The sequence below is a fragment of the Gigantopelta aegis genome, chromosome 6 (assembly GCF_016097555.1).
Source record: "Gigantopelta aegis isolate Gae_Host chromosome 6, Gae_host_genome, whole genome shotgun sequence".
In the NCBI taxonomy this organism is placed as follows: domain Eukaryota; kingdom Metazoa; phylum Mollusca; class Gastropoda; order Neomphalida; family Peltospiridae; genus Gigantopelta; species Gigantopelta aegis.
The window spans coordinates 40388750-40532928 of NC_054704.1; the positions used below are offsets into that span (position 1 = coordinate 40388750).

Below are 144179 nucleotides of genomic sequence, written 5' to 3' on the forward strand. Positions count from 1 at the left end.
GGCCATGGTTTGTGCTATCCTGCCTGTGGGAAGTGCAAATAAAAGATCCCTTGCTGCTAATTGGAAAGAGTAGCCCATGTAGTGGCGACAGCGGGGTTTCCTCTCAAAATCTGTGTGGTCCTTAACCATATGTCTGACGCCATATAACCGTAAATAAAATGTGTTGAGTGCGTCGTTAAATAAAACATTTCTTTCTTTTATTTATTCTAAATAAATATTGCTTAATAAAACCATTTGCTATTTTTGTTTATAAAAGTGAATGCAGACACAGATCAACAGTATTAAGCTTACATAAGAAAACCTTTATTATCAAATTGATCATACAAGTACATATATACATATATAGTGTTTTCCCTAGCATGGTGCAGCACCATGCCTCAATAGTCTAGCACCATCTTGCCTTAATCAGCACCATGCTGCCCTGAGATTAAACAAGCCTTTTTCACTAATTAATTCTAAAATTGCCTTTATAAAACACCCAAAAAGGTATTGTTAATTAAATAAAATATGCCTTTTTTATATCTTTTGCCATTCATTTATTAAAACAAGCACATAAATTACATTAATGTTTATTTCAATTAATTTTTGTGTATTTTTAATGAAAAACAAGTGCCCCGAAAATGGTGAAAAATGCCCCAAAAGTGTTTGGTCTACCATGCCTTGCCAAATTTCTAGGGAAAGCACTAATATATATTAAAATATATTATCATAATAGATGCATATACTAATACATTACATGTATATGTACATGATTTATTTCCTGAGGATAATCTATAAATATATCACAGAAAAACTGTTGAAGAAAATAATACAATGTTATTGGTTTAATTACATATTAGTGCATATTAATTAGAATTCCATATTCAGCACTTGTTTTAAGTAGCTGTCTTTATATTTGTTAAAAAAAATTTTTTAATAATTACAAAATTGTAGTTTCAAGTTCAGAATAAACTGAAAGCATATTGCTATATTTCATTAGTAATGTCTGTTTTTTATTATATTAAAATATATTATCATATCCTCTGTATGTAGCCTACTGTAAGTACATGTGCAATTAAGGGTGAATATGGTCTAATATTTGGATATTGAAATAAAGTACTTTTTAACAAATGTAAATGTACAACTGTTATTCCATGTAAAAGTTTATTCCTAGTAAAATATATATTTTAAGTTTTAACAACTAGAGACAGCTACTAAATGTGCTATATGTTGGATTTCTTAGTATTAATAATGGTGGATCTATGCCTAGTCATTGGAAAACATTCTGTCAGTTCAAATTTCATATAGAAGCACACAGATTACTAGACACAAACTTGGATTTTCACATTGTTGTGTAGAACAGGACTCTGGGATGTAGGTCAGAGGTAAAGATTCTGTCTGAGGTGTGGTGAGTCTCGGGGGTCAATATTTTTTATTGAACCCGTTTGATATTTTCCTATTCCAGTATAGTCATGACTATTCTATCAATGATCATGGTATTGGTATTAGCAATTACTACAAATCCATTATATTTAGAGTATGCTATCCTCATCTTTAACATAGAAAAGCTCGTTTAAAATGGTCGAAAGAGTACCTAATATGACCACTTATCAACTTCATGTTTTAGATTACGGCTTTCCAGTGCCAATACATTTTCTTCTTCTTTAAATATGGATCCCCAAATTTCAAACCTTTATCTGAAGGGAATATGAGATTAAATGTAAACAAGGTTAAATGCAGATGGTAGCGATCTGTGTGTTTCACGTGCACATCAATTCATCCTGACGAGACTGCTGACAACTCAACTCATGGGCGCCCACCCATGTCACGTTCTTATTAAAAACTTCACAGAAAGACACCAGCTAGTGCTGCAGCTACTGTTAGAGTGAGGGTACTGGAAATAATTTCACTTCCACCTGGAAATATTAAAAACAAAATCCAACATTTTATGTAGATGAAAATATGAAATATATTATTATAGTATGTGAAGTAGAACGTGCTAAAATGTTAACTCAAGATTACAACACAAATTTCACTTTTACATTGAAATATTAAATACAACATTCAACTTTGTATACTACTCAAAAGAATTTAAGGGTCAGACGATATTTTCGACATTATTTTCTGAATGTCAATTATATTAGCTAGACCATAATGTCATGCATGGTATTGTTCCATTTTGACGAAAGTGGGTCTAAGCAACCCATAAATGAATTAAAATCCACTGTCATTGACACTGTCGACTAGTTCTAATGGCGAAAACATGCTTACATTTGCACGTAAATTAGGGCGAAAGCGAAAGGTCTGCTAAGTGCCGATAACTTGCTTTTTCACAAAGCGCTTCATTTGCACGCTTTGCATGTGTATTCCATGTTCCCAATGCTGAATTTCCGTATAATTGGAGCTTGCGTTCGTGTACGGTGCACACTCCAAATTCGACAATGGTACGACGTAAACTGACTATCGATCGAGGAAGGGCTATTTCTTGGCTTCAGGATGGCAATACGCAAAGAAATGTTGCTCTGAGACTTGGTGTCAGTCAGAGTGTCGGTGGCCGACTGTGGCAACGGTACCAAGCAACGAATTCTGTTCGAAATCGTCCACGTTCGGGAAGACCCCGAAGCACTACAAATAGAGAGGACCGCTACATAACCAATATGGCTCTACGTCAACGCACAACCACTGCACGCCGATTACGTGACAATCTGCGGACTGGACTGGAACTCGAGTGTCTGATCAAACCATACGCAATCGTCTGAGAGCCAATAATCTACGCTGCCGTCGCCAGGCTGTTCGACCACCACTCCTACCACGTCACAGAACGGCCAGACGTCACTGGTGCACACTTCATCTGCGGTGGCAACGTGTTCAGTGGGGTCGAGTGATGTTCACTGATGAGTCCAGGTTTAGTCTCCAGTTCAACGACGGTCGGGTTCGTGTCTACAGACGTCCTGGGGAGCGCTTCGCTGACGTTAACGTTAGACAACGTCACCGGTTCGGTGGTGGCAGCGTCATGGTGAATGGAATCCGCTATCTGAATGAGATTATCCGGCTGTTGGTTCTCCCAGGCCTTCAGCAGATTGGCGGCGGGGCAGTTCTGCAGGATGACAATGCCAGACCCCATCGCGCCAGGGTGGTAACGGACTTTCACAGACAACAAGGTATCGCCAGGATGGATTGGCCAGCATATTCGCCTGACTTGGCCCCAATAGAGGACGCCTGGGACGAATTAGGCAGGAGAGTTCGGGATAACCATGCCCCTCCGGCCAACCTTCATGATCTGGGTCAACTTCTTATGGCAGAGTGGCAGGCCATTCCCCAAGAGTTCTTCAGACGTCTGATCAACAGCATGAGGCAACGATGTGTCGAGTGTATTCGCGCCAGGGGTAGATTCACACACTATTAAACGAATGTTCTAATGTGTAAAATCCATGTTTGACAACCTTCAACTTTGACAGCATGTCATGTGACTTTCTTGTATACAGTGACGTTTATTTGTGTTTTTTGTGTAAATATGGAACAATAAATTAAATTTTTGGTGTAGTTTACATCATCAATCTAATACACTCTGAAACTTATTTGGTTATAAATGTTTGACCCTTAAATTCTTTTGAGTAGTATATTTGGAAGAAAATATGAAATATACAAATATGTGAAGTAGCCACCAAAGAGAATGCCAAAATTTTGTCTAAAGATGACAATACGAATTTCATTTGTAACTTGAAATATTAAATGCAATATTAAACATTTATGTAGAAGAAAATATGAAATACACAAATGTGTGGAGTATCCACTAAAGTGAGTGCCAAAATACCGGTTACAATAAGAGGTTGCTTAATACATGTGATTTTGTACTACATGGTTATCTGCTTCATAGAGCTTTTCACACTAGAGTGATGTCTTGGATAGCATTGGCGAGATTACAATAATAAGATCGTCTCTTCAAACAGGTGATTTCATAATGCAGTATTTTGGATTATATAAAGAAGACCAGTGTTTGTTTCCAATAGGTAATTTTGTACTAGGTACTAAAGTGGTCATTTAAGAAGGGTGGCGGTTTACATGGGTCATATATATTAGAATGGAATTAGAAGTAGAACTTTGCAGTGGGGGCATAATCTTTGGTGGACGGCACACGCCAGATTTGTATCTTTATTTATATAGATTAGGACAAAAAAAAGCTTACATTTTCATCTTAAAAGTGGTGGGGGAACTATGCCAGCTCCTCATAACTCCCACCCCACCCCCCAATTTCAGTAGTAAGATGCCTTTTTAAATGGACAGTTTTTGCTGCTTGGGTAAATTTGACTAAACTGAAATAAGTAAGATCATCAGTACGGTCCCTTCAATTATCTTAAATTAAAATATCTAAACAAATAATTCTTGGCTTTTATTTTTGTTAGTTTAATGTCAAGAATACACATATCGAGTGTTTGTGATGAAATATTCTGATGTTTTATGTTGTAACAACGTACCGAAAACTGTTGTGATGGTATATTCCATTGCACGATCCCAGCCAACATAGTCTGCCTGACAACGAAACCTTGATCCCTTGTCGCTAGACACCAAAGGAACTCTGATAGTTGAATGCACATCTTTGTACCCTGAAAACAAAAATTAAGATTGAATCATTTATAACTGTTGACCCTAGTATCAGAGGTCGTACCTTGTCTGTTTCGTATAAAATGCATTTCCCAGGGTGTATTTTATGGAAGGGACCAAGAGAAAAAGGCACATGGACCAACTCCTGAAAAGGGTTCTACTACAATAAATAAATAACAAATGGCATTCGTATGAAAATTATAGACAAAAATGGTTAAAAAACGTGGACATCAGAATTTCTTTAGGGGGAATGCGGTCCCCCTTGTCTCCTCCTTTGGATTCGTCCATGAGAGCAGTTCGACTCATGAGAGAGAAGTAGGTGTAATGGTGTTCAGTCACCTCCTCATTCAGAGCCATTAAAAATCATTCTATCTGCAGGGTTTGGAAGTTCAGGAGTTATAAATATGGTATTTCCAGCTCTTCTAATTTAGTAAATGCAAAGACCTGGACCTCATTTGATGCGGGGGGTCAGGTCTTAAATGGACAGGGCCACCCCTGTTTTGAACGGAGGGCGTGGCCTTAAAAATGAGGCAGAGAAAATAGGTGTAGTGTTCAGTCACCTCCTCATTGAGCCATTAAAACTGAGGTCAATTCTAGGTTGAAAGTCCAAACCTGGGGGTGTGGCTTCGAGGTTAGTTCCTCTTGAAAGTTCAGGAGTTCAAATATGGTATTTCCAGCCTTCTAAACAAAGAAAACGGGGGAAGGACATGGCCACCCCTGTTCCGTGGCCTTAAAACGTCCATACAGTACAAGACGACATTTTTTTGACAAACCTCATCGAATTCAGAGGGGCTACAGATTTAAATGTGTAAAACCTTGACTAGGGATTTATTTATGTAATTAAGAATTAAAGGTCAGGTTTCCTTCGACAAAACAAAATGGGCATTTCTAAACTAAAATGGCACATTTTCTCTTTCCTTCTTTCTTTCTTTCTTTTTTCTGGGTGGAGCATTTGTCCCCCACCCCCACTCCCTTCAGTGGGCTTTGACCATGCTAGAACGTTATAGCTCTGTAGATGACTGGTGATTTGAATAGTTTATAATGGTAAGTTATGAATACAAGTTTATCTGTCCAGTTAGTAAATTATTATATAGTGTCGGCTACGTACCCAGTCCCCTATTACGAGTATCGTAGAACTGTTGCTGGTTCTGTTGTACTTCGTTTTTAAACCACCGAAACGTGGGCGCTGGTTTGGCCTTCTCTGCAAAGCACGTCAGATTGGCCGTCGACCCGGGCCTTGGCGTTGTGCTCCAGTACACGGTCAAGTTCAAAGGAAGTTCTGGAAATGTTTTCATTTTATTAATTAACTGTTTTATACTCTCTTTTTTCTTTCTTTTTTTTTAAGAGAGAAAAAGAAGTTATTTTTCTTAATGTTTTAACAGACAAAAATTATTCTTAATATATTAACAAACAAGCAAAAATGTATATATTCTCGGAGAAGGTTTAATCGTTAAAGCAAACACCGTGAGCGTCTGAAGCCAACCCATTATACGTGCCTGGTTATCCATTAGTAAAAGATGTTAAATCGCAAGACGAGGTTGATGCTTTCACATACCGACAACTGTAAGATACGCCTGTTTCGACGACACTGTCGATGAGCCGTCCGTAACCTCACATGTATAGCTGCCCTTGGTCCCCCGCGACGACGCTGGCGATGGTTAAGTTGTACTTCCCCGCCGGTTGATATCTGTTACTGGCGATGGATAGTTCATTCTGGGTCAGGACATTTGTTGTGCCCGACTGGTGAAAACACAAATATCATTATGATATAATAAAGTATTTGAAGATGATCAGGAATTGCGGTGGGGGAGGGGGTGATTTAGGTACAAAAATTAATGACAAGAAGCTGGAGGCTGGGGGAAATGAAAACATGCCCCTTTTCCAAAATTGTATTCCTGCTCATATTCCCTTAATATTCAAGCACGCTGACCTAGTCATCTGCCTCGACTGTCACAATCTGAGCTGTCTGTTGAACATATAGAGGGATTCATGAGAGAGAAGTAGGTGTAGTGTTCAGTCACCTCCTCATTGAGCCATTAAAAAATCATACTAGGTTGGAACCAGTACCGCGGTGCAAACCCAGTCCCTACGAGAATTAAAATGACGGACCTTTGTTTCAACTCGTGGAAGTGAACACTAAGTTTGGTTAATCTACAAACATGTAGCACTTTTGGATAAAGTTACAATATACAGAAACAAGAATATCGGTTGTTGAAATGGGGGAAATACACTTTAAAATATACGGTACTAACGCTCGTCTCAATAACCGTTACTTGTCAGAGGCTTGTGTGTTTTTAAAAATATGAAAAATGCATTTCGTGATATTATTATTAAAAAACATAAGGATGACCAGAAACACTTCGGATGTATGGAAATAGATTAACAATAAAATCTAAGGAATATTTTTATTCCAGTTACTAAAACGACTCTAATAGTGAAATTTTTGCCATAGTGTTTAAAAACTAATGTATGGCCGCTCAGTGGTAAAACGCTCGCTTGATGCGCGGTCGGTTTGGGATCGATCCCCGTCGGTGGACCCATTGTGCTATTTCTCGTTCCAGCCAGTGCACCACGACTGGTATATCAAAGGCCAGAGTATGTGTTATCCTTTGGGATGGTGCATAAAAAAGATCCCTTGCTACTAATGGAAAAAATGTAGCGGGTTTTCTCTCTAAGACTATAGGTAAAAATTACCAAATATTTGACATCCAATAGCCGGTCGGTGGACCCATTGGGCTATTTCTCGCTCTAGCCAGTGCACCACGACTGGTATATCAAAGGCCGTGGTATGTGTTATCATGTCTGTAGGATGGTGCATATAAAATATCCCTTTCTGTTAATCGAAAAGAGTAGCCCATGAAGTGGCGACAGCGAGTTTCCTCCCTCAGTATCCGTGTGGTCCTTAACCATATGTCCCGACGCCATATAACCGCAAATAAAATGTGTTGAGTGCGTCGTTAAATAAAACATTTCCTTCCTTCCTTCCAATAGCCGATGATTATAAAATTAATGTGCTCTAGTGGTGTTGTTAAGCAAAACAAACTTTAACTTTAAGGCAGATAGAGTAGTGACTGAGCCACTGGCCCCTATAACAAATAAAATAAATAAATATATAGAGACAAACAGTTGGTCTTGGGAAATACTTATTGCTACTCAAAATAACAGAATATTTGAACATTTTCGTTTATGTAATAAAATACAGAACTTACTCGTTTCCACTTGAGCTTGTCGGTCTGTGTATTCAGACCACTCACTATGCAGGCGATTGTTGCATTCTGCCCCACCGCTGCTGTTGTGTTGAACGGGGGGATGTTAAACGTGACACTACCGCAAGCGGCTAAAAAAAATAATAAAAATAATAATTTAATGTATTTTTTAAAGTTATAGCAGCAAAATAAGGAGTTAAGTCTTACAGAAGTTGGAAAGGTTTTGTTTGTTTGTTGTGGTTGTATTGCTTTGGGGGTTTTCTTTCTTTTCTTGTTTGTTTGTGGTTATTTTGTTGTTGTTGTTTTATTTTATTATTTTTTTATTTTTTTTTTTTTTTCGTCTTTGTCTTTTTCATTAAAACTAGAACAGATACATAGGAGCCATAGTAGGTTTTAAAAGTTCAGTCTTTAATCACACACACGTACGCACAGACACGCACACACACTTGTATATAAAACTTTATTAGCTGTTATGTACTTTTCATAATGAAAAAGACAAAAATAGCAACAGATGACAAAAATATTATCAGTATATAATGGTTAAAATACAAAAATGACACTTACCCTTAACAGTAATAAGACACAAAAGTACACCAACGATGCGCATGACTGATATTATACCACACGTATTGTACCACACTGATATTATACCACACGTATTGCACCACACTGATATTATACCACACGTGTGATCAGTAATGTCGAGGTGACTCGAGCATGCTAGTTTATATTCTTCTCAGTATTTACATACGGATTAGAGGGATAATCGTCGTTTTGGACAGCAAACATGTCCATTATTACTGTCATATTAACCCTATTTCGACAGCAATAATACAACTAATTACTCGTGGCGTGCATCACGTTTCTTAGTTTGTATTCACCGCATGACTTGGATATGTGTCTAAAATCTATATACTTATATGTACATGGGTGTATCCAATGGGTCATTTGCAACACATTAAGTACCAAAACGACCCTTCCTCCGCCCCTTACCAAATAAATAAATAATAATATAATAAAATGTATCAAACATATTTGTAGCTAACTGACACTAAATATAAGCATTTAATACATAAAAGATATAGAAAATATTAGTCATACTTAGAGATACATTTTGTACGTGTAATTTGATAGTTATTAAACAAAATGTTTAATGTTTTTTAAAACATATGTAATGGCAGAAGACAATAGGCTAATTAAGTAATGTATTCCGATGATGTTCTGAAAAATGTATACCACTACAGTCATTGTTTGATATATTCCATATCTGGCCACTTTATTCGGCAATCCACTCGAAGTAAACAATAGTATCTATATATTGGTGTGGCCATATATCAAATAAGATTAACCTGTTTTGAAACACGACCGAATTACAAATAATCGCAATTAAATTGGATCAATCGATTTGTTTTAAATCCTATGTTAACAAAATACATATATATGTGTAGTTGTTGTAGTATAGGTTGAATGTAGCTCAGTGGTATAAAGAAAGAAATGTTTTATTTAACGACGCACTCAACACATTTACGGTTATATGGCGTCAGATATATGGTTAAGGACCACACAGATTTTGAGAGGAAACCCGCTGTCGCCACTACATGGGCTACTCTTTCCGATTAGCAGCAAGGGATCTTTTATTTGCGCTTCCCACAGGCAGGATAGCACAAACCATGGCCTTTGTTGAACCAGTTATGGATCACTGGTCGGTGCAAGTGGTTTACACCTATCCATTGAGCCTTGCGGAGCACTCACTCAGGGTTTGGAGTCGGTATCTGGATTAAAAATCCCATGCCTCGACTTGGATCCGAACCCAGTACCTACCAGCCTGTAGACCGATGGCCTAACAACTGCGCCACCGAGGCCGGTCTCAGTGGTAGAGTGCTCGCCTGTGGTTTGATGGATGTCAGAATCACACACACACACACACACACACACACACACACACACCCCACCAATATGCTTCTTGACTGGTATTATCACAGGATGTGGTATGTACTGTGAAAGTCCATTATAATAAAACTATTGTATTTCAAAATATTTTAATATTTCGTATACAACATGTATATGGCAACAGCAAGCGGTTCCCCCGCGTGTTCAAATAACCGAGCATTGAACGATAAAATAGCTATAATTAAAATGTGCATTGATGTCGTTAATCAAATAGGCCTAGTGGGTTTTTTCCCTTTGGTTTAGTTTAAATAAGTACTTATACACATTTATAAATAGCCAATATAATTTTTCAAAGGTGATACAGTGCATTGAGTACATTTTGTTTTAACTACTAGTACTCAGTTTGCAAAACCCTCATTTTTGGCCGAACCTTGCATTTAGGTACCCACAATTGTTCTTTGCATCTTTGGGAGGTGCTGATTGGGGATTCGAGGGGTGTAAATTGTGCACCCTTGATAATTTTTAAATATTGAACATGGCGTCCGAGATGGCTGCCAAAACACACAACAGACAATATTTTGGGTATTTTATGACTTATAATAAAACTGTTGATGTTCATTACGATGGTTTAGGGGTTAAGAAATTCATTTTGAATTACCCCAAGTTTTATACATTCATATAAATTGTGTAGATACAGAATCCGCGGAATGTGTTTATAAGGGCAGGGGGAACTATACTGTCAGTGAGGTGGCCTGGTGGATGAAAAAAACAATATGTATTTGATTATTCCAGCCTGCTAGGGTAGTACGGGGGCATACTCCTAGAAATTTTGAATTCCAGGTGTTAAATACTTCATTCCCAACACAGATGTACGGCCTCCCAATTTTGTAAGAGGGAAGGCTGATTTTTACTCGAATTATAATAAAAAATAATGTCTGTTTAACCCCACACGTTTAAAATCTCAACGTTTCCTCAACTAAATGTTGACATCGTCAGGAGAAAACTAAACATAAAAACAGGAGTTCAGCCTTTAAAACCAGTAGGATAAAAACAGTTCGCGTGAAACACCAGAGTTAAAAGATTGATCACATCTAAAGATAAGCTGACTGGGAGAACTGACAAAATAAGGAATTAAACGAAAATGCCCTAATCTGGATAACAACATTTATTCATATTAATAGTATTACTGCCAAACAGCTTTTTGTTGTTGGGGGGGGGGGGGGGGGGGGACTGAGTAGTTAATAGTCTAAAACTCCTTAAACGGTTAAGATTTGCTCCAGTCCTGGGGTGGGGGTAGATTAACTACCCCCACCCCCACCATGTCTTGTACGTTTATGATTTGCAACCTTTTCAGCACAATAATGGGGACAGGCGACGCCAAACCCGTCCCTGCTTGGTCAAACGCATGAAAAAGAAAGAAATGTTTTATTTAACGACGCACTCAACACATTTTATTTACGGTTATATGGTTAAGGACCACACAGATTTTGAGAGGAAACCCGCTGTCGCCACTACATGGGCTACTCTTCAGATTAGCAGCAAGAGATCTTTTATTTTCGCTTCCCACAGGCAGGATAGCACAAACCATGGCCTTTGTTGAACCAGTTATGGATCACTGGTCGGTGCAAGTGGTTTACACCTACCCATTGAGCCTTGCGGAGCACTCACTCAGGGTTTGGAGTCATGGGATCCGAACCCAGTACCTACCAGCATGTAGACCGATGGCCTAACCACGACGCCACCGAGGCCGGTAAACGCATGACTCAAAATGCAAGGATTGGAGTCATTTGTGTTCTAAATAGCGAAGAACTTAATCGAATACCCAAAGAACCGTACCAGCATGTAGGTTACCGATGGCCTAACCACCGATATATATATAATATACGCATTTTTTTTTTTTTTTTTTTTTTTTTTTTAAACCCACACAGAATAATAGTACCATTTTATGAACGGTAAGTGGCGTGCATAGTAACAAGCTATCTTGAAAATTCCCGAATATGCTAAAGGGTTTTAACAGTTATATTTCACAAAGTGACAGCCGCCTATGTATTACGACAAAGAGTCCAAGTGAGAAGTTTAATCAATGATTGGCTAGTAGAACTAAGATGAAATCTGACGATTTGCTATAGAAAATTAAAGTTTGTTTTCTTTAACGACACCAGTAGAGCACATTGATTTATTTATTATCTGCTACTGAATGTCAAACATTTGGTAATTTTGACGGTCTGGAGTTTTCCATTAATAGCAAGAGATGTTTTATATATGCAACTTCCCACAGACAGGATGGCACACCACAGCCTTTGATATACCAGTCAGTAGCGGATTCAGAATGTCAATTTAGGGGGCCAATGACATGAGAGAACTTTGCCCCCCCCCCCCCCCCCCCCCCCTTAGATCCGCCTCTGCCAGTCGTTGGGAACTGGCTGGCACGAGAAATAGCCCAATGGGTTCACCGAAGGGGATCGATCATAGACCGACTGCGCGTCACGCAATCCACTGGGCTACGTCCCGCCCCATTTGCTATACAGATATATTTGCTATGGAGATTTATGTAACATTTCGGTATGTATTTACCCCCTCTCCCTATTTCCCCTGTGGAACAGTGGGGGGGGGGGGGGGGTCGCTCCCACGTTCCACCACCTCGTTATGCAGGCCCAGTGATGATTTATAGTCTTGCCCAACACGCGTACGATTGCTTGCGACTAAACAGAAATAGAGTAATAACACAGTAAAAGTACCATTTTAGTGTGAAAATAACAAGCACGCCAGTCAGCACTCAATAACAGTTTCCTACGATACGCTATTGACATGAGGGGCGGGATTTAGCTCGATAAATTGACTGCTCTCTTGAGGTGCTTATGTCGCAGGATCGAATCACCTCGGTGGTTGCGTTGAAGGATCGAATCACCTCGGTGGAACCATTTAATTCAGTGGGGTTTTTTCTCGTTCCAACCAGTGCATCACAAGTGGACAAAGGCCGTGATACGTGCCTTCCTGTCTGTGGGAAAGTTCATATAAAAGATCCCTTGCTGTATTAGGAAAAAATGTAGTGGGTTTCCTCTTATCACTAGTGTCAGACTTATCAAATGTTTGACATAGTCGATGATTAATTAATCAATGTGCTCTAGAGGTGTTGTTAAACAAAACAAACGTTCAACTATTGACATCAATTCTTAACTGGGGAGGAGGTGCACTTAGGACCCAAAATATTTAGTTAGATATAAAAAGCAAACAAATTTGGTAATGCCTCCCATCCCTATCATTTATAAGGGTCTATGCTAAATACAGTGTTTTCCTATTTGTTTTACCATGGTTTTCTGAAATAGGAAAACAGTTGATGGGAAAAAAAGAGAAGTTTTATCGACGCACTCAAAACATTTTATTTACAGTTATATGGCGTCAGACATATGGTTAAGTACCACACAGATACTGAGAGAGGAAACCCGCTGTCGCCACTTCATGGGCTACTCTTTTCAGTTAGAAGCAAGGGATCTTTCATATGCACCATCCCACAGACAGGGTAGTACATACCATGGCCTTTGATATACCAGTTGTGGTGCACTGACCAACAGTTGATGGATGAATAAGCAAAATGGATGTTAATGCACACCCCATGACCTTCGTTGACCTTCGTTAACTTATGCAACGATAGGTTTTGCTAATGTTTACTAGGCACATCAGAAGCAAGTAGACATTGGGTGTGAGGGGAGGGGGGGGGGAGCTGACTGAGTACTGGGGGCAAAAGCAAAGTTTCTAGGGGTTCAGGGGTATGCTCCCCTATACAGTTTTGACAACTAGATGTTCTGAAATGCAATTTCCTGCATTCAACAAGAAAAATTAATTTCTGCCTTAAGATTTACTACCAATAATATGTCAATACCTCTTTGGTGAACTATTTCAGAATTTATGGCAAGATGCATACACTCTTATATTAAGGAGCCAAATCATCAACCTTGAATGAAGGTCATCAATAACTCTAGCACTTCTATTTATTATGTTCATAGTTTAGTATTTAATCATCTGAAGTGTAGATTTACAGAAAAAGTTCAGGGTGATATAGCAGTAAAATACACTGTACATGTATGTACATTTATTGGCATAGCCAATATTTTATATTGAGGGGGCCACCACATTGAGGTGGTTGGGCGGTGTCCCACACTGTCTGTGAATCCTGTTCTGGTACAACAGGCATAGAGACAACAAGCATTCTAAGAGTAATGCTAAAGCAATACACATCCTCTCTGCCTACCAGGCCCAACATTTCATTTCAACTTATTTTCATGCTTGTATCCAATTAAGGTTCAAGCATGCTGTCCTGGGCACACACCTAAGCTGTCTGGGCTAGTTGTTAGAGAGAGAGAAGAGGGTGTAGTGATCTTACACCTACCCATAGAGTCGTTAAACCTCGCTCTGGGTGGGAGCCGGTACCGGGCTGCAAACCCTGTACCTACCAGCCCTATGTCCCATGGCTTAACCCCGACACCAACGAGGCTGGTTAGGCCCTACAAATTTCCACATCTAAGTTCTATGGCTATACCTCTGTAAAACAAAATGGGTAAAATGCCATTAAAGTTACACTTGATCTGTAATAGTACATGATAAAGCTATATGCAAAATTTCATCTTTATATCTTCAGGCATTGCACACGAAAGTCTGGAAAATAAATTGTCATATCTCCTAATTCAAGGGCAATAACTCTGTGAAAAATGGGTAAATTGCCATGTAAGTCAAACATGATAAAGCTATACACACAATTTCAGCTCAATATATTGAGACATTGCAAAAAAAAAGAAAAAAATGTTTTATTTAATGACTCACTCAACACATTTTATTTACGGTTATATGGCATCAGACATATGGTTAAGGACCACACAGATTTTGAGAGGAAACCTGCTGTTGCCACTTCATGGGCTACTCTTTCCGATTAGCCGCAAGGGATGTTTTATCTGCACTTCCCACAGGCAGGATAGCACAAACCATGGCCTTTGTTGAACCAGTTATGGATCACTGGTCGGTGCAAGTGGTTTACACCTACCCATTGAGTGCAAAAAGAAAAGTCAGATCAATAAAATATTGCTTATTCAGCAAAAATATGTGGGACAAACTGATGGAGAAAAAAACCTATTGTCCCATCTGGTTGCACCGGTAGGGGACTAATAAAAGGTGATATTGGGAAAGAGGTGCTATTGCGTATGACTCCTACCCACCCCTCAACTATGCCAATGTTCATTAACATAAGCGGTTTTACATTAAAAAAATGAAAATATTTTTTTTTTTTTTTTTTTTAATTTATGGTTATACATGTATAGAGAATAAAACATGATACTATTTATCTTAAAAGTTGTTTTAAAATGTATCTAACGAGCGAACGTGAGTTGGATACGTTTTTAAACAAGTTGTAAGATAAATGGTATCTAACGGACAGAAAATATATTACTCTATTTTTTACTTATCCTCAAAAATCAGGTTTAAAGCAAATTTTAACATATTTTTCGACTAAGTTTTTTACAGCCCTTACGCAGACAAATGACTGTCAAGTTAACTATACGTCACAGTGCAATTAATTTTGACTGTGCTGTTTTTTTTCATTGGATGTATGGCATTGGTGACCTGGTCATAACCTAGGAGCAGCCAGTCGTATGTCTTGAAATTGTTAACAAATGTACATGTGTTAACAAGTATATGTTATCAAAAATAACGAATCATGTTTTCACTAACAGGTTTGTAAGATAATTCAGTTATATACTAAAATATGGACAACTATGTTGTTTTGATTAAGAAATGTCCATTCATCAAACAAAATGCAAACACACGAGTAGGTCAGAGTAATTATTTAATGAGAAATCTACAGTTTTTCTACACCTCAAATGTACAAATGTCTTTTTAAGTAAGATCTTTTCTTGTTGAAGTCAAACCAAACACTGGTGAATTATTGCAGACACTGAAACTTGTCACAGAAACAATATACATGTTCGAAACACCAAATTATTTTAATAACTTAGACATCATATGTCAGGATTTCCTTCTGGATCAGGTCTGTCTGTAAAATATGATTTCCTGTAGTCGAAAAATGATCTCTCGTAACGGTAATTTTCCACTGGATAAAACTTCATTCCACTCATGCGGAACAGCTTGATGGTAATACCAGTGAGGCCAAAAGCGATGCCCAAACCCCATCCAACCTTCTGACTGTTGGCTGAAATAGAGATATTATGAAAATATGAGAATCTTGCTAGTAATATAATGGCAAAATTATATACATTTAGATTCACACAAAAGGGCATGGGCACCATGATAATAAAGGCCTCTGACAATTCAAAATTTGCTTTAAATTATTTACAAGTTAATGTATCTCATTTTGTTTTTGTGTAATCCATTGTAACCATGTATATAAGCCCAGTGGTAATGCGCTCGCTTGATGCACGGTCGGTCTAGGATTGATCCCCGTCAGTGGGCCCATTAGGCTATTTCTCGTTTCAACCAGAGAACCACGACTGGTATATCAAAGGCTGTCGTATGTGCTATCCTCTTTGTGGGATGGTGTATATGATGGTGCATATAAAAGTGGACTTTTATAATTCCATAGCACAAAAACTACCCCCCCCCCCCCCCACCCACCACCCACAATGGAAAATGGTAGATGGTTTCATCTCTAAGACTATATGTCAAAATTACCAAATGTTTGATATCCAATAGCCGATGAATAATAAATCAATGTGTTCTAGTGGTATTGTTAAACAAAATAAACAAACTTTAACCATGTATATTATGTCCTAAATGTAATTTGAGAACGAATATATTGTTTTCGCAATTTTCAGAGATCCTGAAATAAATTGCAATTATCTGTAATGACCGACTAAATGAATAAATAAATGAATGAATGTTTAATGACACCCCAGCACGAAAAATACATTGGCTATTGGGTGTCAAACTATGGTTAATGAAAAAATTAAGTTATCTGTAATGAAGTCAGTATGGTTCATGGAAAAGAAAAACCAGTGCAGAAAGCAGGTTTGTTTTTGACACGCTTAGCATTCGAAAAAGGAGATGAAGAAAATAAGTATTCATGTTAAAAAGGTTTTTCATGGTCACACAATAGTCCGATATTACAATACATTCCCACAAAAATGAGACACATCACTCTGTCATTATGATGCTCTTTAAACAAGTTAATACTGGAAACTTTCTGATGACATAGTGATCATCTCAAAATGCCAGTGTCTTTAACTCATCAGATTTCATCTGCACTGAGGGGTTGATCCTAAACTAACCCCACATCAGGTGAGCACTTTACCACTGGGCTATGTCCAGCCTCGCAAACATGTTTGTTTGTTTTACGACACCACAAGAGCACAATGATTTATTAATCATTGGCTATTAGATGTCAAATATTTGGTAATTTTTAAAGAAAACCTGCTACATTTTTCCATGATCTTTTATATGCACCATCCCACAGACAGGATAGCACATACCACGACCGTTGATATACCAGTTGTGGTGCACTGGTTGGAACGAGAAATTGCCTCGCAAATAAATACAGATGATGACAATGAGATGGATGGTGACTGCACAGTATTTTTCTGAACATTGGTATGGCACCACATATGATTGACAGGACTGCTCTCCATGTACATCAGCTGAGCTAGCTTGGAATTACCCAAGCAGTGGGTACACAGAACCTGCAGTGCCTGCTGGATACTCTTCCCCCATGTTGGGTCATACACATGGGAAGGAAGAATTTTTTTTATTTAACGACACACTTAACACATTTTATTTACGGTTATATGGCGTCTGACATATGGTTAAGGACCACACAGATATTGAGGGAGGAAACCCGTTATCGCCACTTCATGGGCTACTCTTTCCATTTAGCAGCAAGGGATCTTTTATATGCACCATCCCACAGAAAGGAAAAGTACAAACCACCGCCTTTGTTACACCAGTTATGGAGCACTGGCTGGAATGAGAAATAGCCCAATGGGCCCACCGACAGGAATCAATCCTAGATCCATTGCACATCAGGCAAACACTGTACCACTGAGCTAGGTCCCACGGTCCCCATCATACACATGGGAGACACACCCATGATAACACCTGGGAAGTGGGTGAAACTCAGGGTATGCAGGACTCACCCTGTACATTGCTAATTGCTAACAGTAACTGAGCTAATTTCTCATTTTTATTCTAAGTGGCTACAACATTTAGTTTTTGGCTAATAAAATATTCCTTACATTAACCATATTTTAATAATTTTCAAAGAAATTCTCAACATACATAGAGGTTATTACCAGAGTGTTTTTCGGTATCGTCAATATCATATATTAGGAATACAAATTGTATTATGCGAGCCTCTGGCGAGCATAATACATTATTTTTATTCCTAATATATGATACTGACGATACCAAAATACACGAGGGTAATAATGTCTTTATTATATAAGCTCAAGCTTAAAACAACGTGTTTTTGTAAACTGTACACGTAACTTTAATTCCAGTCCGCCATTACTAGATATTCAAATGACTTAAGAATATGTAGCGCGGTGTATTTTTGAATGGAAATGACGTCAAACTCGAATGACGTCATTTTGGATGTCCTTACATAAAAATAAAGTTATGCCTAACATATTTTGTTTTCTGAATGCTGGACAGCTTTCAGTGTCAAATTGCCATTGAAATGTATTTATTTGATGACTATGAATGCATACGTCAATCATGGAGTGTCACCTAAGTACGTTTGCTTAAATGTCGATAAACCTAGTGCCGAGACCTCGACTAATTTACATCTAATTTGCAAAGTTATCAAATTCTTAAAGTATGTGATCTGAAAAATATCACATACTTTGATTGCACCGAAAATGTAAGATATTATATGATAAATGCATATATCTAAAAAAAAAATCTACCCACTAAGCCTAGCAGTGTACTCACTTTCAGATGGAGCCAGTACTGGCGTGAAAAATCACCCATTGCCTCAAATGGGACACAAACCTAGTACCTACCAGCCTCAAGTACGATGGCTTAACCCGGGGTTTTATTTTTTAAATTTAACTTGATGCTCACGGCTTTGATTTTCGGAATTTTAACATTTTACCAAAAAGGAGAAATTTTAAGTTTTATTTTAGAACACATTTTATTAAACTAACTTAGAATTTAAAAGAGTAATACAGTACATATATATGTAATTAAGGCTTAACAGTAAGTTGTTACACTCAACTGTAACTAAGATTGTTTCATAAAACTGAGCCTCTAACATCAATCCACCTTCAATTGCACTGAAAATGTAAGATATTATATGATAAATGCATATATCTAAAAAAAATATCTACCCACTAAGCCTAGCAGTGTACTCACTTTCAGATGGAGCCAGCACTGGCGTGAAAAATCACCCATTGCCTCAAATGGGACACAAACCTAGTACCTACCAGCCTCAAGTACGATGGCTTAACCCGGGGTTTTATTTTTTAAATTTAACTTGATGCTCACGGCTTTGATTTTCGGAATTTTAACATTTTACCAAAAAGGAGAAATTTTCAGTTTTATTTTAGAACACATTTTATTAAACTAACTTAGAATTTAAAAGAGTAATACAGTACATATATATGTAATTAAGGCTTAACAGTAAGTTGTTACACTCAACTGTAACTAAGATTGTTTCATAAAACTGAGCCTCTAACATCAATCCACCTTCAGAGTTGAAATCACCTTAACTTACCCCTTGCACCAAAGACTCCTCCAGCAGCTAGACCACCAAAGAAATGGTTAATGGTGTCATCTTTCTTTCTCATAGACGCAGAGAGAACGGTAACAGAGGTGTATGCCGCACCAGCTAGAGCTGTAAAATAGAGTCACAGAGTCAGAGTCACAGAGTCAGTAAATATATAGTCATCCCTTTTTAGCCATTTACATATTCTCCCAAAGATATCATTTAAGGCACTATGCTTCCTGCCTAAAACAATCTGTCTTGCCTCTAAGACTTTAATGGTATATTTAACACAGTCCCCTTTATCTTTAAGTGCCTGCCACTTAGATATTTAATTCAACAACTACCTGTGTTAAACAGTCACTGTAATATTCTCCCAAATAATGAAGTTCAATACAATTATTGTAACCTTTAAGTATTATATACTTTTCAAAAAAAAGTAGGGGAACTCTAATAAGACTTTACAATTGCCAAAATTGTAAAGTATATTAGCTGTGGGGAATAGTTATATGAGAATAGTGAATTAATTGGGCAAACATTACAACTGGTAGTTCAGTATTACAGTAGGTTTTATGACCACCAAAGATTAAATAAAATGATTTTTATAATATTATGCAAAAAACAAACAGATAGGCTGGTCTAATAATTTTAAAAATTATATTAATTATAAAAAACAGTGTTACTGATCTATGTAATATTAGATTTTATTACATACCAAACAGAGAGGTATGGAATCCACATCGCTGGGCCGCACCAACCATAGTGCCTGGTCTTGAGTAGCCCAATGTATCGAACACGGACACAAACGTACCTGTTAATATAAAGTCATTGCACTTAGAATGGCTAGAACATAGATACATGTATATCTGACAACATTTAATGGCTGTCGTTACATATAACAATAACATGCTCATAAAAGTACATGCACGTTTAGATTCCTCATTTCATGTTAACTTCAGATGTTTGTGCTTAATTATATCCATGTATGATTCAAGCACAGTATCTTGGGAACACACCTCAGCTATATGGGATGACTGTCAATGAGTCCTTGACAGGGATTAAAGGTTAACTGTTGGTTAGATGGTCTTTGGTCATACATTGACGTATGTAGATGCTGGATATAGGGTCAGGGTGGAGAGGTAAATTCACTTCAGCAGTTCACACTACAACAACCCCTGCAATTGTCCACAGCAATCAGCAATTTTAATTCTCCACGGCAATTTTTTGCCTTGGACTACATTTAGGGTTTTTTCAATGGCATATTTTTTTGCCATGGACATTCTCTTAATTGCAGGGCTTGTACAATCAATAGACAGAAGGCCACAAGGGAGATTAGTGTACTACTATTTGTGTAACCTTCTTTAAATAAAGATTATTACTATTATTACAATCAGAGTTGATTACAAACATTCTAAACTGTTTTATAACAATTACTTATATACAAGCCTCTGAGAATTGAACATTTGCATAAACCATTTATGGGTTACGCAAAAACAAATTCAGGTAACCCCTTTAATTTTTACGTAACCCGTCATGACCATGTAAATAATATCACAAATTCAATACGCAAATGAAAAATGGGTTACACAAACTATACTTATGCGAACAGCGTGCAACGAAACTATTGTTCTCCCAATTTTCAGATGCCTGCTAATACATATATATGTACATATATCAATTCTCATTGGGTAAAAATTAAAGGAGGGTGGCTGCATGCCCCCCCCCCCCCCCCATTTCCCAAAATTAGCTCAGAAAAGCAATCATTGTCTGTTGGTTGACTTTGTGGAAAGACATAGGTCTTATTTTTGAAAAATCACATCTAGCGAATTCGGCTTGCTTGTTGACGCACCAAGAGAAAGCTTGGTTATACTTGGATCTAAGACAAAAGATGCTAAAATGCCAATAAGAAATAATGTTATTTACAGCAGTTTAAAGTTAACGGCATTTATAAATATATTTTTTGTGACTTACATATTATTATTCATTGTTTATTTACATTTGAATACTGCTCTCATCCTCAAATATATTAATCAATAATAACACATTCGAGCACGTCAGAATCATGTGCAGCATTTGTGATCAGAACACCAGTTGTAAGTTCAGTCAACCGCTTGTTGCTAACATTCCACAGACTGAATTTTTAAGCTACACAGTAAACAGAATTACCACTTTGAGAACCAATCTATTTGTTTGCGAACGTTAGCAAAATGTTCGTTGGCTAAACTTACGGCACAAGTCAAATTTACATTTCATTGATTGAGGACGAAAATGTACTTTTTTCCCTACTCTATATACATATAAAAAACCCATTTGGCTGGTGCACACACCCCCCCCCCCCCCACACACACACACACAGAGTCAGAGGAAACCTGCTACATTTTTTCATTTGTAGCAAGGGATCTTTTCTATGCACAGTATGTCAGACAGGGTAGCACATACCACAGCCTTTGTTATACCAGTCTTGGTGGACTGGCTGGAATGAGAGAGAGCCCAATTGGACCCACCAACGGGGATTGAACCTAGACTTGACCACGCATCAGGCGTATGCTTTACCACCGGGCTACATCCCGCCCCAATCTACAACTTAAGTGTTAAGACATGAGGATATGCCTACCTGTACATGTATTTACTATTATCATATTATAAATAATATTAGGCACTTCATGTCTCATAAAATATAGTTATGTTGTACTTTGATTTTCTTTTATAAGTAATTATAATACATAATCCTTCTTTGTGAATACTATTTGATATATAGAACTTAAAATACAAGTGTAATACACTAGTTAAGTGGGTGTAATTCTTTACTATACTGTACAGGTTGGTATAAAGTTTAAACACAGCTGTCTATCACATTTCTACTTTAATTATTAAAAGGCATCGGTATCAAACAAACTGCATAGGCTAGAGTCCAAGGCCATAAAGTGAAATAATTTTTGTCCGAGAAACTTGATAGAAACTGAAAGTAAGTTGCCTATGTGCCGCTCTTTTGAAGGAAAAGTTTACCTTGGTGCCCCTCCAACATGCATTGGTGCCCTAATTTTTTTTATAAAACCAAAGGCAACATTTGCCGTGCCCCCCAACCAACTGGCAATTTCCTGCATTCTACAAGTAAAATTAATCTCTGCGTTAAGATTTACTACCAATAATATTTTTGATTCAGAGCCACACTCCCCACCCCAGCTCTGCCATGCCTGTCACCTGTTTTTCTGAGGAATATATAACGATATCCATCCACTTTCTTTTCAGCTATTTTGCATTCGTCAGATATATTGTTAGTGCTTTACTAAATGACTGGAAACATTTTTCAATACTGACATTTCAGTATTTTACGATTTGCTTGGTATGGTAAATTGGTATTGACATGATACTGATACAGAATGATAAATATATATACGGTATACCGCCCTGCTCTACTACAAGTCAAGTGGACCCAATATCAATAATTTTAAAGGTAGAGTCAACTCAAACAAGAGCCTTATGTGTTGGAAAGATGCATACCCGGACCACCAACACATACTGACACTTTAACAAATGAAAAACGCGTAATTTTAGAATTAATAAAAAAACATGATTATTCCTGCTAACTGGGGGCAGCCATTTTGTTTTGTTTTTGTGACGTCCGGTGGTATAGCTTGGGGCGAAGTGATGTCAGCTTGTCCATCTTCTCTACGCACAGTGTAAACAAACACTCTAATTTATGACAAGGCGCTTCGCTTTCATCAACCTGACTTGTAAAACAACATAAATGACTTGATAGTATAATAAACTGGTCAATTCCACGCTAAAGTCGACATGGAGTGAAAAAATCAAATCATGTTATTCCTTATATATTAAGATTGTTTTTAATGTAAAAATGTCTGGAGAATCCAAATCTGATAAGTAAAATATTGTAAAATAAATGCATGTGTTTGACTTAAGCTATTTTATGAGGATACCGTCACACTAAAAATATGACACTTCCATAATACACACTATGAATTTATGTACAGCAGCCATGTAATTGAAGGTAATATTCTTTTTATTAGTGTTTTTGTTTTACCACTAACAAAGTACTACACTTCATAATCCACTTTAATGAAAAAAAAAAAAAAATTACATTTAGGAGAAATTAGAAAACATTGAATCAGTTTGTAATTCCGTTATCGAAAACAAACAAAAAATTAGATTGTATTATTCATTTATATGTAATCAAGGAATCGACTCATATTCTCTGAGTATATGTTAATTAACATAATCAGACACATTTACTTTCAAATTCATACATTATTAGTAAAATTATATAGCTCTAAACATATGTAATTCCGTTACCATAGGTTTGTAATTCCGTTACCGTCTTTGGTATATTGTTAAGAAACACTTTAATAAACACACAGTGCTAAAATACATATAATACCTACACAAGTATGTAACAAAATCTTTTTTAAAAATGATAACTACTAGTAGTGGCTCCAAATATAATGAATGAATGAATGAATGTTTAACGACACCCCAGCACGAAAAATACATCAATTGGGTGAAACTATGTAATGCAAATAAATAATGGAAGATGTAACATCAATATAAAAATTCAAGGTTTTGTAAAAAACTGTGCAAAATATGAATTTTACGGACACCGAATTTTACTAGTGCTGTATTGGCTTCCAAAGAGAATGCACCACGATGAGGTTACAGCACGCGCAGGGGCCTTTTTGCGGAACACCCATAGCAAATATAAATGTCATCCATTAACAATATAGAAATTAAGGAAATCTGATACACTTTAACCAAACAGTACTACTTAAAAGCTTCATTATGATGACTAAACTTCTGCAAATCCATGACAAAATTCAAGTTATAATCGAAACCTACTAGAATTATATCGGGGCTCGAAATATGAAGTAAAATATGGCCTGCCATTATAATTTTTTTAAATAGCAGGCTAAAAGAAATATGGCCTGCTGTGAAACAAAAATGGCCTGCTGGAAATAAGACAACACAACATGAATGTTGGGTTTTGGACAATGTGTGGAAAATTAAGACCTCTTAAACTACTCAGAGCATTATAAAATTAAAATGTAACAGAATTATGAGCTCGACCTCAGCTAAATATAGAAGATGAGATGATCATATGTATATCTGTTTTTTGAAAAACGATGCAATTTTTAGTTAATTTTAGCAGGTGAATGTTTATTTCACTTGAAAGATTTAAAAATAGACTTCTTTTCACTTTTTACAGGCCACTATTTCAAGCTCTATACATATCTTTAAAGATATATAGGGTCCAGAAAGTGGAAATGTAACATAACATATTTACTTGAAGCAAACTTTAATTTTACTTTATCCAAAGGCAATTATTGACTGTATTTAATAATTTATATTTAAATGACAGGATATCCAGAAAATGGAAAGTATCATTCTAATTACCAACATTATGCTTTTAAATGTATAAAATGGACAAAAAGAAAGCAACCGTTTTATAGTATTAATGCTGTTTCACAAGGAAATCTAATCTGAGTAAAATTCTTAAAATGGAAAGATGGCATGTTTGGTTGGCTAAAAAAGAAAATACTGGTGTTTTGAATGTTGTCATGTATGTTACCATAACCTCAGATAGATGAGGAATTTTATTATTAGGCATAATATCTTTCACTTACCATAATACAATCTAGATGTTTGACGGTCAGTTTATATAATTTTAATTGGCCTGTGTTCCTCTGACCTGGTGTCATTATCTTTGTTATTAACAATGTCAATGTTCAAGAATTTTTTTCAATTGTTGTCAAACATTTTAAACATTTACTATGTAATACTAGTATGTACACAGTTTAAATCTCCACTCATATACATGTACGTGTACATGTTACTGATATTGAAACTAGTTATCATTTGAAATATTAATATGAATGCTTAAAACAAGTATACTGAATTATTATTTAACTCATAAAATTATGCAACATATTTACAAATCAAATTTAAAGTAAATAAATATTGTTTTTCAAAAGTAAATTCAGAGCGGTAATTCCGTTACCGAACTGTGTAATTCCGTTACCGGCATTCAATGTTGTACAACAAAATTATGAAAAGATAATATGTAATATAATTTCTATTTTGTTAATCACAAGTCATTAGGTCATCATTCCATCATGAAGATAAATAATTATTTCATCATACTTCACAAAGTTTGTTGATGTTTTGCGGTGCCCGTAAAAATGGTGTCCGTTTTTACGTAATTCCGTTACCAAACTTTAATTAAGTACTCATGCACTACACCTTGCAGTAGAGAGTCTCAGTTCTGTCCATAAACAAGCACTAATGCAGTACTAGTGTATTACATAGTTACACCATTATGCTAATTTTTCTTATGTGGACTAGCTGAGTTTAATGCCTGAAATATCTCTCCAACTCGTAATTCCGTTACCGTGGAATTGCCCAACTATTTAACTAAATATATTTCAGGTATACATCAACAGAACGAAATGGAGTTATAGTATTTTTCTTTAAAAATAAATCCAAAGAAAAAATGCATACTATTAGGCGGCTTATTGGTAGGGCACGTTCGAGCAAAAACTACCACTCACGATACCCAAGTGATACTTTTCTTTTCTTTGGGACGACGTAATTGGTCAGTTTTGTGATTTTAGATGGGAAAGCCTACTTAATCAAGGGTTTTACAGAATTACTTACAGTAAGAAAGCAGGGCGGTTGGTAATGTCCATTACGATTTGAGGTGTATCCGTGCTGTTATCACACAATACCCTGTGATCTTCATAAAAGAGGCATGTCTTTTTAGTGTGTCTGGGGACCGTCTGAATATACACCTGCCAATCAGGAACCACAGAAAGGCCATGGAAAGAAAAGACCAATTAACCAAGAAAACACTCCGATTATTCAATTTATTGTTTCAGTACGTGGGTTAATTTATGAACGAAACATAATAGTTATTTCAACACTTTGACAATGGTGGTTTATTTTGTATTGAAAAATAATATATAATTGGTACTGGCTTACTAGGATGGATATAATTACAGAACATTGCGATGCATCTGCAAAAATCAGGTATGTTTTGTTTCTTCAGTTCGAAGACTAATTCCTGATGTGACACGTTAGGTATTACGTAACCACCAGCTCGCAAGAGGGCGTATTCACTGGGATGGTACAAAATGGCTGTGCCAGTTATATATAATAGCCGTCACATTTATCCGTTTTATTAATTAACTATATGATTATACTTGTTGATATTATGCAATAATGTGCAGTATATATCGTTGAATATGCATACCAGGCCAAATGCCTTAATTGTCCCCTACCTTTAAGGAATAAACAAAAACAATGATTTTAGGGGTTTGTAAAGTTTTGTATTTTGGTACTTACTTTTTAAACTTTATTTTTAATGAAAAACCAAGGAGACAACAAATCGTATGTTGATTGCGCGAACCATAACACAGTTTGGGACGTTGACAATACCAATTAAAGTATAATTATCATTATTGAAAACACGTAACAGTTACAGACGCATACGTCAAAATACACTAAACTCAGCTTCGGTGTGTTTTGGATCTTAGCCTCAACTGAGAAAGGTACAACTTACCAAATAAACCTCCATAGACTGTGCCATAGCAAACTTTCTTCATGCAGTCATCATTGTCTGGTTTGTCATAAATGCTGTAATATTTGGTTTTTGGTCGGGGGTAATTTAAACCTGCCATAAATGAATGATTTAAACGGTTTACTATGCAACAAACATAAACCCGAAGGCCATCGGAAGGACACTTTGATTGTATACCGGTTTTCTACATTTGTTTTCATACAGCGTAATATTACTACAAGTTCGGTCTATAACACCGGATTTGACATTTTGATGAGTCAAACTTTGTGAAACTGGTCAATGTTTGATTGGTTCTGAACAGGAAGATAATGTTGTAATTTTGCTTTTGTTAACATATTTCTTACATCAGAATTATCTGTATATCAGTTTAGTTTTATTAGTTAAAGCAGAAGTCCAACGAATTCAGTGATCTTAGATAGAGTATCAAACGAGGAAGCGATTTGCAGGGTTGTTTTCGTCTTTTCATGGTAGGCAAAAACTTGAAAAAGGGTAAAAGTAAAAACGTTCGTTTTAGGCTAGTTTCGCTTTCGTTAGACCTTGAAATTTGTTTTTGTTGGATTTAAAAAAATCTATGATATGGCATGTTAACTTTCAACTAAGATATTGTAATTAAAATGGTTAGCTAAACTGTAGCCCGAGTACTCTGACTGTAAGAGAGCTAGACGGACATTTGGACATAAACACGCTCTCATTACAGTCAGAGATCAACCTATGTCTTTTTTTGGCAATTCCTGACTACCAAACGGTAGGCAACGAGTCCCGCTCTAATACCACAACAATCCTATGTTTGACGTCAAATACCTTTACATCAATCATTTTCGAGTTAAGTGATACAAAAAAATCCACATATTAATCACTAATACACTTACTACAGAAAGAAACCCGACAGCACCCACATTCAGCTACGCTTCGTGACACTCCGTCGCAACAATTGCAAAGCTCGGCGATCTATTTCGAGACTGGGCGATTCCGCCTTGTGCAGCAGTTACAGGGGTCATCTCATAAGAGGAGGCAGTACGTAGCACATACTTTTGCCGTATTCTGTCGATAACACCCCAAATGTATCCTTCAAATTCAAAATGGAATCAATAATGTGCAATTGTTTTGGTTTAATGACGTAATGAAATCCAAATTCATCCAAAACGGCATTAGCCAACTCTTCCATGTTGTAATTTCGCTTGATATGCGACGGAGTGTCACGAAGCGTAGCTGAATGTGGGTGCTGTCGGGTTTCTTTCTGTAGTAAGTGTATTAGTGATTAATATGTGGATTTTTTTATATCACTTAACTCGAAAATGATTGATGTAAAGGTATTTGATGTCAAACATAGGATTGTTGTGGTATTAGAGCGGGACTCGTTGCCTACCGTTTGGTAGTCAGGAATTGCCAAAAAAAGACATAGGTTGGTCTCTGACTGTAATGAGAGCGTGTTTATGTCCAAGTGTCCGTCTAGCTCTCTTACATTCAGAGTACTCGGGCTAGCTAAACTGGTAAGTTTGGTTTATAAACCGCTAATCAAGGGACTATTAATGCTAACTTTTTAATTTTCATCAGGTGCAATGAAACTACAATTAAAATACATTCGAAAAAACCCATTACATTTAAGTGACATCAACATGTATGTATTTTGAATATGAAGTTACCAGTGTTGTGGTGTAATCAATACAATAGTCGGGGACGGGACGTAGCTCTGTGGTACATCGCTCCCTTGATGCGTGTTTGGTGTGGGATTGATCCCTGTCGGTGGGCCCATTGGGCTATTTCTTGTTCCAGCCAGTGCACCACGACTGGTATATCAATGACCATGGTATGTGCTACCCTGTCTGTAGGATGGTGCATATAAAAGATTCCTTGCTGCTTATCGAAAAGAGTAGCCCATGAAGTGGTGACAGCAGGTTTCCTCTCTCAATATCTGTGTGGTCCGTAACCATATGTCTGACACCATATAACCGTAAATAAAATGTGTTGAGTGCGTCGTTAAATAAAACATTTCCTTCCTTCAATACAATAGTCGGGCACAATGATTCAGTAGTTCAGCACCTACCATTTTTTCTCCACATTACAAGCATTCACAAACGATTGTAAACTGACTGCGAGTGTGTTCTGTATTGTGATTGGTTAATTACATTATTTTTCCGGGATCAAATAGACAATAACACCTGGAAAGCTAATGACGTCGTTAAAGGTGATGTCATTAGCAATTGGAACAAGCAAAGTTGACGATTCAAGGGTCTACAGTTAGATTGTAGCCAGGTATTTTTTCAAGAAATGCCAAATATACAGTTAGTTCTGTAGAAAAACGATTCAGTTTACAATGGACATAACCATATGGAGTTTTTAGATTTGCGGGTGTTATTGTCTATTTGATGCCCGCAAATGTTTAATTTTTTACCTCAGGCTAACGCCTTCGGGACAAAAAAGACATTTGCAGGATCAAATAGACAATAACACCTGCAAATCTAAAAACTCCATATGGTTATCTCCTAAATGACATCACATTTATCAACAAACAATTATGTCCAAAATGAACAGCATTTCTTTTTACATCATTAAAAAAGTCAATTTTCTCTAACACCAAATATAAGAATCCAGACATTGGAATTATCAAACATGTGATAGGTTCATGATGTGTGATAATTTGTTTCATTGTATGCTGTATGAAAAAAGTGTGTGATCTTATTTTAAAACTTGTTTTGGCAGTTGAATTTGACATTAGATATGAATAACAAATAATGCTCACTATATACCAAAAATTTAAGTAAATAGTATTTATTTTATTGCTTTTTGGTTACACATTTACTTTACTGTTTGTTTTTATGTGCGAAACTATTGATTACTCCAGGATAATACAATGTTCACTTGACTTTACAATACAGGATCCATGTGTTTTAGTGGACCAATATTAAATAATTTGAAATATTTCTATTACAATATTTTTGTTCCAGTGGACATCATTTGTATTTGATATTACTATACATGTTTATGTACAGGTTCATATAAGTGACATTGATGTATTGTGGTCAATTTCAATATCTGGTTCTGATAAAGTCAAACCTTAAGTCCTGAAATTACAATAAGTACTAGAGGGTTTATAGGCTGTAGTACTTACAGTCACAGAAACTTTGAATATGTAGCCCTAAACCGTCATGGCATGAGAGAAACTAATCAAATATTTAATCCATATATTTTGGGTATTCACACATAACTTGATAAGTACCGTTGAACTCTACAATAAATAAACTTTGACAGAAAGAAAAAAATCATTTTAGTTTATGTTTCTTAAATTACATTGTGGATGGATCAATGATACATGTAGCAACACATATATGTTGTTAGTTTTAAAGATATTTAATACTTGCAGGTTTAGCTTTGGGGCAAAATTTTCTATCAAACTTTAAAAATTGCAGAAACCCAGTTATTTTGTAATAAATATCAATTATTTCATAAAATTACTTTTGCCAAATTAAAATAAAATTCTCCAGTTGTTTTTGAAATTCACAATTGTCGAATTTGGCGAGTGCCAGATCTAGCCCTGACTTGGTATGTGTAACAATATTTTATTTTAATATTTACTTGTTATGACATGTAACCTTTTTTATTTACATTAAATATTTTATGTTTCTTTTCTACTTTTTTTTTTCAGTTAATCATTGACTCAAGCTTAGCAGGGAAAATGAAATCTTTGATTATTCTTTTGTGTCTGGTTGGGTGCACATCAGGTAATTGTCATAAAATATATGTACATGTATATATTTTTTGGAATTGCAGCTCAATTTTAATAGTGACAAATTTGAAGTACATTGTATATCGAAATAGTTTGCAGAGATACAATGTATCTCTTAGAATGGAAATGTAGATATTTTTAAAAAGAATTTGGGGTGGGGTGGGGGGGGGGGGGGGGGGCACTTACTGAGTGTTTTGAAGTGGAGTTTAATAGTGATGTTCCAATGACAGGGTAAAATTATGTACTCTAAAATCTTGGAAATTAATGGATACATTACACATTTTTGTTATATAGATTATAGTTGTTTAAAATGAGTCAAAGTATATAAAATTAATGCACTGTCCAATTTCACAATATTTGAGACCCATAACCACATGGTAGGGACATTTACATACCTTCAAGTTATTTTATGGCAGGACACTAGATTTGTTTCATAATGAATGAAGATAAATTCATATAAAACATGAATTTATTAAGTTTTAAACCCATACCATCTCAAATAACATATTTTTGGAAAACAAGTTCAGTGTAAATTAAAAAAAGAATCTTTATAAATTACTCTCATAGGCTAAAGCTTCTTTTCTAATACAGGTTTTAAGGCAATTGATGGAACATCCAAGGTAATCTGAACAACAAAACCGTAATACCTTTATCTGGGCATTTGGCACAAAATGTTAAAAAATGTTATCAATGTTAAAATTTTAACTGATTCCGAACACTAGAGTTTGATGGAGAATTTGTATAATATTTTTTAGGTATCTACAATGATCAGGACAGAATTCTGCTTGAAGATCTCAAAGTTCTTACACTTTACAGTGACCGCATGACCACCGGTCGACGATCCAGTCCAGTTCCACAGGTATGATTAAAAAATTTTTTTTTTTTAAAAAGCTTTTATTGTTATCATTTAAAAATTTTATGACCATGCACATTGCATTGTTTGAGAAACCTTGAAAAAGTATGAAAGTGGTGATTGTTGATTTAAAATTAATTTTTAAGTCTTTTAATTTTTTTACTACCTTTCGTTTTTTTCTGGATAATAATCATTACCCCTATCAGGGTATTCATTATGTTTCAAAGCATTGTAAGAGGCTTATTCAAATTAGATGGCTACCTTTTTAAACAATGCAGTTAATCAGTAACTTACAGGGAACATTTTGTTTTCAAAATCTTAATTAGCGATATTTCTATTCAATTGAAAATGGATTAGCAACTACTGTTTAATGTTTAAAATTATGTAGCGATATCTGAAACTTGCATAGTGAATTGTGACGCAATACTGACAAAATGTTCCCCGACTTAAAATGCGATTGATATTGAAATTGCAGTAGTCAACTAAATTTACCAGTTGCCGGCTTATATTAAGAATTCTAGTCTTTGTTTTTGAATACAGTTCATAGTTTCCTGTAAATTTTGAAGAAATTTATTTTTTGTCACTGCAAGCTTTTGGTCTTGTGGTAATTTTATCTTGAAATTTTACCACTTGAATCATCAATACTTTATATGTGTATCATTAATATTTATGTTTTTTGATGAATTACAATTTGAATTTCAAATTGAGTAAATGTTAATTTAACTAATTTAAGATTAACTTGAAAACAATATGTTTATACTTCAGCTGAAATGTGTTGGTGGAAGTGCACAGAATGCCTACATACCTCTCACAGTACAGTGCTACAACAGAGGATTTGATGGCTACGACACACAGGTTAGTTCAGTTTCAATAACTGGCATTTTTTCTGAAGCTAGTAATAAAGATAATTTGTACCACAAATTTATAGACTTACAGATTTGTGCCACAATCAGAAGGACATTGAATGCACATGAAAAGAAACTATTTTCTATTTCCTCATTATTTATTCATGTCTGTTTTACTACTTACTGACCCTATTTTCTTTTTTTAGCATGTGAATCGTAACATGAAACAAGTGCTTTTTTGCTTTACCTTGGGCTTTAAACTTGCTACTGTCCATAGTCTAATTTTGTTACCCAATTATTATTATTATTAATGCTAAATTGTTTTAATTAATTTTTAACCAGTGGGAATGTAAGACTGATATGGACAATGAATACCGGTTTGGAAAGGTTGAGGTCACATGTGAAGGCTATGATTACCCAAATGACCCATTCATTCTGCGAGGATCATGTGGGGTAAGTATATCAAGAGTTATTTCCCTTTGTATGTGAACTATGTGGTCCTCCATAAAGTATGTTAGCCAGAAGGAAGATGGCCGAGACATCGTGTACAAAGAAGAGTGTACTGTAGAAGGGAGGAAATGAGGTTCTCTAACGGAGTACATACACCAGGCTTTTATCCAGGCATTTTTTAGTCCGAGATATAGGCCCCTTGCCAAAAGCAAATGGCTCTGCTATCCTAAATGAAGAAGCTGGTGTAAGCTGACACCTGTGCCCATGACAGGCGTGCGCTACACCACCTTGATCTGAATGTGCATGTTAAAAACCTATGACCTGACCTGCAAATGGCACTGAAAATTCCCAATTTGATGGGTAAATATTTTAGTAATTGGGTCTGTTCTGAAACATTAATTTAATAATGGTGCATTGCAGTGGCCTTAAAAAAAAACCTAACCCAATCCTGTGAGACATGGGACCCTAATGAAAAATCCTTCAATGGCCATAAGAAAAAATCTAACCCAATTATGATAAAATATTGCTGTTATCCAATCCTGTCAGACATGGGACCCTGATGAAATATTCTGGATAAAATCCTGGGTACACTTTCACTAATGTATCAGTGTTATAATGCAAGTCCTATTCAATCATAGTTTTAAACATCAAGTTTGCTTAAAATATTTTGTCAATAAACTTTAATTCAGTTAAGTCTTGTGGAAAATGTTCACGTTTCCAGCCTGCTAATTGTATCCAGTATATTTATGAGTGTAGACGATTAACATTTAGTATGCATGTTTTTTTGGAAGTGGTGGCGTTATGATGAATAAAAAAGGTGTACATGATACATGAAAGAAGGGGGCTTAAAAACATTTTGCAAGTCTGTAATTGCCTTTAACCTGCCATAACAACATGTCTAGCATATCTCAAGGTTATTAATGTGCTGTCCTGTCTTTTGAAAAGTTTCTTGACAAAGTTTCACCTGTTAGTAATTAATACGTATGTTTGATATTAATATGTGTGTTTGACGGTGATACACTGTCATAAAGTGACATTAAACTAGCGTACCCCTCTATCTTTCTATCAGTTGGAATACACTCTTGAATACACCAAGGAAGGCTACCAGAAGCAGCAGAGTGGCTACCAGAAGCAGCAGAGTGGTTACCAAGGTAACCAGCATCACAGCTACCATCATAAGAAGACTCATTACTCTGATGGTCATCACAGGTAATGTGTTCTAAGATACTGGTTTTGATTAGGGCTGTCTCAGAAGGTATTGCATGGGGGGAAACAAAAGACACTATAGTCGATATATATTTTTTGTGGGATGGGTCGACTGCAATTGGTTTCCATCACATACTTGGTTTAAATTGAATTTTATTTTGTAGGTGATGGGTATACAAAATGTTTGGGGTTCTTATTCCATAACCCACTGTAAAATATATCTCAGGGGTTCTAAAAAAAAAATTCTTCTACACACCATCCCAAGTCCTCCCTTCAAACCATTGTGTCTTATTTTTAGCAAACCATATTTTTTCTTAGCATCACATATTTCTTTTGGCCTACTTTGTTTGTTTTGTTTGATGACACCACTAGAGCGTATTGATTTATTAATCAATGGCTATTGGATGTCAAACATTTGGTAATTTTGACATATAGTCTTAGGAAACCCGCTACATTTTTCCATTTGTAGTAAGGGATCTTTTATATGCACCATCCTATAGACAGGATAGCCCATACCATGGCCTTTGATATACCAGTCGTGACACACTGGATGGAACAAGAAATATCCCAGTGGACCCACATACAAGGATCAATCCTATTACAGATACTTGATGCCTCAAGCAAGCAGTTTACCACTTAAGAACATCTTCTTTGGTTTTACTGTTTAAAAAGGTTTTTGTCTATAACACGCATGCAGTTCCTGACATAAAACTACCACATGGCTATGTAAGTTTTTAAAGAATCAGAATTTCATAATTTAATGTATATGTACTTGTTAAGTTAAAATCCTATGACAAATACTGGTCATTTAGGTTTTTTGTGAAAATTGTGGTGTAAGAACATTTGCTTTGGCTTTTACCTGTTTTTTTTTATTTTATATTTGGTGGTATGCATGGGGACATAAAAACAACAACTTTGCTATGTATTTTATGTCGTATACAAGACATAATGCAAGTCAATGGAAACCAAGTTAAAAGCGGGTGATAAAACCCCCTCATACAGGTTATTTGATCAAATTGTGGTGGGGACCCCGAGCCCTTACCTATTTCAGCAATTTAAAATTTGGTTTCACATCAGGATTGTTGTGGTAGTCATTTTAGTCGTAACATTATTAGGGTGTCTGCATCCTTGGAAACCAACACCGCGGGTGATATAAAACCCTAACCACTCGGAACTGAAGGATCAGCACAGCAGGGACCCCGAGCCCCTCCGCCAGAATTTAAACCCGACTTCACATCACACACACTGCAGGGTCAAGGTTAGTATAACATTATTTATTAGGTTGATGCTCTCCACCGCCTCTTTATGTATAAAAACATTACCAGGGCTTCCAAATTATGGTAGCCCCACTCTCCGCTAGTGATATTCAATATTGGGCTAGTACATAACTGATATTCATGCCTGAGTAGTGACAAAGTTGTCAAATATATCATTTCATCTATTTCCTGCACCCCCACCCACCCCCCCAACCCCCCCCAATGTACAAAGTTCTATATCCCTCTTTAGGTGACATCTGATTATTACTATTAGTAAAATTGTATTAACTTAGAGGGCTAGTGAATTTTTAATTGTGGCTAGTACATTTTTAAAATCACTGATCCCATGGCTGGTGGATTTTATAAAAATTCTAGAAGCCCTGCATTTTCATTATCGATAGAGAGCTGTGGCCCCTACTTCTCCAGGATTTAATCCAGACTTCACACCAAGAATACACATTGGAGTATCACAAGTTCAGTATATCTGTGTTATGGGTGGTGTACATCTCCCACCCCACTCCCCTCTATACACAGAACTTGATTAGATCTAGAAGCCCTGCATTTTCATTACCGATAGAGAGCTGTGGCCCCTACTTCTCCAGGATTTAATCCAGACTTCACATCAAGAATACACATTGGAGTATCACAAGTTCAGTATATCTGTGTTATGGGTGGTGTACATCTCCCATCCCACTCCCCTCTATACACAGAACTTGATTAGATCTAGAAGCCCTGCATTTTCATTACCGATAGAGAGCTGTGGCCCCTACTTCTCCAGGATTTAATCCAGACTTCACATCAAGAATACACATTGGAGTATCACAAGTTCAGTATTTCTATGTTATGGGTGGTGTACATCTCCCACCCCACTCCCCTCTATACACAGAACTTGATTAGATCTAGAACACTGCAGGATCACTTGGTCAGTGTATCTTTATTAAGATGGTGTGCATCTCCCACCCCACTCTCCCCATTCACCCATACACAGAAAATGATGGTACAGACTCCCAAACCTCTCCCCTCCAGACTACATCAATCCCACACTTGATTAAGGCCAATAGTCAAACCTGTTCCAAATAGTGATCACCTGTCTTAAAGCAGTCACTTCTTTTCTTCCCTAATGACTATACCTTATTTTACATGTATTATATGTCATATGAGATAACTAGCAGTGGCCTAAATTGAATTAAGCAAGATAAAATACCTGTATTAAGCAGCCATAGTAACTTATAAAAATTTTAAAGTCTTAAACTTAAGTTTTTAATATTTTTAACCTTTAACATCATGGCAATGCCGCACAATGTGACATCATTAAAGATTTGACTGTAGACACTAAAAGGTTTATAACCATGGGCCCAGCAGGTCCATAAACAAATAGGTCACAAGAGTTAGCTATCATAATTGTAATGATAAGTTGACAAAAATAGTAATCATTGCATTATATATACATTGTATATACATGCAATCACCATTATGAATAAATTCATTAATTTCATGTAACTGCTGCAGAGAAAGTTGCACTATATAGTATCAGGTATCTGTAGCTCATTTAAGGTGACAATACATCTATCTTAAAACTGACATGAAAACAGATCAGCATATTTATATACAGATTTTACAATAAGAGACGAGCTCCAGAAATTAACAAAATAGATAAAATTAGATTTCAATGTTTTTTATGTTGTGAAAGAAAACAGATAAATATATCTGGCAAATTGTTATAAATAAAAAAGATCTTCAAATTCTCCAACAATTGGTGAATACACATTACAGTAACCGGTACGGTAGTATTATGATCAGCATGTGTATAACTCTGCCTATAGTTGAAATGATTTAATAGTGTAGTGAATTTATTTTACGTTTAGCCTGTTTAAAGAGTATTATATACTGTACAAGTACTGTAGCTGCAAGAGGCCATTTACAATTATCAACACCTTCATAACTACATACTGTAGGTTGTAGGGAGGAGGGGACTATTGCTAGTGTATGCTTTTAAAACAAAAACAATTTGAAAACAAAAATAGCCATGTCAAACTCAACCATTTTTTTTTAATGTAATTTGTTAAAAGGGGTAGCAAAAATAGGCATTCTTCATACATTTGATAATTGTGAACAGCTTATGTAGATACTTTTGAATATTACTTTTAATAGCAGCTTAAACCGGTTTATCTAAAGTGTAAGGATATTCTTCATACATTTGATAATTGTGAACAGCTTATGTAGATACTTTTGAATATTACTTTTAATAGCAGCTTAAACCGGTTTATCTAAAGTGTAAGGATATTTTGTCCCCTCTATACGCAGAACATGACCAGTTTGGACAGGGACCCCAAGCCCCACCCCCTCCAGGATTTAAACCAAATTTTACATCAGAAACACACACAGCAGGGTCAGAAGGTCAGTATATTCTTATTAGGGTGGTGGACTCCTGCCCCATCTCAACTGCCTCTTACATATATAGAATATGACTACTGTAGAGAGGGACCTATGGGTTGTGCCTCCATTCACATTAAGTTTACAAATTACATTAGGGCCTGTGCTTAGAAAATGTTCAGAGTCCAGATTCGGACAAGTCAGACTTTTAACAACATGGGAACATCATACAAATTGCAGGGCTCAAAACTTAAGAATTTGTCACCCACGGCATTAAAAAAACAAAATTGCCATGGGTAATATTTGTTAAAGTGACTTTTGTAGGAAATAAATATGACTGAAAGGTTATTTTGTTGCATGTAGACATATTTTAAGTGTACAAATGTTAAATACTGGCAGATAATGTACACAATATATATTTTTATATATATATATATATATATATATTCATTTTGCTGTTGTTGAGTTTTACTGATGGCAGTAATTTTTATCCAGTGGCACAAAAGTGCCGTCAGTGATGCTCCCGACTCACAGCACTTTATATCTCAATGACTGTGCCGTCATTAAGTTTGAGCCCTGAAATTACATGCATGTGATGTCATTAAAGATTTGAGTCTAGATGGGCCCCAAGAACATACACTGTAGGATCACAAAGTCAATTTATGGTACTGTACTGTACTGACATTTTCTAATGTTTTGCTACAGGCATGTGTGTATGATATATTATTATATATATTGTTAAAATAAGTCAACATACAGCTGGAAAAATTATTTATGAGAAAAACCTTAAGTTGCTTAACGTTTTGTTGGTAATATATTTATAATATTATACTACATGTAAGTTTAAGTTTTATCCTAGAATAAAAAAAGAATAATAATTAAAACAAATTAATTCATTATTTAATGACAAGGAAAATGTGTGTGTGACTCAATGCCAGATACCTTTGCTTTCAAAACAAATAATTGATCTACCTTAATTATTCCTATATTGGTTAGATTCTCCATATCAGTACATTAAAAGGCAAAATATTTTTAATTAATTAATGACAAGAAAAATATGTGTTTGACACAATGCCAGATATCTTTTTTTTTCAAAACAAATAAACTGTCCAACTTACTTTTTTCTATGTTGGCTACATTCTCCATACAATAAAAAGTAAAACATTTCACTGTTTTTGTCTCTTTATTTTTCCTCAGGAGCATACTCTCCACCTTGTGGCTCGGCAACACATGCTGCTGGTGGGGCATCCACTGGAGGTGGCTTTTGGACAGGAGCAGCAACCGGAGGACTCTTGGGATACCTGTTTGGCCAGAACAACGCTGGCACTGGCTGGGGGTCTGGCAGACGTAACTACTACAACACACCTAACACTGGTGGTTCTTGGTTCTCCGGCAACTCGGGCAGCACCTGGGGTAGTGGAGGGAGCAGCTGGGGAGGAGGAGGGAGCAGCTGGGGAGGTGGAAGCAGCAGTGGGTGGGGTGGTGGCAGCAGCAGCAATTCCAGCAGTGGAACAAGGACTGCATCTGGATATGGTGGAACCAAGAGGAGATAAAGACTTGATTTTGTTGACGGCTGTATTATTTGATATAAATGTACGAATGGCAGCAAGAGCAGGCTTTTTGTGTTTTTAGAATTGTTTTCAATCAGCTTTATCAGTGATGTATTTAATAACTTATGATGATGGCAGAAATGGAAGATCAGGTATTGTTCAAAGGGAATGCTTTTATAAATTTCAGAAATTTCTAGTTTTTCTTTAAATGTGAAATTTTAATAAATTATGCAAAATAACATTAATCTGATAAAATAATGTGTTGAGAATCTGTATAATTTGGTTTTATACAACATCATTTATCCTCATAGTTAGACTGGTTATTATGGGATTTTTTAGTGGGGAGGGAGTGGGGTTCATAGGTGATTATTTGCCATCATTATTAAATTATTTGTTCAGCCAGTGTCTTTTCTTGCCCCTAGACCAGATTTGAAAGTACTAAAAAGAAAAAATACTGAGAATATTCATTTGTATGAACATTAATGCCCATTCCCTCCCACTGAATTGTCTTTGAAGAGTTATTTTTATTGAATCCCAAACCAAAAACTCAAGGAATAGATTGTGGTTCTGGTCTCGATATGTTTCGTTGGGTTTTCATTTTGTCATTTACTTATTCCTAAGGTGAGCCATCTGGTTACAGATTTTCGATGCCATCTCAGCACTATGATATCGTAAAATCGTAAGTTATGATGTCACTACAATGCATGCCATAGCCTACAATGGTTTTACGATATCGTAGCGATAACATAGCTTTAAAAATGTGGGCCCTGAATGTTTGGAGTACAGATTAATAATATAATGAGGTAGCTCTGTATGAGCGTTTCTGTGAGCTGTTGAAACAAGTATTGGACACAAATATGGTTTTGGTACAATTAAACATTATTCTGTGCAAACTTGCTGCCTATTGAACCATTTAAAATTAACCTACTCCTTTATATGTAAATTATTTTCGTTTTTGTTACATGTTTACACCATAACTGGTGGTGTTAAAATATTGAAACAGCTTGTTTAATGAGAATGTTATTACCATGATTTTGTTAACTAAATTACTTTGTGTATATTTTGACTTCATGGCTGTTACAAAAATTATTATGATCATGTCGGTCGGTGGTGGGAGTTGAACAGAGTTAATTATAATGCTTTTCATTGTTAGGATAACATTAAACAATATACAACCAATCATGAAAAACAGAACATTTTATTTATAATACCCCATTCTAAAAAATCTTTAAAATCCACCATACATGTAAAAAAAATATTGAGTTACCTCGCATCTCTCCTCCACCGCACCACCCCACCCCACCCCCAATGATGTAATAATTTCTGGAACATTACGAAGTCTGTCTCATGTTATGTTTGGGTTCTCCCATTATATTGCTAGGATTGAAATGTTTTGTTGTGTTGTTTCTCATTGGTGTTTTGTAATGATAAAAAGTATATTTTTTGAAAGTGGTAGTTATTGGCAATCATTAGTTTAATAATAAAATACAATATTAAAGCAATGTGCTGGCTACCAGTGCCTATCAAGAGTGTGGAAATGTAAAAGTTATTTGTTGTTTTAAAACAGGTAAAACAATGTGATGCTCACAGCAGCTGTGTTCTAGTTTATTTCAGTGAAGACATTAAAAAATGACTTAAATTTTGTTATCGCCTGGCATGTGTTCTGTAACACAAAGGTCACAAAGTTGCAACACTTTTCATGCCCTTTGGTTATATTTATTCAAACTGTAATACACTGTCTTTTCAGTGACTGCATTTAAAAGCAAACAACTTTACAAGTGAATTTTTTTTAGCTTTATACGACTGGTTTGAACTTGTTAACAAAATTAAAATACATCCTACTGGCTTTTATTTTTATTAGTCAAACAAAATATTAATTGTTTTAAAAAAAAAAAATTATACTAATATTTTACACTTTTACATATTATTATATAAGTTTGCTCTCGTCTAAACCGGATTCAAAGGTGACGGAAGAAATAAAACAATATACACAGTCCCGGGTTGAACACACTAGCTATGGTCACTGAACACGAATGATTGTGTCAGTTTACACCAAAATCTGGATTATACAGATGCTGGTTTGGACAGGGCGCACTGTATTTTCTTTGAAATATATTCTGACTGGTTAATAAGTTTGTTTTGCATATAAATGCATCTTAAATGTTCTTGTAATATATACATCGGTTTCTCCTCCAGCTAAAATCTGTTTCTTCATTCTTAAATATTATTTGAATGTGCAATACTCATTATTCAATTAGTTTGTTAATTTTGTAGAACATTGTGTGATTTGATTAAAAAATAAGATTTTAATTGTCATTGCCGTCACTTTGTAATTGTTGTTTCTCTTAAAGTATTAGTCTACTGGTACATAGTTATTTGTTGCGGTTTATTTTATTTATGAAATAAGATAATGTGTATTTTCTTTTTTCTTTTGAGTGTGCATATTTGTACTTGCTAATCCTGTGTAATTATCTACCCCTCTATTCTTGATAGGACTCGTTTTGGAATAATACATTGCCAAAGGATATCATTTTAACATTCTTTACTGCACATGTGATATTTTTTAAAACATGAAATGAGCTACATGTATCTCGTACATGTGAAACTAATGTTTAAAAGGAGACCCAATTATTTAATTTGTTTTATTTGAATTCTTTGGGGTTTTTTTTATGTGTAATACATTTGTAATGGAAGACGTATTACATTTTTATTATTATAAAATCTTTTCAGATTTTTTTTTTTTTTTTTTACATCTATATACAATAAATACAAATGTAATGAATGTATTGTTAAGAACATCCTTTAAAAATATTGGAATACATTGCAATCCATGTAAACGTCCAAATACTTTGCAAATTTTCCAGATTTTTATCCCTGTTTTATTAATCATGATTTTATTCATATCCATAGTTTACTTCAGTTTTTTCAAAAAAATAACAGTGTAGTAAATTTTATTTTTGCTTAAAGGTCGATGGTGTTCTATCAGCTATGGATTGGTTTGTTTTTCTTTCATTTAGTTTTTCACTTGTAAGCGATGTAACTGAACATTCATAAACTAGTAAAATGGTGTTGGTTGCAGAAAACATTGTTAAGGGTGACATTATTATTCCATCTCGATATTCTGTGATAAAAATAATAAAAAGTGTACTCATTACTTGGTGGTAGTTTTGTTTTGATATTGAAAACGTATAGTATTGTAATTTGTCATACCTCCTGACCCCCCAAGAGCATACCACTCTAAAATCCCCCGGCTATCCCCGTCATTAGGACCAATTTAACCAATATTACCCAGGATTTTCTGTTTGTATTAATGTGGGTTTGGTAATAAATTATCAATACCAATAGGAAATAATTTGTTTTAAGAGGAAATTTGCAATGACCGACTGCATTTTATTTTTCAGTTGGACATGTTTTTAAAATGTTACACAGCTCTTTTCCAGTACCCACTCCCTCCCACATTATTCGTAATGTATCCCACGATACCCCATCACCCAGGGTTACGTAGTTGCTGAACAGCCTTAAATCTGAATTATAATTTACAAAACATTTTCTGAAATTGTGTGTGGATATAATATAAAACTGCTTTGGTTCCAGGATTAATTATCACAATATCTGTAATTGGTGGAATAAACAGTGATGTATTTTTGAAGTGATATTTAGGGCCATCAATGTCAAACTTAAGGAGAAATAACTTGCTTGTATCCTGTGCATACAAGCTGTGCACAGTTAAAAAAAAAAATATATATTGAGCAAAAGTGGGAAAATTATTTATCCACAGGAAGATGTGTCCTGATAAGACTTAAATGCAAGTCAAACGGACATTTTCCAAATGTCACTTTCCACTTGTTTTGTGGCCTCTATGTTGAAAGCCATCATTATGCTACAACTTGTACATGGTCATGTTGGTACATATATGTATGGCACAAAGTTGTGAAATGCTGCTTTTTTTTGTCATGTACACACAATCTGCATTCAAATTCAAATTCCGAATGCAACATTGAAAACATCAGCTGCAGAATTAACATTCACAAATAACAACAAAGATGAAAGTGGTTTACAAAAAAACAAATCTGAACATTTTAATATTGGTGGTTGGGGACCAACATTGGTCCAGGGGTTTGGGTTGCACAATGCTCTAAAACTGAGGCTCTCAATTCAGAATGTACCAACAATCGGCCAAAACTATATCATAAGTTTTGGACAGAATATGGACAATTTTGGACCGTGGAAAACACAAACACTGTACCGATGATTAAAATCCTCAATTCCAGATAAATCTGGAAAGTTTTAATCTTTTTTAATAAAGCACTTGTTTTTGGACAAATAATTACTAAATAAACCATCAAAAGTAATCAACATTTGTTTCAATACCATAACAAAACAAACACATTATGTATTCAAACTTTTAATTTCTTATTAACGTAATACAACAGCACTGGGATACACACTGCATCACTAATTTATCCAAATGTGTTGCAAAATAGATTTCATTTTTACATTCATAATACTCTTCAACTTCACATTCACACAAATACATGTGCACAATTTTTATTATTCCATTTTTAATATATTATGTGCAAGTTTCCAGGAAGTCTGATGAAATTTTAACAACAATAACATTCAATAAAACGAAACAAATTACTTCACAGTCTATTTCAACAGCCTACCTAGCATATTAATGACATTAAATCTGTTCTGTACTGTATTCTAAATACTGTACAGCACAGTAATTTCTTACTTTCTAACCGTTTAATCACAACCTTTTCATGGTCAAAATCCATTTTTAAATCTTTTCTTTTAGACTTTAATATTTGTTTTGATAAACAATGGAATGAAGTGCAACAGCAGTTACAATTTTAATATAATGCTGCAAATCCCCCTAAAAAAAACAAATATCAATGTCAACTTTGGTTACCTAAGTAATATCATTCTTCACTGATAATTTTACTGTGTCCGAGTATGTAAACACAAATCTACACCTAGATCTGCAACTGGTACATTCTAGTGATACGGTTTCATCCAAGGGGCACAACTTTTGATGCCTAAATTTATTTTAGAACACATTGCATTATAATACGAATGTCGGATGTAATCCTGCCATTCTAAGCCAAAATAACCATATAATATTATGGTAGTTTGGTGTTGACCAATACATTTGAGTTAAATTATCCATTTCTATAAATCTTATTTTCACTACAAAAAGGTGATCTCTTTAAACAATATAGTAAACAGGTTTTGTTTTTTCAAATTTCCATTGTCATCACAACAGCAAGCCAATACAACAATAATATTGCTTCGAATATTTTCAGACAAAACTAGGCTTGCACATTAAATACTGAAAACTGTTTCTGAAGCATTTTTTCCTAAGTAGTATACAGGCTTCGGTCACTTGGATCACAAACCGTGGCAAGAGCAATCATTACTATTATGATTTCTGCAATCATGTTTTATTTTTGCTAGGACTCCACACAAAAATAGAGGAATGCTATAAATAGATTCTTCTAAGATCTGAGGGCGAAGTGATAGTGTTGCACTGTGGACAAAGCTTCTTTGCTCCCTGTAAAATAAAGTATCATACCATAAAATTATAGTTTAGCTTTTTTTAATTACAAAAAGAAAGCAGTGATAGAATATATATTTAAAAAAACTAAACTAAGAATGAAACCTGACCGTGTTTACCCACAAAAAAGGAGTGTGTTTATGCTGCATTCATTTGGTGCTCGACCGGCCTCGGTGGCGTCGTGGCATGCCATCGGTCTACAGGCTGGTAGGTACTGGGTTCGGATCCCAGTTGAGGCATGGGATTTTTAATTCAGATACCGACTCCAAACCCTGAATGAGTGCTTCGCAAGGCTTAATGGGTAGGTGTAAACCACTTGCACCGACCAGTGATCCATAACTGGTTCAACAAAGGCCATGGTTTGTGCTATCCTGCCTGTGGGAAGCGCAAATAAAAGATCCCTTTCTGCCTGTCATAAAAGAGTAGCCTATGTGGCAACAGTGGGTTTCCTCTGCAAAACAGTGTCAGAATGACCATATGTTTGACGTCCAATAGCCGATGATAAGATAAAAAATCAATGTGCTCTAGCGGCGTCGTTAAATAAAAAACAAACTTTACTTCATTTGGTGCTCATGAATATCGTGAATTCAAAAGTTCCAAATTGTGAACAAAACTTCACCAAGTGGACAGCGTTCAGGCGATTTATAGACAATCTGCACTGTCACTCTAATCTCACACACCCCAACTCATAATTGCACAAATGATTTGTGTTTGTTCCTACCCCCGTTCACAAGTTGTGTTCACGGGTTATTTCGCCAAATGTACTCTTATGATCCATATGATATCAGATACTGGTGCTTTGCATGTAGAAAGTAATAGTATACATTACTATTATATCATAATTAGGTAATTGTTGCCATTCTATTGTATGTATTTAGGAGAGGGCTTTATAAGTTGGCAAACTTGTTCCCCATCCTTTTGTTGTTTATGCAATAAAATACGTTTTCAATCAACTTATGAATTGGTAAAAATACGATATTCATGACTTCTAATGAATGCAGCATTAGATTTGATTAAAATGACAAAAAGCTATTTTGGGGTTTTCTATTAGCCAGTGGCCTTAAGACTATAATGTTATTATAAAGTCAGCAATCATCCAGTCCATTCCATCACATAAAGCTGTACTAAAATTATATAAACACAGCAGAGAACTCATACCAATGTTCTGAGCCAGCATTCTTCACAGTGGACGTGCCAACATTGTATTGAGGTCAGTGCGTTCTTGTAGGGTTCCTGCAAAATAAAATAACACATTAATCAAATTACATATTTCATCAATTTAAAAGTCTGTAAAATTAACTTGATGAAAAAATGGAATGGCTGTGAGACAGAATTGCCTACTAAGTCAAATAAACAATTGTTTATTACCCGCAAACTATTAAAATATGTAGTAACTTATTTGTAGTATATGAATGAGTTGTACGGCAGCAACAGTTAACTGTAACAAAAAAAATAGTTTTGTGTAACGACATCACTAAGAGCATATAGATTAATTAATCATTGGCTGTTGGATGTGAAACATTTGTTAATTTTGACACACATTCTTCAGAGAAAACCCACATTTTTCCATTAGCAGCAAGGGATGTTATATATGTATTTTCACACAGACATGACAGCATATATCATGGCCTTTGATATACCAGTCATGGGGATTAATTGTGAACTCATTATAAAACAAAAAGACAAAATCTCACCATGCAGATCAGGCATTTCTGCTTTACATCTTTGGTATCTTCTTTCTCTCGGAGTCGAGCTTTCAGAGCTGTGATCACTTCTGCAGCAGACCCATGAGGAAGACTACAAAAAGTGCGACAATATTAATTAAATATTGTAAATCATGCAACAGTAATGATCATAACATTTAGTGGAGATAAGACGATTGAGCTTTATTTTACCAAACAAAATGCTTTAAACTTCAGTGAAGATTGCATCAGTGATACAAATTTTGTGGATTGAGGGTTATGATACTAATTTACAAAATGTTCAGTAACAAATAGAGATTATTATATGAGCTTGTGTCATACTGATTTTACGAAACGAGTGTCAATACATGAATCCTGACACGAGTTTCGTAAAATCAGTACGACTCACACGCGAGTGTAATAATTTCTTTATTATCCATATTATTATTGTTGTTTTCTTTATGAATAACAACACCCAACTCAAAATGTTTCAACCACAACTAGAAAGAGACGACGAAATGATGTCATATTTAAAATGCACAGTCTGATCTAGGACTGAAGAAACAACGTCATGTTACGATGTTGCTTCCCAAAATTACGTCATTACACTTGTTATTACACGTGTACTTTGTATGATTATTATTAACTCGGTTATGTTGAACCATGTGGATAATAACACAACATATGTTTTAGTTTACAACTTTTTTCATTTATTTTTAATAATTTTTTCATTGATTTTGATAGAAAAAAAAGAAGACAACCTATTATTTTTAATGTGTATTCTAACTTACCTGTTAGAATCTAGAACATCACAGTTATTTTTTGGTGGTGGAGCATTATCTTCATAATGGTGGGACCAGTCACCTTGAAAGGGAAAGCAATGGTAAAGGTGAAAATCTATGTCTAAGTTAATATGTTTCAAAATGATAGTTTTCACGAGTAAACTGATTACTTAATGAAACAGTATTTCATGGACTTTCACTGAATAAGCCTTTTTATGTTTAGCTGGAAGGTAGCTAAATTTTCACTTACTGTTGTCAACTAGAACACCTATTTCTTTTCATGTTTTTTTTTTTATAATAGAAAGTACCATATATTGCTGTGTATTAGCCGACACCTTGTATAAGCCGACCTCTTAGTTTGACCCTAAATATCAAGTACAAAATCATCGGCTTCATGTATAAGCCGAAGTCATCTTTTGTCCAGTTGTACATTGTATTGGTTTCAATAATACTGTCAACAGATAGACTTGCGCTTTTCTTTTTCATTGTATTTTTTCCCTTTAATTATTACAGACACGGTAATCGTCATCACAATGCTAACGTCTTCCATGCCGTGCAAAAATAATTTAGTACCGATAAATCATAACAGGAAAATAAACAATTCATGCTGTAACAACATATCATTGCACATAAGTAATTAAATTATTCACTGGACAGAAAATAATAAACTCATTAAAGCATGTTTAATCCCTGTTTTCCCCTCCACACAGAAAAACGATTCTGTGGTTCATGGCTGTTGTTTACACAGAATTGTGTAATCCAATCAAATAAGAGCTTACAAAATGATATAGACAGAGGTGTCAAACAAAGATGGCGGAACACGTTTTTACCATTGAAATGACAATAAAACAAGTAATTTTTATTATTATTCATCAAACTATTAATGCATTCAAGAACAAAAAACTACATAATATTGCATGATGGGGTGTATTATTTATATCGTGCACAAATTATTGTTACATAAGCTGTGAAAGGCTCTAAGGGTCTGATCAAAATTTGTAATTCGGGGTCAGGAGTGTTTTCAATCGGAATTTTATGAACCAATTTGTTGCCTCCGTGTATAAGCCGACTCTCTTTTGGAAAGTATTTCTAGACTTCAAAAGTCGGCTATGGCAATATACGGTAAGTGGGCTTTGTCCTCAAGACCTCCTAATGATGAAGTTTTTACCAAAGATAAAACGGTTATAACAGAAATAGTACAATTTCCATTAACTATTTATTAGTCATCTGCTTAGTTTTTTTTTTTATACACGTAAACATTTTGGATCTATTCTCATGACAAAAATAAAATCACTCTTACCATCTGATCCATTATTTCTTGATCTGAAACAAAAGAAAAACCGATGAAAAAGTGACAACACATTTTGACAATCGCATGATATTAATTATTTTCATTGTATTGTAAACATATGGATTGTTATGGTAAACATGAACACATTATAGTCATACCAGTCTTATAAAAAAAAAATAACCTCAATTTTATTTTCTACATTTATTTTGACATTAACTTTATATACTTTAATGCTTATAGTTAATGTTACTCTAGCAAACCTGCTCAAATCAAACTGATCAATAAAAAGAAACCCAGACAGGCAGATAGACAGAAAATACACAACTCTTTACAGACTTGTCAACCCTCGAGATATTCCACCTGAGTCTCCCAGTATTCAATCAAACCTGTTAGGGAAGAATTCCCTCTCTCTCTCCTCTCCCCCCCCCCCCCCCCCCCCCCCCCCCCCCCCAGGAAATTGTAATATTCTAAGCATACACAAATCTGACTTTGTGTGCCACGCTATAGTCAACTTACCCTATTACATCCCTTCGTAGTGCCTGCCCTGGAAATTGCAATATTTTAAGCATAAACAAATTTGACTGTGTGTGTCAAGCTTTAGATAACTTACCCTATTACAGCCCCTCTTAGTGCTTGCCTCTCCCGGTCCTCCGACGGTTCATCGCTCGCAACAGGAACAACATTCGCTTCAGTGTATCTTAAATAGCGTTAAGTTATATCTCCACCACTTGTGATTCATAAATGACTTACTGAAAACATTAATAAAAAATATAACGAAAAACAAAAGTAATCTAACGCAACCATTACCAATTAGCTGCTCAGGGAACAGTATCTCAAAATTTAAGGTAACCAGAACTTGGTTCACTTGTAATTATTTTTTATTTCTGGCAGGTCAGCTGCAATTTGTTTTTTAAGTACACTTGGTTTAAAAGACTTTTGTTTTCAAGATAGTGGGTGTACCCTCCAAAAAAAGCTACCTCCCATGTGGGATTTTGAAACAGCCCTAACTTCATTTAACATTCTAAATAACTGAAAAAAAAGAAAAGAAAAAACAAAAATATATTTACCACCACCACTAAAAGCACATTATTAATTAATTACTCATCGTTATCGGATGTCACAAATTTGGTATTTATGACACATAGCCTTAAGTAGAAACCCGCTACATATTCTCCATTTGCAGGAAGGGATCTTTTATAAGCACTTTCCAACAACAATAACAACAAGAAGTTTATTCAATATTAGGCCACAGGTCCAAAATACAAAAAAAAAACCCATATATATATATTTTTGTCCCATGCAAGCACTTTCCTAATTAAATGAATGTAATGCTGAGTGCATTGATTTCTGCTGCCCAATGTACAAGTCCACTAGTTAAAGGTAACACAAGGATACTGAGGCCCTCCGTACAGCTCCGAGTCATCCCCGTCTACGTTCAGATCATCCTCCTCGTCAACAGTCTTACGAGAACTCACTGTGTGAAAACCAGAGCCTGCAAAAACACAACACATACACTGTATTAGAAATTATGGTGTATATACTCTTCAAAAAAAAAAGAGAAGGGGAACTCTAATAAGAATTTACTATTGCCAAAATTGTAAGGTATATTAGCTGTGGGGAATGGTTATATGATAATAGTTAATTAATTGGGCAAACATTACAACCGGTAGTTTAGTGATACAGTAGGTTTTATGACCACCAAAGATTTTGAAGGACGATTGGGGTCAGAAGTGAAATTTGAAAGTTGACGTTTTTTATCAGTAAATCGCAAATTCAAACAATAAAAATTACAAAAAACAAAACAATAACAACTGTATGATCAACAGAATGAAAAAGATTGATAGCAATAATGTTCCACAGTGATTAATGGACCTTCCTGGAAATTGTCAAAATCGAGAATGACACCCAACGCATGTGTACTGGGCAACTGCGTGATGCATGTGCAAACTATGGAATGTGTTTCGGTGTGTTGATAAACAGACCTGAACATTCTTTACAAGGATGTCTGTGGTCAAAACGTATGTTCGGTTCCCCTACTTTTTTTTGAAGAGTATACAATGTAAGTTGAATAACACCTATTATCTAAGATTACATCTACTTGGTACCAGCCATCTGGTTATTTTTAACACTTGATCAAGAGATAGAGACAGAAAACCTACTGCAGTCACACAGACTACTCCAATAAAAAGAAAGAATAAGGGATATTTTATATATGCACTTTTTTATAGTCTTCAAGACACTGGTAGGATGAGGACCTAAACAAAGTTAAAGTTTTAAGTTGTAGAAAGACACCACCAGAACACATTGAATTTATTCATCATCAGATATTGGATTTGGTAATTTTGACATAAAGAGTCTTAAAGAGGAAATCCGCTACATTTTTCCATTAGTAGCAAGGGATCTTTTATATGTACCATTTGACAGAATAGCACATAACACATATATATATATATATATATATATATATATCAGTCGTGGTGCACTGGTTAGAATGAGAAATAGCCCAATGGGACCTCTGATGGGGATCAATCCCAGACCGACTGTGCATTAGGCGAGTGCTTTCACACTGGGCTACATCCCACCTTGGTAGTGGTGGTAAGGACAGAAACAAAGTCCATCAAGGGAATTCATTTTTAAGGCCCAGTGCACTTCAGTCAAATGGGTTACGTTGAACTACACCTCACCCTTGGTCTAGAAATGCAATATCGGAACATGCATGTGATTTAGTTAAATGTAAGATGATATACTGTTACAGTATATTATTATATTATGTTACACTACACATCATAAAAACACCAGTACTTTAGTTGAACTGCAATCCCTTCAAAACATTTAACCTGGATATTAGATACAGGGGGCACTTAGTCACGTAGGCAAGTTAAACAGACACCTTTCGATACCTACCTTTTGGTGGCTGCTTAACACAGATTTGACAGTAATAGAGAAAAAGTAATAAACGGCTCAAATCAGGGTGCAACAAATCCATTAGCTCTCCATTCTGAATAGTGACTTTTTTGTCTGGTCCAGTGAAAATTATACCCTGTATTACAGTAAAACCCGTCTAAACCAGACCCTGAACATACTGAAATCTTTGTCAAAACTGACCAAATTTCATGGTCCCAAAATTTCTCTTATTTAAACCATGTACAGGGAAAGTCCTCTAAACTGGACACCCTCGATACCAAGTAAAACGTCAGATTTTAGAGGTATCTGGTTTAGAGAAGGTCTCTCCTGCACATATATTTAAAAAGGGACCACGAAAAACATCCGGTTTTGAGAGAATTACGGTTTACAGAGGATTTTGAGAGGTTTCACTGTATTAAAAGCCTGATAAAACCAGAACCTGTCCATTTCATAAAATCCTTAATTAATTAACCTGAACAAACCGCTGTAGTGTAAACAAATGAATAGTCAACTTAACGAAATCACGACTATCAAAAAAACAATGCTGACTGGAATTTATGCTGTGCAGCATCGTGTTACGTCACGGGTCACCGATTTTTGTGGTCTCAGCTTAACAGACAGGATTGTTTTCAATTGTACTGTCTGGTCCAGTGCAAATTCTTTTCATCTTCAGACAGATCTCAGATACTCACACATTACAGTTTCCACCTTTCATTTTTAGTCAATGCGCTTTGAAATACGGTACTGACACACTGAGAGTAAAATACTAGAAACAACTAAGTTTCGAGTAAAATACAAACACAGGACTTAATTTGTATTTTATACACTAAATACAAACAGAAAATGTTCACTTTTATTTGATAGAAATGAGAAATACGCACACTGAATTTGCTAAGAAAGAACGAAAATGTCTCGGCCACCACAGCCTAAATGTAGGTGTGTGGTATTATCGGTCATTTTGCAACCTTAATTGTGGTAAAAACTCATTACATTGATTGGTTCATAAATAAGAAAGATACATAGCGAAATTGGGATATAGCGACACTATTATTAGTTCGACAGTCACATTTATTCATCAATTCTTCGACTTGTTCGTTTACAGTTACGAATTGGATGCCAATGTCAAGGGAAATAACTCTGTATTGTAAAACGTGACCCTCTAAACATCGGATCCTGTCTGAACCAGATAAATATTATGTCCCCGAGGATACAAAAGGGGATCACAGAGGTCCCATGACCCCCAACACATTTAATTTACACTTTTTAATGACACATTGGTTTTAAAAATTCATTATCCAGAAATATATAACACTTAACTGCCCTAAAAATGCATTTCTCAGCATCATTATTTCAAAATTTTCCAATCTTGCTACAAACAACCTGTGTTTTGTGTGACTACTCTGAAATGTTACCTGCGAATCCCCCCTCCAGCATGGTGGTGGCCCTGATGCGAGTCTGCCCCGCCCACGTGTATTCTTCATACTGCTCGCCATCTCCCTCCACATCAACCGGCTCATCCTCACACTCGCCACGATGCTGATAATTAAAATAAAGTCAAATAATAATTTTTAAAAATAATAATATTTAAAAAATAATAAATAATAAATAAAAAATAAAAAATCAATAAATAAATAAAATAAAATAAAATAAATATTAATCAATTAAAAAACAAAAGTTCAAAAATAAATAAATATTATTTTAAGTGTTACTCATTACATAATGAAGTGACATGCTGAATATTACCATAGATCGATTTGTTTTCATATTTGATATCATTTGAGTAAGAGTACTAGAAAATATAAACAGGTTTTTTTCTCCATTTAAGTACCAGCAGCAGAATGTATTTAGATAAGTTAAGTCGAGAAAGGACGACACTTCTAATATACATATCAAATACTAACTCTAGGAATGTACTGAATCATCTCCTTATCAAACAAGGAGGATACCCTTTTAGCCAGACTATATTGAGCTGAACATTATGGGACGGATTTACGAAGCCTGTTTTTCTTAAACGTAGGTGTTTAAGCATTGTAAATGTTTGTAGTTACATGCACGTAAGTCTAAAACAGGCTTAGTAAATTCGGCCCTATATGATGGAAGGATAAAGGAGGTATGGTGCTTTCGTGTCAATAAAAATGTGTTATGTAACACACTTTAGTTGGAAGTTTTTTTTTTTTAATGATCACAAGTTGAGGATGGGAGCCAACAATGTATGTATTACTTTACCTTTCTCAGACATTCCTCAACATGGTGGTTGAGTTCTTCAGACGACCCCGTCAGTCGGTCATTACAGACTGGACACGACGTTTCTTTGTAACCTTCTTCATTGGGCTTCTTCTTTTTATTTCTACATCGGCCTGTAAAAGCAACATAAATTCAATCAATGTTTAACATCCACGTTTATATCAATAAGCCTACTTTTCATAATTATACATGTTTGTACACAAGTTTGCTTACATACATGCTCATGCACACACACACATTCAGTGGCAGTTCTAGGAAAGTTCAATAGATACATATTATTGTAAAGACATTGGTTTCGAGAGAAAAATATGACATTTATGTCATCACATAACCTTATGGCCTTATCATTATGATACATCCTGAACCCAACTGAAATAGGCACTTACTTCCCAAAGATTGACACACCATGACCTTTACAAGCAGATAACGTAACGCATTATGTAAGAATGGTTTGTAATTTTGGGGAAATATATAGCTGGACAACTTGAATAAAATTATGTAGCCCAATTGTGTGTGAGCCCATTAGGCCATTTCTCATTCCAGTCAGTTCTGCACAACTGGTGTAACAAAGGTTGTGGTATGTACTTATCTGCCTGTGGGATGGTGCATATAAAAGATCCCTATGCTACTAACAGGAGTAAAGATGGGGTGGGGTTTTTTTTTTTTAATAACGCCACTAGAGCACATTGATTAATTAATCATTGGCTATTAATAGGATGTCAATCATTTAGTAATTCAAACATAGTCATCTGAGGAAACCCACTACATTTTTTCCATTAGCAGCAAGGGATTTTTTTACATGCACTTTCCCACAGACAGGAAAACACATACCACGGCCTTTGACCAGTTATGGTGCACTAACTGAAACAAGAAAAAAAACAAATCAGTTGCATGGATCCACCGAGGTGATTCAAACCTGCGACACAAGCATCTCAGCCGACTGAGCTAACAACTTTCATGGGTAGGACGTAGCCCAGTGGTAAAGCAATCGCTTGATCCATTGTCGGTCTAGGATCGATCCCCAATGGTGGGCCCAATTGGGTATTGCTCATCCCAGCCAGCGCACCACGACTAGCATATCAAATGCCGTGGTATGAGCTATCCTGTCTGTGGGATGCTGCTTATAAAAGATCCCTGCTACTAATGAAAAAATGTGGCAGGTTTCCTCTCCAAGACTATATGTCAGAATTACCAAATGTCTGACATCCACTAGCCGATGATTAGTAAATAAATGTGCTCTAGTGGTGTCATTAAACAAAACAAACATTCTTTCTTTTCCTTCCTTCATATGGCATGTATTCAGGTTTGACATTAATTAAAGGTAAAACAAGTTTTAACAAGTATACATGTACATGTAAGTTTAATGTTTAGTCTTGGGGTTGTCAGAAAATATTTCCATGAAGAATGCTGCGTATTGAAGTTAGCCTACATGTATTGAATTGCTCTGTCATAAATTAAAACCATGAGCATGTGGTTCAAAATAAACAGGCTATAAATATTGTATAACATTCCTGCCATAAAGATCTTACGCGTGACTGAGTATCAACCATCTGTGAAACAATATATGATTTTTATGTCATTAACGGCACCACACCATCAATTCTCGTGCCATTGTAACATGTAGCAGCTTAATAGTGCTCAGTTTTGGAAATGGATCTTCATTAAAAAATTACCATATATTGTGGAATAGAACCCGCAACATGTTTTTTTCGCAAATCACAATGGTCAGTTTACATAACACTGTGGTATATTATGTGATTTTCACATAATGTTAATGTACATGTTTAACCAGCTTCTATTAGTATAATGTTCTGTTGTATCATACAAGTTTTATCTTTTTACAAGATTCATACAAATATGTTTAACAACATGCAGTTGCTAAATGAAGGTCATAGATAAATGGCATTTTCACTGTACTATATATAAATACTTGACACAATGTACGGCTTGTAAAACAGTGCATCATATATATGAATGGTACTTGTTAAATAAATATAAACACAAAGAGTGCAGTTTATTTAAGGGTGTGTTATATAGTTTGACAAATATGGTAGTACAATATCCACAAATATATTAATGCATTTCCTTTTTTTTTTTATGACACTTCCTAAAAAAACAGTTAAACAAATCAGAAATCTTTTTTATAAATAATATACAGCACATGTTGTCCAAGTGTAATTACTAAGATAACATTGAGGATAACAATGATTTTTATTTATCCCTCAGACATATGAAAACAACTGCCAAAAGTGTAGACGTAAGGCAGGGTTGTTTTCTATCTCCTATTTCATTTTTACATAAATTACAGAGCTTTACCTGGCACCACCGTGCACACGTATTAATAAGAAAGACACCCAGGTGACAAAATGATTAACCTTTCTGTACAATAGACTTAACACTATCAACAATATCATCTGTGATGCAGGTATCTTTGTTGTTCAAAATATTCACCTAAAAAAAGCCTATTTCTACAGAGTGTGAACAGATCAAGTTACTAGCAAACAGTAGTGAAGTGAATCACAGTTATTGTAATGGGAAACAAAAGTCACCCAGTGGGGACTCCGATGACAAATTGATACTAGCGAATACTCACTACTGAGTCTGGCTTGTCGGTTACACCGGATCCTCATGTACGACTGGAGGAAAAAGAGACAAAAGAAGACAACATGTCAGAGTTGGGTTTCAACCTACATCAGTGAATAGTATTACTCATGTATACAGTTTCAAGTAATTTGTCACAATCTCTGGTTACTATTGTTAACCAGCTTTATGGGTAGGCACAAGAGATCGTCAAATGTGCAATCTATGCCTATGAATTCTCTTCTCTTGTTTTTAACAGAAACAGCAAGAAATAAATCTAGTTTCATTGCTGCAATGTGACGCCCACAGAAAAAAAGGTATAATATATGAGTATTTTATTTAATTCGAATACATTTGTACCAAGATACACCTATCAGTTCTGTGGTTGAAAAGTATGAAATAACATTAAAACATATCACATGACAAAATGAATGCATGTATAGTAACAAGAAACTATTATAAAGGTCTCACAAAACAGGATTTGCATGCTACTGATTTTGATATTAAATTATCCAACTTTAAGTGTGAATGGATAATATAACATGTAACTATGCTAGTGTAATTGCGAATGAGATTATTAAATTATACAAAGATGAATACATAAAACAATACTACAATGTCTAAGCACAAAATAAATTATTAGGTGGGCATCAATATTTTAACAAATATTTATTACTGTGAATTTTTTTTAATCTTGTTTTAGAAAAGGTGCTTTGTGTGTGAGCAAAATATAATTTATTACATAATAAATCAGAGATAAAATATTATATGTTTGTGATACACTAAAAAAAAAAAATCCTAAAAAGTCTTTGTTGCTGGTTTACACTTTTGCAATTTTACTGGATTACTATTTACAAAATTTAAACCCGAATAATTAAACTTCCACTACATTCATTACAATTTAATATAATCACTTTTGTCCAACCATAGCAACTCGAGTTTGTTTACTTCTTAATGAACATGAAAATAACACTGTCAGGGAACATCATATTTGATGATGTCTCTTTTATATTGATTTTTTGTTTTATTAAGCATTACTGTTTAAGAACAAAAAACAAAAACTAAAAATAAATATATACTTTTAGTGTTATTATTAGTAAGTATGTTTCAAGTTTAATTATAAGGATTTTCTGTTCTTTCCTTTACGTTCATCGGAGTATGAACAAAACAAAATCATCCACAAACTGATGTGTGAATGGCTTCACTGATTCACATAGTGAGGATGATTTTTTTAATAATAAAAATAAAATATGAACTTTCAGTGTTATTATTAGTAAGTATGTTTCAAATTTAATTATAACAATATGTTTTAAATTTAATTATAACAATTTTCTGTTATTTCTTTTACGTACAAACTGATGTGTGAATGGCTTCGCCGATTCACATAGTTTGAGGATGATTTTTTTCTCTTCATATCCCAATGAACATAAAAGAAATAACTTATTATTATTCAGAAAACTATACAGGCTCTTAAAGGGACAGCCATTACAAGATGTTTGCCATAACAGAGCCTTGTACATGTAGGTGACTACCATTACATACCAAATACATTTTCTTGTTTAGAATACCAGTGTCTGTATATCGAATGCGTTTGTGGTTATATACTAATGTTTGTAGCACTCAGTTTTTACTTTAATTCGTGATATAAACATTTTCATACATACAAAATTATTGGCAGGTAAAATCCAGTTTGGGCTACTACAAGCATTAGGACAACAAACGCCTTGTAAATACAGACACTGATATTCTAAATAAGAAAATGTATTTAATTTGTATGTTACGTCATCGAAAAGGCTCTATTGGTCGGAAACATTTTAAAATGGTTGTAAACTCAGGACTGTCCCTTTAAAACATTTAATCTCAGAGAAGAAGTAGGGTTTTTTCACTTTCCTTTTATTTTCAACATAAAAAGTCTGGTCCATTCCACACCATATGACTTGTACTTTCAGTATGATAATAATAATAGATTTTTATTTCAGATCAGTGATCCATAGAACATTTAAACAAAACTAATTACATAATGTACAGTAGCTTGTGCCATCGATTTACACATACAGATCTGACGTACACATTTGTACACCGCAGGTGGGCAAGTAGGTTGTTTGGGGTTGTTTCCATTCTGCTCTTCAGTGAATATGCTGTTGAGTGAAGTAAAGCGCCAAAGCTTTTTACTTGATGACTGACAAACATCTTGCTGGCACTGTATGGTCGTCGTCGTCCGATCATCTATCGGCATGAATTATTATAATAATCTCTATTGTATGAAATAAAATGATATATGTTTACCTCGTATCTCGACTGAGATGCTACTTCAGGGGAGGGGGAATCTTTGCCTTTTCGACCAGTAAACCCTGGAGATGGCAAACTCTGAAAAGGAATTAACAAACAATATAATATAACTCATTAGGAATGATATTTGAAAAGAGAGATTGTCTCGAACAATGTTCTAGCATCTGGAGAAGAAAATAACGATGTTTTAGCTACATGTATTTTGAAAGGTTATTGTTTTTTTAATATATTCCAGGTACATGTAGGTAAAATATGGTACTGAAGTAGTGAAGTGTAGTGTTTCCAAACTCCCTGATCCATATAGGCATATTTAGTCATTTCTGTCAAATAAGATTTTTGTTTTCTTTCAAGTGAAGTCTGAAATCATAATCATAATGTGAGTAAGTACGAGAAGAAATTTGTTAAGATGGATATACACGGTGGTATCAAAAAGTTCCGAGACTACTTCCATAGCATGCCAACAGATGGCAGTACGGGGATGCGCGTGCTGTGGGGGTTAGCAGTAGCCATCATCAGGCAGTCTACCGAGTGGCGTCGTTCTGTGAACATCTTGTGTTGTGCTACGGGAGTTTTTGTGACCACGTACACGGGCACATTTACGATTTCATCATGGACTGCAAACTAGAGCAGAGAGCGAACATCAAATTCTGCATCAAATTCGGTAAATCTGCAACTGAGACTTTTGACATGATTCGTCATGTGTATGGCAATGAAGCAATGAGTCGTGCGAGGTGTTTCGAGAGGCACGCATGCTTCAAGAGCGGCAGAACATCACTGGATGACGACAAGAGGTCTGGGCGACCTTCCACGAGCTCAACCCCCGAAAATGTGGAAACAATTCGACACTTGTGCATGAGGATCGTCGGAGATCCATTAACGACATTGCTGCCATCGTCGATGTGTCATACGGAACAGTGCAGGCAATCGTAACGTCCGATTTGGACATGCACCGCATTGCTGCAAAGTTCGTGCCCAGGCTTCTGACCCCCGATCAGAAGGAGCTCCGTGCCGAAGTCTGTCAAGATCTCCATCATGTTGAGGGTCATCACTGGGGACGAGACTTGGCTCTACGGATATGACCCGAAGACCAAACAACAGTCTTTGCAGTGGAAGAGCCCAACATCTCCACGACCGAAGAAGGCAAGACAGGTCCGCAGCGCGACCAAGAGCATGCTCATCGTTTTCTTCGACATTCGCGGGGTTGTTCACTGTGAATTCGTCCCCGGGGGCTAGACCGTCAACAGCAAGTTCTACTACAATGTTCTGAGGCGTCTGAGGGAGGACATTCAGCGGAAACGGCCTGAACTGTAGCGCGAGGGAAATTGGATGCTTCATGACAACAATGCACCCTCTCACCGAGCTCTCGTAACACTTGAGTTTCTCGGCCGTAACAGCATGGTTACCCTATTGCACCCGCCCTACTCACCAGATTTGGCCCCTTGCGACTTCTTACTCTTCCCAAAGATGAAGTTGCAGCAGAAGGGTCGCTGTTTTGACACCGTGGAGGAGATACAGTGCGAATCGCAGAAGGTACTTGACATGCTTGGAGAACAAGACTTCCAGAACGCGTTCCAGCAGTGGCAACGGCGCTGGGAGCGCTGTATCGCTGCACAAGGGGACTATTTTGAAGGGGATGGTGCCCAAACTTGAATCAAGTGAATACTTTCTTGTATACAGGCCTAGTCTCGGAACTTTTTGATACCACCTCGTATATCATATTTGACTGAAATCATGGAATTTTCTGTTTATTGTTGCTTTTTGTGAATTTACCTTTATTTAAAAAAAAAAAAAAAAACTACCTCCTCAACCTCCAAAAAACAACAACTACAAAACATAACAAAACAAGACAACCATTGCTGCCACTCGAGTACACGCCACTAACAATCAGTGAAAACTGTGTAACCAACCAATGACTTTTTGTTGTGGTATCAGGGGCGGGATGTAGCTCAGTAGTACAGTGCTCACCTGATGCGCGATCGATCTAGGATCGATCGCTGTTGGTGGGTCCATTGTGCCATTTCTCATTCCAGCCAGTGCTCCACAACTAGTGTAACAAAGGCTGTGGTATGTACTATCCTGTCTGTGGGATGGTGCATATAAAAAAGCACTCTTGCTGCTAATCGAAAAAGAGTAGTCCATGAAGTGGCGACAGTGGGTTTCCTCTCTCAATATCTGTGTGGTCCTTAACCATATGTCTGACGTCATATAACCGTAAATAAAATGTGTTGAGTATGTTGTTAAATAAAATACTTCCTTCCTTTTTGTGGTATATGATAACATTTTCTACTTTTAGAGTGGTGGCAACACCAAAACTCACTACTGAATAATGTTCCATGTAGTAAAAGACCGGCCTCAGTGGCATCGTGGTTAGGCCATCGGTCTACAGGCTGGTAGGTACTGGGTTCAGATCCCAGTCGAGGCATGGGATTTTTAATCCAGATACCGACTCTAAACCCTGAGTGAGTGCTCCGCAAGGCTCAATGGGTAGGTGTAAACCACTTGCACCGACCAGTGATCCATAACTGGTTCAACAAAGGCCATGGTTTGTGCTATCCTGCCTGTGGGAAGCGCAAATAAAAGATCCCTTGCTGCTAATTGAAAAGAGTAGCCCATATAGTGGCGACAGCAGGTTTCCTCTCAAAATCTGTGTGGTCTTTAACCATATGTCTGACGCAATATAACCGTAAATAAAATGTGTTGCGTGCGTTGTTAAATAAAAAAAACATTTTTCTTTCTTTCCATGTAGTAAAATGTTGTTTTTGTGCAGTGGTTCATGATACACAGTTATTACTGTATGGGTTGTATATATATATGGGAATTTAATGCAAACAATAACAAATTATTTTACTTTATTTTACTGAAATCACACAAAAAATGGCTTCTGCTTCTCCCACCACAATCATTTCTGTAACAGTTATAAATGAATAAACAGTATGTCTAGCAATTGCAGACCACCTATTGTGAGCCTTTTTTTTTGGCGATCATTTCTATCCACACAAGTTCTCAATTTCTCGAGTTACCTACTCCACTACCTGACAACATAAATCTAGATTAATCAACTTAATCCGGGTATTAAAGGGTGGATCATCCCTTCACAATGTGAAAAGCAATACATTATAAAATGTATATACCAAAACGCCCATGTTCAGTTATCAAAGAAACCACAACTGTCATCGTGGAACACTACAGTGTGTTAAACCAGCGGTAAGCCAGTCTTTGTGTAAAGGGTACGGGGGCCACAGCAAAAGAATATCGAGTTCTGCGAGAGAGATACAGAATAAATTTCCTAAGCAGCCCCTCCACCGAGTGTGTGTTACTTACGAACATTTATGTCAGTGTTCAATTGTTGTGTGGTAACTACTCGTCATACAGCTGACAATACAAATCATCCATAAAATACTTGATGCATTGTTCTGGTGAGTGACTGAAGCTTATACGGTTACACAGAACTCAACAAATAGGTGGGGATGAGATTTCTGATACGTAAATTAAATACCTTTTTTTTTTTTTTTTTAAACTAAATACAAAAATATGACCTAACCTACAAAACAGCCAGGAATTAAGCTGTCATCTGCCAAAATGGTACATGCAAGTTTAAGGTTCATTTTTTTGCCATATATATTTTTTCACTTGTCACTTGCCTTTTTAAATATCAGTACAGGACAGAACCTCTATAAACAAGAAACCTCTTTTTACTTGGTCCTGTGTGTGTCCAGTTTTGGGGGGTTTCGCTATATTCTATATATGTTACGACTTGTTTGCTTACCGGGGGGGCAAGTATATTGCAATTTTAAGAGTAGGACAAGTTAAATTTTCTAACAATTTGTTCAACATATTGACAAAATAATTTATTAATTAATCCAACACTGTAAATTGCAATATATAGTTTTATTTTAAGTAAGAGAACACCTGGCGATGATTAAATTTGAGGTTATTGTTGTATTTTTTTGTGCAAATAAATTCAAATAGTAACACAAAAAATTCAAATTAAGAATTAGTAAGTATTGGTCTTTGACTATAGTCTCATATTTGTTTAAATAGAGAGACTATTCCTTAATTTTTGTTTATTTTCAAAATAGAGTTGAATCCCATTGGCTCGAACCCCGTTGGTGCTCGAGAAGGTGTTCGCCCCATCGGGTATTTCGACCTAACCATTAGGTAAACATTGTGTAAGTGCAACTCAGGACTTCGTTTTTGGTTCGAGCATTGTAGTGTATTAATCGACTCTTCCGAGTTGACCCAATGTGATTCTACTGTAGTTATAACATATGTGAAGACATAAGACAACAATTTGTTTTACCTTTCGACCTTGAGGAGTTGTGTCTCGAGATTTACGACCACTTCTGAAAAATAAACAGATGAATGTTAGAGGTTTTAATTGCAAACAATTAAAGCTTTATTATTAAACTGTTTTAAACTGTCGGTAGTAGGGGTGCATAGTAGGTGGTTACAAGTGCCTCTTAACAATGCCAGAAGTAACTACTGAACACTCCCCAAAGTGGTCAGACTAAGCCCACAGCTAAAAGCTGATGGGGAATGGCAGGTGTGTGGCAGATAGCTACAAGAGACAAGCACCTGTTGTGGTTGGAGAGACAAGGACTGGGATGTGGAGGTTGACAGCGAAAGAAGTTGAAAGATAGGAGTTGCCAGATCGGGAAGAAATGAGATGGAATTCAAACGAGAGAAAGGAAAGGGGGCAGTGAATAAAAAAATAAAAAACCCAACAAAAACCCCCCACTGTTTTTCAGTACATAATTCATGTCATTAATGATGATGACTTGATGGAAAGAGAATAGATGATTCAGTTCTAGGTCAGATTAGTGCTATAGACCACATCTCAGAAAATGTGTGCAAAAATCATATAGACCTCTCTAGCTTGTAGGGTTTCTGCCAGAGGGTAAAACGGGCCAGGTGCCATACCCCAATTATTATTATTATTAAATTAACTTTTTCACAAAATTAATTACCATTATCATTACTGTATGATTTTCTTAACCCCAATCCTAAACTCTACCCATAATCCCTGTTGACTGGTTACATTAAATTCCATAACACCATACCAAAAAATTTCTTTTTGGCAGAAAAACTGGCTTGGCTAGCATATGAGCCTGCATGGCTCATAAAAGTTATTTGTACAAATTACATTGATTCTTCAAAATGACACGGTCAACATATATCTCTCAAAATCATGGTTTCATGCAAAACATTTAATGTATCTTCTGTTCTACTGAACATGCATGGCAGGGCTCGCTGGGTTGGTGGTGGGCTCTCAAGATTTGCAAACAGGGAAACCTTATAATAATAATAATAAATTCTTTATTTAGTGAGGGTAACACAGTTAGCAAAAGCTAATCTTCCCTGAGGCCCTCAGGTACAAACAATACAGAATTACAATACATACATTTATGAACAAATAGAAAATACATATATGGCAATAAACATATATACAAATGATATTATTTTAGAAAATAATGACACTTTAATGTTTTTTTAACCAAAATCGCACATTGTAAGTATATGTACAAAGTTTTTATAACTTTTCATTTCCACATTTTAAAACAATATAAATTCAGTTTGAAGTTTGTGATGTTATAATAAGAATATCATGCCAAAAGTAAATTGTTCCTTTATATACAAATGTGGCATTCTTGTAAATAAGTATAAAGTCCTGATATTTGTTTGGGTTTTTTTCTTCTTCAAATTGACACAATCTTTATATATGGATGCTGCTTACCAGCTAAATATTTAATACGAGTTATGAGTTATGGTGTATATGTACATTTTTCATTTAACAAATTTCTTTCGTTTAAAAACCCCAAAAGACAAAAGAAATTTATGAAAATAATTCATTTTGTAAACAATATTTGTCTTAATAATGACATACAAACTGTCCTGCATCTTACTTCAAAACAAAATAATACAGCAATTTTTAGACATTCCATAACAAGACATCAATAAGCACAGGTTACAGGAGTCGACTTCAAAAAGAACATTCATATTGACTTCTTTGAGAAAACCCAAACAGCTTCAAAGACAACTCCTGATTATACCCAAGGGGGGGATTGAGACCTCAATGCTTTCCACAAAGCATCGTCTCCCACTCAGTAAATTATGATATCGCCTTCTCCATTTTAATTTCACTGACCGAAATTTGATTTGAATTAATCCAATAGACGGATATCAATGACACGGGCACTCGGAAATTGGCTGACAAACGGAAGCGGTGTACTTTCAAGTGGATTTCAAATTTGGTTATCCGGCTGTTGTGAAAATGAAGTTGCTACAAGCCACGGGTAATGCTCCGAGACAGTGCGGGTGAGCCGATTAGAGCTGTAATCAGGGCTTTAATCATGTGATAATCAAGACTAACACAAATGAAATCTCCATCTGTCTCGGAGGGTGACGCCACACACAAACCCGGCTCACATAATTGAGGCGAGAGATGCAGTGGTGCTGACACGGGAAATATAAAACTTCATTATTTCAAATGAACACCGCTATCGACTCTTCCATCTCAATTGTTCGCTGACAAATTGTATTCATATATGGTGGCCAAGCTATAAAAGACATTTTCACTGTAACATGACAAACTCTTGAAAATCATCATAATTATTGGGGGTTTTGGAGTTATCAACAATAATTTGTGGGTTTTTGTTTTACTTTTACAACAAAATACTGGGCTCAAACTTAAGAATTTGTCTCACACAGCAATTTAAAAAAAAAAGTTGCCTTGGGTGAAACGTCCCACTGATGGCTATTGCGAGCCAGCCTATGCCAATTTAAAAAAAAGAGACAAATAAACATGACTGAAAGGCTATTTTGCTCTATGTAGACATATTACAAATGTGCAAATGTTAAATATTGGCAGACATTGGCAGACAATATTGGAGCTTTACCGATGGCAAAAAGAGCTATCGGTGATGGTCTCTACCTACAGCACTTTATATCTCAACGACTCGGTGTCGTCGATAAGTTCAAGCTCTGAAATTCATGTGACAGAATATTCAATAATTTTAACATCGTACCAATATTTATTGACCCACTGCTAAAATGGTGCATTAAATTACAGCACAGTATTTTTTTATATTTTTTTTTGCGGTTTTTATTTTTGTATAATAATCTTGACACAATCATGAATAGTACTAATAAGAGAAATATAGCAAAAAATTTGTGAAGGAAAGTCATATTTGCTAAACAACACTTCAGCACATTTTAAACTAAGGCTATCATTTTCAAATGATGGTTGATGTAAAGACATACAATTGCAGTAATAGTTCACTCAAATGAAAATTTTTTTTTTAAAAACAATTGTGTCTAAGGGGGTAGAATTGAGAGGAGAAGGACAAAACCAGTCACGGAAATTACATAGATTTATTAAAACTTGTTGTGTTTGTACTTTGGTCATGTCATAACATGGTGATGCAAGTATTTGGTAGACATATTTGTGCAGATCCTTAACATTAGTTAAAATTAATATATTAAATGGTTTTGAAAAGTTCGGGGTTTTTTTGTTGTAGTTTTTCAGAAAAGTCAATTATATTTAAATAATACATTGTATATATCTTATGGGTGTTATTGTTTTTTAATGTTTTGGTCCACGCACCTCCATGGCTATAAATCTGAAGGGATTTACAATCATTTACATTTTTAAAGGCAAAAAACTGCTTAACATTATTTCACTATAGATTATTTCACTACTGTTTCAACAGAATAAAAATCCAATATGCACAGGTGTACGCTGTCATTCCCAGGCTTTTATTATTCATATCTGCATCTGCACAGATGATTAAAATATCATTTGCTTACAATTCATGAGCCTGGATCTGAGACACATCCAACCTGTGTTTATTGTACATTGTATATATGCATGATGAGCTCTGTATCTGTAGCTGTTAAAAAAAATGCATAAAAACCAGTCTGCCGTGCTCAGAGCAGCACAATGTGAACAATAAAATAAAATTTTTTATGTCTGTGAAGACTTGTCGCGAATAACAGCCCCGACCCAGCTGTGAGTTTTGTGTGGCTTTTGTCCACTACAGTCGGCTTGCTGCAACAGACAGGCTGGTTTTTACGGCCAACTCAATAATGTTCAAATTAGTACTGTTGACAGATGAATATATTTTTATTAAACGTGCAAGATCTCCACGCGTTCTCTCGGCACTGGCAGGTCGTTCCTCAAGAACAATACGAGAGTCAATTAACTGATTTACCTTTCTAATCGGATTCAATGGTATCATATAATTTTAGCAAACCGTGACAAATAAACGGAGATTTATTGTGGTCGACAGGTCGGCGTGTTTGCAAAGTTGCAGCGGAAAATATGATTAAAGCTGTGAAAAGGCTTGGAAAGGCTGAGTAATATGAATTTAACGGTTTAACAAAGGCTTTTGATTGTCCGTCCCCCCGTGATTGGTCTTCCGCTAGGAAGTGGTGGTGATAAAATGCAGAGGAGAGTACGACTCGAGCCGTGTTATTAAATTTGCCACACATTGTTATCGCCCAATCACCATCTGCTTCCATAACCCGGTATTGTGTTGATGATGCCTCGTTTCCAAGATACTGAACTGCCTGCCACAAGCTCAAACTGACGTCCTAAATAAGTTAAAGATATATGATTGCCTTGCAAAGTTATTTCCTTCAATGTCATTATAATTAAATTTACGGCACTCCCACGTGTGGTTTTAGTATCCTAGGGACACACAATATGAAGTTTTTATTTAGATTAATACGAAGAAGAGAAAAAAATGGGTCTAAGGAAATGAAATGATGCAGTTTTAAAATCTTAATAACAATTTTTAAAAAATGAACTTATATTAACAGAAAGGAAAGCTAGTTAAAGTAAAAGTATTTTCAAGCTAATGTAAACAATTAAATATTTTCAATAGATTTAAAAAAATAACAAAAACCTGCAACCTTTAAGTGGCCTTTACAGTGTAAAATAGGTGCATAAATTGTCTGCAGGAGGGATGTATGGTAAATCACCAAGCCTTGTATTTTAAAATATGAATGTGAGTGCAAAATAGCCCACCTAAATAACATTTTATAGACCAGGTGAGCTGGTGCATATTTTTGGAGGTTTGGGGGGTGGGAGTGGGGGTGGGGTAGTTTATTTTTGAGGGGTGTGTGTGTAGGGTTTTCTGTCAGAGGATAAAACAGGTATGATGCCATATCCAAATATTTTTGCAGATTTTTTTATTTTTACGTTAACCTTTTAACAAAATGAATTACTTTTATCATTACTGTATGATTTTCTTAAACCTAACCCTAAACTTAAAGGGACACCCATTTTTTCACAAATAAAATTGCACTTTACTTACCGTTTATTATTTAGAATATACATTTCCATTCACCTGAAGTGTTTTTTGGTAGTCCTGGTAATCCTGGTGTTTGTAATACCACAAAATGCATTTTTCGTATTTTGGAAAAAAGGACGCACGTTTGAGAAAAAAACGTTGAGCAGACGAGGTCTAATCTATTTTTAGACAGGATATTTTCCATTTCAATGTCACAGACGTTGGTATACCACGTGACCGTTATCATTTTGGTTCGGTTTGTTTTCTCGTGCACGGTTCGCGCAATCAACATCCGATTTGTTGTTGTTCATTTGTGAGATTTTTCTTCACAGTTCGTGAACATTTTCAGTAACAATAAAGTTAAGACAAGTAAGTATCTCAATACAAAACGTTACAAACCCTTAAAACCAATAAGTTTTACGATATCTTGAGAGGACAGAACAGTTGGAACATGCCCAGCAGAGGTGAAACGAACGCATCCCAAGTCTGTGTGCACTCTGTGCTTCGAGCGACATCTACCGGTGACATCAGAATACTAACTTTCAAAATTATTTCAAGTAATTGAGTCACGGGGATTCCCATGGTATTTAGCGATATAAAACCTTCTTTTTTACTTCATTTTATAAAAACGTGATCTAAGTGTGTTACAGGTTTATAGATTAATCAGAATTATAATTACTTTTTGCCGGCTGAAACTAGGGTGTGCGACTTTAAAATATCCCTACCTGCTATAATCGAAGAGCCGCTCATGGCATAAGCGGGTTTTCTCTCAAATTATGTCTGTAATGCGATCCTTAACCACATGTCCGACGCCATATAAACGTATTCAAAATGTGTTAAGTTCGTCGTTAGTAAATCATTCTTCCTTCCTTAAAGGGACACACCCTAGTTATGGCTAGTTGTTAACCATTATGGCGTTGTTTTTCGCTATTAAACCCATTTTTTCACAAATAAAATTGCACTTTACTTACCGTTTATTATTTAGAATATACATTTCCATTCACCTGAAGTGTTTTTTGGTAATCCTGGTAATCCTGGTTTTTGTAATACCACAAAATGCATTTTTCTTATTTCTTAAAAACGCAAGCATGTTTGAGAAAAAAATGTTGAGCAGACAAGGTTTAATCTATTTTTAGACGGGATATTTCCATTTCAATGTCACAGACGTTGGTATACCACGTGACCATTATCATTTTGGTTCGGTTTGTTTTCTCGTGCACGGTTTGCGCAATCAACATCCGATTTGTTGTCCATTTGTGAGATTTTTCTTCACAGTTCGTGAACATTTTCAGTAACAATAATTTTCAGACAAGTAAATGTCTCAATACAAAACGTTACAAACCCTTAAAACCAATAATTTTGCAAAGTCTTAAGATATCTGGAGAGGGGATACAACCAGGACAAAACAGTTGGAACATGTCCAGGAGAGGTGAAAAGAACGCACCCCAAGTCTGTAAAATTTGTCGTGACGTAGGCATTGTTGTGCTTCGAGCGACATCTACCGGTGACATCAGAATACTAACTTTCAAAATTATTTCAAGCAATTGGGACTTGGGGATTCCCATGGTATTTATCGATATAAAACCTGCTTTTTCACTCCATTTGATAAAAACATGATCTAAGTGTGTTACAGGTTTGTAGATTAACCAAATTATAATTTATTTTCGCTGGATGGAACTAGGGTGTGCAGCTTTAACCCATTTTCTTTCTGGGGTAGGCCTCCCCATACCCTCTGTTGACTGTGGTTGCACTGAATTCCATAGCGCCATACCCAAAAATGTATTTCTGGCAGAAACACTGGGGTGGGAGATTGGGGTGTTGGGAGGGGGGGTTGTTGTAGGTGGGCAATTGTTTGCATGAATAAAATTAATTTTATGCCATGTGAGTGATCGGCATATAACACAAGGCCTGAAATATCCCTTATTGACAAGTGGTTGTTGTACAGGATGTTATAATGATCTTAATTTTTGTACCCATATCAACAAAGATGCAAACATACTTTTGTGGGCATGTACATGTAACTCAGTAACCTGGGAGTGGGAAGACTGCTCGAACCAGATGTGACAACCACAATCTGAGCCCGTATCACCCCATCCACCCCTATATTGACATTTTTAACACTAACAGCTGAACAACTGCAATCATTAAATCCCCAAGCACTGTGTTACTTACAGTGCAGCTTGCAGAAAACACTCGCTACAACCTCAATGACTTGTTCACATCTGCACTAAGTGCAGGCTGCGTCAACACACAGGTGACCCGACAGGTGTCAAGTCACGTCTGGGTATTACCATCAATTAATAACTAAAATCCATGCATGATCTTTTTTGACAGTTTTAACTCACTTGGTGTGAAGCACGTACTTGTACATGTTTAACTACCTTTAAAAAAAAAAACTCCACATAATATATGACAAGCTCAACAATGAATACAAAAAACCAGGTCCATAAGTGCCAATGAATACGATAACCAGGTGCGTAAGTGTATGATAAATAAACATTTAATGTTATCTCTTATATGGGATTCCTGGATATAAATGTTAAAAATATACTAAAAACTGCACATCCTTTTTAGACAAAAGCCAATGCCACCTTATAAATGGCAGCAGCCAATATTACGTATGCATACTTCTATGGACAGGACAGTACATACCATATCCCTTGATATACCAGGTGTGTGGCACTTCACACACAGGGCTAGCTCTGGCACTTGTCAAATTCGCCAATTGTGAATTTTAGAAACAACTAGTGAATTTTATTTTAATTTGGCGAAATAATTTCATGTAATAATTTATATTTGTTAGAAAATAACTGGCGAGTTGCAATTTTTGAAGTTTAGCAAATAATTTGCGAATTTGTCTGCTAGCCCAGAACTAGCACACACTCCTGAAGTCTAAAGGCACTTACCAAACTGCTCATTCATTCCAAATTATTTCCGTGCTTATATCCAATTACGGTTCAAGCACGCTTTCCTGGGCACACAAACCTCGGCTATCTGGGTTGTTGTTAGTTAGTGGTTATATAAGAGAAAAGAGGGTGTAGTGGCCTTACACCTACCCACCGAGTCATTAAACCTCGCTCTGGGTGGAAGCCGGTACCGGGCAGTGAACCCAGTACCTACCAGCCTTATGTCCGATGGCTTAACCATGACACCACCGAGGCACTTACCAAACTGCTGCTGTGCTGTAAATGTTTATACTAATTCTAACACTAATGTGCCAGCCGTTAATGAAGACTTGTCAGGGGCAGTACAATACATCAATCAATCACCGTCACATGTATCAATGACATTACCAGTGCAAACAATCCACAAGATCAATGTAACATTAACTCCAGGCCTCTCTGTTCGAAAATAACACAACAGCAGACTACTGCTCTCTTGATAGTAATGTCAGGTGAGAAATTTCAAATAGATATAGAGCAGTTGGATTACAAATCTAAATAATACATTTCTATCAATTTTAAAGTGAAATGATGAAAGGCGAACATGAAAACACTCACCGTTTTCATTTTGGGGGGTGGGCGTAGTAGGTGGTGTATGCAAACAACTGTTTGATCTATCATGGACAGGCTTGCACTCTCCAATACACTTGGGGCTATTCCAGAAATGGTCATGGATGGGAACAGGGAAAGTTTGTAGAAATGGTAATGGATGGGAAAGGGGAGAGAAAGCTTTTTTCCCCCAATACTGTAAGCCGGATTAATATTGTGACTGTTTTTTTAATTAATGAATAATTAATTAGAGCATGTTCATATTGTGTAAATTTTGCAAACAACCACTGGTATCTGCATGATAAAAATAATGCATACGCATAAATTGTTTTAATTTAAGTCGGGTTCAAATGATCAACGCAATATATATATATATACTGAACAAAATAAGAAACTTCCGCTAACTTTGCTTGAACATAACTTGATGAAAACAAACCGGGGGAATAATTGTTATATATGCGTTTAAAGAGTGTTCCATGATGCATCGTTTGGTGCAAAAATCATGGCCATAGGTTAACAGAAACTGGGAGAAATTTTGACCAAGTGTGGTAGGGGTTAAAAACAAAAACACCCACTTAATAACGGGTATGACCACCTCTTGAATTGACCACTGCAGTGCATCGCAGGCGCATAGAATTGACTAAAGTGTTGATTTCTGCCTGTGGAATATTGTTCCATTCCTGAACGAGCGCTTGGCGTAGTTCATTGACATTAGCAGGTGGGTTGGAACGACGCCTCAATCGTCTGTCCAGACTATCCCAGACATGCTCGATGGGGTTGAGATCAGGACTTTTAGCGGGCCAGTCATTAATGAAATCAATGTTTTTTGTCCTAAGAAAATTTACAGTGTCTCTAGCTGTATCGAGATGTTGGCGTTGTTATGGAACAGAGGAATGACGTGATGAGCGAGAATGCCATTGCGGTAATGTTGAGCATTTAAATTGCCATCAATGATGACTAGTGGTGAATGATAACCATGGGCAATGGCTGCCCAGACCATGACACAACCCCCACCCCCGAAACGATCTCATTCAAGAACACAACAGTCAGCATAGCGTTCATTTCTCCTATGGTAGACGCACACCCTGCCATCACCACGTTGTAAAGAAAATCTGGATTCATCCGAAAAAAGAACGGTATTCCAGCGTCGCCGTATCCAACGAGTGTGTACACGTGCCCAATTAAGACGATTTAGACGATGACGTTGCGTTAAAACGCATCCGACGTAAGGACGTCGTGCATGTAAACTGATCTCCCGCAGACGATTACGAACAGTTTGCCCACTGATTCGGTTATTATGAAGCCCAGGTGTGTTAGCAGCAGTAGCAGTGGCAGTTTGGAATCGATTGCGCAAATGCGTGTTCATGATATAGCGGTCTTGACCACGCGGTGTAACACGCGGACGTCCACGACGTGGCAAGTCGTTGGTGCTTCCTGTCGTTCGAAATCTTACGCAAAGATTTCGTATCGCTCGACTAGAACTCCCAACATACCTTGCAACGTCTTCTGTCGACAGGACAGCATCAAGCATGCCAATCGCCTGTTCGCGTAAATTATTGGGTATTCTTGGCATACTAAAAATGCTATAATGTAAAAAACTTTAATTTTTTTACAAATTTTGAAGCGTTTTCGTTCACTTGACAACAATGTCAGTAAGACAAGTAAAAGAAATTGACCCAATACTACATGGGACATGTCGAACCATGCATGCACGTGCAAATTGAATTTCACGTTGTCGATGATTAACAGTGCAAAAATAATCGATAAAATTCATGAATCCTGATAATACAGCTCCAGGCTAATACTACCTATATAATTTCATTACACAATTAATTCTTTAACACAACAAATACTATATGTACAAATCGGAAGTTTCTTTTTTTTTTCAGTATATATATATATATATATATATATATATATATATATATATATATATATATATATATATATATATATAATGCACACATTTTCCACCTTCTTTATAGTACTCACTACCCATCATTTTGTTTTAAAAATTATTTTGGAATGAATGAATGATTGAATAAATGAATGAGCAAACGAACGAACATTAATAATACCCAAGAAAAAAAAATGTGTGCAATAAAACCTTCCAGCACACAAAACAATAATTAATCTTCCTCCACCACTCTGTCAGCAACCCATCCAGTAATTTTAAAATAAGTGTTAAAATAAAGAAATCACCAACCTGCTGAGTTTCTCCAGCTTCTCCAACTCGAGGCTCAGGTGGGCTTCGATCTCGCCCGACCGGAGAGTCAGACCACAGACCGGGCAGCACGGGGTTTGGCCATCCAAAACGTTGCGCTTACGCTGCTCTGTAAGTAAACATGGTTAGCGGGTTAATACAAGCCAAGTTTTAGTTAAAAGTTTGCTTTGTTGTTCAACGACACAACTGGAACACATTGATTTATTAATCAGTGGTTAGTGAATGTCAAATATTTGGTAATTTTTAAAGATAGTCTTAAGAGAGGAAACCTGCTACATTTGTCCACCAATAGCAAGGGATTTTTACATGCACCATCCAGACAGGATAGCACATACCATAGCCTTTGATATACCAGTCATGGTGCAAGTTTTAGATATGACTGTACTGTAGTATAATACAATTTTCAAGCAGTTAAAACTGAAAGTCATTTTAGAGCCAGATATATTGATATATGTATGTAAGTTATCACTTGTCAAAGTTCCTAACATGAACTGAATTAAAATTTGTTAAATTATTTTAATTCAGAATATACATACATGTACATGCATTTCTGTGCTTTTAACAAGACGTTACAACACAGTACTTTCATTCCAAAATAGCGGCCTGTGAAAAGTAGTCCATTTTTTTAGACCTAGTAGGTGAAATAGAAATTCAAGTGCTAAAACCATATTTTTTTGATTATCTCATCTTCTATTTAGCTTGTGATTCTGTTGTATTTTAATTCCATAATGCTCCAAAATATATTTCAGAGATTCTAATTTTCCACACATTATCCCAAACTCTCCCTTCACCCAATGCAGTCTTCATTTTCAACAGGTTGTATGTTTTTTTAGTACCTCTAGGACATATTTCTTTTGGCCTGTTGTTTAAAAAAAAAATAACAGCAGGCCATAGTTTACTTCTTACTTCAAGCCCTGGAATGAATATTTAATACACCAAAAAAAACCACCAGCTATCAGAGTTAAACAGGTCCAACACTCTACACTATATACCCTATGTCACGGGGATTCTATAATTCCCGTAACCGAATAAAACACGATTATCAAAATCTCTCTCCTAACTGTATATCTATTAGATCTCTCTGTAACAGGCTGTTAAACCTAGTATGGCTCGTCTCTAGGTATGATCAGAGATACGATCTTATATAAAGTATATATAATATAGCACGTTAGTTCTCTAGAAAACACAACAAAAACACAATACACTTTGGAATCTGTATTAATCTACGCTGACAAATGTACAGCCGTAGTAGTAAATTAATAACAACAATAATAACAACCCAGAACTGATCACTTAATTAGTTAATCTCTGGGTGTCTAGTTACACAATATGCGAATCACTTCACCGTTACACCACACCCGCACGTGTGATAATTGAGAAACGCTTACAGGAGAAGTTAATTAATAAAGGAATTACAACACCATTCCTAACTGGTTAATTTATAATTAACCCTTACTACTCGTTCAGTAACTTGTGATAATTTAGGAACACTTCTTGGGGAACTTAATTAATAAAGGAATTACAGCTCTATTCCTAACGGGTTAATTTTTAATTAACCCTAACTACTCTTCAGTAATCTTGTAACACAGAATTAATACTTATCACAATAAAGACAATAACCTACAGTGTACCTAGGGTCTTCTAGGATGACTGGCTAAGCTTTATATTACCAAATACTCATATAATGTTAGAACAATAAGTCTACGATTTACTTCGTCAGATGACCGAAGACACTGTCTAAAGAATATTGGTATAATACAGTATTAAAATATTTAAGTCACATCAATCACATCAAGGTTATACACAGAGCAGAAATGATATTTACCAAGAAATGATATTTACCAAAGTCCAAACGGACTAACGTTCCTCCGGAGCCTTCCTAATCGTTCTCCTAGATCTCTCTAAATTCTAGCTATTTATTCCAAAATCAGAATTGGCCTGAGGGAACAAAGCGGCACCTCACGTATTATCTCATAGTCTACCTCGGTATATTTCTCTCTGATCGTCAGACTACTGACGCCATCGTCGCCAAAACGCGGTTGTAAAACCCGCACTCGCAGAGGTATTACGTAACTACTCGCCACATGGCCTCCACAGCGGGACTAAGTGCATATTGGAACGCAAGAATCGAGGATGGTCGCGCAGAAGTCTTACGTAACAAGTTGTCCACCTGGGCTACGGGCAATAAACTGCACACGGCCCTCTAACACAATTAAAATCGCCACAGGCGAAACAAATTAAGAGCATGTACCGTGACACCCTACTATACACCATATATCCTATTTAAGATGAGGGTGGGGCCCTACCACAAGGGGTAAACAACAGGAAAGGATGGTTTCATTTTTAGCTTGGGAAAACCCAAACTATTTTTAGCACTTCTCACTAGGGAGGCGCTGTGATGGAGGCGCCATTTTCCTAATGCTAATCCAATAGGCGAAAGTGGCCCAGAAATGGTAGTTTGACCACTAATGAAATTAAAAGAAATATTTGCTTACCCTGGTGTAATGTTATGGAGGAATAAATTAGGGGGGGGGAGGGGGGTATCAGTTCTATGACTCATCACTTTTCAGGCAAGTACTCTATTTCTAAGCTACATCCTGCCTACTTTCATTCATATTCTTACACCCAATTAGACCCTCATGTATTTTTTGTGTTGAGGTATCGTTAAACATTTATGTCTAGTTTATGGGCAGTGTCCAAAGATGTTTAAAACAAATAATATTCATGTGTTAACAGTAAATTTCTTTTAAATACCAAGTTATATGCCTAATAGTAATACAATTTGTCCGTTGTGTGATATTTAAATAAACATTCCTTTCATCTAAAACCTATTCAAATTTGCACTGATATGTTCACATGTGCACATACAATTTTTTCCCATATTGTCTAACATCAATAGCAGCATTCCTTTCGTCTAAAACCTATTTAAATTTGCACTGATATGTTCACATGTACACATACAATTTTTTCCCATATTACCTAACATCAATAGCAACTATTGAATACGATCGCTCATAATAATCTTTACATCAGCAAACAGGTATTACTTCTCAGTGTCCCGACCGTCTTATACATCTACATCATCAGCCTCAAATACCAGGCTTATTGGGATTACAAAAACCACACAGCGAAACATTCAAAGAATAAATCAAACTCTTACTCAACTTACAACTCAAAACGCAGCAATAATTATTCAAATCTTGACAGAAGGTGTAATTTCTTGCAAATCCCTTTTCCTTTAGAACTGCTAACCTGGTCAAACGGCTAACCAGACGACCAAAGAGACTGGGGTTGACCAGACGACAGCGCGGGTGTCAGACGTGACTGACAGCCATCACAGCGATGTCCACAAGGGTGACAAACATGACAGGCAGCTGATTTTTATTCAGTGAGCTTGCTAATTTTGTCATCAGAAGTGGATCATAGCCGGATTGTCTCGACATGAATAAAGCAATGCAGTGATCTGGGAAAATCTTTAGTTAATTACAGAATCAAACGCCAATCTCAAACAGCACTGGGGATTTTAGTTTACGAGCAGAAGCGGCTGTTTCCCTATGAAGTGATCTCCCGGCTTACATGCATGTCACTGGCCACTGTAGACAAGCAGTAAACAGTTTTATTACATCCCCTCATTGAATACATACTGCAGTCTGCTAGTGGCCCAGTGGTAGACGCTTCCACACTAGCCTGAAATCTTTTATGACAGTAGCAAATTCATCACTTTATGACAAAAATTTGGAAGGAAGAAGAAGGAAATGTTTTATTTAACGATGCACTCAACACATTTTATTTACAGTTATATGGCGTCGGACATATGGTTATGGACCACACAGATATTGAGATAGGAAACCCGCTGTCGCCACTGCATGGGCTACTCTTTTCAATTAGCAGCAAGGGATCTTTTATATGCACCATATCCCACAGACAGGATAGCACATACCACAGCCTTTGATATACCAGTCATGGTGCACTGGCTGGAATGAGAAATAGCCCAATGGGCCCACCGACAGGGATCGATCCTAGACCAACCACACATCAAGCGAGTGCTTTACCACTGGGTTACATCCTGCCCCAAAAACTTGGAATAAATTTTATTTGAAACTTCATGTGATTGCTTGCTTGGCACCATTTCAAGAGAAAGCGAAAGTTTGTTTTGTTTTGTATGTCAAACCATGTGGTATGTGCTGCTCAGTCTGTGGCAAAGTACATCTCTATCATGAAAATTCTCACAAACACCAGTTTTTAAAAATCCAGTGCAACCAAGATAAAAAAAAACATGTGCAAAACCACAAGACAACATTCAGTTGAAAATTAATCTTATCAGTTTGATAAATGTTTTCTCCATAAGCTGATATTGGACAAGCGACTGACTTCACTTTATCCCAATTTGCTGAACAAATACAAAACGTGATAGCGTGTAATACACTCCTCACATTTCACGAGATGAATAAATCCCATGTACGTGTTACTTACAGCCCCGCTAGACGAAAACACTTGCTACAATCTCAGTGACTTATTTACGACTGCACGAGGTGCAGGCTGCGTCAACAATCAGGTGACCCGACAGGTGTCAAGTCATGTCTGGGTATTACCATCAATTAATAATTAAAATCCATGCATGATCTTTTTTGACAGTTTTAACTCACTTGGTGTGAAGCACGTACTTGTACATGCACATAAGATTTGTATGTGTTTACTATGCTTAAGAGCAATTTTATCAATGATAAGTTTAACAATGAATATGAAAACTGGGTTTGAAAATGTATGAAGAGAAGATAATTTGTGACTGATTTCTGGAAGATAAAAACGAGAGTACATGTGTAGTTTTCATAATAAAACCAAAGGTTGTTTTTGTGGAAGTTTTGCTACAAAACGTTTCTTAAATTCTACAGTATTTAAATTTGCTTTTATAAATTTTACCTTGTAGGTACATAATCCTGTGATAGGAAACCACATAAGTGACCATACATGTAAAGTGCTTTACACACTGTATGCGAGCGATTGTTGGTGCGAATTTCACGTGGACGCTAAAGACAAGTACATGCACACTACTCGCAAAAAAACCAATTTTTTTTTGCGAATTTTCAGTTGTCAGTGTAAAATGGCATCTGCCACAGTTGAAGTTGACCACGAGGATGATGATGATGAAATGTTGCTATTGACATTATTGTTACGTCGTAGAAAATTCCACGCCACACATTGTCTTTTAGGTCTGCATCTTTGTAGTTGCAGCTGCTTTTATCATAAAGCATTGGATGTTCTTGGATGGCTATTATCAGTTCTTCCTTTTTCTTTTCTTTGGTTGACGGTGCCATTTTTTTTAACCACATGCTTCTTGACCGGGAACAGGAAATGACGTTGCAGGCGAATTGTCAACGCGTACGAAAAAAATAGGATTGATTCTATTTTTTAAATTCGCTCACCTAAGTATTCGCTCGCTCTCCATTTGTACGCGTGCAGTGTGCATTCACAGTATAGTTTGTGTTCTATATTTTTCACTCGCTCGCCTGTCTAATTCGCTCGTGAATTCGCGTATAGTGTGTAAAGGCCTTAATACTGATAATATGGCCTCTAAAGACAGGTGTTTTTTATAGATTTGAGTGCAGGGCATAAAATTTGAATTTTTTTCACACAAACGATATGTCGTTCGTGTGGTTTTAGTATTTGCACGAACGATTTTCTCCAGTGGTTCAGATACAAATGAAAAGGTTAACCGGCAACGGTAATCAAATGAGAATCTAAGATGGGCGATTTTCGTAGCTTTCTTACCATAAATACTAAATTATGATTATTATTTGGTATGCTGGGACTAACTTGAAAGCTGCCATTTACATTTCAGCACACTACCCCATCGGTTCTGTTACAGGGGAGTACTTGTTGGCACCAAACAATAGTCTTAACGAAACGGGGATTTCCCGGAAGATTTGAATGGAAAGACCCAAAGTTCTGCGAATCCTCAATCGATCCAATCAATGCTGCAACTCAGTATTTCATCATGTTCTAATTTCCACTTCGTTATTTTAAAGTCCCTTATTAAACGTACTATTTTCTTCGCTGTGCAGACTTTGTAATTGAACGTGATGTCGAGTTTAAATGGAAACATTATTTTTTTCTCACACCTGCAATGCTAGGCCCGTTCTCTTATTATTTTATTCCAAAAATAGTTATAATAGCCAAAACACGTCAGTTTACATTTTCTGACGAGCGATTATAGTTTTTGCACGAACGATCTGTCGTTCGTGTCGATATTGGTTTTGCATAACTGACAGACGAACGACAAAATCGTTCGTGCCAAATTTTATGCCCTGGAGTGTAAAAGTTTAAAATACATTTTATATACAGCAGATTCAAGGAACCCATCCAACACTGCTATGATTTCTGATCTGGGATAATAAACACTTTAAAAATAATAAAAATAATAATATATACAAATTATTCTTTTAAGATCTTCAAAATTGATTATGTTAAAATATTTATTGCATTATCTAACACTGCCTATATCATTTTAAAACAAAACTTTTTAATATATTTTGAATATGACAACTTTTTTCTTTCTTTAAAAACAAAAAAAAGTAATACAAAAAAGAAGTCTTTTAAGATTAGTGACTGCTTAAAGGAGGTAATTACAAATGTACTTTTTAAAAAGAAATTTACAGCCCCCATTGCTTAATTCACAATCATGTTTGGAATGTAGTTTTCTGATGCCCTGTACCTTAAATCATATGCAATCAGATTACACTTAAGGCGTCCAACAAATGTTTGCCTGTTGGAAACACTTCGCTACCATTATAAAGATTATCAGGAAACTGTATCAAGCGGCTGTGTGGACGATCTGGTTATGAATAAATGACAGTCAATCGAGAGCTGGCTTCACTCTGAATGAAAATCTGCTGTTCAGTTGGCTTTACAGAGTCAAGTCCTTAACATATTTATTCATAGAGAAACTGTTGTAGTTAAAAACGAAGTCAATAAAGCCTGCAACGAGTGGACCACTGTGCAGCTCGCAGTCAGGCTATTTAGTTCTAATCTACCTATTTTCTGAAGTCCCATTTCAAAGCGTTTTGTGACAGGTCCATCAATGAGCTGGTTGAAAGGATAGAATATTGTTATTTCGTGTGAATACGGCATACCCATCTGCCAAACAGCGGGAAAGTGGTGTATGAACAATCTGACAACATAGCCGACAAATAATGAAGATGGACGACACGAGGGCACCTCTGTGTTTGTGTGATCACGGGAAAGATGGGCTGTTTCGAGGGCGCGCTTTCTCAAAACGTATCAAACGGTGAATTGTGGCCACCTATTCTGCCACACAATGTGGACCCCAAATCCCTACTAAAATATCACACAAAAGCCGCTCGCTGATTGTCAAACAATATTTGTCAGAAGTAACTCGCCAAGTGTCAGACCTTTGTTCAGCAAAAAGCAATAAAGTTTTAAACTGACTATGATAACAATAAAATAGCACACGGCTGTGATCTGTTGCTAAGGATGTGAATATTGGTGTGTGAGGTACATTTAGATTTAATGATAATCTGCTGACAGCCCAAACTCTATCAAATATTTGCACTTCCAAAATCTTCCACAAATAACACACTACAAGCTATACTACTAATGATGCAGATGATTATTCTTAAAACTGATATGCATTCAATAGAAGAGATGGGATTTTTTACTACCAGCATTACCTATGCTGAAAATGCATCAACCAACATGTAAAATTACTTGAAGCAAGACTGTTTGGGAAACAAAAAGCACTTTAATAACTACTGCCCAAAAATTATCTCATATAAAACAAAATGATATAGAATTAAGAGTTAATGACACACAAATAGAGCAAGTATCAAGTCATAAGCTACTTGGGGTATATATAGACAATTTTCTTCAATTTCTTCGATACACAAGTTGACAAGGTACGCAAAGCACTAACTTCAAAAATAACTCTGCTAGCAAAAAGAAAGAAGTATCTTCCTCTAAACATTAGAATATTGTATTTTAATGCTTATATTCAACCATTATTCGATTACTGCTTGACCATATGGGGAAATTGTTCTAAATTATACTTAGAAAGAATAAATAAATTACAAAAAAGAACAGCATGTATTATTTTGGACAAATCACTTGATGATCCAACTGATTTACTTTTTCATGAACTAAAGTGGCTAAAAATAAATAGAAGAGTTGAATATCAAAAAGCCATTCTTGTATATAAAACACTAAACGGACTTACTCCTCAGTACCTCAGAGACCTGTTCAATCCAATATCACCAATTTATGAACTTCGCTCCATTGATGATGGAAATATGTTAGCTCCCCGACCGAAAATAGAGCACTACAAAAAAAGCTTTCAATTTTCTGGAGTTGGTAGCTGGAAGAGTTTACCTAATGATGTTACAAAATGTACTACCATATATTGCCGTGTATTAGCCGACTCCTTGTATAAGCCGACTCCTTGTATAAGCCGACCTCTTAGTTTGATCCTAAATATCAAGTACAAAATCATCGGCCTCGTATATAAGCCGAAGTCATCTTTTGTCCAGTTGTACATTGTATTGGTTTCAGTAATACCGTCAACAGATAGACTTGTGCCTTTCTTTTTCATTGTATTTTTTCCCCTTTAATTATTACAGACATGGTAATCGTCATCTCTATGCCGTGCAAAAATAATTTAGCACCGATAAATCATAACAGGAAAATAAACAATTCAAGCTGTAACAACATATCATTGCACTAAGTAATTAAATTATTCACTGGACAGCAAATAATAAACTCATTAAGGCATGTTTAATCCCTGTTTTCCCCTCCACACAGAAAAACGATTCTGTGGTCCATGGCTGTTGTTTACACAAAATTGTGTAATCCAATCAAATAAGAGCTTACAAAATGATATAAACAGACGTGTCAAACAAAGATGGCGGAACATGTTTTTACCATTGAAATGACAATAAAACAAGTAATTGTTATTATTATTCATCAAACTATTAATGCATTCAAGAACAAAAAACTACATAATATTGCATGATGGGGTGTATTATTTATATTGTGCACAAATTAGTGTTACATAAGCTGTCAAAGGCTCTAAGGGTCTGATCAAATTTTTTTAGTCGGGGTCGGGAGTGTTTTTCGATCAGAATTTTATGAACCAATTTGTTGCCTCCGTGTATAAGCCGACTCTCTTCTTTTGGAAAGTATTTCTAGACTTCAAAAGTCGGCTAATACACGGCAATATACAGTAGTTTAAATCTATTTAAGAAAAAATGTTACAAACACTTCTTAGAAACATGATTGCTCTACTACATATTTATGTCTTAATATCTTTTATGGTTGTATATATATGTATTGTTTTGTTAGTTTTTATTTTTAATAATTAATATGATTATTGTTATTATTATTGTTATAATTAGTAAGAAGGCCTCAGGGGAGAATATTTTAAAACTGAGTTACCTTCTATAAATAAAGATTTTGTTATTATTAGTACAGGGTGTTAAAAATTAAGGCAAGAAATGTCATTAATTTAAAAAATAATAATTTTGGTTTGGTTATTATTATTATTATAAACATTAAATGAAAATTAAATTGGTATAAAGGTTCCCTTAGCCCTCTCATTCTGAATCTCCAGACTTAAAATTTAGTATAAAACTTTTTGGTGCATTTTTATGTACATCCTATGATCCATAGGTGCATATAGGACTGATAGTTCGTCAGAAATGTATCAAAATGTGAAACTTAACACAAAAGTTGACGCAGTCTCAGTCAGAAAATACAAATATTTCGCCTTTTTAACTTTAAAAGTTGAGACAAAAATCATGTGTACAGACTTTAGGTTATCTAAGATTTGAAAATATTATCTTTTGCAAATAAAATCAACCATCTACTAGTAACTACACCATCTCGGCTGCAGTTTAGCCAGCTACATTCTGCCCACAGAAGTGTGGAATAAGTTACGGTTGGGGTTTTTTTTACGGTGTCCAAGCAGAATCATTTCTACATGATACCCAGGCTTAACTTAAGCATTCTGAAAATGAAAGTGTTACGCACTTAAACCAGGCAGACATGGAATTGGAATGTTGCGGGTCTGGTGTCTCATAAAAAAACAACTAAACAATGCAGGTTTCATGTCAATCAGTAACATCAGGTCGGAGATTACATCGCCAACGGTGGCCAATTTCCTCAACAAGTTGCAACTGGTGCACACCCACCGTGTCATCGGGGAGCAAGTATCACTTCTGTAATAACTACATTGCTTACACTAACCCCTCGGTAAGTTGTCTTAATGACCATCCAGCAATTTACACTGAGCTCTTCTATGAATATGTGTTCCCAACTGGTTAAACGCATATCAAGGACTGTCACTGCGGGGTTATTGCGGGATCACTATCCGATGATCAATTCAACTTTAACCACCTCATACCCAGCCGGAGAAGCATGACAAAGCCCCTTAGAGCTGTGCACATGTTAGCCAGATCAGGTGGAAAGTGTCTATTTCGTGAAATGGGCATTGAAGATAAACCCAGATGACTCTATTGACATCAGAGGGCAACCTGTTATTCCAACATCGCTGTTGGGTAATCTCAACTTGTTGTGCACATGACCACTTTTACAGAAAATTATTTCTTGGGGAGTCGGTTGTGGTGTGTACTGTGAAATCGTTTGTTTTCCAGGGCTCATTCTGTCCACTGCCAAATTAGCCAATTGCTAATTTTTAATCAAAGTGGCTACAACATTTAGTCTTTGGCCAATAACATTTTCTTTAAATGAAGCACTTTTGAATAATTTTCAACAAAATGCTCTACATATCTAAAAATTGGCTAAAACATTTGTTCCAGTGCGAGTCCTGATTTTTGTGGACATGAATTGGAGTGATTTTGCTACAATACACATTTCATTGGGTACTTCAATTTGTGGATAAAACAGCATTATGTTAAATTTCTATAATATATAATATACACACACACACATCTTCATTGTGTTGTTAAATTTGTTGACCACACTAATACATGAATTACACGAAAAACATTAGACCACCATAAATAAGAATTTCACAGTAGTTGTAGAAAAACACATTGTGCTAAACCAAATATAATATTCCTTCGAACATTGGGATCGATCCCAAACTGACCATGCATCAAGCGAGCACAATACCACTGGGCTATGCAGGGGTCAAATTTTACGCTATTCCGCAAATAGTAAATTTCGAAACGGAATAGTAAAACAATTCTTCCAATATTCCGTCATGAAAGTGAAAATAAAGCACGGAATACCGAAAATCGCCTGCGAATATTCTGCTTACGTTTTTTCTTCAGCTACATTTTTCTGCAGAACAAATCCTCAAACTACTAAGATCTTTTTTTATGTACTTACCGGTACAAAATAAACGTCTTTTTGATCGAGACTAAAGTTTGGAGTGAGTTTGTTTGTAATTACAGCTAGTACGCAGTAATGCAAAGAATGGTATATAAACAATTGTTCGTTACGCAATGTTGTACAGGGCGACATAGCACAGTCAGAATAACTAGTGGTACATTAATAATTGAAGGGATAGTACATTTTTAGACGGAATAGTGGGTTTTTTAAATTCACTATTCCTTTGGGATAGTGGTAAAAAAAAAAAAAAATTCAACCCCTGCTATGTCGCGCCCCTGCAGGGTGATCAATACAAGTGATGCCACTTGAATAACATTGTCCTAGGATCAATCCAAATCGGTAAGCCTATTAGGATATTTCTCATTCCTGCCAGTGCATGATGACTGGTATATCAAAGGCCATGCTACCCTGTCTGTGGGATGGTACATATACAAGATCCCTTGATACTAACAGAAAAATGTACAGGGTTTCCTCTTTAAGACTATATGTCAAAATTATCAAATGTTTGACATCCAATAGCCGATGATTAATAAATCAATGTACTCAAATGGTTTTGTTAAACAAAACAAACTTTAATTGCTTCTATTAAGCCTGACCTTGCACAGCTGTGTAACAAAAGTGGAAACTCAAAACGGAAATTGATAGGTCAGTGCACCACTCAACTGTCAAGATGCTAATATTTACACTACTGAAGCAGACAATGTACCAGAAAGAAAAGGTGTGCTAACATTAGCATTTCATATTGTAGCCTTCTTTTTATTAATATTCCATCCAATTAACCTGTAGTGCAAGTCCATCTCAGCTTAATCAGGGACCAAAAGTCTAATACACTGTACCTCTAGTGCTACCTTTAACCTGGTACTATTTTTCAAGCTACTATAATATCCAACACAGGTAAGACACCACAACATGGTTCAATGGTAGTACAAAAAGCACTTGCTTGAGGCTTGATAGGTTGCGGGGTCAATCACACGCAGTGGATGGACGTATCTGGGCCGTTTTACATTCCAACACAGTTCATAACTGGTATATCCAGGCCATATAAGTCATGTTTGAGGGCAAATGCATATAAAGATTTCTCTTGATCATTAAGACTAGCTCTATGTCAGTAGTGATTTACATTATGTTTCATTAGCAAGCAAGCATATAGTGTATAATTATGTTCGGTATATGCTATACTTGCTTGTACAGATGTCAAACAGTTCCAAGTAGGTTTTCAAGACAATATGGCATTCTCTCATCTGATAGGCTACAATCTACACAACAAATGGCACAAATCCTTTTCTTCTTCTTTTTTTTTTTTTTTACACAGACCACCCCCCCCCCCCCCCCCCCCCCCTTTACTGCTATGATTATCAATGCCATGAAGGGAGACACCACAGCATCATAGAGGTTTAATTAACAAGCTATACTCTTGATTCACTGTCAAAACCTATATTAGCTCAGGAACTTTCTTTTTGATCAACCGTTCAAAATTGCGCCCAAATTCCTCAATCAAACTTAAGCACCTTTTCTCTTTTGGCATAATTCTTGCTCCATTCAAAATTCCATAGCACCATTACCTAACCTATCAATGTCATAGAAACATTCGACGTTGGTTGAATTTCTTCATCTGACAACTCAACATGGATACATGCAAGTAGCAGATGCATAAAAGGTAAATTTTCATGTTCGTATTCTAGTAATTCAATGGTGTACGGGTTTCCACTGCATATCATTGACATTGACTTTCACACTAAACAAAAACCCTACATTATGCTGTTTGTACATTGTAAAACATTAATTAACTCAGAACTTGAAACATAATAAGTGTTGTCAGGCAATATTGTCCATATGGTGTTATTAAAATGAATAATGCAGGTTTTTAGTACTAGACAGAATACAGTATGCTTTGAATACTGTACTGAAATGAAGACAAGCATGCCACAGAATTAAATGGCTTACCTACCATAAACTTATTCAGTGTCATTGATAGAACAATTATGCACAATGATAGAAATCAGCAGAAATTTGCACTAGTCCAACAAAGGTCTACAATGATGAGCACAAGGGTTAACCACTCAATTGGCTGTTTTACTCTTTATTAGAATGTGAAATTATAATATTTGTTCAATAAACCAATCTCCTGCTTTTTTTTTAACAAATCTTTTTCAATATAAATCTCCTGCTTTTTCTTTAATAAAGGCTGACAGGTCTGGTTTTAGCATTGAGCAATTTAAGCAAATATATTTGAATTAAAAATATTTAATAAATTAATTTTTAACTATTTTCAAATGCATTTTGATGAACATCCATAAGAACCATTTAAAAAAAATTCATCAATCTAGGACTTATAGTTTATGAGAGAGGTAGCTGAATGCAAAACTGTGCATGTAAATACAAAATATTTTTATTAAATATGTTTAATCAAATTAATTTAAGGGGCACTAATTGGAACTGGGGGAAAAAAAATTCAATTTAATTCCTTTCACATGCAAGTTGTGATCATCATCCATAGGTTCAATTATAAACCAAGTTTCATTGACCTAAAACTTATAGTTTGTGAGAAACTGAGTTCTTACACACCCGTTGGTGAGAACATCATTCGTTATTTTTTATAACACATACTTGTTTACACATGTACGTGTGTTAACAATTTCAAGACATACGACTGGCCACTCCTAGGTGATGACTAATGACATACATCCAATGAAAAAACAGCACTATCTAAATCAATTACACTGTGACATACAGTTAACCTGACAATCATTTGTCTATGATGCGTAAGAGCAATGTTGGTAAATAACTTTTAATAAAAAAAGATGTTAAGATCTGCTTAAAACCTGGTTTTCGAGTATATGTAAGAAATAGAATAATACACTTGAGTCCGTTAGATACCAATTATCTTACAACTTGTTTAAAAACATATCAAACTCGCTTTCACTCATTAAATTATATTTTAAAACAAGCCAGAAAAATAATATTTGTACATGTCATGGCTAAAAATATGGCTTTTTTCCGATTCTAAACATTTTCATCAAAGAACTTTATCAACAGTGTTAGTATATAGAATTCTGTGTTATATGCTACTAACTGTATATGTATTAGTGTATATAAAACAACCCTTACTATTTACTGGAAAAAATAACCAATTTGTCAATAACAGTGTATCCAATTTCAAAGCAAAAAACCAAACAAAACAAAAAACAAAAAAACATTGGTTTTTTTACTAGCAGGTTTTTCAGTTGTTGGTTCCATGTTTTCTTTACAGCCAGTTTGGGTTTTTTTTTAGGTGTCTTACCAGCCACAAGTTCAGCCAGAAAACCTTTGGCCAACATTTGCGATCTATTTGATTGGTTCTCAAATAGATTTGGATGTTTTACGTTTGCGCAAATCCTGGCGCAAATTGGATGCGGAGATTCGTGCAATTTTTTAGCCCTGCATGTACTTTTTAGTCTTGCCAAACTAATCATTCAGTTGTTTATTTCTTGCAAAAGTTATAAATTATGGCAAAAACATTTCAATATTGTCATTTTAAAAACAAAAGAAAATGATATGTATATACATAGTTTGAAAATCACTCAGCATTCTGAAATGGTCCTAGGTGAACAATCACATGATGTTTCACATGAACTTTAGATATACATTAACAATCTTATTGCAAGGCCATCAGTTTGTCGCCCTCCTAAAACTTTCCAGCAGTGTGTGGAGGGGTGTGCGAGTCAGTGTTCGAAATAAGCAAAATAAGCAAAATGTACCCCAGTGGTTGTCCAATAAACAAGTGAAAATGTTCAATGCCGTTTCATTTTGAACAATCAAAACTAATGTCCTTGCAATAACAACTTATTTGTACAAGTGAAAGTATTAGCAGACAAGTAGATTTCTAGATATGTTTGTCTGGTGGACTAGTGAAAATTCTGCTTATTTTTATCACTGAGAGTGATTACTCACCTCTCCTGGCAAAGACAGCTTATATTTCAAAAGTATTACTTACAACCAGTACATGTATTGTCGGTAGTAATTACAAATTGTGGTTTAGTTGTAGATTTACATTTAGTGATTTACATGTAAAAATAGGTTTATTGTGTTTTGTGAAATTGGTCCCTGATCTTACAAAACAATGAAATTATTATTTATTTATGTACATTAATATTATATATAAAATAAAAGTCAGAAAATGTACTTTTAACAGCCCAAGTATTGACTAAACACAAATTTGTATTTGTAAATTTATGAATATTATATGTGCATACAAAAGGTTATATGATTACTATGTGATTCATAATTAATGATTCACATAGTACAAACAAAATTAAACAAACAAAAATAACAATTTCTATTTAAATAGCATGTGAGCTTTTTAATGCTTAACACCTGTACCTGTATATATATATATATATATATATATATATATATATATATATATATATATATATATATATATATATATATTCAACAACGAACGTTTAGCTAATGTTAAAAGAAATGGCATAACATTTACAAATTAACCTATTGTTATTAATTAGTATTCACATCTGAAATGTTTACCATTTACAAACAACATAAACCCATCAACCTTTGCCTTGACACAACAAGAGGACCTGGTTTTCTTTTAAGTTTATTCAACCATGGCAAATTTAGACATCGTAAAAGATATTTGCTAAACTTTCGTTGTTGGGTATATATACCTGTACAGATAGAACTGATGTCACAGATGGACTTCTGTTCATAGATGCAAAATAATAAAACCTAGTTCATAATGTGCCAATGCATATCTAGGGCTTTGTATCATGAAGCCAGATTCAATGAGTTGATTGAAGTGGTTAATGGTAATGCAGATTTATTGTGTAACTGTAAGCAATATTAATAAATAAAATATATATATAGTATATATATATTTATTAATTTAATAAAACTTGGGATATGATGAAAATACCTGAACAGTGAAAGTACATATTGAAGAGAAAAATAATAATAAAATAATTTAATATTTAAAAAGTTGATGAATACACATTAAATGCTATATAATGTCATGTAAATATGTAACATGTATGCAAAACTTGTCAACTGCTTTATTAAAATTTGTTTAATATTGTCACATGCAAATAAGATTGACGTATATGATTCTTGAGGTTTCACACCAGTTCAGGGCTTGAACTTAACAACAGCACCGACGGAAATTGCCATAAACTGCTGTAGGTAGAGAGCATCACTGACAGCATTTTTGTGTCATCGGTAAAGCTCCTTAAAGGAGAGGACAATTACGGCATTTGGCCTTGTATGCATATTCAACGATATATAATGCACATTATTGCTTAATATCAACACGTATAATCGTATAGTTAATTAATAAAACTGTTAAATGTGACGACTATTATATATAACGGGCGCAGCCATTTTGTACCATCTCAGTGAGTATGCCCTCTGGCGAGCTGGTGGTTACGTAATACTTAACGCGTCACGTCAGGAATGAGCCTTAGAACTAGAAAAACACAATCTACCTGGTTTTTGCGGGATGATAAATAGTCATACATTGCAATGTTCTGTAATAATACACATCAAGTATATCCAGCACTATAGTATAAATATTTTTTTTCAATACAAAATAAAATACCATTGTCAAAGTGGCTACACAACAAGTCGAAACAATTAACAATGTTTTTCTCATGCATTAACCTACGTAATGAAATGATACACGGAGTGTTTTCTTAGTTAATTGGTCTATGCTGTTAGTTGCTTCTACCTGTGATTTCTGATTGGCAGGTGTGTATTTGATTGGTAACCAGACGAGCCAATTAATTGACGCTGCTGTCTAGACACAAAATACATACCGGTATTGTGGAATATTACCTGTCGCCCCTAAAATTGTAATGGACATGGTTTATTACTGTAAATAGTTCTGTAAAACTATTGATTAAGTAGACTTTTCCATCTACAACCACAGAACTTGCCAATTACGTAGTCCCAAAGAAAAGAAAATTATCACTTGCCGACTTGGGTATAGTGGGTTGTCGTTTTTGCTCCAACGTAGCATATCAATAGGCGTAATGGTGTACATTTTTCCTTTGGATTATTAAACAGAGAAAAATACTATAACCCCATTTTGTTCCGTTAATGCAACTTGAAATATATTTAGTTAAATAGTTTATTATATTATTACGTCATTTATGCTGTTTTACAAGTCAGGTTGATCAAAGAGAAGCGCCTTGTCGAAAATTACTGCTTTTGTTTACACTGTACATACAGGAGATGGTCAGGAGCTGACGTCACTTCGCCCCAAGCTATCCCACCGGACGTCACAAAAACGAAACAAAATGGCTGCCCCAGTTAGCAGGAATAATCATGGTTTTTTATTAACTCTAAAATTACACGTTTTTCATTTGCTAAAGAGGCAGTATGTGTTGGTGGTCCGGGTATGCATCTTTCCAACACATAAGGCTCTTGTTGGAGTTGACCCTACCTTTAACAATGACAAAATGTATGTATATATACCTGATGTATATTATTTACCAATGTTTAACATAAATTTGCACATTTAAAATATGTCTACATACAGCAAAATATCCTTTCAGTCATGTTTATTTGATGCAAATGTCACTTTTTTAAAATTTGTCATAGGCAGGCTCAAAACTGCCATGGGAGACAAATTCTTAAGTTTGAGCCCTGCAGTTGATACATAGTGCACACACATATATAAGTTTATCATGTAATATCTTACATTTTCAGTGCATTCAAAGTATGTGATATTTTTCAGATCACATAATTTAAGAATTTGATAACTTTTCAAATTAGATGTAAATTAATCGAGGTCACGGCACTAGGTTTATTGACATTTAAGCAAACATACTTGGATGACACTCCATAATAGACGTATGCATTCATAGTCATCAAATAAAAACATTTCAATAGCAGTTTTACATTAAACGCTGTCCAGCATTCAGAAAACAGAAAATGTTATGCCCTAGTTTATGTTGATGCAGGGTCATCCAAAATGACATCATTTGAATATCTAGTAATGGCGGACTGGAATTAAAGTTGTGTGTACAGTTTACAATAACATGTATTAAGCTTGAGATTATAACAAAGAGATTATTACTCTTGTGTGTTTCGGTATTTTAAATATCATATATTAGGAATAAAAATAATGTATATGCCTCTATAGTATATTATATGTAAAAATACATACAAGTCAGGGTTTGAACGTAACAATGACACTGATGGCAACTGCCCAGCTGCGATATGAATTACTGTATGTTAAGGTAGGGAACATTTTATTTTTAAAATCGTGATTAGCGATATTTCTAGTCAATTGAAAATTGATTAGCAACTTCCATTTAAATATTTTAAGATTGTGTAGCAATCTTTGAAACTTGTGTCTTGAATCACGACGCGATACTGAACAACACGTTCCCTGTAAGACTGGATAAAAATTATTGTTATCGGTCCATGCCATGCATGGTCCCATATATCTGTCCATACTGTAGTACATTTTAGTAAAGCTAATTAGCTATTTAATGTGTATCCAAAGCTGGCTATATATAGAGAGAGGATTCGTCATGAGTATTTTTTAATATGGAAAATATTAACCGAGTCTATGTTAATCGGTATTTGTCGAGGCTTTGCCGAGACAAATACCGATTAATTAGACGAGGTGGTCAGAACCTATTACAATATTCCCTCTCAAAGTTAACCACCACTCAATCAACTTACATAATTATTGAAAATAAATAAATAAATAATAATTAAGCAAAGAAAATGCATGAAATATAATTTTGTGACACCTATTTATATTAATGAATGGCAATTGGTGTATTACATATTAAAACATATAGTAAATATGTATTAAGCCACTTCAAAAAGGAAGTTGGTGATCATATATGCCCACTCCATGAAAAAGGCCCCATCCTCCCCTCCCAATATCTTAATTAAAACAAATTAAAATGTTGTACAGATATTCAATTTCAACCTGTAATGGCTCTATAGGCAATTCTAGGTGGAAGCATTTGCAACTTAAGTGACAATTCTGATAACTAGTGTCAGGTTCTGCCACATATGCTGTCCCTAATTTCTCCTGACAGAATGAATAAGTAATTTAAACCGTTTAACAACACCCCAGCATAAAAATTAAAAAAATAATCAGCTAACGGGTTTCAAACACAAGTAAATAGACTCAGGGCTAATACATTCTCCAATATGCCAAAACCGCTTGTATTGATACTAAAAATAATAATATTAACAACCCCTGCAATTAAGAAAATGTCCAAGGCGAAAAAACTTGCCATTGAAAAATATCCTGAATATATAGTCAAAGGCAAAAGAGTGTCGTGGAGAACGAACAACTACACGGCATTGTTCATTGCTGTGGGCAATTGTAGGGGTTGAATAATATGTCTTTGATTGGAGTTTTAAAAGTCTTTGATTGGAGTTTTAAAAGTCTTTGATTGGAGTTTTAAAAGTTTCTATCTTTCAAAATCCTTGCCTACATGTAGTTCTGTATATTCAACTCTTTTTTTTTTTTTTTTTTAAAGTACCCCCTCTCCCAATTTAGTGAAAAAGCAAGGGACAATCTGACACCAACTTTTTTTTATTTAAATTTGGCGAGGTTATGGCTAGAATTATGGATTATTAGTGTTTTGTTTGAAATATATGTTTAGTCTGTATACAGTTATCATTTATTTCAGGCTCTGAGTCTAACTTGCAAATCGTTTCCATCTCAAATATTTATTATTTTTAAAACTTACTTCTTAAACTGCGTCCCTCAGAATCGGGCGTTCCTCGATCATATAAGTCGCCAGAGTCTGAATGATTTTCAGAATTAGTGTCGGCCCCAGTTGAACTAATACTTGATGGCCGCTCCTCTTTCACCACAAACGACAACGGTCCTTCGGGGGATTCCCGCGACCTACTGTCACTGTTAGCCGTGTGGTCGGAACTACTTGAAATATGATTGTCAATTTTACTTTTCTTCGCAGGTGTAAATGCCGACTGGTAACTATCCGATCCATCAGCTGTGCTGACCAGTGGACGAAACGCACCCCCACCACCAGGGCTAATCAAGCCCATCCCACGATCTAGGGTGGGGCGCACATATGGCGGGATCGGCGCATACATTGGTTGCTGGAACGATTCTGCTAAACGGTGCATTGAAAAGGGTGTACTGAACGGGGTCGGCATTTCTTTATCCATTCCCTGGCCATGGTAGTTGTGCGGAGCAGGCAACCTACCACTCTCGTGCCCCTCCGCTGTCGATGCTAAAACCATCAGAGCCGGAGACGTGAGGGGGTTGGGTACAAACGATGTGTTCTCCATGTTGTTGCTTCCTAAGGGTGGAGCAAAAAAAGGTTTAGGCCACATGAAACGAAACATCGAGAAATCACTGAAGTTATTCATTTTGAATTTGAAGATTTAAAAAAAAAAAAAAATTATATATATAATAATCCAGGTATCCAGATATCAGGTATTTAGTAAGGTTTGCAACATATTGAAATGTATTCCACAATTTTCAAAATCTAGTGAGATTCCAATAGATACTGAACACAGACAAGAAGCTGGGATCCGATAATGCAGACATCCTACAAGTTTAAAAGTCAAACAGGACTGTCTGTCTCTACACTTTACTACACAGACCGCTTTGACAGATGAACGACCTCCCATATAAGGATACTGGGAGTGACGTCGCTCAAAAGCACAACAGCCAATCTCCAACAAATACAAGCACACAAGTGTCGCCCTTTTTACACGATTAGAGATGTTAAATATAGAAAATAATGTACGCTCATAAATTTACCTTGATTAGCATGTAAAACTAACACCTTATTGATTGGATAAACAGTAGGACGAATGGCGATGAACGCCGATTGGGATTGCCCTGCTGTTTGTAAACAACGAGAGTACAGTATCACTGCTGGACAAGCCATAAGCAGGCGTCAAAAATAGACATAATAATTAGCTTAAATTAAAAAATAATTACATGATAACAATTACCAAGTTATATAGAATCTGCAATCAAAATATAATTGTATATTTCTTATCGATGACATGCAATAAAGATGGATAAAAATTGAAGCTACCTACTTCGTACTCCCTTTATTCTTTGGTGGCCATGGCCTCGTTTTGAAACGGAATTCCCTCATTGGATTATTTAGACTGGCAGGGAAATCCCAAGAAACGACTGTGGCGTCGCGCGTTTGATGCACGAATATATTTAAAAGTAACAAATTAAAGAAATAAAATAACAGTTTAAACATAACAAAAAGGTAGGAGAGACATTTAATGAATCTGGTGTTATTGAATTAAATTATATTATTCATCATGACGATTTAGACAGACTAAATCATAGTTTGCCGTAAGACTAGGGAACTTGAGCGGTAGACATTTACTATTTTAGCTATAGACCTAGTTACTGTATGGTAGGTGTCAGCCGCTTAACTCTGAAAATTATGCACACACACACACACACACACACACACACACACACACACACACACACACCTACACCTTTATCGGCGGGGCAGGATACAGTTCACTTAGGGTGTGATGGGTCACAGGATCGCCATCAATGCATTTCATTTTGTCCCCGTCCAAACCAGTGCCCAACGACTGGTATATCAAAGTTAAAGTTTGTTTTGTTTAACTACACCACTAGAGCACATTGATTTATTAATCATCGGCTATTGGATGTCGAATATTTGGTAATTTTGACATATAGTCTTAGGGAGGAAACGTCGTGGTGCACTGGGTGGAACAAGAAATAGCCCATTGACTGAGATCGATCCTAGACCAATCGCACATCAAGCACTACGTCTCGCCTCTGATATATATCAAAGCCGTAGTACATTATAAGCTGTCTTTAGACTCATATATAAAAGTTTGTTTTGTTTAACGATACCACTAGAACACATTGATTTATTAATAACTGTCAAACATTTGATAATTCAGACATTACTTCTGTTTGTAGCAAGGGATATTTTATATGCAGTTTCCCTCAGATAGGACGGCACATACCATGACCTTTGATTTACCACTGATTTATTGGTAGGACCTGCCTTTGTTGCCTATGTGTCAGCTGTACATGCACCCTCCTCAGTAAAAAGGTGTACATATATAACTGACCCCTCCAATTGCTGGTATCTTCCGACGCCCAAAGTAGTCCTACATGAACATATATTTAATATATGGCAATTTTCATTAGAAACGTCCAAATCGTTATATAAAAAGAAATTCATTAATTCTATATTTATCTCTTCAACACTGGATTGTTGGGTACTAGATCCGAAGTTCGCATCTCCTTTGATCCGCGCCTGCAATCCTCACCAATCCTATATTGACAGCTTGGTAAATCTCTTACATGTGTTAGTTCATCCCACCCCTATCTTCTTTCATGGTTCTAGCAGACGCCTATGCCCTCTACCCCACCCCATGTATAAATAACGTTTTTGTTGTTCTTCTTTTCAGGACTGCCGACTACAGATGTTGTTAATGGAAAAAATGTAGAGGGTTTCCTCTATATACTGTGCCAGAAATATAAAATGTTTGACGTCCAATAGCCGATTATTCATTAAGCAAACAAAACAAAACAAAACCAAACAAATGTAGGCTCTTATTAGTAAAGACTAGCTTTTACAATAATTACCCTATGATAAGGTTTAGTTACACAAGCATTCTGAGTACTGCTAAAGCAATACATGTCCCCTAAATTAAAGGGCCCAACAAATTTTCGTATTTCCTAAATTCAAGGGCCGTAGCTATGTGAAAAATTTGTAAAATGCTATAGAAGTCGAACTTGATCTGTAACAGTACATGATAAAGCTATACATAGCTCAATATATTGTGTCAAAAAAATCCCATCCGGAAATCTATATGTCGGACAGACGGACGGACAAACACACATACAGACACACAGACACACAGTTGGACCGGTAGGGGACTAATAACCATTCATGTTCTCTAAATTTGTGCTGCCACTGTATGGAGCATTATTTATCAATATAGCTTTAAAATGAATATATATATATATAAATTAAGGATATATATATATATATATATCCTTAATTTTTTAACAACCTATTTACAAATTATGCATTAGGGGCCTACTGTACTGAAAATCTGGACCTAATATCGTATAAATTAAATCTAATATTATTATCCGGCCTTGAGCTTACTAAACCTTTTGAGAAACCAGGTCTGCTCGAGAGAGAATTTCGAAGGTGGGGTGTACATTATAAACAACAACTGACATAGGCATCAAAAGATCGCCAGCTGCTAAATGGATCCGGTGTTGCGCTCTCTCGCCAAAATGCTTTGAATAACAGTCTTTCTAAACTTTTTAAAGACCAACGCCCCCAAAGCAATGGACAATAAGAGTTTGCAATTCACCAAGCCGCTATTCAATGAATAATGTTATTCGGTAAATGGATAGCGTGTGCCTTAAATCATATATTTTAACGCCTCACTTAAATATTAAAACCAAGTTTATAACGTATTTACGGTATTTATGAACCTATAATAATTTTAAATTATTCTCATTACTTGCTGTGTTAATTAATACGACACTTTCCCCAGGTGATCAATTTTGGAGCATCCCTGATAAGAGACTATTAATGTACTGGAACGCGAAACAACTATTGATTTTGGACCACATAAATAAATAAATAAATAAATAAATAATCTAACAAATAAATAATCAAACAAATAAACAAATAAATAAATAAAATAAAATGTATAAAATCAGCCTGGGTGTGGGATGTAGCCGAGTAACAGAGCGCTCACCTCTCAGTGCCTCATAATTGGTTCTTAAAAGGTCCTGTCCCATGCTGCTTTATTGGCAAAATTAGCAGCAGCGGGTATCTTCTCTTTTTTATGAACCAAATATCGAACTAACCATATGTTAGACATATAATAGCCGTAGTTTAAACTTTCCTTTCAAATTAGACTGATTAAAATCCACTCTGAATGAAATCACTTGCACTGGACCAGTGGCGCTATTTAGTGAAGCTATTTCAAATAAACTAAAATCAGGACCCGTGCTAATACACCTATAAGTAGTGTCGGAAATAGAATAAAACTGATTTTCGTCGATTTTGTCTTTCATATTAAACTGACAAGTAAATATTTTGTAAATATCTATTTAATGATACTCTACTTAATTTAGTATTTACTTGTTTGGGTTCTCAATGATGTACAAGGTGGTGTTTACTCTTGAAATTAAAAGAAAGATGTCAGTAAACAGGTGATTTGTGCTCTTTATTGGAACAGACTATATAAAAAAAAGATCGACATGTGTCAATTTCATTGTTGTTGCAATATGTGAGGGACTGTCTCTGATGATGGTTTACCCCTATCCCTCTCCAAAACAAAATATTTGTAGAAATTTCTAAGTAACTTTTGAGCAAAACTGTCAAGAACCATTTTGAGTGTTTGATCTATTATACCTGTATTAAAGGTGCTATGTACATGTATTAAAGGTGCTATGTACATGTATTAAAGGTGCTATCTCCAGGTTGCATAATCACGGCTATTGCAAAAAAAATATTTTTAAATTAAATTTTGTTTTAAAATTTAAAGACTACACCTTCAACTATATGCCCATAAATGATTCTAACAATATAATTTTATCTACTAGTAGAAAAAATATTTTTATTGGAGAATCTTTATCACAAATAGATGCTCACATATAACTATGATATTGCACCTTTAAGTGGTTGCAAGACTGGGTAAATTTCTAATGTACTTACACTGAATTTATATTCACTAAATATGCTGATCATAATTAATAATTTGTGCTGCAATTCAAAATACTCAGTTAACTTGCAGTTTTAAATTAAAAGTTTGTTTACGGGTAAATGAAATTGACACATGTCGATCAAACTTTGTTTTAGTCTATTCCAATAAAGTGCACAAATCACCTGTTTACTGACATCTTTCTTTTAATTTCAAGAATAAACACCACCTTGTACATCAATGAGAACCCACACAAGTAAATACTAAATTAGGTAGAGTATCATTAAATAGGTATTTACAAAATATTTACTTGTCAGTTTAATATGAAAGAAATAATCGACGAAAATCAGTTTTATTCTATTTCCGACAGTACCTTTAGTTATTTTTGTACTTATATTCAATTAAGGTTCAAGCACGCTGTCTTGGGCACACGCCTCATCTATTTAATCTGGACTGTGGTTTAATTATGAATTGTTAATTGTAACTGACCGAGAAGTCGACGTATACCCACTGAGTCGTTAATCTCGCTCGGGGTGCGAGCCGGTACCGGGAGGCGAACCTAGTATCTATCTCTTCAGAAATGCTCTCGTTGATGGTGTCTGTGGTACTAGTGTCCTCTTCCGACCTTGGCGAATGTGGTTCAGATCGTCCGATGCTTTAACCACTACACCACTAAGGCCGGTACGAGTCCAGACTCAAGACTCAAGACTTTTAGCTAAAGGTTTATTTTGTTGAACGACACTACTAGAGCACATTGATTTTTTTAATTATCGGTTATTGGATATCAAACGTGATAATTTCGACATATAGTCTTAGAGAGGAAACCCGCTAAATTTTTCCATTAGTAGCAAGGGATCTTTTATATGCACCATCCCACAGACAGGATAGCACATACCACGGCCTTTGACATACCAGTCGTGGTGCACTTGCTGGAACGAGAAATAGCCCAGTGGGCCCACCGACGGGGACTTTAGCTAAAGGCTCATATCAATAGACTGGATGCTACGACTGTGAGCGTTCCGTAGGAAAACCCTACTAAATACATTCGTTTCAATGAAAGCCTCTAAACTGGATGCGTGTGATGCATGGGTTTTCAAAACGGAATGAAATAATAGTATAATAGTGTGTATACCCAAAACGCCAGCCGCAATGAAATAATAGTATGATAGTGTGTATACCCAAAACGCCAGCCGCAATGAAATAATAGTATAATGGTGTGTATGCCCAAAATGCCAGCCGCAATGAAATAATAGTATAATAGTGTGTATGCCCAAAACGCCAGCCGCAATGAAATAATAGTATAATAGTGCGTATGCCCAAAACACCAGCCGCAATGAAATAATAGTATAATAGTGTGTATGCCCAAAACGCCAGCCGCAACGAAATAATCGTATATGGTGTATATGCCCAAAACGCCAGCCGCAATGAAATAATCGTATATGGTGTATATGCTCAAAACGCCAGCCGCAATGAAATAATAGTGTGTATGTCCAAAACGCCAGCCGCAATGAAATAATAGCATAATAGTGTGTATACCCAAAACGCCAGCCACAATGAAATAATAGTATAATAGTGGGTATACCCAAAACGCCAGCCGCAATGAAATAATAGTATATGGTGTATATGCCCAAAACGCCAGCCGCAATGAAATAATAGTATAATAGTGTGTATGCCCAAAACGCCAGCCACAATGAAATAATAGTATATGGTGTATATGCCCAAAACACCAGCAGCAATGCAATAATAGTATGATAGTGTGTATACCCAAAACGCCAGCCGCAATGAAATAATCGTATATGGTGTATATGCCCAAAACGCCAGCCACAATGAAATAAACGTATATGGTGTGTATGCCCAAAACGCCAGTCGCAATGAAATAATAGTATATGGTGTATATGCCCAAAACGCCAGCCAGCCACAATGAAATAATAGTATATGGTGTATATGCCCAAAACGCCAGCCGCAATGAAATAATAGTATTTGGTGTATATGCCCAAAACGCCAGTCACAATGAAATACTCGTATATGGTGTATATGCCCAAAACGCCAGCCACAATGAAATAATAGTATATGGTGTATATGCCCAAAACGCCAGCCACAATGAAATAATAGTATATGGTGTATATGCCCAAAACGTCAGCCACAATGAAATAATCGTATATGGTGTATATGCCACAAACGCCAGCCACAATGAAATAATCGTATATGGTGTATATGCCCAAAACGCCAGTCACAATGAAATAATCGTATATGGTGTATATGCCCAAAACGACAGCCACAATGAAATAATCGTATATGGTGTATATGCCCAAAACGTCAGCCACAATGAAATAATCGTATATGGTGTATATGCCCAAAACGCCAGCCACAATGAAATAATCGTATATGGTGTATATGCCCAAAACGCAAGCCGCAATGAAATAATCGTATATGGTGTATATGCCCAAAACGCAAGCCGCAATGAAATAATTGTATATGGTGTATATGCCCAAAACGCCAGCCGCAATGAAATAATCGTATATGCCCAAAATGCAAGCAGCAGACGCATCAGACGCAAGAGCTGGACCACACGCACGCGCCGCATCCAGTCTATATGAGCCTTAATTAAGTCTTTAGTTTGTATATGACGTTCGTCATCGGAGGTTTTCTAATACTGCTTTGTCTGTCTTCTAGAGTTTTGAATGGATTGTTCTGAAATTTGGTAGCCTGCAATGATCCCCTGAGTCTAATAATACAGATACGTTTTGGAAAGTTTGAATTTGTATTCAGTTTTAAAGATTTAATGATTTAAATACAAATTGCATAAGACAAACCTGATTGGATTTTAAAACAGTTGTGATGATATGCATTCATGGCTCACTGTCAGTGATGATGTGAGTTTAGTTGCTGTTAGTCGTGATTATCAAAGGTTGACCATGTCCTGCTCCGTCGGTGGCCCCCCAATGATATCATTCATTTTGGCCTAATGTCAACAAAGGTTATATATACTCAGGTTTACATTAAAGGGACATTCCTGAGTTTGCTGCAATTTTTAAGATGTTATCGACTCACAGAGACTTTTTAACGATTGTAATTACATTGTACATATAACATATATTTTTCTGCATAAAATATTAGTGGCTGTGTATTAAACGTGTTTCTGATCGTTCTAATATTAGTACTAGGTTAAATTTCATTTTATTTCCTAAAATATGTTTTTCGTACATACGAAATTATTTGAAGACAAAATCCAGTTTGGGCTTCTTGCAAATATTAAGACGACTAGAATCACATTGAATATACAGACACTGATATTCTAAACAAGAAAAAAAATTAAATATGCAAGTTTAATCGCAGAAATATTTTATTAGTCGGAAACGTGTTACAATGCAGCAAACTCAGGAATGTCCCTTTAACAACATATCATGTTTTCGTCGTTTGCGACTTCTTGCGTCATTGCTGTAGTTTAAAATACACATGCATTTCAAAACTATTAAGACCATCTGTCTATACGTTTTATTAAGGGACACATTTTGTCACTAGTGTTAAAATATTCTCTTATATTCTAGTAAGTCGTATACATAATTATTTATTTTAAAATTTCTTTTTAGGGAAATATCCTTGCAAATGTGCAATCCTGAAAAGAATTAGAATCAACCGTTGTGATTCTCGTCTGCATTATGTTAAATGTTACTGGAATTCAGAATTACTCAAACATTTCCTTATATGTAAGGAATACAAAAGACTGTTTTTTCTCGCTCCAGCCAGTGCACCACGACTGGTATGTTGTATGTGCTATCCTGTCTATGGGATGGTGCATATAACAGAGCCCTTGCTGCTAATCGAAAAGAGTAGCTCATGAAGTGGCGACAGCGGGTTTCCTCCCTCAATATCTGCGTGGTCCTTAACCATATGTCCGACGCCATATAACCGTAAATAAAATGAGTTGAGCGCGTCGTTAAATAAAACATTTCCTTCCTTCCTCGCGGTTTTAAATATTAACCTAGGCGAATCTACAATCAATGGTTTGATAGAATGTCATGATCAGACATAGGGAATGTAAATTGAACACTTAGTACCCGAAGAAAAGACTGTTTATCATTGATCTGTGATGTTTTAGACCCGCGATGTTTTGTCGCTAAATTTAATGCATTACATGTATTTCATTTTCAAAAACCTATACAAACCGTCAGGTCAAATAATATAGCTATGGGGAATACAACATCTACGTGTACATGTACGTATCATACTAGGGTTTTACATCATTTTGGACAGCACCAGCGACATCCAAACACATCTTACAATCATGCCTGGCTCTTAGCATTCTATCTGTGTTGTAAAGTGACACAACTAATTGTTCAAAGGTGATGTAGATCTGTTTTCCTGCTGGGAGATCAAAAGCAGAAGCGTGTTCCTCCATCACCACTCCTGGGAAGCACATACAATACCTTTACGTGCATCATATCAAATAATTGAGATTTATAGCTTGCTGACTAAAGGTCACTTCCATGCATGAAGAACTCGCGTAAGTGAATTGAACAGCTGCCCGAAGAGAATGTGCCCATTTTCGAAATAGCTACTAGTATAGCATTGCAATACTCCAAGATGCAGACTCTATACTGCATGATTGAATAATGAATTGGCAGTAACTGCTATTTGAACAATAACGCCTTTAATTTCGCACACAATATATACTTTGTAACATCTTCTGCTCACATGCTATGAAAAGTAATTGCCATACTCTTGTGGCAGAGAGAGAGGAATAGCTTGCTGACTTGTGACCTGAAGGGTGGCTCAGTTGACAGTAGACAGTAGAAGGATGTGATATACTGCCTCTTAAACTGTCATCAGTATTACCTATTTTGAACTCAACAAAATCCACAGCATCAGTACTGCTGGGATTCTTTCAGCCCAATTGCTTCAACGGAATCCTTTACACTGGTGGATTGAAGCTCTGTGGTAGACTTAACGCTCGCCTGAGGGCGGTCAACCTGTGGTCCGTTTCGGTCCCAACCAATGTCCCACGATTATATATACATGTGTCTATATATATATATATATATATATATATATATATATATATATATATATATATATATATATATAAGGATCGTGGGATCGTGGTGTGTGCTGTATATTAGTAAATTAGTATAAAAGATCTCCTACGTATAAACTATTCGGTAGGAATAGTCTATGTAGCGGCACTAGGTTCCTCTCACAATTTAGACAAGCGTTCCTGGATGATTAAGTATATTTATCTTCTAAATACGATGCATCACTGACCAATATGATGGTTAATATTCCATATTTTGAACTAATGTATGGTTTTTCGTCACTTTGAAGAGACTATTGCACATACATTTTCATTTTGTTTTTCATTATAGATGAAGTGACAGACCTGACAGCTGTGGTACTAGCACTCATGGCGGGTGCCACCGGTGGGGCAGGATATGCTCATCTTTCGCGAACACCTGATATCATCACTGTTATGAGTGCATGTCATTACACGTGTATTTATTGAGCTCTGGCCGGTGCTAGTTTTGATTTAGTAAACTAGTCTGGGAGTGGCAGTCCTCATTGTGGTGGTGCAAGAGTAAAGCATCTCCGCTGGAGTGGCTGTCCTCCTACAGACGAGGCACTAGATAGAGGTTCATGGAATCAACCACTATTTTGCCAAATGCCCATTCGACTCTGCATTGTGCAGAGATATGGCCCTGTGATCAACTTCACAAAACATCGTAAGCACGTAAACGTAAATTTACCACCAAACCACAATTCTTGTTACACATATTTAGTTTTATTTTGTCCTTAAAGAGACATTTCTGAGTTTGCTGCAATTTTTAAGATGTTATCGACTAACAGAGACTTTTTAACGATTGTAATTACATATTAAATATATTTTTCTGCATAAAATATTAGTGGCTGTATATTAAACGTGTTTCTGATGGTTCTAATATTTGGACAAAATAAAACAAAATATGTGTAATAAGAATTGTGGTTTTGTCATAAATTTACGTTTACAGCTTCTTCAGCACACCAATGTGGACTATTAAAGTCTACTCATGATGAGAGGGAAAAAACATTTTAAACCGACGATAACATCATAGTACTCAAGCATGGAACTCTTAGTGGACATTCCTTTCAAAACTTGATTGCGGAGGATAGGTGTACCTCGGTCAGAACTGTTGTCTTCAGCAGTCCTTCACAAAGTTATTTCCTATAAAGTTCTCTCAACATTATGAACAAAAGAACCCACCCCAAAACAGCCGAAGATTCACCAAACAACCCTGGTCATACACATTGCACAAAGCGCAAGAACCGCTATGTTCATAATCGTGCCTTCCCCTCCCTCAACCGGCCTCGGCTACAGGCTGGTAGGTACTGGGTTCGAATCCCAGTCGAGGCATGGGATTTTTAATCCAGATACCAGCTGTTTTAGTCAGTGCACCATGACTGGTATATCAAAGGCCATAGTATGTGCCATCCTGTGTGTGGGATGGTACATATAAACGATCCCTTGCTACTAATGGAACAATGTAGCGGGTTTCCTCTCTAAGACAATATGTCAGAATTACCCAATATTTACCGGCCCCGGTGGCGTCTTGGTTAGGCCATCGGTCTACAGGCTGGTAGGTACTGGGTTCGGATCCCAGTCGAGGCATGGGATTTTTAATCCAGATACCGACTCCAAACCCTGAGTGAGTGTTCCGCAAGGCTCAATGGGTAGGTGTAAACCACTTGCACTGACCAGTGACCCATAACTGGTTCAACAAAGGCCATGGTTTGTGCTATCCTGCCTGTGGGAAGCGCAAATAAAAGATCCCTTGCTGCCTCTTGTAAAAGAGTAGCCTATGTGGCGACAGAGGGTTTTCTCTTAAAAACAGTGTCAGAATGACCATATGTTTGACGTCCAATAGCCGATGATAAGATAAAAAATCAATGTGCTCTTGTGACGTCGTTAAATAAAACAAACTTTACCTTCTCCTTCCTCAAGCTCAAACCACGCTATGCCCGTGATAGAACGTTTAACATTCACTCGTTTGCAGATAATATTTGAAATTGTGGGTTGTAAAATACGAAACTAATATGGGGCTGATTACTAGTATATACTTGGAAATAAATGTCAAGTAACAAGATATCAGTTTTGTTTACTATCAAGCATGATTGAAAGTTTGGGACAGAAATACTACACGATGTTATAAGAGGACATACAAGTACCTTGAAGGTCTGGTGAACAAATAACACACTTATGTTACATGAAGAAAAAAAAAGGAAAGGAAAGGAAAAAACAACGTCTAATGGGAATGAGATAAGTTGATATAATCCTGCAGCTTCAATGATTGCTCAGTGGGCAGTGTAACGCCTTTGTGTGCGTCTGTCTATATTTATTAACAAGTAGCAAACGGGTTGAAAGGCGATACTAGAACACTCGTTATGAAAAGTGACTTGTAGCATTTGCTGCGTAATTGAAATGAGGTTTGTTCCATACTCCCCGCGCTTAGGCGGTACCTGTGGTTACGAAAAGATGGGCAATTTGTTACATTCAGACCTGACAAAGTGTGAGCTCCCCGACGTACACCCCAAAGAAACGACTTTCAATGGCTGTCCAGGCTTCAGTTATTATCCGCGTAAAATGAAAGGGTAGTGGTGAGTCGCCAATAAAATAGATTACAAGTTAAAGAGGCAGTGTCGGGTTGCAGTCAAAACAGAGTCAATAGCTGCAACAGACAGTGTGTTAATATCGGGCCTATTACAGCCACTGTTGCTTGAAAACACTTTTAAAAGGTGAAAATTCGCACAATGGCAACTACCAGTCCTTCCAGAGAGTGATAGACGGCTTCTATCGCCGCTATGGTAGGCAGGCATAATGCAATGTTCATTGACGATGAAAAACGATTAAAAACAACTTGAAGTTCGGTGAAGGGCTCTGAACAGAATATTGAAATATGTTGGCAAAAAGGCTGTTTCCGGGACAATGGTCTGACCGTGAAATGGACTAGAGTAACGATAGATTGTCACTCTTCAATGAGTCGGGGTTTCTCACTCGGAAAATGAAGGACCGCAGATGTCGTGGTGGGATACACAAACGAGAATTCCATGAGGCGTAGAAGTTTTCAGGTGTTTGACGGATCTCCCCCTTTTTTTACGCACTCTTTAACAGATATTCAAATGAGAATTTTATTTTATTTTCATTTTCAAATGAGATTTTTAAGACGTTAAAAGAAAATTTCACAAATCTTTTTTGTGCATATTTCATACCCAAATAAAATCCATAAAAATATACATATTCCTATGTTTTATTAATTCCTCTTTTTTTAGTACGTTCGTTCTTCCCTTGTAAGAATGCGCAAATCTTTCGATTTAAAATATTCATTTTATTCGTTTGAACTTAGTCTTACTTAGATCAATTATAAATGAACCTCCTCTCCCCCCCCCCCCCCCCCCCCCCAACTTTTTATGCAATTGCGTGTTTAACTAGTAGAGCCTACCGTTTCAAAAAAACAACAACCCCAACAACAACAAAAACAAAAATCACCACTGATAACAACAACAAAAATCAAACAACACAAACAAAAGCCACCAACAACACACATGTGATACACTGTTGGAGCCAACGTATTTTACTGGGACAAATGTAACAATCGAGTTATAGGTTAGCATAATAAACTTTATGAAAAATTAGAATGACGACGGTGTGTTATTAATATATACATACATAGGGCCTACATACAATCGAACTTGTATTCGCGGCCACATCTCTATGACGGCCACTTGTCTATATGACGGCCACTTTGATGTCCCCACAACACATTTTACTATATACAGTACCTCTGTATGACAACCACCTGCTTAACGCGGCCAGAATTTTTGAGCCAAAAACCAAAAATTAACCTCCTTTAGTGACCACAACATTGCATCGGAAAAATGGCCGCAATCATTATGGCGACAAATTTCGAGTTTAAAGCAGTTCTATCTGAAATGTCGGCAATCATGTAAACTTTTTAAGTATCGTTAGTCTTGTGTCGGCTACTTTTGTGGTTGCTACTTTGATACATAAACAAACACGTTAGATGTTGCTCTTTCTTGAAGGAATTATTCCAGGGGCCTAATTCACAAAGGTCTCTTAGGCTCTGCTAGACAACAAAGCATCATCTTAGCAAGTCTTTCAGCATTGCACTGCTAGATCGCAAAGTTGCGAGAGTTTAGTGAATTAGGCCCCAGGCTCCATATTCATAAACATACTTAAGTGAATGTATGATACTTATCTATGTACTTTAAGTATGTATTTAGGTATCATACATTGACTTTAGTATGTTTATGAATACGGAGCCTGGTTCGCAAATTGCGTACGTCAAATTTAAGATTTCCAATCGAAACTGGTAAATAGTTTAACGTTCCTAAAAAAAAGAAAAGAATATGCAAACTTTGTAATACTGATATAAGAGATGAATACAATTATTTATTCAATTTTAAAAATGATAATATTTAAAACAAAAATATATATAAAAGAAAATATATAAAACAATATTATAGAATTAAACCTAGCGTTTTTAAAATTAAAGATATGCTACCATTATGTAATGCACCATTATTAAAAGACCTAGCTATATTTATTAAAATATTATCTAACCTTGTGAACTGACGTTTATTACACACCACTGTAAGATATTACTCATGTCATAATAATCACTCAATATCTAACTAGTGTAATATCGGTGTGACGTAGATCCAATTCGTAGACAAACAACGTCTAGTAGGTCTCGACATCTGTTTACTTCTGCGTTGCAGTTTGTTTCTAGTTGGTTTGTAATAAATAAAATACTAAACGAACTTGCCTGTCATACTATTTTTATGAAACTCGTGAACAGTGTTGGTATCTGACGAGCTTTCGCTCGTCAGATACCAAAACAGTTCACTCATTTCATAAAAATGGTATGACAGGCAAGATCGTTTAGTATTCTATATATATCGTACGTTCTATGTTAACTATAGATACTTCTATGTTGACGCCTGTTCTTGTTATGTATTTTAATTTTTTTTTTTTTTTTATGTGTTGGGGTTGTTGGTTTGTTGGGTTTTTTTTGGTTGCGTTGGGTTTTTTTCTTTTCTTTTCTTTTCTTCAATAGTAGTAATAGTATGTAGTATTAGTTGTTTTTAAAGATGTTTTTTTTTCAATTCACGCATTTTGGAATAGATTATCATTACTTTTCCACGTCTATACTATCGGTATAAATATTTGTACTACAAATAAAATGTAATTGCAATTTGTAAAGCCGATCACGCTCGTACGTACGCTACATTTACCGTATAAATAGCAATTTACTAAATTGCAAAACATCAATGAGATCAATAACTGCACACACGTTTCCTCCGCTACTAATACAGTTGTCGAACACACGTTAGATATGAAGTAGAAATAGATTACTAATAAAGGTAGAATCTTATGACAACAATAAGTGGGCGTGACCGGGCCGCCAGGTAGCAAAAAAAGAAATGAAACGCTTGTAAACGAAGTGCAGTTAATGGCCCGTAAGAATAATCCGGGGAAAGTCATTTCACACTATAGGGAGTGTGGAAAATAGCGAGAGTGTGCATTTGAATATCACACAGAAAAATGATCAAGTTCAAGGGATGTCGAGTGAAGAGAGTCAATTTGACCCGGGACAATGAGACTCTTTCATCTGCTGGCCATTCTCACACCTGCAACATTTACCCAGTACGGTGGGTTCGCAGCAGATATAAACCTCTGTTTATTGTCGCTTTCAAAACCAGTTTCTTTCTGAAATTTGCATGCAGAATATTGAAAAAGTGTTCGATAAATTTTGCGAACGAAATGATTGTCTTCGATATAATGGAGGGTTGAAATAAAGAACAAAAAAGAAGAGTTTCCACAAGGCGAGTAAATCACGTTCATGGTAATTAAATTCAGTTTAGAGTAAGATAAACGATTAAACGACTACCATTTGGATTGACGTCGAATGATTTATGCAGCTCGATATTTTATTATCTACACAGAACAGTACATACTGATGCGCCGCTAGCGGGGGACCCCGACAACGAAGGACAATCGCGAACAAAAGCGGATCGTTAAATTGGCGGGGAGCTCCCAAAACGTTGTCTTTTCACTGCCCGTAAACACACAGAAGGTACCACCTAAAAGGCGCATTGCAAGTCGTTCCTTCATGGGATTGACTTCTCTCGAGTTGCCCTTTCAAAGTCAACAATGAATTATGTTCTCTAGAAAACAAACTGGTTGTCTGTTGGACCACAGAGAGCCACCTTGCATTGATATCTGTTGGCTCAATTGACTGCATTTCTGTGACTCTCAAATTATTATATGGTCAAGTGACTTGAAGGAGTTCTGAATATACATGCACTAGTAGTTAAGCCGATTTTGTGAAGCGAAATTACCAAATCCATCACTAAGTTTTGCTTTGATCGGTTTTGTACCAAAATAAATAGATAAATATGTACTTTTACCTAATATTTCAAAGGTTAAATATTAATTTAGTGGTTTAAATTGTTTAAATGGATTTTATTAAATGCTATCCTATTCTCGCAACAAAAAACAACAACAAATATTTACTCAGCTATTAGGAGACAGATATTCGTAATACACCTCCATAACTAACCGCCATTTCGATTTCAAGTCACATGGGTGGTCTCTCTCTCCCTCCCTCTGTCTGGCCCCCTCTCTTTTTGTCAGTCAATCAGTCTGTCTATCTGTCTCTCTGTCTCTCTGTCTCTCTCTCTCTCTCTCTCTCTCTCTCTCTCTCTCTCTCTCTCTCTCTCTCTCTCTCTCTCTCTCTCTCTCTCTCTCTCTGTGTGTGTGTGTGTGTGTGTGTGTGTGTGTGTGTGTTGGTTGTGTGTGTATGTGTATGTGTGTGTGTGTGTGTGTTTCTCTCTCTCTTTATCTGACTCTCCATCTGAAGGCTATTTATATACAATGCTTTTTTTTTTGTAACGCGAACTCTTAATAGGAAACACACACTCATTCCAACTAAGATAAAAAGAGAAAAAGATGTTGAATTATTAGAGGACGACATTACGACTTTAATGTTGAATAATTAATTACGTGACAAATGACGAAGGTGTAGTGTGACATTGTGACGTGTCTACGCAGTGACTGTGATCCGGCAGATGTTCCTGGGGTCACACCGTAACCCTTGGCAAGGGGAGAAGAAAGAATATGTAACCGAACCGGCCCACGACGACCACCACAATAAAATATTCACACCCTGAGCTTGTGTAATAAATATTTCACACATATTTAGTTCTATTCTGACTTGTCAGTTTTAGCTATATTTTATGTAAGACTAGTTATTGGTTGACAGGCGGTAAGCGTTACGGTAATGACGAACAGTGTCTTGCAGGGGAGATACAGCGCGGGCGGCCTCTGACGTGATGGTAATGACACCGAGTCAGACACTGAAATTAAGCATTGTCCTGCAGCTGAGAACAGGGTGAAACTAATAGTAGATTTCGAACTTTTACGATGCGATGGGTCGCATTTCATTTCAACTTAATTTCATGTTTGTATCCAATTAACGTTCAAGCACGCTATCTGAGCTGTCTGTCTAGGACAGTGGGTTAGCTGTTAGATGGTTAGTGGTTAGTGTAAGAGAAGCGGGTGTAGTGGCCGTACACCTGCCCATTGAGCCCTTAAGAACTCTCTCTGGGTTGGAGCCAGTACCGGGCTGCGAATCCTGTACCTACCAGCCTGTAGTCCGATAGCTTAACCACTGCGCCACCGAGGCTGTGATGGGTCGCAGGTTCGTTTTTCATCAGTATACTTAATTTGGGGTAATCCAGTTCCAAACAATTCTGTCCATTTTGTGGCAAAATATATAAAAACGGTCCGCAATCGCTGGCTTGCAGATATATCCTTTATATCTTGGACAAACAGGCAAACAGGCAGGCAAATAGTCAGACGGACAGACATACACATGTATTTACTTGCGTTCCCAGTACAGTGTACTTGAACTTTAATTCGATATAAGCATGGCAATAAATGAGCATAATGAAACAAAATAGTTTTAGTTATAAGTTACAACGTTGTATCAACTCGAAGAAAAAACCCACACCAGAAATATATAAATCCCCCCCCCCCAAAAACAAAAACCAAACACCCCCCCCAAAAAAAACAACAACAAAAAACCCCAAAATACAAAAAAAACAACCAAAAAACAACAACAGACAAACAACAAAAAACCCAAACAACAACACTACCAGGATTGAATTTAACTTCTAGCAGGCCAGTAGGGACGACTTTGGGAGTGTGTTTATGTCAGATTTTGGTTACAATGGCAAATATTAATATGTAAAAAAAAAAGGGGGGTTACGGTCCTGTCTGGTATTACAATAATTAACTAATTGATGTCATAACAAAACCTCTTATTGTGTGATAAAGAATTGTGGAGTATAATAATTATTATATGGTTTAATGTAACTGCATACAAAAAAAAAGATTTTTTTTTCTCTAATACTTGGGCATTACACCACAGTGTTGCAGAATACAACGAAGACAGTGTTCTGTCGACTAACGCACATTTGTTAGCCAAGCAAAACAACATTTTGGTCAGGTAGCAGAACATTTTTAAATTAAGAAATAAGTCTAAAATCACTTTTAAAACCACTAACCCCACTCCAACAGTTAACCTGTGTTATTTTCGTATTTGGAGTTAGTAACGGTTTATTCGTTGATACCAAGGCAATAAAATCTAACCGACTGAAACAATAACATTTTATTACTACAGGTATTTGTTTTTATTATAAACATGAATACACAACTAATACACTTCAACAAAAATATGTTTCCTTCTTATGTTTGAATACTGATCCTGAATAGTTTTGGTGTATCGTATATTCTGTATATCTATATCTATCTATCTATCTATATGTCTGTCTGTCTGTCTGTCTGTCTGTCTGTCTACCCACCCCTCTCTCTCTCTCTCTCTCTCTCTCTCTCTCTCTCTCTCTCTCTCTCTCTCTCTCTCTCTATATATATATATATATATATATATATATATATAGATATATATATATATATATATATAGATATAGTGACATTACTTTGTGTTTCCATGTTCCATAATTAATTAAATAATCTTGTCTTTATTGTAATTTAACAAATTGCTATAAAATGCATTTATACACTTATTATTACCTTTTTCTATTTAAAATGTGACATTGTTCTTTAAAATTTCAATACGTTCAGTTAGTGGTCTAATGTCTGTTTTGACGGCTACTTTTCAATGCATTAACCTGCTGTTTTTAGACTACTGTTGTATCTACGCAGATCCTGTACAAATTGATAAAACAATATTACAATAATGGAAATGAGTGTATAAAAAATAATCTGTTTGTCTCAATGACGTCAGGATGAGAATGACGTCAGGATGACGTTACGTCATCTTATTGTTAATTTGAAAAAGGCAATATGCCGAAACATGTAATTATTAAATAACTGAACTGTTGGTAGTAGTTTTATTATTATATTTTTTCAAAATGTAATTTTGTTATATATAGATATATATATAGATATATAGATATATATATACATACATATATAAGTAGTTTTTTTCATTTAACAAAAAAAGAGTAAGTATTATTTATGATAATTATATATTTATATCTATATATTTCATGTTTTTTGTCAAATATGATTTATATCTCATCTCGTGATGTTTGCAATTATATCTCACGAGTCGCGTTTGCGCGACGAGTGTGATATGATTGCTAACTTCACGAGATAAGATATACATCATATATGACAAAAAAACATAAAATTTTCTATTTATTATATAACGTTTAGCAATTTACCTTTATTTTAGAGTGAAATAGTGAAATTTTCACTCTAAAATGTGTTATCGTCATTGAGTGACTGATAACACTTTTATTTCACCGATAGTTTTAAGATATTTCACTAAATGTTATATAATAAAGATATATAATTATCCAAAATATTACTTACTGTTTTTTTTTGTTAAATGAAAAAATTATACCTTGAATTATATGCCCAAGGGCGGATTATGGGGGTTTCTCAGTTGCACGGAAACCCCTCCCCCGGTTAAAAAAAAACCCAACCCCACCACGTAGATCTAAATTGATGTCCACGTAAAATTAATAATTTCAAATTATAAACATTTACTTATTGTTTCGGAAACCCCCCTTACCTAAAGCATAGTCCGCCCCTGCATCCAAATAATTTCATTTACTACTACACATGTACATGTATTTATAAATATATTTTACTGCGAAATCCAACGAGGGCGACTGACAACTTAACACAAGACATTAAGTACTGTTTGATTTTGTTCATTGCATCTCAATATTGATAAAGATACAGGATACGTGATGATGGTTTTCTGTGTAATTTATATTTTTCAACAATGATTGTTGATGAAACAACTGTTTACGCCCAGTGGCAACATTACAACAATTTTGATATTATCGAGTTAATTATGCAACGATTTACGTGGGATCGATGAATCTGTAGTCATTTACCACAAATAGGCCTACATGTAAAAATAACGAAATATGGCACTTGGCACCTTGACCATTTCAAGAAAATATACAGTCGGAAACATTTTGTTTAGCAAATTCAATTTATATAGATAGTAATTGACACATATGCCCTGACACGAAAACGCCATTTTTATAATGCTATTTTGAGATACAATCTTGAGGGTGTAGCCTATTCCAAGAAGGTAAACCCCTAACCTTTATCACGTGTTTACGAGTGTTAGTAACTAGTTTATCTACCTAGCATTTACCAAACAATACGAAGTCAACGCCTGGCCACTCTTTTGGCACGTGCGTCTCAAATAATACTCCCCCATATCGGTAATTTAATTTAAATGAACATTTCAGTGGCCGATTGCATAAACCTGGCACAATATCACATTGTTGGGAAAAGAATACTGGGATTAAGAAAGCAATTCGCATAGCTACGGATTCTAGATAAGTCCAAAGAGAGTATTAAGAAAAATCTTTTCGGGTCGCGAGGAATGTTGATTTGCTAAACGGCTGATTGTTAACTCGGCAACGCTACAACGCTGGGTATACGAGAAAGGGGGAAAAGTCTTAGCGCACGGCCGAGTTGCCCGCAAATCAAGCGGATCACCAGGACGGTTGACAGTCGTAGAGAGTTTTGTGAAGAAAAGGTGACACAATAACCGGGCTGACGGATCACACAGTTAATCCCCCCGAAACAGGTGTCCAGTCATTTACAAATAATATGCACTAAACCTGCTATTCGACAATTCAGTCCTGAGTTATATATTCTTCCATGGATTGTTTTTGTCTGTAAAATAATAATAAAAGAACTATATTTATCATGGTTTGATGTTGTTATTCAATATATTTAATATATATTGTTGTAATAATAATAATAATAATAAAAATAATAATCGTCTTTAAAAATTTAAAGTTGGATATTTTTTTAATTGAAAATGAAATCGAATAAATAGAAAATGGACTAATGAAGATATAATTATGCTGAATTCTCATAAGCGTACGAAAAGGGGGGATCATGGGTGGGACTGTACATATTGCAACTACCCCCCCCCCCCCCACACCACACACACACCCCGTACCGGCGCAAAGCTTCGAATTCGGGTAAAAACGATGGAGACATTCGAGAAACCTTTTCACCATGTAATTCTATCATTCTACTCACAATATTAGTTGTAATTCATGTAAAAATGCGTAATGATTCGTTTGTAACTCTGTATATATAGCTCTTTGGTAGTAATGCTAATACGAATAAACTTTATCTGGATTTGGGCATTTTCGTTTAACTCGCAAAAATCACCCCGCCCCCTATAAAAATTGGAGCCTTAAGCTCGCTTATACTATGCGATTTCTCCTTCAATAGATTAGAGGTACGAGACCCTTTTTCAAAAGGACAGACACATTGTTTATTTACGTCTTACCTTGTGTACAGATAAAAATACAAATAAAAACAAGAGTTCAACTACAATAATACAGCAATAAAAGTACACAAGCCACTCCTGTGGAGTTATGAGACACTTTAAAACTATTAAAAAACTATCAGAAATATTTAAAAAGTATTGTATTTACAAGAAGAAGAAGGCAATGTTTTATTTAACGACGCACTCAACACATTTATTTGACGGGTATATGGCGTCAGCCATATGGTTAAAAGAGGAAACCCGCTGTCGCCACTTCATGGGCTACTCTTTTCGATTAGCAGCAAGGGATCTTTTATATGCACCATCCTACAGACAGGGTAGTACACACCACGGCCTTTGATATACATACCAGTCATGGTGCACTGGCTGGAACGAGAAATAGCCCAATGGGCCCACCAACGGGGATAAATCCCAGACTGACCGCGCATCGAGCAGGCGTTTTACCACTGGGCTACGTCCCGCCCCATATTTACAAGAAGTAAAACTAAAAACCATAAAATATGTATATGTCTATATGTATAAATGAGGATAGACCTTTAGTTTGATCATATTCGAGTCCACTGTTGACATTAAACTGGCGTATTGCTAGAAGAAGAAATCCGGCACCCCTATTCGAAACCAGCTGACATTGTTTAAGTGTATTTATGCCCATACGACCGTTTTGCCTATGATTTAAAACAAAATAAATAACCTTGAAAACGGAAAAAAGATAGAAAACCTTACCTAGGATGTGGCTATTTTGTTTTCCATATGCTAAAAAATTATATTTGAGAACACCCAAAGATTAACCTTTCGTAAAGAGCTTATTACCACATCTCCCGTAAGACTACTATAAATAACTCGTTCCCTTACTTCAAATATCTTTCCACAGACAAGTAAAATGTGTATTTCAATGTTCACGATCAACATTTTATTTTATAATATTGCTTTTTCTTTTCTTTTTTTTCTGTAATGTTTTTTTTTTTTTTTTACAAAACTATGCCAGCGGTAGCTTTGAAGAAAGAAGCCCAATTATACTATTAAAAAAAAAAAAAAAATTTTGAGAAATTCCAGGTATATCATTATTCATTAAAACCAGTTTTACTGCATGTACACCTGTGAAGTTTGTCTAGAATTTCTTACAGCAGACGACAAGCAATAGAACTAGGTGTAAACATATCTGAATATTTCATGTTGTCTGGATCGCAATATATTCTGGGTGGTCCATGGGTTATAAGAACAAAAGAATGTGGGCCGTAAAATAACTTGCACGCTATGAAATGTAATATAGAGTTGTAGTAGTAACTTGGTGAAAGTCCAAGTTATATACACGATCTTTTTTTCTTCTTAAGCATCTCGATTCAAAGCACTTACAGTTTGTCATTGGCTGTTACCGCACCGAGTCAATTAGTGGGTAAAGTATAACTTTTATATATTTTTTTTTTTTTAAAGCAGTAAAAAATATATCCAGGTAATGTTTTGGTCTCTTTGGTTACAACAAACATTATTGTTTAAAGTTAGTCATAGAGGGACTTCTCCAATATTCCTAATTACTATTTAAAATATTGACTCGTAAAAATATTAAAACTATGTTTAATATTTTTTTCCCCCGCATGTCTGTATTCAAAATCCGACGCCATATAACCGTAAATAAAATGTGTTGAGTGCGTCGTTAAATAAAACATTTCCTTCCTTCATTTAAAATCATGTGTATAGCTATTTTGAATTATGTCTGTATGTATATATATTCTACGAAAGGATCCTGTTGTCATCTTGTCATTGTAAAATACCCATTGTACAATAATTATTCATAGTTTGTCGTTTGACGCTTGAATGTACCGTAATAAAATTTCAATTATAATACCGATCATTATATTAAATTAATTTTATTGGTGATTTTTTTTTTTTTTTTGCTATTACAAAACTAGAACACAAATATAGATCCAAGAAAACCTTCCTGTTTTTTATGTTATAACTATTTTCTTCTGACTAAAGTGTCTATCCTGCATATATTTTTATTTGCTACATTGTAATTCATAAAGGGTTGCATTGCATAAAGGGTTGTAGAATGTAATGTGTATTGAAAATGTTACCAATTATACTCAAGTCTCGTGAGTATAAAGCAAATGTAAATGTGTCAATTAATTTTCATGTAATAAACTCTTTAAAAAAATATATTAAAAAAGAAAGAAAAGGAGAACAGTTTCTATGTATAGTTACCTTTTGGAAAGTGAACACTAAATGTTTGTAGCCACTGTCGTCATTTGATTTATTTAACTTAATTAATTCATGAAATTCAAATTAGCTAATTAACTGAAAATAAATACTAGTATCGATACCGTTTTACACACAGTTATTTGCAAACATGTTGTGGAGATTGTGTTATCATTTAAATACATCGAAAATTAATTGGATTATTTTAAGTTTGTAGTCAGTAAAACAGACAGTGTCTATTCACATGTTATGTAATTCAACTGTGTCGGGGGCGGGACGTAGCTCAGTGGTACAGCACTCGCTTGGTGCGCAGTCGATCTAGGATCGATTCCCGACGATGGCCCAGTGGGCTATTTCTCGTTCCAGCCAGTGCTCAACAACTGGTATAACAAAGGCCGTGGTATGTACTATCCTGTCTGTGGGATGATGCATATAAAAGATTCCTTGCTGCTAATCGAAAAGAGTAGCCAATGAAGTGGCGACAGCGGGTTTCCTCTCTCAATATCTGTGTGGTCCTTAACCATATTATGTCCAACGTCATATAACCGTAAATAAAATGTGTTGAGTGCGTTTGGGATTTCCTTTGAATCATCGATGGGTTAAAAAAATAAATGGCTACGTACGAAATTCTTGTACGCAAAATTCATATTGGGACACTACAAGCATAAGTAGAAATGCATTGAATATGTAATTCTATTGTAACTTTTATAATTAAAAAGGGCTATATATATTGTCTGAAAGTATGTCACAATGGTTTTAAAAGACCAAACGCGTGTGATGATGTATCAAACATATTAAAACATAATCATAAGAAATCACCTTTAATATTGACTGAAATCGAATACACTGAGTATTGACTACAGTAATTTAACGTTCTGCTGTCAAGTATCTTTAAGGTGTAATATTTGCACCTATAGGACCTAAAAAAAAAAAAAACCTCTCGCAAAGTCGCTTTTGAAATATAAAAAATAGAATCATAAACGCAATAGTATATGGCGTTCGTAATTAGAGATATGTTTTCGAGGATCATACAAAACGGTTTTAATATGTAACGTTAGACATTTATCATTTATTTTCATTGTGTGTGTGTGTGTGTGGGGGGGGGGGGATAATATTTGGAAAGGAGGTTACAGATTTCAGTCCCCATTAGTAATTACAGCTGGAAATTGTACTGACGTTTTGTACGATATGTAAGTCTCTTCGTAATTTTCTTTCTAAATAATACATGTCACTTGTTATTAATAAAACAGCTTTAAAACTGAGATAGGATTCTTAACTTTTCTATTTGTTTGATTCCTTTAGGACAGCTGTCTTTTGTTTTGTACATTTTTGCTTCGAAGATTTATATAACAGTCATAAACTTCTGCTTGGTAAATGTTTGCGTGATAAATTTTATAATAGTAATTTGAAAAAGTGTAATTCCAATTAACTATTCACTCATTAGTGCTCTTCATTTTATGTGTGAATATTGCGTGAATGTTTTAAATTGATATTTCATTCATTTCAACTTATTTTCGTGCTTATATCCAATTAAGGTTCAAGCACGCTGTCCTGGGCACACACCCCATTTATCTGGGCTGTCTGTCCAGGACAGTTGGTTAGTTGTTAGTTGGTTAGTTGAGTAGTGAGAGAGAGAGAGAGAGAGAGAGAGAGAGAGAGAGAGAGAGAGAGAGAGAGAGAGAGAGAGAGAGAGAGGAGGATGTAGTGGCCTTACACCTACCCATTGTGCCCTAAAGAACTCGCTCTGGATTGGAGCCGGTACCGGGCTGCGAACCCTGTATCTACCAGCCTGTAGTCGGATGGCTTAACCACTGCGCCACTGAGGCCGGTTAAATTGACAAACATAGAATAAAATTTATAATTCAGTTACTAAATAAACAGTATTATACGTTACGGTATTATTATTGTTATCTGTCATCTGCGTCCATGAGGCCGGTTGTCTATTGATCAATCTAGAATAAACATATACATTCACATACTAATATAAACATAGTATTATATATATATACGGTATTATATATATATATATGTCTATATATATGTCTATATATCTGACCATCTGGGTATCGTCGATCTATAATCGTAACATCGACATATATTTTCATGTAATCGTAATCGTAATCGTAATCGATTACTCTGTTTGAGAATACCATGCAATCGTAATCGTAATCGATTACATTGCTATTGTAATCGTAATTTATGATTACTTCCGTGATTATTACACTAGAATTAAAGTTTCAAACTTGCACTTTTTTGATGATTATATATTAGTCATTATTATAGCATCCTTCAATATACATGTATTTTTAAAGTAATAAAATTATTACCTACTAGCAATGTAAACAAAGTATGTAAGTTTGGAAAATATTTATACAAAATAATAAGAAGGCGTGAATCTATGGTTACTTAGTTTTAAATAGAGTTCTGTACACATATTGTCATATTCTCCTTAACTGTTTTATACCAACACCTTCAATTATGTCTGTAAATGATTATATTATGTACCATATGTTATGTACACATGGTAAGCTATAAAACTTCAAAGGAAATGAAGAAGGAAATGAATAAGTAAATTGGATATAACGTACATAAGCTTATGAAAACATGCCTATTAACCAAACCTTTTTGATATGGAATGGAATGGAAACTCGTTTAACGTGCCCATATCCACGAAGGTTCAGGCACGCCTACCACGGATCCGACCTCTGACTTCGCCAGTGGAGGGTTCCGTGGCAGGAGGGCCTTTTTGATATGCTTGGTAACAACTCAAGTAACAGTGATAATAGTTGAGTGTAGCACTGAGCAATCAGTGTAGACAATAGAGCTGACTATAGTAGAACTATAATTTGACTTGGAAACGACCAAACTAATATCGAAAGAAACTAGGAGTCAGTTACACATTGCCTAATATATATTTTTTGATTAAAAGTTGTGACTTTTTTTCCTGTGACGTTTTGTCCTGTGTTTTTTTTATGGCTTTTTACCTGTCAAGTGAATCAGTTAATTTACAAGTTGACTGAAATAATTGATTCTCCAGAAGTAACGTGGCAAGAAAGTGCTGGAGCAAAATATTTTCTGAACCGGTAGAACACTAAAACAAATATCCTATTCTTTTAATCTTTCTTTTTAAATTTGTGGGTTATATTACTTTATACCAATGGTTACCTACAATTGTAACGATTGTAGTGATGCTTTGGAGGGAGGGGTTATATATGTTAAATAGCATATTGCTGTGTGTGGATTTGGCTGTCCAGTCAGGCTTACAGACAAGAGGTTAAGGCTGTGCGCTGTCCGTCTGCAGTCATTAAGACTAACAAAAGCAAAGAGTCTGCCACAGTACAACCGATCGCATTTAACACTTTTGATGTATTGTCAAATGATCGTAGTTGACAACTCGTACCTTTGATAACTGTAAACTATATGTCTTGTTTTATGTGACACTGAACTAGAGCAGTTCGGCGATTAAAGGGGCATGCTTTGGTTTCTTTTAGCAGCTTGGGGATTAACACACATGTAATTACGTGTTGTCGTTAAATATAATAATATGTTTTAAATATTCATGTAATAAGTGAAGTTTGTTTTGTTTAACGACACTACTATAGTACATTGATTAATTAATTATGGACTACTGGATGTCAAACATTTGGTAAATTTGACACATACTCATCAGATGAAACCCGCTACATGTTTTCCACTAGCAGCAGGATAGCACATACCACGGCCTTTGATATACCAGTCATGGTGCACTGGTTGTAAGAGAAAAACTATAAGTTGAACTAGTCCACCGAGGGGTTTTGAAAATACCATTACATGTTTTAAATATGATGTAATAAATAATCTACAATTATCCATTATTTGTTCTTAATTAGTGAAATCAAGTGAACAATTTCATGTTGGTAACATCACCTCAAAAATAGTTCATATTTGTGAAAATTTAATCATGATTGTAATCATGATTACTGGGCAGTGTAATCACAATCATAATCGATTACTTTCATTTTCCTTGTAATCATAATCGTAATCGTAATCATGACATTCTTAAGTAATCGTAATCGTAATCGATTACTTTTGTCATGTAATCGCCCCATGTGTCTGATATATATATATATATATATATATATATATATATATATATATATATATATATATATATATATATATATACATGTTTATATGTTTTAATTTTACATTAATAATTAGAAACACAGACAGACAGATAAATAAATACATGTAAATAAATAAATAAACAAACAAACAAACAAACAAACAAACAAAACAAAACAAAACAAAAAACAAAACAAACTTCTTCTTTCTGTTTTTTTTAAAAAGAAAACTAAAGCTTGCGACACACGGAATATCATATTACATTGCCGGTAACCCTAGTACTTGCATTACTTGAATAATGAAATCGCCACGTATCGGGTTAAGCCTCTAGTTTTTTTTTACTACTTGACAAGTAGATATCTGTCGTGTTCAAATATATAACCTAGCATATTTCCAACTCGTTGCACCTGGCCTGGGATATTGTGTAGCATGATCCAACGTAAGTGTTCCGCTCGTACGACAAGACAAACGACCATGCGACCAATGGATCCTGACAGCTTGATCCCAGTCTAAATTCATATTCCCCGTAGATGACGCTGTAATCCCGCCTAGAAGCCCCCGTGTACATTACGACGGTGTTAATGTGTACTACAAATAGAGAACAGCATGTTTGATCTTCGAGACATGCCGCAAAGCAGCACGATTCGAGAGACGAAGGTACGAAGATATTTTCCAGGTGAACCAGGTAGCTGGCGGCATCTCCGTACCTACCCAATACCTACCCGCCCCAAAGAAATTTTCAAAGGTGCCTACTTAAAAAAAAAAAACCCACACAATTGTATCTGTGTTTAATGTGAGACAATTTAGGCAAATTTGTCGCCGTAACTAGAAGAGGCAAGAAGATACAGTTCCAGCTCGCCCCCCCCAAAAAAAAAGAAGAAGAAGAAAAAGAAGTGCCCGTTTTGCTTAACTGGAGCAGAACTTACGTTACTGTGCCACCAATGTTTTGTGGTGTAAATGGTGACGTAACAAGTCTTGGCCACGTCGTCTGAGCAAGAAACTTATGTAACATTCTCTGCAACCTCACACACACACACACACACACACACACACACACACACACACACACGCACGCACACACACGCACACAAATTATAAATATGAAGTTACAAAATAACTCAAAACTCAAACATGCAAGTTGTCAGAAAGCAAATATTACTATCGTAAATAAATGTTTAATACACATTTGTTAACTAAAATGTTACGTAGAGTTTGCTGTCAATAAAACATCATAAAAAACTATACTACCCTTAGTTAGTGGCCATTAAATTAGTGGTTTCATCTACTCACATGCAACACATCTGTGTAATAAAACATATTTAAAAAGTTTGAAATATGAAGCAATTTGTTAATAGATACATTCGGTATTTCCTTTGATTCAATTTGGCAGTTGAAAAAAAAAAAAGGAATTGATACTTACGAAATTAGAGTTGGCAAAAATCCATATTACAAACACTACAACGACCAGCAATCCATTGATTATACATATATTCATATCTAAGGCAAAAATGTGTGAATATTGTAATTTTAATAATTAAAAAGACTATACTAGTCGATAACATGTTACAATGGCTATGCGACATGTGGATCAATAAACACTAGTTTTGAATTGAATAATTAATGTCTAATAATAAATGTAATTGCGTTCTAAAAATAATGTACCTTGTACAGGAGATATGAAACGATTTTAATAAATAACTTTTTTTATATTAATACAAAAATGTAAACAGAATAGCTAGAAAAGATCTCCAAAACATGCCAACATGTAGATTTAGTTTTCTACAAAATATTTAATATTCAAATTATCTACACAAATGCTACATGGTAGATAAGCTACTAGAAATACTAAATTTGTATTGTTTATCATCATGTCTATGGCAGTAGATGTGTATATGTGTGTCTCTCTATATACATATATAGAGGATACTAAATGAGTGGTCGTTTAATACCATTTATCTTACGAGTTGCTTAAAAACGTATCTAACGAGTGTATGTTTTTTAATTAAAAAAAATTAAAAATCAATAAACATAGACTGAACAAAATTAATTGTTTTATGTACTAAAGAAACAGGATACACATAAAGGACTATATGAACATGTTGCTAATTGTGAATGGAACTTTAATACAATCTTATTAAAGGGACATTCCTGAGTTTGCTGCAATTTTTAATATGTCATCGACTAACAGAGACTTTTTAACGATTGTAATTACATATCAAATATATTTTTCTGCATAAAATATTAGTGGCTGTATATTAAACGTGTTTCTGGTCGTTCTAATATTTGTACTAGGTTAAATTCAATTTTATTTCCTAAATTATATTTTTTTCGTACGTACGAAATTATTTGAAGACAAAATCCAGTGTAATTATTATGTATTATTATTATTATTATTATTATTTTACTACAAATCTCAAAACATGACCATGTTTAATTAGCTGTGAATGGTTAAAAAAAAGCTTATAAGTATTTATATAATTTCTCTTAGAGTACTAAAGTGATCTAAAAAAAAATGGAAGACATTCAAGTTCACATTTTTCGAACTATATAAAGAGAATAAAAACGACAAAACCATACTGTCGTAGACAGAACTCTCTGGCGAAAACTGCGGTTGTGTCCATAATAGGCGTGCAAGAACATGTATTTCATGGAAGCTTGCCAGAAATTACCCCTACCCTACAGACAAAACCAGAGAAGTACACACCCACCCACCCCACGTATAAAGGCATCAAACCACTCGACAGCAATGTATCGATGTGATTTCAAACTGTAAATACTGAAGTGCTTAAATTCTTCGATTAGGCAAATCGATATTATGTGACTAAAAAAAATATGATATATCACAATGTCATCAATGTGACGTCAATACTGGTTATTTTATTTATGGTCGAATTGTACTTATTCATGTGGGTTTTTTTTAACGCTGAACACTCAGACAGATAAAAAAGAAGTGATTTTGCAATTTTCTGCAGAGAGAGAGAGAGAGAGAGAGAGAGAGAGAGAGAGAGAGAGAGAGAGAGAGAGAGAGAGAGAGAGAGAGAGAGAGAGAGAGAGAGAGAGAGAGAGGAAAGTGGAGACAAAATAAAAAGCGAGAAACAGAGAGACAAATAAACAAAGAGAGCCAGACAGACGTACAGACACACTAAGAACACTTTACATATTCGTATAGTTGCTTAGACCTGCATATTAAAGTAAAACTGATTTACGCCAGGCAAATCAACAGGTAAAACTGCAAAGTAAAGCAGGTACGTGTGGCTTCTTTGAAGTTCACCGGTTTCGAGCACAAACTGGATTAACTTCAAGTGCAAGTCGTTGCAGCACGGCACCGATTTAAAACAAGAAGTAACACACGTGTATTGTAAATACGAAGGTGCGAACTGTTTACAAGCATGGGGATTAAGATTTCGATAATACGTGCGCTTCGGAAACATGTATGAGCTCGTCTTCAGGATATGAACGGTGCTTTAGACAAAATCCGAAAAAATTGGCACTTTGGTGATAATCTGGAAAGAATGTCCTGTTTGTAGAAATGTCAAAGTCGTGTCTCATTTGGACAAGCTATATGCACATCAGTTTTGCATGTACGAAATAAACTTTTAACAACAAATCGCTGAACTCTAGGGTCTAGTCCGTTTATGTCCAGATGATATGAATTGGCACATAACTTTATAAGGAGAAATGCTGATAATAATTTTAAAATGTGATTAAATTTTAAAGCCACACTAGCTCGTATTACATATTTACTTTGTACAACGCAAAGAAATGCTCAGAAAGGTTTAAAAGAGCGAGGTCTAAATAAAAATAGGATACCTATAGAAACATGGGACTTCCGTTATCTTTCCCAGGAATATGTTTTGCAATCACATATTATCTTCTATTACCAGAAAGCGTCAATTGTAAATTATTATTTGATATTTTTTATGTCATTAGTATCAGGAAATGAATTGAAAACGTATAGTTGAAAAGATACCAAAACTATTATTGGTTTGTAGAGCAAAGATAGGACATGTTTTATTTAACGACGCACTCTTTTCGATTAGCAGCAAAGGATCTTTTATATGCACCATCCCACATACAGGATAACACATACCACGACCTTTGATATATCAGTGGTGGTGCACTGGCTGGAGCGAGAAATAACCCAATGGGCCCACCGACGGGGATCGATCCCAGACCGACTGCGCATCAACCGAACGCTTTACCACTGGGCTGCGTCTCGCACCTTGAAGAGCGAATACACCCGGAGAGGTTGCAGTGTAGCATGCTAATAAAATGAGAGGTGATGTGCCACTAACAGATTTTTATGTTGCTAGAAACATCAAAGAGACATAAGATATAAACAAAATAAGATCAGGCCCGTACGCAGAAATGTATATGGGGGGTTGCTAGGTAGGTCCGGAGGCACCCCCCCCCCCTTCCCCGAAATTATATAAAATCTAGAATGCAGGAGATGCATTTTCCTGCATTCTGGGAAGTAAATTCGAAATGTTTCTTTGCCTCAAAATATGTCAAATTTTATACATCCACATCCACGGACGGACCTCAGCAGACTGTGTGTGTGTGTGTGTGTGTGTGTGTGTGTGTACATACGCACCCCTCGCACCCCCCACCCCCGCACCCCTGCGTACGGGCCTGAAGATATCCCTAAAAATCAAGACCTAATTGGAATGTTTTAATGTCCAAAACAAATTTGAGGTTAACTCTTAACTTGAATCTCTGTCCACTCCCTCCACTCTCTCCACTCCCCTGGTTCACTCAATCTAATTAAAATTAGATTCACTGGTTAATTACCGGTACAGCTAATTTTAATCAGATAGCTGGTTCACTCTGGTTACTAAAAAATACCTGTAAAATGTTTATTCATTTAACCAAAAGTTTACATACAGAAATGATCGTATGACTTCGTATTATTTTTGGTTCTTAATTTGATAACCAACCAACCAACAAACAACAACTAACAACTGTAAACAAACAAACAAACAAACAAACGAACAGAAACAGACAGACAGACAGACAGACAGACAGACAGACAACAACAGCAACATTGTCGTACCCAAACACTAAAATGTCTTATATTATGTAGGTTGACCATTGGTTTAAATTTTAAAAATTAAAACCTCAATTTATGTGCACCTCAGTGTTTATTATTCATATCCATGCTAGCTGCATCGTACTCGGTATCACCGTTTAAACACAGTGCGAGTATTTATCCCCTAAAATATCTCAAGAAATACAATCAAATATAAATGTACTTTTTACGACTCTATAAATAGTTTTTGGAATGTGAAAAAAAAATCATTAAAAGTTCCGAATGTCAAAAGAAAATAATCGTTTAGGGATAAATAGTTTCTACAACTTCCTATAAATTTAATACTCAGTACGTCTTCTGCAATCGCTGGTATACATCTTTCCCTAGTTCTACAATATTTTCTATAGACGGCCATAAGACTGAAAATTCTAAGTTGAACACTTTTAATCTCTTCTATCCGTCGAAGCGTAAAACAACTTTTAACTTGACTGCAGTGTACTTTTGTGCTTTGGTACTGAGCCGCAACCAGTAGTTTTGAATGGCCCAAGAAAAACGCGAGCATTCCTGTTAGCTGGGGAGTGTAAAATGTTCACTTTAGTAACTCCACAAACAACCCACCTTTCAAAAGGGCGACCTCCCATGTAACAAATAAACAGCGGGAGTAAACGATTTTATAATTTGTCATTTTCGCAGCGCCCGTGTATCCCATTAGCACGTGTTTTGATACGAGTCAATCTGAAATAGGTAATTTGAAGTCGGCTTCAGCAGCAGTTAATCATAACTCCAGCAGAATAATAAACCTGTCACGACTCCACAATGGCTGCGTTCATTCACACACCTGTATGCCGGGTGTATCTATCAATATAGTGGATGTAAAGAAGAAACTATTAATTTAATTTTTATTTTTTGTTGACAATAAGGGCCCAGTTGGGCTCTTTTCTTTCTCGTTCCAGTCAAGATTCAGCTATATATGTACAACCTGTGTAACAAAAACCGTGGTATATGTATTAACCTTGCTGCTAATCGAAAAGAGTAGCCCATGGAGCTCGTTTCCTTTCTGATTATCTCTGTGGTCCTGAGCGATATTACCGTAGTTAAAAATATGTTGTGCGTCGTTGAATAAAAAAAAAAAAAAAAAAAAAAAAGTTGAGAATATAATTTTGTATTGTCACAAGTTTTCTTTTCGTATCCCCACCGCCCCTCCTTTCTTCACTGAAACCAGAAAACATGCAGTGCATAAGCGATTCGAGATAATTATTTGTTTTACAAGTATTACATGAATTTGATATGAATTTATATTTAAAATAACGTTGCAATACATGTATTTGATATGAATTTATAATTTAAATAAAATTACATTTTGACACATAATTAGCGTTTAAGGGAAAGTGTACCATATTTATATTTACCATTGTTCAAAACACAATTTTACAAAACTAAAAATAATATTATCTTTCTGTACCTTTTCTCCGAAATAATTTTGTTTGTTTGTTTGATTTATGCTGTATTGTTTTCATTTTGTTGTAAAGCGAATATGTCATATGCTATATTTTGTTATACTAGAAGTTTAGTTAATTGTTCGCTATTGAAAACTGCACTGTTGTAGTCTTTTATTTGGAACTGAAAACATCATATTTGTAAGAAAATAATTAGATAACCGTTCGTACTAAATCCATGCAGATATCTCGACTTTTTAAAACAAATGTTTATTGCCGTACACTTTAAATATCATGTACATATTGTAAATAAATATTACGAATATTTACTGTTAATAGTTTGGGGGGGGGGGGGGGGGGGTCGTATTTTTTGGCTGATCTAATTGTAAAAATATTTTTATTAAATGCAAAGTTTTAGTTGAAGCATGAATATGGATTAGTCAGAGGGGGATATGGAAGAAAAAATTAAATTATTCATAACATTTGGTCAAATAAAATTTTCCTTTGAAATATATGTTTTTCGATTTCGGAAAATGTTACAAAAAACTATTTTAGTCTCTTCTTCTGCAATATATTCATAAACAAGCCCCTTTCTTGCACCCCCCTCAAAAAAATTAAAATAAGAAGAATAAAATGAATGAATATTTAACGAAGCCCCAGCACATAAATATACATTGACTATAATTGGTTGTCAAACATGAATATGATTACATATAATTATTTATATTAACAAAATAAATAAATAAATAAATAATAAAATTGAAAACTTTAAAGGCGATGGAAGAAAATTAAACAGAATAACTGAAGAAACGAAAACATAAATAAATTAATAAATATGCTACAATCTAACAAACATGTACATGGTATGAAATAATTATAATTCGAGTTAGGTAGAAGACCCAAGAAACGAACTTTCGTTTGTCGTTATTTCCTCTTTTAACAGTCAAGTCACTAATAGATTTTATTGACGAGCAATAAGCATCGAGTTTATGGGCCAAGTCCTCTTTATTATCTGTACGATTGTGCACGTTAATCCAACGACTTTGGTCTCCCAGGCGTTTTATTGTCAATAAAACTGAATAGCTCGCAGTGAAAGGAAATGTTAGTATTTGTTCACCGAACGCTCAATAAGGAACAACTTTAGGAATACTAGCTTAGTTTTAATGTTACCATTACCGTAATTTTTGTTAGTTCTGGACTATTACTCCAGTATATGTATCCACTAAAATTTAAGACAAGGATACACTCCCGTACTATTAGCAATTATTTATTTATTGCTGTTAACTTAGATAATAAAAATCTTTCCTCCTACGTTTTGCCCAAATTATAAACTTAAAGGTGAAGTTCTTAAAAATTCCCTGGTATGTATACACACACACACACACACACACACACACACACACACGCACACACGCGCGCGCGCGCGCGCGCGCGTATGTATGTGTGCGTGTATGTGCTTGTATGCTTGGGGGTGGGGGGTGGGATGGGGGGGAACGTGCATGCACGCGAACAAATAAATAAATAAAATCCATTCTGTTAACTTTCATTGTCGAGTTAAAAACAATGGCCACATTTAATTAGTTTTACATAAGTGCCACATTTCATTATGTTTTACATAAATATACTCTGTCAAAAAAGAAACGCATAGGCGAAATATTCATGAAATTATCTCTTTAATACAAAGTGGCATAATTTCGTTATTTATGATCGTAGCACAATCAAATTTGACATGAGTATGTGACAATCTTCTTGCTATGGACTGACGGCAGTGGAGGCGTTTTCGTCACCAAACAGCGTCGCACGAGGGCGCTGAAATCAGTACCGTGTGTGGTCACCAGCAGCAGCAATCACTGCACGACATCTCCTTGGCATGATCTATGTGGTCCTTAACCATATATCTGACGCTATATGATCGTAAATAAAATGTGTTGAGTACGTCGTTAAATAAAACATTCCCTTCTTTCCTTCTCCTTGGCATGGACTGAATGAGTCTCTGAATCTGGGCACGTGGAATCCTAGCCCATTCTTCCTGTAGTGCGTGTGACAGTTGCGGAAGCGTCTGAGGCTCCGGGTCATGCTGGCGTACACGTCTGTCCAGTTCGTCCCATAGGCGTTCAGTGGGGTTGAGATCTGGCGATCTTGATGACCATGACAGCACATTAATGTTCTCATTCTGTAGGAAATCCATTGTTACATGTGCCATATGCTGCCTGGCATTGTCCTGCTGAAAGAGTTCTCTCTGTCGATCCAAAATGGGAAGCATGTGACGGCGAAGAATTTCGTCCCGGTAGCGTACAGCTGTCAGTTTGCCTTGTACGAACACAAGTTCACTTCTGCCGGTGTATGAGATGGCTCTCCACATCATGACACTCCCTCCACCGAATCTGTCAACTTGGGCGACGCAGTTTTGGCAAAACGTTCATTGCGGCGTCTGTAAACACGTTATCGTCCATCACGTCGTTATAGAAGGAAACGTGACTTGTCTCTGAACCATACTCACCGCCAGTTTCCCAAGTTCCACCCCTGTACATTCGTGCAGCAGCGAGCACGTAAATGTCGATGTTGACGTCGCAGGACGGGGCCAACATACGGTCTCCTAGCCCGTAAACCAGCTTCTCGATGTCGGTACCGAATAGTTTGTGCAGACACCCTTCTCAAACCAGGTATGCGTCCAGCAGTGTTGGTTGCTGTTGTATTTCGGTGACGTAAGTGCAGAATCCGGAGTTAGCGATCTTGTGCTGCAGTTCTTACGCGAGGTCTTCCACTTCTGGGCCGGTCTTCAGCTGATTGAAACTGCTGGTACCTGTCCCAGAGACGTGAAATGGTGCTCTGATGGACGTTCATGTGGCGTACGACTGCTGGCTGCGATTCACCTACTAGTAACTGGAGGCGGCCTATTAGAATGTTGCGATACGCCAGGCTTAGTCTTGGCATCTTATAACTCGTCTACTTCGAAATGGAAATGAGGCATCATTGTGAGCATTGCAGATTTAAATACCCATCACTACCCACAATCTTTTCCCCGAGTTTTACGTGTATTCGCCAAAATCTGACCATTTCACGCTGATTCCTGCAATTGTCGCACAACGTGCCACAACGTGCGTTAAATTTGTTTTAGGGTACATTTGGGCATGCTGTCCCATTCCAGTAACATTGACAAATATGGTCATTCAGCAACATTGTAAAAAAAAAAACCCCGATATTTGGTAAAATCAAACACTTTTCTTCTTTCCCTATCACCTATGCGTTTCTTTTTTAATAGAGTATATATTTTTGATAAATTCTTTCCTGAAATAGAAAACACACTTGCCCGCAAACAATTATGCAAAATAACAGTTGTAAAATCTTAAGGCGAGAAGCCACTTCTCGTTTGACAGAGCTTTACATTATAATGTATTTTTGTATTATTAAAATGTCAAAGAAAGTCGACATCACTGAGTTGCGTATTATTATTTATTTATTTTTTATTTTACAAACAACATGAAATAAATAACTGCAAGGAACTCATTTGAAAAAAAAAAAGTCTGTTTAAAGTTTGTTTTGTTTAACGACACCACTAGAGCGCATTGATTTATTAATCATCGTCTATTGGATGTCAAACATTTGGTCATTTTAACAAATAGTATTAAAGAGGAAACCCGCTACATTTTTCCATTAATAGCACAGGATCTTTTATATGCACCATCCCACAGACAGGAAACGACCTTTGATATACCAGTCATGGTGCACTGGCTGTAACGAGAAATAACCTAATGGGCCCGCCGACGGGGATCGATCCTAGACCGACCGTGAAACAAGCGAACGCTTTACCATTGGACTACGTCCTGCTCCTAAAAATAATGAATACAGTAATATGTTTTGCCGTTTAATGTATGTAGAATCTAACCAACATAAAATTAATTAAGGTAGATCAATTATTTGTTTTGATGGCAAAGGTTAGCACATACCACGGTCTTTGATATACCAATCGTGCTGCACTGGTTGGAAATAGCCGAATAGAAATACCGACGGGGATCGATCCCAAACCGATCGCGTATTAAGCGACCGCTTTACCACTGGGCTACGTCCCGCCCCAAAATAAAACAAGAAAGAAATGTTTTATTTAACGACGCACTCAACCCATTTTATTTACGGTTATATGGTGTCAGATATATGGTTAAGGACCACGAATATATTGAGAGAGGAAACCCGCTGTCGCCACTTCATGGGCTACTCTTTTCGATTAGCAGCAAGATATATTTTATATGCACCATCCCACAGCCAGAGTAGTACATACCACGGCCTTTGATATACCAGTCGTGGTGCACTAGCTGGAACGAGAAATAGCCCAAGATGTTCGTTGTTAAGATTGGTTGATCAATGTGGGCAACAGTAACTCAAGCTATGTTGGATTTTTGTCACTGCAAAAAAAAAAGAAAAAAAAAGAAAAGAAGATTAATAGTGATATGTTCTGCCGTTTAATGTATGGAGAATTTAACCAACATAAATTAATTAAGGTAGATCAGTTATTTGTTTTGATGGCAAAAGTTAGCACATACCACGGCCTTTGATATACCAATCGTGCTGCAATGAATGGAAATAGCCAATGGCCCCACCCACAGGCACTTGACACAGATTAGTAAACATGAATAAAACATCTAAATTTGTTATATATCAGTAAATTTTATATATTTCCGCAAATATTTTGCTCATATTCTCTTCATACATGACAAAATCATTGCCACTTAACGTGTGTTTACATATACCAAAAATTTCGATCCCTACTTGACAGAATTATTGTATAAATCAATGTAATATATTTGAAGAAGAGTTTATCAAAATGAAATGTTTTTATTGTTTATTTATGTAAATTTCCACAATAATTGAATTTACTGTCTTAATACATGACAACTTTATTGTCATTTAACAAGTAATTACATGTACCAAAAATTTCGATTCCTACTATATAAAATGTATGTTTTATATGGTAGGGATCTGAATTTTTGGTACATATAAATACACGTTAAGTGGCAATAAATTTATCATTTATGAAGACCGTATAAGCAAAATGTTGGGAAAATATATCAAGTTTATCGATATACAACAAATTTTGAATTTTATTCATGTACAGTAGTATGATTATGAATAGGCCTATGTGTCAAGTGTCTTTCATGTAGTAGGGATCGAAATTTTTGGTATATGTCAATACACGTTAAGTGGTAATAAATCTGTCATGGTTGAATTGAGTATGAGCAAAATATTGCGGAAATATATGAAATTTACTGATATATAAAAAAATTAGAATTTTATTCATGTATACTAATCTGTGTCAAGTGCCTGTGGCCCCACCGACGGGGATCGATCCTAAACCGACCGCGCATTAAGCGAGCGCTTTACCACAGGGCTACGTCCCGCCCCAAAATAAAACAAAGAACAGAACATGAAATAATTTATATATTAAGACGTTCGTTATTAAGATTGGTTGGCAATGTGAGCTACAGTAACTCAAGCTATGTTGGATTTTTGTCACTGCAAAAAAAAGAAAAAAAAGAAGAAAAAAAAGCTGGAATCTATAACGCCAGATCACGTGTATTGTCGGACCCCTTTTACTTTTTGATGGACTGTTCAAAATTTTCAGTTAAATTTTTGTGTTACATTCCAAAATGTTTCCACAAACAATGTTCATACCACATCCAGTCAGTTGGCGGATATGGCGGATATATTTATGGAAACCTTGCTTATCAAACCTTACACAAATCCTCATAAAATTTTCAATAAAGGTTTAGGGCCCCCCCCCCCCCCAAAAAAAAAAAAAAAAAAAAAAAAAAAAAAATATATATATATATTTTTTTTAATCACTTGGTTTAAACATTACCCGAATTGATCGCTCTCCGCTTTTGTCACAATGAAAATTCCGGTGCATGAATACCAAAACTATTTACAGCTAATCCGTTTGCACTCCTAGTGAAAAACAAAGTAATTTTAAAAAATAACTCATTGGCTATCAATAAGCTTAAGAATTTACTTCAGATTCCAAATAATTACTCTTCAAACGTGGCAACAGCGAGTGAGGTTATGGGTTCAATACATCGTATTATATAACCAGAGTTAACTTACAAGCAAATGAAACTATTTGGTTGTATATAGTGGAAGATGGAATCCCTTTAAATTCTGGATAGACGAGATGGAACCTTTTAATATCCATGTTACGGAAATGGCCGAAATGTTCCGAGTCACTAATCAGAAAAGTCACATGATCAAAATAAACCTAACGGAAACAGCACTACGTAATCTAAAATCAATGATGGCTGCCAGCGTTACGTATCTTTTATTTCTTTCAAGCTGCCTTTATTTTATTGTTATAACCTCGTCAAATGGGGTTTTTGATAAGGTTCTAGGCGACGTTAAATCTTGTGCTGAAATCTGCAAAAATACATTCCCGTCACACACGTTTGAACAAGTGAGTTGATAAATGACAACTAAATCATGGCCGGGTTTTGATTCATGGTTGTTGACATTTTTATTTCTTTTCTTTTTTTGCATTGACTATTAGGCATGTAATAATAAACACTGTAACTTAAAGTTATATTTAAATATGTTAAAATAAATAAATTACTTTTGAGGCTTGTTAAATACAGTTGTTAAAAATAACCCATGATTTACGAAGTTACGAGCAGGGCTCAGAAAAATAATTTTGGTTTAGCCAATTTTTACATATGACATGTAGAGTATTTCCTTGAAAATGATACACAATATGAAAATCAACAGATGGCTAATTTGGCAGTGGACAATGTGAGCCCTGTCTGCATAAGTCTGAACCTAATTGTTAACTACAATAAATTACTCCTATGTTTAATTAGTTAGATTCCCCCCAAATTTTGTCCAAATACAAATCGTGAAAAAACCCATCACAGTAACACAGATTCCACATACAACACTGTAACGATGTCACCGATATCGACTGCTGAGATTGCACGGGGAAAATACATGCAGTTTTCTGTCGTCTGCCATTTTGCTTGTTTATGAAATATTCTTCGAGAGGAGTAGATCAATATGACATAATCTAACAGTGTTATGACATGCGCCAAGGTATAGCACATTCACCATTATGTCAGATTAATTACATCACATGTAATGAGAACAGTAATATGAATGAATTTAACAAAGCATCAGCATGTTTATTGAGGAAAGATATTGGGAATTGTAAACTTCATAAACGTGTTGTAATCTGTAGCCAATATACAATATAGGTTACCGGAAATGTATGTTTACCTATCCATGGGTTATCACTTACCAGACATTATGCTTATTTTGATGCTTGCCAAAAATTACCTGCTATAATCATCAGATGCACTCTACAAAAATACTAGTCTATTTAATACTATGGAATTTACTACAAAGTTTTTTTTCTGAGCCAATTGTTTTCTCAATTGCACACAAAAATAGTACACAAAAATTTGCCAATATATAACATTTTCAGATTTGAAATATGTCTACATACAGAAAAATAACCTTTTAGTCATATTTATTTTCTGCAAATGTCACTTTCAAAAACAAATTGCCATAGGCAGGCTAAAAATTGCTGTCGATGGGCTGTTTCACCCATGACAATTATTTTTAAAATTGCTGTGGGAGACAAATTCGTAAGTTCAAGCCCTGCGGTTCTTTCAAAATGAATGTGACTATAAGCAGAAACTTTGAATAATTGACCAATCAGAAACATCTTCCCAGTCACTTTTTTGATAGGTTTTTAAAAATAACTTTATTTGTTTGAATGCACTTTGCGAGTATATATGAAGTATTGTATATACTGCATCTGATAATTGTAGCTAATTTATTGTAAGTGAAAATTATCAATTAAGAAAATGTCAACGGCAAAAAAACCCAACATGCCATTGAAAAAACCCTGAATATAGTCCACGGCAAAAGAGTTCTGTGAAGAATTAAAAAATCCACGACATTGCCGGTTGTCGTGGGCAATTGCAGGGGTTGGGCATTTAAGTTTTTAAAATATACTGAAAGTTGTTCCAAATAAATGATAACAACACAGGTTTTTAAAAATCTTTACAGGGTGGTAACTTTGAATCTTGTCACCGAGGATGTAGATTTTATTCAATAATGGAATTTGTCCACGACCCAACTGATGTAAATGGAACAGAAAAGGACTGTATTAATTGTAAGTATGACGAGAACAATTAAATTATATTATTATATAAAACATGCTTTTTTATTTGGAGTGGGGGTGGGGGCAGATTTCATTTCAGGGCTCAAATTTAACGACGGCACTGACAATTGCCGCCACCATTGTGATATAAATTGCCTTAGGTAGGGAGCATCACCAATGACATTTTTGTAAAACTCCTCAATAATGGCAAAATGTATTCAGCTAGTGTACATTATTTGCTACTATTTAGCATTTGCACATTTGAAATATGTCTCCATACAGCAAAATAACCTTTGAGTCATGTTTATTTGCTGTAAAAGTCAATTTTTTAAATATTGTCATAGGCTGGCTCTAAATAGCCGTTGGTGAGCCATTTCACCTACAGAAATTGTTTTTACTTGTCATGGGAGACATATTCTTAAGTTCGAGCCCTGCATTTTGAATTAATAACAAACTATAGTAATATCAAAATGTATTTACTCAAAACTGTTACATCTATGCATATGTACAGGTATTTGAAAGTGTGCAAATGATAGTGCCATATTTAGCATAAATTATTTAATGGCTGCACTTGCATTTGGTGATATGTATGTATATTTATCACCCACATGTGAAAGAGATCACAGTGTAATAATACTTCCATTCGTCACATTGTGATGAACCATTTTCACAGACAATACTGTAATGTGATTGGTCCACATATTGGGGTTAACCTAATTCTTTGGGACTACTTTTTCATGCATAAACCAGCACTGGTGAAAACACTCAGAATGTCTGTTTACTACCTCCAAAAGCTTAGGCTGATAATGGTGAATGCTGTCACATAAAACTGTTTAAACTGTATTCTCAGCTTCAACCAAGCAGCTTTTCATCCCCACATAGCTTTCGCTTGTTAGATATGTTTTTAAGCAACTCGTAAGATAAATGGTATCAAAAGGCCACTCATTTAGTGTCCTCTATGCAGGGGTTGATTTTTTTTTTTTTTTACCACTATCCCAAAGGAATAGTGAATTTCAAAAAACACTATTCTGTCTAAAAATTTGCTATCCCTTCAATTATTAATGTACCACTAGTTTTCCTGACTGCTACGTCGCCCTGTACAACATTGCGTAATGAACAATTGTTTATATAGCAGTCTATGCATTACTGCTTACTGGCTGGAATTACAAACGAAATCACTGCAAATATTAGTCTCGATCAAATAGACGTTTATTTTGTACCGGTAAGTGCATGAGAAAGGTCTTAGTAGTGTGAGGATTTGTTCTGCAGAAAAATGTAGCTGAAGAAAAAGCATAAGCGGAATAGTCGCAGGCAATTTTCGGTATTCTGTGCTTTATTTTCACTTTCATGACGGAATATTGGAAGAATTGTTTTACTATTCCGTTTCGATATTTACTATTTGCGGAATAACGTAAAATTCGACCCCTGCTATGTATATTAAATTTACTTACAAAGTTACAGTCTCAGACCTTGTCATTTAAGGGGAGCTCCGTGTACTCTCGTACCCTATCACTCCCCTGAGTCTAGTTCAAGGAGAGTAATTTAGTTTGAATTTATATGGTATCATTAATATGATTATGGCAATATATCTCAAGTGGATTATCACAATCTAAGTTGGGGAACAATTAATTACTCTCCTCAATTTTTTTTTCAAGTGTCTTTTGCAATACAGGAAATTATCATTATGACTAACAGACAACATAAGTTTAACTACTAATTTCCTTTTCTTTTCTTTTTTAAATCACTTTAAAAAGTTTATTTTGTTTAATGACACCACTAGAGACATTGATTTATTAATTATTGGCTATTAGATGTGACACATTTGGTAACTTTTACTTACTTATATAGTCCTAAATCTGAGGAAACCCACTACATTTTTCCAATAGTAGCAAGTGATCTATTATATGCTCCATCCCACAGGTCTATATACCATGGCCTTTGATATACATGTACCACTCGTGGTGCACTGGCTGGAACGAGAAATAGCACAATGGAAAATCATTTTAATTTCACCAATAAATGGTACAGAGTTTAAACTGTACCTCAAAAATTATTAGTAATTTGATCATTAAATGTATACCCAATCAAATTTTAGTTAGCCAAACAAAATGTAAAAAAATTAAGATGCTTTACAAAAGTGAATTTATTTAATTTTCTAATTGGCTTAAAAACCTTAATTTTAATTTGGCAGTTTAGTAAACAACAGCTGAAACCCTGAAAATATAATATATACAATTTACATTTATTAAAAAAAAAATTCTGTCTGTTTCTTTCTTCAGTTTTATTCTCTCTTTTTCAGGCTGCAAAGAAGCATACAGCAAAGAAGGTGAGGCAAGTGCCTGCAATTTGGGATGTAAGAGTGAAGCACCATTTGCTGAACAGAGGGCCAAACAGGTATGTATGGTGTTGTATTTGGAACTTTCTGTTTCTGTACTATATATTTTTTTCAGTCGTATACTTTACAACTGAGCTAGACTGATTTTTGGAGATACTCGATGCTTGGCATATTAGTAGTCAAGTTGCTACAAACGTACCGGTACTACTTTATTGCATATCATTCTGGTTTTAATACATTTGGAACATCAGTAAAGTATCTATAACCATAGTACAAGTGTGTTTCTAACAGGACATTCATCAGTTAAGTGAAGACATTTCTCATGATCAAAGAACTGGTTACCTAATTAAAAACAATATATGAACAAACGTCAGTTACCCGAGATTTTGAAACCCTGTTCCCGGATTAAACATTCCTTTTGTTTGCAGATGAAAGATGCAGATCCCAGCATGCATCTGCTGTACCCACTGATGTACGTTCACAATCTGTACAGCAACATGATAGATAAGGCGTACAAGCACATGTCAGTGCGCTGGTCATTCTACATGGCTGCGGGGGACGGAAAGCTAGTGGTGATCAAGTCACAGCCACAGGTCTTCACTGAATTTATGGACGAGCAAGACGTCGATGGTAAACACACACCCAGTTTTCTGTCTTTCATTCATACGTATTTCTTTTTAGTTTCCTGCTGAAGGCAGATGGGACTAGAATGGTTGTCTGGATTTGTTTGCACATGTGATGTTTGGATAATATTTTTTAAACATGCAGTTTTTGTTAGTTTACCTTATCAGTTTACTTTCATTTCATGACATACTGATTGATGCTTGGGCATCTGACAGCTGGTTCAGGTTTTGATTAAAATGTTCATAATACACATTACTGTTGTATACCAATTTTGTTTTCGTCTTAAATATTGATATAATCTTTAAATTCAAGGGAAATGTTTTATTTTTAAAGGCTGAATCTTTGTTTATGGTTTCCATTTTCAGTAATTTAAAGGCTTAATTAAAATCTTTACAAAAAGATGCTGGGTTCATAGATCTGTAGTCTTTCCAAGTGTTACTTTTATTTTTAATAATAGAATATCATGAAAAATTAAACCATATTTTTTATGATGACTAGATTTCAATATACATTCTTAAACTGGGAAATTATCATGCATTTGTGTATCTAATGTAAATACTTAAACCAATATTGTGCTATTTAAGCAGCCTCTCTTTATATAAAAAAAACCCCTCTTTGTTATATTTTACCATATTAGCATATGCAGGTTCGTCTGTTCTTTGAATATATGGGGATTCCTGACAAAAGATAAGCCTGTCTTGAACACACTCCAGGGGAACTCTGAGGATGTGCCCAAGACAGACATGCTTAAACCTTCAACAAGTGCACATTTTTTTAATGAATTTTAGATTACAAAGGACCTGGCCTGGATGACAAGACATCCAACTACTGGGAAACGAACATCGAACCTCTCGATAACGCTGCAACACCGATGCTTAAGAATTCCCAGATGAGATCAGCACGCAGCTTTGAGAATGGGGCCGATTTTTCTGTCATGGAAGAGTCTGGTACTGGGGCTGACTGGTTATCATGCATTGCAAAGAAGACCGGCGTCCCTAGACTGTTCCTGTGTGTGCTGATATTATTCTGCGCCATCACCATGATCTGGTTGTGTTTAACTGCTGCCGTCACTGCTCCCGATCAGCGGATTCATACACAGGTTCGTCTCTTTCAATATGTGAGGATTCTTGGCTAAAGACTTGGGTTTTATTTAGTGATTTAGGCTGGCCATTTTATCACTTTAACTGCAGTGTCTAAAATATACAGAGAACTACATGTGCTTTGTTAAATGAAATTTCTTTAATCTTTTTCTCCATTCATTATACTTGATTGTCATCCTTATAATTCAGTTAAAGTTCAAGCATGCTATCCTGGGCACACGTCATTAATTAAAAGTCAGCGTAGGCGATACAACAGATGTCACAGATACCAACAGTGTATTACAGATGATGCACTACTTACTTCATACAAACCAATTTTACAGCTTTGCCCTCCAGTTTTAATTCTAAAAACGATATTTTAATGCTTAGGTGCGCCGGTTCACCGGACATCACCGTATACATATCAAGCTTGAGCGCAGGCGTCGCTGAACTAATCTGTGATGTCATTTCCCAAGAGCGCTATAGCTGTTCACCTATTATCGTCACCAGTAAACCCCAGTCACAAAATTTATCAAGTTGCAAAATACTAACGCACATCATTAAATATGTTAAACTAGCATGAGAAACAAAACAAAGTACACACCTGATCATTTATTCAAACTACAAACAAACAGACTTTGTAATGCTGTCTCGCCCATGCTGGCTACACTGAATGCTTTAGAGCATAGTCTTCATTGCGCTTTGTGTCCATCATTGGGCACACACAAAAGCCAGTCCTTATAATCCTCGGTTTGCAACCAGGTATCATTAAATTTACACTTGCCTGGCATGTTGAAAGAATTTTCACGGTAAATTTAACAATCAAACAATGGCGTCTTTTGGTGATGCATAATGACCACATGTCCGCATGCACAAATACTTTGACTCAATCAGAGAGTAGTATTTGTGAATATTTAATTTCCGTGGACAGCCGAAGCACATATTTGGCGGGAATGACAAAGAAGTTTTGGATTGACGCGTAAATAAACCTACGGAAGCGATTAAATTTTTTGTACTAAAACTAGGAAAGGCATGTTTTTCCTATTTTTTCAGGAGGGGAAAATAAAATTCAAGGACTTTTCAAAGACTTTTTCACAAAAATATGATTTTTCAAGGTTTTCAAGGCCTTGAAAAAACATTAACAAAATTCAAGAACTTTCAAGCACTTCAAGCACCTGTGCGAACTCTGAATACCCCTTCTCTCCCTCCTTCCCACCCCACACCGGGTTTTAGGTCTCACTAATTTTTTCATCTTTTTTTTAAGTAGAGAGAGGTCTTTTTAGGACAAAAATGCTATTAACAATTGTTGAAGAGTTGAGAATGTTCAGGAATGCATTGCGTGTTATTTTAATCTTGTTAAAGCCTAATGTTTCAGTGATTCTGAGATGAAATGTTTTGAGGTTAACAGAAGTACTTAATTGGGCATGATTATTTTGGGCACAACATTTACTGCCTGTACCTTGGTGCAATCTAAAGACCTGACACCAGATTAGCAGTTCACTGTGTACTATAATTATCAGTGATGTTTTATTTCATTTGATCAATTTCATTTCAGAAGCTCAGCATTAATGGAGATTTGGAATATTTGCGACAGATGGCATTTGACGGTAAAGGTATTCAAATTCTCCGTCTCCAGGACCGCGTGGAGTCCAGTCCATTGCCTATCAAGATACGTGTAGAGAAAATCTAAACAAACTCACAGTACAAATCATGTTCTTGATTCTATGTGATGTGTAGAATCTCTTTTGGTTACAATCACTGGTTTATTTTATTTTAGCTTTCTCCATTGAATGTATGACTGATGTTGGGATTTTTAAATACTTGGTTTAATTTATTTTGTTTCTTGTCTGCGAAGTCAGTTAGTTTTTGCACAGGCAGTATGATAATTTGAAGTGTATCACCTAGAAAGCTTCTAGAATTCAGTGTTTTTTTCTATATTTAAGTAATTAGTTTTTATGAAATTCTACAATATTTTAATTGCGTTTATAGAAATAGAATAAATATCTGAATGAAAAACGTTTTTCTGCAACTGCTGTTAATGCATTTTAGGTAATATATTTTGTATACATATAATTTAAATATGTTAATATATTTTTCTTATAAATGATTGCATTGGTCTTATTGATATTACAAGACTTGAAAAAATCGAATTAAAAACTATAAATAAAAGCCAGTTAGTTTGTTTATTTTGACATTTTTTATTGAAAGAAATACCGAAACCTCTAGACTGGTAACTCTTGTCAAATATATTACGTTATACATGATAAGTAAATGTATCCTTTTGGAATAATAGGAATTGAACTTGTTAACTCTTTATGCTCTTTAAAGATTGAAGTGTAGAGCCACTTTATGATACATTAGTATGAACAACTTTATACTAATGGACTAGTGTGTAAAACATTTCTGCATTTCATATTTTCAGGAACATAAATTATCAAGTTCAGTTCTTGAATACTGTTTTCAAAAGCTAGATAAATTTTGTCAATTATGTGCTAGAATTTATTGTGGTGGTTGCCGAGAGGCATATATATATATATATATATATATATATATATATATATATTCCCACTATACACAAAATGTACTTTTTTTTATTTAAACCGAGGAAAATAAAATAAGTTGACCCGCTATAAAATAATAATTAGTGTCTCTCTCAACCACCCCTCAATGTGATCATTTCTGGTCCAGTCAGCTAGTATAGAAAGAAGTTTGTATGTATTTGCTGAAGTAGGCTATTATTGTGCAATTCAAAGTAATACTAATGGAGGTTTTTGCCTAATGGGTGAGATTACAATTTCCCAGATACCAATACATTAAAATGTGATTCTTATAGTCGGAGCACATGCACAGTAGTATGAAGTACGGTATTTGTAATTTATGGTTGCTTTGGACTTGTTGAACAAGATTGCAATGTTTGATTAAAATACCATAGCTTGTTTCAGTTATGATCATGTAATTTCAAGTGGCACAAAGCATGATGTATGAGATTTGAAGTTTACCGATATACATAAAACATGATTGTATGCGTCAGTCTGTGAATACTGTTTGATAAGTTTTTCCATTTCTTAAAATAAGTATCGGATACCTAATGCCTTCAGTCAGTTGCAGTACTGTAATTTATAAACCACTGTAAATATGGTAATGTAAAGTTACTTTTCCTTTACATTGTTATAAACTGTGAACCATTGGTACACAAGTTGTCAACCACTGAAGTGTTTAGCATACTTATAGAAAATTAACATTGATAGCTGAAGAGGAGTGGACGCAAAATAATATGTTACAGTTTGTTTCCATAAACTTATCAATGACTTGATTATTACAGATTGTACAGTCTTGTCTGTGTGAACTGGGTTGTTAGTGCTTTTCAGCTTTTAGAAATATTGGTGTGTGGTCATAATTTGATATGGGGAGTTGTATTACAGTTTCCATGGTAATGAAAGTTGCATGTTTTGCAGCTACCATAGAGAAGTGTGTTGATAGATCTGTTGTTAACTATTTATAATTGTTATTAAATATAAATATTTGTGTCACTTTATGCACTTTTTATTTCATAAAGTGTAGTATATATGTGTTTAAAAAGTATTAGTTATAAATAAATGTATTAACCTGTGTATAACCACACAGATTTTAGCATGATTACATTTTCCTTAAATCAGTAGTTTTGTACTAAATAAATGTAATTCTAGAGATACTGAT

At 35.6% G+C, this 144179-nt stretch overlaps 4 protein-coding genes across 6 annotated transcripts in view; 2 read left to right on the forward strand and 2 right to left on the reverse strand.

The window, feature by feature from the left end:
• Positions 1-15497: 15497 nt before the first annotated feature.
• Positions 15498-27138, reverse strand: LOC121375193 (NADH dehydrogenase [ubiquinone] 1 alpha subcomplex subunit 11-like). Its single transcript, XM_041502489.1, has 4 exons — positions 26948-27138; positions 20093-20188; positions 19390-19509; positions 15498-15873 (listed from the first exon to the last, which is right to left on the reverse strand). Exons 1-4 carry the CDS (start codon positions 27063-27065, stop codon positions 15683-15685), a joined length of 525 nt encoding a protein of 174 aa, XP_041358423.1. The 5' UTR covers positions 27066-27138; the 3' UTR covers positions 15498-15682.
• Positions 27139-27200: 62 nt separating this feature from the next.
• Positions 27201-42376, forward strand: LOC121374550 (store-operated calcium entry-associated regulatory factor-like). Its single transcript, XM_041501656.1, has 8 exons — positions 27201-27432; positions 30609-30684; positions 31445-31548; positions 32308-32397; positions 32730-32840; positions 33907-34047; positions 37549-37696; positions 38870-42376. The coding sequence occupies exons 1-8, from the start codon at positions 27430-27432 to the stop codon at positions 39223-39225; spliced, it is 1029 nt and encodes a 342-aa protein (XP_041357590.1). The 5' UTR covers positions 27201-27429; the 3' UTR covers positions 39226-42376.
• A 1238-nt stretch (positions 42377-43614) lies between these two features.
• LOC121375192 (E3 ubiquitin-protein ligase Rnf220-like) lies at positions 43615-95002 on the reverse strand. Of its 3 annotated transcripts, none has more exons than XM_041502487.1 (15): positions 94980-95002; positions 93647-94225; positions 73545-73671; positions 62855-62897; positions 58552-58632; positions 56279-56321; positions 53668-53798; positions 52854-52977; positions 49933-50029; positions 49148-49234; positions 48547-48569; positions 47256-47328; positions 46477-46579; positions 45941-46015; positions 43615-44779 (listed from the first exon to the last, which is right to left on the reverse strand). In XM_041502487.1, the coding sequence occupies exons 2-15, from the start codon at positions 94212-94214 to the stop codon at positions 44708-44710; spliced, it is 1647 nt and encodes a 548-aa protein (XP_041358421.1). In that variant the 5' UTR covers positions 94215-94225; positions 94980-95002; the 3' UTR covers positions 43615-44707. The 3 variants fall into 3 exon arrangements, with proteins under 3 accessions (XP_041358421.1, XP_041358422.1, XP_041358420.1); XM_041502488.1 differs by lacking the exon at positions 94980-95002 and adding an exon at positions 94693-94814; XM_041502486.1 differs by lacking the exon at positions 94980-95002 and having other exon boundaries at positions 93647-94533.
• Positions 95003-134567: 39565 nt separating this feature from the next.
• Positions 134568-144179, forward strand: part of LOC121375735 (transmembrane protein 59-like) — a 12550-nt gene continuing 2938 nt past the window's right edge. The window contains exons 1-6 of the mRNA XM_041503340.1: positions 134568-134741; positions 136352-136457; positions 138745-138839; positions 139209-139410; positions 140193-140503; positions 142039-144179. The exon at positions 142039-144179 is cut by the window's right edge and continues 2938 nt beyond it. Coding sequence (XP_041359274.1) covers positions 134583-134741; positions 136352-136457; positions 138745-138839; positions 139209-139410; positions 140193-140503; positions 142039-142173 — 1008 coding nt within the window. The 5' untranslated portion in view covers positions 134568-134582 and the 3' untranslated portion in view covers positions 142174-144179. The remainder of the gene's footprint in view (positions 134742-136351; positions 136458-138744; positions 138840-139208; positions 139411-140192; positions 140504-142038) is intronic.

What these genes read in the sequence shown, in the direction of transcription:
- LOC121374550 (XM_041501656.1), top strand. An exon ending in TTCTGCGAGGATCATGTGGG is followed by an intron (nt 32,841 to 33,906) that starts GTAAGTATATCA and finishes TCTTTCTATCAG; the next exon opens with TTGGAATACACTCTTGAATA. An exon ending in ACTCTGATGGTCATCACAGG is followed by an intron (nt 34,048 to 37,548) that starts TAATGTGTTCTA and finishes TACTTTTAATAG; the next exon opens with CAGCTTAAACCGGTTTATCT.
- LOC121375192 (XM_041502486.1), bottom strand. Translation starts at nt 94,295, where the DNA reads ATGAATAACTTCAGTGATTTCTCGATGTTTCGTTTCATGTGGCCTAAA. An exon ending in AGAAATGCCTGATCTGCATG is followed by an intron (nt 46,016 to 46,476) that starts GTGAGATTTTGT and finishes TTTATTTTGCAG; the next exon opens with GAACCCTACAAGAACGCACT. An exon ending in AATGCTGGCTCAGAACATTG is followed by an intron (nt 44,780 to 45,940) that starts GTATGAGTTCTC and finishes TTTATTTTACAG; the next exon opens with GGAGCAAAGAAGCTTTGTCC.
- LOC121375193 (XM_041502489.1), bottom strand. Translation starts at nt 27,065, where the DNA reads ATGGCAGGTTTAAATTACCCCCGACCAAAAACCAAATATTACAGCATT. An exon ending in AGTCTATGGAGGTTTATTTG is followed by an intron (nt 20,189 to 26,947) that starts GTAAGTTGTACC and finishes TTATATTAACAG; the next exon opens with GTACGTTTGTGTCCGTGTTC. An exon ending in AGGAGTCTTTGGTGCAAGGG is followed by an intron (nt 15,874 to 19,389) that starts GTAAGTTAAGGT and finishes TCTCTATTTCAG; the next exon opens with CCAACAGTCAGAAGGTTGGA.